Source organism: Uloborus diversus, chromosome 10 (assembly GCF_026930045.1).
Source record: "Uloborus diversus isolate 005 chromosome 10, Udiv.v.3.1, whole genome shotgun sequence".
In the NCBI taxonomy this organism is placed as follows: Eukaryota; Metazoa; Arthropoda; class Arachnida; order Araneae; family Uloboridae; genus Uloborus; species Uloborus diversus.
Window position 1 is genome coordinate 102,036,584 of NC_072740.1, and position 144,179 is coordinate 102,180,762.

The 144,179-nt window shown below is 32.0% G+C and overlaps 2 protein-coding genes across 2 annotated transcripts; one reads left to right on the forward strand and one right to left on the reverse strand.

The window, feature by feature from the left end:
- The first annotated feature begins 241 nt into the window (after positions 1 to 241).
- Positions 242 to 41,525, forward strand: LOC129231432 (glycerol-3-phosphate acyltransferase 1, mitochondrial-like). The gene is made up of 20 exons (XM_054865746.1): positions 242 to 335; positions 533 to 597; positions 8,899 to 9,006; positions 12,092 to 12,135; positions 12,322 to 12,430; positions 15,374 to 15,470; positions 16,266 to 16,402; positions 17,313 to 17,409; positions 17,801 to 17,930; positions 19,006 to 19,088; positions 19,383 to 19,496; positions 23,740 to 23,929; positions 25,272 to 25,342; positions 25,452 to 25,749; positions 27,413 to 27,549; positions 27,639 to 27,716; positions 31,752 to 31,850; positions 37,353 to 37,476; positions 38,394 to 38,462; positions 38,583 to 41,525. The coding sequence occupies exons 2-20, from the start codon at positions 572 to 574 to the stop codon at positions 38,753 to 38,755; spliced, it is 2,184 nt and encodes a 727-aa protein (XP_054721721.1). The 5' UTR covers positions 242 to 335; positions 533 to 571; the 3' UTR covers positions 38,756 to 41,525.
- Positions 41,526 to 60,535: 19,010 nt separating this feature from the next.
- LOC129231460 (complexin-like) lies at positions 60,536 to 113,272 on the reverse strand. Its single transcript, XM_054865782.1, has 5 exons — positions 113,000 to 113,272; positions 106,804 to 106,874; positions 92,784 to 92,950; positions 74,388 to 74,511; positions 60,536 to 62,020 (listed from the first exon to the last, which is right to left on the reverse strand). Exons 2-5 carry the CDS (start codon positions 106,856 to 106,858, stop codon positions 61,947 to 61,949), a joined length of 420 nt encoding a protein of 139 aa, XP_054721757.1. The 5' UTR covers positions 106,859 to 106,874; positions 113,000 to 113,272; the 3' UTR covers positions 60,536 to 61,946.
- Between the last annotated feature and the right edge of the window lie 30,907 nt (positions 113,273 to 144,179).

Below are 144,179 nucleotides of genomic sequence, written 5' to 3' on the forward strand. Positions count from 1 at the left end.
TTCAGAGTTTTTTTCCTCGCTTTCAAATATTTTGCCTTCAAATTTATATATCTTAAAAAAAAAAAAAAAAAAAAAAAAAACTCTTGAAGGACAGAATCAAGTATTGACGGATATAAATATATTTAAGAACTACATTTTTGCTCTAACTACGAGCCACACATATTATTTTGCGCTTTTTGTTTGTTAAGAATGGCCACAGTGGAGATCTGTGTACGAAATGATCCGGTGCAATCGTGTGATCTTTATTGTGGCTTTTAAATGTGGATGTGGTAATGAGTAGAATTTGCTATTAGTGGAATATTGATTTCTTATCTCATGGCCGGGGATTTTCCTTTGTTAGTATTGAAGTTATAAATATTACTGTGTCTGAAAGTATTGTAAATTACCAATTTTCTCATTAAATATGTAATTGCAGCGTTTTTTTATGTTCATGCGTGGAGAATTTAATGTTTACATTATGATTTACAGCGCAGCATTTTATGTGCATTGCTTAATTAAATATTTGTAAAATGAAGCTGATTATGTTCTTCAGGTTCAAAATTCATCCAATTATTCGAATGAAAACATCAACATGTTGAAAGTTCCCACTGAAAATCGGTAAGTAAAATCATTAATTCTAAATAAATTGTTTTACAATTTTTGCAGTCGTTTCCCGTTATCGTGCAATTTTTCGCATTTTCATTCTTTTAATCTGAAGTAGTATTGAATATTTTCTTTTTGGAATTTGAATATCATTGATATTATTTATTGTTAGATTTTATGTTTTGCTCATAAGTTTAGGTTTCTTGTATTAGGTTTGTGCATAGTTTTGTTTTGTGTTTTCAAACAATAAATCTTGGATTGTAGTGCCCAATGTCCAGGTCATTATTTTGCTCCTTAATAAAATATTTGTAGTGTCCTGGGATCATAATCCTTAAAGATCCAATGTAAGAAAGACATTTTGCATATAGTCATATTGTTCACTCACAGTGTAATATGGGGGGGGGGGGGTAACCTTTTTTGCTCTAATAAAGGACATTAAATTTGACAATTGGGAAACAGGTTGCATAAGCAGAATTTCTAGGATTTCTATTTTCTCTATAAATAAGAGAGAAAAAAGAGTTTTTACACTTCTATAAAAACATCATCAAAAAAAGATTGCCTCAGAAAATCATAATTTTTTTCAGAATTCGCGTCAGTGAAACACTGTTGAAGGAAGAATTTTGTTGGTGTTGTTTTTCAGTAGCAAATGGGTCTAAGCTTTTCATACCTACATACAGTTTTTCTTTTTTTTTTAAAGTTAATAAAAGTAGGCTCGTTTATACCCAGTTTAGTGGGGTAGTTCTGGGTGAGTATATTTTCTGATATTTTAGATGTTTTTCTTATTTATTTCTATGTAAATAATATCAGTATTAACTTCAACTTATCCTTTTCTGTTCCAAACTCTCTCTTAAAATGAAATTTTAATGCTCCAAGTGCAACATTAGATAATATATCTTCTTCTATTGCTGCTGAAGCATCATGCCCCTATTGGCTAAGAAATCAATTTCAGCTTTGAAGATAAACTATGTCAGCATGCAAGTACGGTACACATCAAGAACCAAAATAAGCAACAAGTTAATACAAATCCCTTAAGTACCAAATAAGGAGACAAATTCAATAGTTATAACAAATCAAACTCACTTGATTATTTTGTAATTGCGAGAGAAAATCAAATTCACAAATGCAGTCAATGACAAAACCCTGCTTGAAAAACAAAAAAATTACTTCAACAAGAAGATAAAGACGTCCCCTAAATGCAAAATGAACTTATTTTGGAACTGTTTATGACAGCGACAAATAGAGGGAAGAATTTGCAATAACACAATTGCAAAAACAATCCTGTTTTTAAAGCGTTAAAAGGTGGTGCTATAACCGAATTCATTATGTTTTTGAAAATCAGATATTCTTTGTTGTATATGATGATAGATGATAGGGACATAGTCTACAATGGGAAAGTAAAATAAATTTTGAACAAAGAAAAGGCTGAAATGAATTTTCTAGGACAAGGAGTCGGAAATTTTAGTTTGTTCTAGTGAGACATTTCTAGAAGTAATTTGAAATAAGTGTTTTTTTTCAGTCTAGTTAATTGAAATTGAAAAGAAACATCGTTGCAGTTGATAGAAACCTTAATAATGAAGGTAGCATACAAATATTAAACAAATTTCTTCACCAAATCGTGGGCTTAGAGCAAAGAGCAATAACCAATTGTAGTCGACTAGTAAAAGAAACAAATTATTTCATTTATAACATGTTATTTCTTAAACATAAAACATTTTGCCATTAAAAAATCTCTTTCTGGGCTAAGAAATGATAATTTAGAATAGTTAATTACTTTTGACATGGCTTACTTTAAAAAAAGGGGGTGACCCATATTTACCCTATGTGTGACCCATAATTGCCCCGATTTGGTGTAATTCCTGATCACTCGTTTAATTTAAATAAAAGAAATAATAATGTAATTTTAGGTAAAGGGATTACTTGAATAATTTCTAAATTGTGTAAGCTTACTCCATGCCAAGTTAAATAATTTTATCTTTTATACTTTAGAAAATTTTAAGATGTTATGGTATTTTGACCCATAACTGCCCTGTCTGACCCTACCATAGCCAAAACTGTACTAACTGAACCAGGCCCGGCTCTTGGGTTAGGCAACCTAGGTGGCCGCCTAGGGCAGCAGATTTTAGGGGCGGCAAATTGCAAAGTTGTAACTTATTCCCCCCCCCCCCGAATATGAATATTTGTTTCATCGCTATATAAGATTCACAGCTTCAATGCCAAAAAAAAAAGAAAAAAAATATTGTGTACCAGTGCTTGGATGTGCAAAATAGTTTGAAATTCAACTAGAAGTTCAATTTAATTTCAGAGACTGCAAATTGCATGATGGAAAAATCGTTTGAAAATATTAACATCCTGTTTCAGTGCCATAAGATGCACTACTTTGATGCTGAAAAAGATAACTAAAAGATTGAAGTACGTACCAGTGTTTGGATATGAAAATCTAGTTTGGAATTTAACTAAAAACTCACTAAAATTTTAAGTACTTTGCTATAATTTTTATTTTATTTAAGAATTATTATTTTATAGTATTATTATCATTCAATGGGGGGGGGGGGGTACACTTGTCAATGTTGCCTAGGGCGGCAAAACTACTAGAGCCCTAAGGTGAACATATTATGTAATTGAACATATTTATGCAATTTTTAAATCACTCGTAAGGCAACTTTACAAAGATGCAGATTCCCCATCCTTCGTTTAAAACTTCATGTTATTAAAATTTTGAAGTGTTTTCAAATTGTACAGATGAGATTTGAACATAATGTTCTTGGGAAAACAAAGGAAAAACAAAAGAGTTTCTCCTTTTTTTGATATTGTATACAAATATGCTATCATGAAGTATTTTTGATAACAAACATCCTTAAATAGTCAGTTTATCATTTTTTGCCAAAGTTCTTCTTGCAAGTTTTTAGTTATTTTTCTGGAAATGAGATTTTATGTAACTTATTTTGTATTCAGAAAAATTTCATGAGTTATCGATCATAAAACTTCAAATATTTGGAAAAAAATATCCATAAATTGGCTTAGATAGCATACATGTATTTGAAATAGTCTTCAAGCTTAAATCATGTTAGTTTATGGTTATGGGGAAGGAAGCCGGCCCAGAGCCGCGGCCAGAGGGAGGCCAGGTCAAGCTGCGTCCTTGCTGGAAAAGTTTGTACCCTTGCTGAGAGAATCTTGAATTGTTCTTTTAATTTTCAATTTAAAAAGGAAGGTTTTTGCTTATAAATTTTGGAAAACTACCTTCTCATTATTAGTATAGGGGGGGGAAGGGGTCATTCTACAAAAACACGCTTCTTTAGGTCCAGGGTGGTTAGTTTCAAAAATAATTATTTTTAAACACTCTTTTATGAGATTTAGAAAATGATCAATACAAATTAATAATGTTATAAAAAAATTTTAATGTTTCTTTCACTGAACGGAGGAATACTTGTATGCTTCCGTTACATGTCCCAACACATTTCTTCCCATGTACTTTTTCATTTATTTACTCAATACAAAAAAATATAACAGATTTAACAGTGAAATTTGAATCATTTGATGTTTTTTTAAAAGTTTAAAAGAATTATGCTATAAATTTTTTTTTCTAGCATTCATAATCTTTTGAATCACTGTCACCGTATTTCTTGTATCTTCCGTTCAGTGATTTAATTAAGTAATAGAATTTCCTATAGACGGCAGTACTGGCAGCTCATTACAGTGGTTTAGAATCACAAGTTAGCCCTATTCAACTCTGGGTCTTCATAGTGAAGCTAAAGAACTTAGTTAAAAAAAATTTCAGCATTATTCTCTTTGAAGTCAAATAGGTCCTTAAATTAGTGTATCCTCCATTCTTGATTAAAAAGGGAAAGAATTGTTTGTATACAAAAAAAAAATTACTGTTAAAATTGAATCGCTTTTTTTAAAAGTAAATTCTAAGTAACATGTTGCATTAACCCTAAATCAACACAATGTGCATAGCAAAACATAAGTATTTGTATAAGTATTTGTACATAAGTATAGATGTAATGGAGGATATATAATCAGAAATGGAGCATACAACTTTCTTTAAAAATCCATTTTAAGAAAGATGTGTACATTTTAATCAATTCAAATCATGTTCCTCATGCAAGATGCACTGTTTATTTAAATTAAAAGTTTGAAAATAACATTTAAAATATATATTTACTATCCGTTTTACCCTCCGTTCACATCCAAAATTTTAACTACAAAAGAAAGTTACAAAATAACCAATAAAGAATGTGACTAACTATGTGAGATTAAAAAGGTGCCTAAAAGGAACAATAAATTTTCTTTTAAAAAAATTGAAGATTTTTTGTACATGAATTCCAACTTCAAATACCTACGTTTTTTGTATAATGACCCATGCACTGATTTTTGTTTCAGAATAATGGGATGTTTTAATTATACCAATTAGTAGTGTTAAAATATTCTTCTTGATGATTTTACATGAAAAAGCAAATTTTGTGTGAAACTATTGAAAAAAAAAGTAATATATATAGTAAAAGTGTACGTAATGTTTTTGTTTTTCATGACATTGCAACCTTATAAGAGTAGGCTACCCAGGGTTTGAAAATATGAAAATATCGAAAATAACGATATTTTGATAAGAATCAAATATTTTAATTTTATCCGATATTTTCAATCAGTACAACTATAAAATTAATGTTTCATTAATATATCCATAAAATACATTTCATGTAAAAATTTACGTGCTTTGAATGGCATTTAAATATAAATGATTTTTACAATCATTTGTGAAATGTCATAATTTAATGCATTAGAAATAAAATGTAACATAATTAATATTGATACTGGCTGTATTATATTGGATATTGACTTTTATATTCATGTGCTCTGTAAAACTGATCACATATATACATGTATATATGTGTACCGTGCAAATAAACCACAGATAAACATCACAGTATTATGTTCATAAATATAAAATATCTTGTAAAATTGAAACATGAAAAAGTTATTCAAAAACATTCGTTACTTTTTGTGGATATTGCGATATATAATACTTATATGTCTTATAAAATTAATATTTTGCTTTTAATTTCTATTAATTTTAATTGAATTACTTAGCATTAGCTGCTTTACTCTTTTTTTTTTTTTTTTTTGCTTAACTACTTTTAAAAATTTAATATATTTCAGAAATTAAAAAAAAAATCAATAGTTGATGCACATCCAGAAACATTTTCCTTTTTTCTGATCAACCTTTAATTTTTCAACTAGACATTTTTAATCTATATTAAAATTGTTTCATTACTAATAATTTTATGAGTATAAAATAAAAAAGGAGTATTATATTATTTACATTATATAAATGATATATATATATATATATATATATATATATATATATATATATAATGTACTGGTGCTTTTGAGCTAGTAAGTGCTGTAGATTTATAATTTTAAACCACTGATTTAAAATAAATCATAAAGTATTCCATTTTACTCATAGCTCATTTTTCATACATTTATGTTAAATTTCTGTCATTGAGTTAAATGATGTAAGTGAATTACAATGTTTATAAATGAAACTTTTATCTTGTCCTTGCCTTTCCTATAAAATATGATTTCCATCCTAGTGTTCATTCCTATGAGCTGGCCCTTGCCTTGAGTGGCAACTTTTTTGAGGGAGAGGCGGTACAAAATCATCCTCTTTCTGTGTTTTTTATCATTGAAACTTGATAGAAAAACATAAAGGAAGTTGGTTTCAGGGCATTAGTTTGAAATTTTTGTCCCAGTTTCAATAAACCATCGATCCGGTATTGATGTTAGTGTGTAATACATTTAATGTTAATTTCTCCCCCCCCCCCCCCCCCCCCCCCCCCCCCGTATATTATTATTTACATTTTGGGAACTGAGCGGTTTGGAGCAAACTAGTGCAGGGATGTACTGGCCCGGTGATAATTTACACTTGCCACTGCTGAACCTTTTTTTATGGAAACACCTATATAATATGCAACTTTTGGTTCGATCCGTTTTTGCGTAACAATTGTATGAGTTCCCTGATCACAGCACTGCATATGTATGGGGTGAATCAGTCATTCAGTGCTGTTGGTTATTTTCGTCAAATGCACCAAGTGACATAAACCAAGTCTGCATAAACAAAGCAAATTGTTTATGCAGAAGGTATAGATCCCTAAAGCAGAATACTTGACGATGTTCTGCAACGGAAAATGTTTGACTAAAATTATTCTGCAAGTACTTTAAGCATTGTACGCGAAAAAACGTGACATTTTAAACAAGTTGGGTGGCAAAAATCAAAATCATTTCACATAGTTTTTTTTTAACTGGACTGTTACTATTTATTTTTGTGGAAATGAGATTTCCGGAAACATCACAGCTTTCAACCAAATGACTAATTAAAGAGCACTGAATTTGGAAAATTAGTTGATCATGAAAACTATAAAATCAAAAAAACTTTAACAAGGTGTTAAACCTAAACCGATTGGGATTCTCTAAAAATAGTTTATATGCTTTCCAAAATGCATAGAAAGAGCAAAGATACAAAATTTTATAAAAATCCGAACCTAGGTGTCAAACCACATTTTTTGGTTAATTTTACATGGCATGAAGGAGCAATTAAAATAATGTTACTAAACAAAGAAATTACTGAAATAATAAATAGAATGAGTTGAGTTTGGGTTGCATGTAATAAAACACTTCAAAACAATTAAAATATTTTCTGGATGCAAAAGGATTGAAATCTTAAACAAGACACGCAATTTCCAGCGATGGACATGTTGGCATGTTTCCTAAACATGCATGGCGGAAATTGAAGTGGATGAAGATCGATTGGGAAAAACCTACAAAGGACTAATCGAATTCAGCATCGCGAGCTTTCCCCCAAATTATCGTAATTTGAGACAATTTTAGATTTTCTACTAATTTTAAGAAATTTGCAAACTCTACAGATTTTCTGCACCGCAGTTTCTGCAGATTTTCTGCACCGCAGTTTCTGCAGATTTTCTGCACCGCAGTTTCTGCAGATTTTCGGCACCGCGGTTTCTGCAGATTTTCGGCACCGCGGTTTCTGCAGATTTTCGGCATTGCGGTTTCTGCAAATTTTCGGCATTGCGGTTTCTGCAAATTTTCGGCACCGCGGTTTCTGCAAATTTTCGGCATCGCGGTTTCTGCAAATTTTCGGCACCGTGGTTTCTGCAGAAATTTCAATGAAATTTGCAGAATTTCTGCAGAAAATTTGTCAGCTTTCCTCTCACATTTGAACAGAATTGTTCTGCAGCTCAGGCATCTGTTCTGCGACGTACGTCGCAAATTTAGTAGTATTCTGCTTTGGGGGTATAGATGTGACATTAGTTCTCAAAAGATTAATTGATTGTTTTCTTCTTAATCAGTTTTTTTTTTCTAATTTTTTATTGCAATCTTTTCTTTTTTTCAGTAATAATTCTTACAACCTTATAGGGTACAACTTACAAAAATTATTAAAACAAAAAACGTGATTTTTCTTTTTTTTTTGCAGTAGATTTTTGAGCATATGTTACATAAAATCATATAGATTTTATGCAACGTGTATTTTGTATAACTATTTTGTATTTATTTATTATGTATTTTGGAAATCTACATAATTCATCTTTTTTTTGACTCATTTTCTTGCCTTTTCTATTGAAGGTTATAAATAATTCCACGTTCGAAACTTACATTTGCTTTTAAAAGCTCTTCAAAGCAAATTGTTTTTTTGTTACTTTCTAATTTGCCAAGTAATCAATAAGTAAGATTAATGTTTGGTTTGAATGCTAAAAATTCGTAGAATTGGGAGAGCTAAGTTGAAAGCACCCTTCTTCGAAATTTTTTGCTGAACAAACAATGGAAATTAACAATTAATTTTAAGCATCTGGCTGTATCAATTACCCTTCCCCCTCCTCCCATTAAGAAAAATCTGGACAAATTCAAATAACAAAATTTCAAGGCCATGGTCAGTTTAAAAAATATATCTGTGCTGTCAACTCTGGATAACTCGAAGTCCCAAGGGATTTACTAAAACCCTCGAGTTATGGGAAGTTCCCACAGCCTTCTAAAGAGTTTGGGACTCAAGGGAAACTTCAATGTAAAGGAATATTTGAGTAATAAGGCTTCCAGTCATCGAGAGTTGATTGTTCATACTTTTGTAAATAAATAGTTTGAATGCTCTTATGATTCAAATAATTTTTTTTCTCTTGATTTAACTTTTTCTTAACACTGTGCAAGTGTAAGCTTTGTTTAAAATGTAATGTATGATATTTTTGTATTGATGAACTGTAACTGCTATTATTTTAAGCTTGATGATGCCAAAAATGTTATTTTCAGAAATGCATCTATATTCAATCGATTCTTCCATCATGTCTCATTTATACTTCAACGGGACTGTTCTGTTTGCTACACCGATGTATCGGAAAAAGTTCTCGCAGCTGAAAGGTAACTTTTATTTCATTAGTTTTTTATGATTGTTGAACTGTTGAGCATAATTTGTCTAGTTAAGAAAGAAGAAAAGAAAATACACTACTATTTTTAATTGTTGCAAAACACCATTGCTTAGCAAGTAGTTACTGAATCATGGTTTACTGAACTGCTTAAAAATCATTATGTATAGCCAGGGCTGCCAGTGAGAGTTTTCAATAAGCCCACATTTAGGCTGACATAACATTTTGAGCAAGAAAGACCAAGATCATCTAACTTATAGTTCTTAAAATGTATTCACATTTTAGTGTGATTGCTACTGCTGTAGTTGGTCAGTTCTCAGTCTTAAAAATGATAAAGTTAAAAAAAAAAATTCTAAATTCCAAAATTTATCACTCAATAATTATCTATTTCTTCAGAACAGTTTCTGAAAAAACAGCATAAAAACCACAATCATCTGCTGCTGCTGCAAAAAAAAAAAAAGTCCTGGCTTTATACTGTTTTAAGGATTTTGACGTAAAGTAAATTACATCCATTGTTGGAGCATGGAAGGTTTTTTTTTTCTTCCTTCCAACAAATTTTTTAAATATAATTACAGTGCATGTGCATAAAAGAAACCAAAAAATTATATTTTACAGTAAAAGTATTTTGTTTTAATTGTTAAAATATTCAATTAGTATTTTACTTTCTGCAATATAACCCAAAAGTCAAGGGTGCCCATATGCAAAATTTTAAGGGGAGGGAGGGCTCAAAAATTTTCCTCATGCTTTAGCGGAATATTTTCCCCATAGAAATAGATTTCAGTACAGATTAGACATATTAAAATTTGACATTTTTAATAACTTATTCATTAATGGCTGGAAAAGAAATTTTTATACATTTTTGCAAAGAAAAAAGCACTAAAAGCAAGGAAGTTCTCATTTCTAGGGGGGACTTGAGCCCCAACTTGCCCCCCTATATGGGCGCCCTTGCCAAAAGTCAAGAATGTCATACAAAATCCCATGAGCCTTTTTGAAAACTAAAAATCTTGGGGGAAAATCCAAGCTTTGCGTATAGCAGAGCTATTAGAAAGTAATTACAGTGATAGTACAGGGTGGCGACAGATCAGGGAAAAGTCAGGGAACTTTACTGATCAGGGAAATATCAGGGAATTTCAAAAAAATAATAAAAAATCAGGGAAAATTGACCAAACAAAGATTTTTTTTTTTGCTTTGCAAAATTAAATACCCTTTTTTTCCTATGCATTTTCCGCCAATTGTTTGTTAAACAAAAGTAAAATTATTGAAGTGCGATTATACACTGACACATGTTTGCATTTTTTTCCCTTAAGGTCAAAGTATTGAATCTTAAGTTATTAACCACAGGATGAACTTCCTAAGCTTCTGCGTCTATAAAGTTGTTTATTTTACGTAGTTTGAATTTTTCTGCCAGGCGTTCCATGCTACATAAAATAAACAACCCTACAGGCAAAGAGGAAGCCGCCGTTAAAGACTTTGCTCCATCGCCTTTACTCATTCTCTTGAAGTAGCTAGCGTACTGTAATCACGATTTCAGGAAAAAAATCTTTTTTTTTTAAAAATTGATACTGCTAAGAGCTTAAAAGGTATTTTACTTAAGAGTTTTTGATTTAATTACTAAAATTGAGTGTTAAATGAAAATCAACTTTGTTTTTGCCATCTTCTTTTATTTTAAAAACAAGTTATATACTATGAAATTATGCTGCTTGAAAATTCATTTCATAATTATTTCCAAATAAACTTTTTTAGTTTTATCATGATTAGATGTGCCTTTAAGAGTGGTTTTAATAATTTCTTAGAATTCTTAGGTTAACAGGTTACTGGAAGTAAAGTATTTGTTTTAGATTTTCTATAATATTTCTTCATAGATAATATACTATTTTAACTTAATATACTATTTTAACATTAAAAAAAAGCTTATTTTCAAAAAATATTTTTTTAATTAACAGCTTAAAATGTTTTAACTGCATTTTATTTAATATGCAATGATTTTCAGGTAGGATAAAGGAATAAAACCATTATCTATGGTAACGTAAATCAGGGAAATTCAGTGAACTTAATCAGGGAGATCAGGGAAAAATCAGGGATCTATTTTTCGCCGTTCCTGTCGCCACCCTGTAGTACACAGAAGAATAGATTTTCACACTTAAGTTAGAGTTTGATTTAAAAGTAATGTTAGTTGACCTTGGATTTAGAAATATTTTTGCTTTTATTCGAAATTCAAAATGAATGTTTTTCAAGTGCACATTAGAAATACCATTTTGGTTGGTAAAAAAAAAAAAGCGGGGAAAATCCGTACTAATGGAACACTTTATTTTTAAATTTTGTAGATGCATTTTGTGAAGTTAGCTTTTATTGTCTTTGATATTACATCTGTCTACTTAATTTTTTAGAAGTTAAACTTTATTTTGCAAGTTTTTTTTTTTTTTTTTTGTTCAATGCATAAGGACTATTTCAGTGGCCATTCTATCATTAGAAATAAATTCTTTGTTGGACAATTTACATATTTTGTACTTTAATTGCAAATTAGTTAAATTTTTATTTGAAATGCATAAACAATTGTTTAAAAAAACATAATTGGGATTAATCGGTTTGAGGAAAATTGCTTTTCTTATTCAGAGATCCTCCCATCCCCCCCCCCTCTTTTTTCAATGTACCTATGGATTTAGTATGCTTGTTCTATTAACAGTTTGATTTTAAAATTTATACAAAAGGGGGTGGGAATGCTTTTTTGAAGAATATAATGATAATAAATTGTAGCAACTGAATTGGCTTACAAATTACAACAATTTCATTATATTTGAATTTTACTACATGTTGTACGTTTTCTGGAAAATGGGATTGTAGATGACATATTTAATCTCATGGACGTTAATTTGTAATCCACTGTTTTGCTGAACAAATTTTTGTAATCGGATCTTTCCAAAGGAAAAAAAAAGAAAACAAAATGATTAACTGTTATGGAACTTCTTCCTATTCTTAAAAGTTGATTGGTTAACAGACGAATTATATGTTTTTGTGTTTTTAATTAAAGTAGTTTTATCAGTGCTATTTTCATACAAATATATTATTATTTCTTCAAACAGGGTTAAAACTGCCATTAAAACATCTGTTATGGAAGATTTGAAAGGTGAGTTTTGAATGCAGAATTTTTTTCAGGCTCTGCTTTACTCTTTCATATTTTATTGCAGATTTAACAAAATATAAATGTTTTATCTTAGTGAATTTTATGTGGAACAATGCCTTGTATTTTGTAATCTTGCCACCTTGCATTTTGCAATTTTTTCATCAGAAAATTATTTTGGAATATTTTTAGGTCAGGACACATTAGATTCTGGCATAACTGCAACACAAATACTCCATAAACAGAGAGCAGTGCATGTTCTTCATCAAATGAGATCATGTATTTCATCTTTTCTTTTGAAGTAAGATTAATCTTATTATTTTTTGCATTAATCCTATTATGCAAGAATTAAATTTTTTATTGATGAGTGAAATGATTTATTTTTGCGTGTTCTCAGCGTTTACATGTTGCACTTTTAAAGAGTGTTACTTTGTTTTTGCTAATTTTTGCTTATAGCAATATTCCCTACTGAATCCGTGTTTGAAGTAGGGCTAAAATTTTTGGAAGGATTGTCTTTTTTAACCAAGATTTTAGGGCGGATTGGTCATACAAGGGACTGTGGTCTTTCAAGATTTTGATTTTTAAGCAATGTATTTGCAGTTTGAAAAAAATAATGAAAGCATACATGCTAAAAATGACAATTTTGCATCAAATAACTTGTTTTTCGTAAGAATAATAACAGCCCTATTTTATATTAGGTTTAGTTTTTCCTGTTATTTGCCTGGCCGGAAATATGCATTTGGGCCCCTCTGGCTACAAAATTTGTAGGGCCCCTCTACTGTGGCCAGCAGTGCATATTTTCAATGTTATAAGTCTTAGTGCTAGTTTTTTCAATTCATTTCTTGGGCCATTGAGCCTCTTAAGGACCTGGGCCCCCTTGCATTGTGGGATCTGGGGGTACCCAGATTTAGGCCTGCGTTGTGCTCTCAAAATTAAAATAGATTGTTGAATAATTATTTGCATCTTCCAATAAAAATGATTTCAAAAGCCCTAAAACTGCATTTAAAAAAAAAAAAAAAAAAAAATTTAGCATGTTTGCGCTGAAAACTGGATCTGAAAAACAGCACATTTGCAGCATTTTCTCAAGAAAACAGTTAAAACAATCAATCCACTCAATTTACTTTTTTGAGCACATTTTGCATTATTTTCACTTGGTTGCATTGCAATAAACATTCAATTCTGTTTTTCTGTTTGGATTTTTGATGTTTCGAGAACTTGTGTACTTTTATCACAGAAGCAGAAAAGATATATACCATGTGGTCTTCATGTCTGGTTAGGACAGGACCATCCCCCCCCCCCCATAGTTATGCCACTTATATCACATAACCTTGACAAGTGAGATATGTGAAAGTTTATTTAATGATCTTTACACTCAACATGTAGTACGACATTTTAGCTCCAATAGTAGCTGGAAAATGATTTTCTGTGAGTACTAAAAATTTTTGGAGTACTTGAGTGAATCTCAGACAAAAAAACTAATGGTCAAAAAAATCTTTAAAAATATTTTTTTCTATCAGTACATGGGTAGACTCAAACCTGTAAATCTTATTAAAATTACTTGACATGAATCTGAATATTTTTTTTTCTTCTTTGCTTTGAAGAGGAATGACCCGTTTATAATTTAATGTGGAAATAAATATCAACCATGTAATTACTTAATTGAACAAATTTTACGATTCACTCTTACGTTTTTTCCTTTAAAGAAATCCATTATGTTTTCAAACACACTGCACAAAAAAAAAAAAAAAAAAACCCTTCAAAATGGCTCTGACTCCACTCTTGTGGATTATTATGGAGAATAACCCCTTGAAACCAAATATGATCACTGTTTTTCCCCATCGCACTTTGCTCCTTGGAAGTGCCCCACCCCCTTTTTTTTCAGTTTTAGACAGTTTCATAGCCATTATTTTTATTTGGTGGGGAAGGAAGCATTATATTAACCATTAACATTCTTCAGAGGAGCTAGAAAGGTACAAAGTTCAAAATCATGAGCATTTGAAGCAAGTTGGGAGATTTATGAGGATATTCTGTTCCTAAAAGAGTTTAAAAATTATCAAAGCCAATCTTCTTTGTTATAGAACTTATTCTGTCACTTATTTTTCAGCGTAAAACCAGAGTTTTGAACTCGCTCATGTCAGAAAAAAAGGTTCACTTTGTAAAAAAAAGGAAGTATCACATGTTGCACTGTCAAAGTCGCATCACAGATCTCCAGTGAAGAACCTTCCTGTGTTAATTATATTGATGGAACTGGCATAATTAAGATTAAAAATGAACTTATCTATGCTTAAAATTTAGCATTAATATATATACTTTTGTTTCTGGAGATGCACTGCACACAATCTTTATCACTTCTGGATCTATTTAAAAACAATGGGGGTTGTGCATCCTCAGAATTATAAATACACATTAATGCTATATTATAAGCCTACTGAAGTTCAGTTTTAATCTTAATTATATCTGAATGTAAGTGGAATAAAACAGGAAAGTTCTTTATTGGAATCCTACAATGCAACTCAGACTATACAAAATACTATGATTTCAATATTTTCTTCAATTTTGTTTTACAATGGGAAATTTTTTTCAGATTGGGGCTCACTGGAGTGCTTTTGATTCTCTGATTTTATGCTGAAAATTCAGTGAAAAAAATTGTAAAACAAACCTCTAGAACAAAAAAGGAAAAGAAAAAAAGATTGGTTTTGATAATTTAAAAAATATTTTAGGGAGGAATACCCTCATGGGTCTCGGAACTTTTTCCAATTGTTCATGCTTTGAACTTTGCACCTCTCTTGCCTTTCAGAAGAATGTTATTGATTAATATAATGCTCCTTTACCCTCCATATTAAAATCATGGTTATAAAATTGTCGCAAACTGGAAAAAAAATCTGGGATGCCATTTCCAAAAAGTGGGATGTGATGGAGGAAAATGGTGGTCATATTTAGATTTAAGGGGACAATTTACATAAGGATTGGCAACAATGGTGTCAGAAGCATTTTAAAGGTATTTTTTGCTGTGTGATGTTATGTCACTCTTTCTTGCTAAATTCATCCTTCCCCAAAATTTCTAGGGAAAATCTTCAATGCTTTGAACGTTTTCACTTGAAATTTAATACACAATCATTTTGTTTTTCTGTCATTCATGAAGTTTCAGACTATTTAATGGTACCCTATTTTATGTTGCAAAAAATTTCACTAATGATTGCTTCTGGAATTTCTTTACACCATTTGTGTCTTTTAATCTTTATAGAATTGCAGCTTGGGTAATGTACAAACTCCTTGGGAAAATGCTGGATGGTATTGAAGTCCGCAAAGATCAGATTGAAAGTGTAAAGAAAGTATCTGAGGTATGGTTTTCATTGATATTCATTTAGTTAAGTGAGATACATAAAGTGTGTTGAAAAAAAAAAGTCTGACAATTCTGTGTTATAGATACTTATGAATGCTTGAATTAAGAGTTCAATACGAATTATTTAAAATAAATAAATTGAAGAAATAAATTAATAGAATGATGTAAAGTTTTTTCCCCGGACATTTAGACAGTTTTTTCTATGTTATATTATTTCCTCGTTAGTACGTATGTGTATATGTAACAGTACAGTGGTGGGTCAAAATACTACACACACTAGGAAAAATGGTTGTACAAGTTTTAAGATTTTGACAATTTTAGGTCACAAAGAAGCAATTTTAAGTTACATATCTTAAAAAGAAAGAAGAAGAAAAGCATTATTAAACAAAGTAAATGTACTAATACTTTGCGGAAGTTTTATTTTTTCTATTCATTTAAAAAGTTTTGCTGTTACTTTTTAAAATTTTTCATCCAAGTTTTTGAAGTAACTTCTGTCATGAGGGAACAAAAGGCACAAAACAAATTATTTCTTTATGAAGTGTTAGAAAATTTACAAACTTAAAATTTTGTTTATGGCTGGGAATTTTTAAACTTTTTGTTTTCATCTGCTGGTTCTTTTGATGAGTTTTTTTTTTTTTTTTTTTTTTTGCACTGCTAGTTAAACCTATATAAAACATTTTTGTTTTTCCTTTATTCTAGATATTGTCATTGCTAGTTATTTTACTTTTTAAAATAGCTATTTTAGTGTTGACAATTGTGTTTAATTTTCATGAAATTTTCAAAATATTTTCAGAATAAAATGCCCATTATTTATTTGCCTCTTCATCGCAGTCATCTTGATTACATTCTTGTTACATTCATTTTATACATGAATGGTCTCAGAGCTCCTTTAGTTGCAGCTGGAAATAACCTAATGATTCCATTTTTTGGGTAAGTTGGTTTGAAAGCAGTAATACTGCAATACTCTTTGATTTGTGGCAATTTTTTTGTTTTCTATCACTGTTATACTGTATAGATTTAATGAAAATGTGTAGTAAGAATTTCTATGTATAATACTTTTGCATTTGCCAAACTTATTCAAGCTTTTGTAAAAATGTAATTGTCTCAGGGGAATCATTTTTAACCCTGCGCTAGGAAATCCAAAGGTAAACATGATGGTAAAAAATATTTTGAGTGGGAGTAATTTTTATGTACTTTTGTGAGATGTGCATTTTTTAATTTTTTACATCATCTTTATTAACTTTTATAATCAGTTGTACAGTGTAATCTGATTTAACGATTGTCAAAGGACTGGGAAAAGTTATCATTCAAAGCAGTCAAACTTGGACCAGTGAATTGTATCATTAAATTGAGGAAATCTTTAAATCGAAATTTCATTCAATGGAATTTTCATTGTGTACTGTTTTACAGTTTAGGAGTTTGCTTTTAATTGAAATTGTTTGACTTTTTCTTTTATTGTTATAAAATTTGGGCGAATGAAAATAATAAACTAAAAGAGTATTTTTTTTTAAATGAGACAAGTAATATAAAGTCCATCATAAAAGATATAATGTTCAAATTTTTTGAAATGAGTGAAATAGAAAAGCTGACTCTTTTTTTTTTTTTTTTACATTGATATTATATGCATGGAGTACATAAATAAAGTGAATTTAACTAATTAAAAATGATTTTTTCCCAATTTCATCTGAAGATTATTTTCTTGGTCATCATTTAATTTGTTTTTCTGTCTGTGTGCAAAATTATTAATTTCTATATTCTTTACATTTATTCTTCATCTTTAAAGAATTTTTAAAATCTTTTTAATGTATGCAGGTAGTGAGTTTTACCTTGATATTTTTAGTGCTCTCTTACGAGGGTTGGGTGCATTCTTCATAAAACGCAAATTAGATCCCCAAAATGGTCAACGAGACTATGTGTACAGAGCTGTTCTTCACACGGTAATTATCTTTAATTTAAAATATTGTTTTTCCTCTTGGTTTGTTGTACATGTTTTTCAAAGGCGTTACTGTAGTAATATTTTTTAGTTGTAAAATGCTTTTTTTTTTTAAATAACAAAAGTTGAAAATACCTCAGACAGGGAACTTGCTCTTCTTTTTGTGCTCTGTTTATTTCATATGTGTGTACTAATTATTTTTTAGCTTTGTACCTTAATTGTGATTAGAAATTTGTCATTTGAATTAAATATAATGTGTTAATAGCCACAAAATAATGATATTAAATAAATAACAAACATATTATCACTTTTTTTAAGTGTTTATTTTATTTTTAAAAATTACAGTAATAACAAGTGTTTCAAAGTTAAATGATTTATTCTTTTTGTAATTTTAGTATATGGAGGAGAGTTTAAAAGAAGGTCATAGCTTGGAGTTTTTTATTGAAGGTGGAAGATCACGTACAGGAAAAGCTGTGTTGCCAAAAGCAGGATTACTTTCCATTGTTGTTGATACTTTAATGTCTGGTAAGCTGCAGTCTTGTATTTCCACAAGCAAAAGTTGAATGTCATGCTAACTTCAAGCATGAATATCTTATGATTGATTGACAAAATAAAAATTCATAGATTGATGACAATCAAAAAAACTCTTAGTACCACAAAAACTTGAATATTGGCCACACCTGCATGAGCTCCGCTTCTAATTTTTTGCCCAAGATTGCTGTTCTTAAAATCATGTTTTGAAATTTTCTTTTGACAAAATCATTTATATCTGTTCATCCATTTGCAATCTTGATTTTTGGCTATCTTACTACGTTTAGAAGAATTCTGCTTCAGTTTTCAATTTGTCAACCAGGTCCATTTCCTTTTGAATCGAAAAATATAATTATTGCTTGATGCAACAAAATCTATACATTAACAGCACTTAAAAAGAAGCATTTAAAAATTTTCTGAAAAATAAAAACTAGCAGCTCTTTATCTGCTACCAATTAGCTGAGAAGGGATAATTTTCTATTTCTGTCTTTCATTTAACTTTCATTTCTTTCATCCATTTTTCCTTAAAACCAAGGTTTTTTTTTTTTTAACTAAAAGTGTGCATATAAAACAGGCGACTGAAGTTTCTTGTTGTAATGTTTTCTATTTTAAGTTTTCTTGATTTTTTTGCCAATAACTTAATTTCTAAATGCAATTCTGCAACATTTATGGTTTTATGTGGGCGTTTTAGTTAAAATTTTATCAAAATGTGTGTGCATTTTTATAGATTCTTAGACCATGTAATCTTATCTTTTAATTTCCCATTTCATCTGTATGTTTGTGCATATATTCATTCTGTTAATCACAATCCATCTAAAGTTAATGTAAAATTCATCACTGGAATAAATTTAAAATAAAGGCATGGCAAACTCATTAAATAGGGATAATGCATATGTATGAATGTATTATTACTACTTTTCTTCATACACATGCATGTGATTCTGTGAAAATAGCACTTAGAACTTTTTCCTGTATTTTAGCAAATATCGCATTCAGTGACTTGTTTTAAAAGAAAACCATCATTTTGAAAACTAAATTTTTGCATATATCTGAAACTTCTTTATTTTAGGTAACATCAAAGATGCGTACATTGTTCCAATTGCTATGAGTTATGAAAAACTGCTTGATGGAAACTTTGTATCAGAACAGACAGTAAGTTACTCTTTAGTAAATTTTGAAAATATTTAAATTTTGCATTTGCATTTTAGTTTAATTATATGTGCTTAAATTAGTTACTCATAAATGAAGTTTCATTTATATTATACTGTCAAAATAAGAGTTGTTATCACTAGAATGTTGAACGTCATTGTAAATAATCTTTTATGTGTAATGTAAGACAGTAATGTTTGAAAGAAAGAAAAAAAGCACAGTTGATTTCTAGTTATTATTTTTACTGAAAAATGTTTTGATATATTGTTTTGTATGTAAAAAATCTTACTTGAATAGGGAAAGCCAAAACAGATGGAAAGTTTTACTTCTGCAATCAAAGGCATTTGGAGAACATTACACTCAAACTTTGGAACTGTCAGAGTTGATTTTTGCCCACCCTTTTCTCTTAAGGTATGAAAAATTTCTTTAAAATTGTATATGTTTGAAATTTGCACAAAAATGTTTTGTAACAAAATTATTTTAGGAAAAATTTCACCCATTAAATAAAAAGTAATTTTACATTTTGCTTGGATTAATCAATGTAGTTAGGTTATGCCTCATTGGTTGGAAATGTCGACTCTGAAACCTTAATAAGTGAGTCATCAGCACATTCAATTATCTTTTTTATAAAATCAGTTTTATAATAGTCTAGCCCACTTATTAGAATATCGGTTAAAAGAATATCCCACTTAATGTAATACATTTTCAATGTAAAACTGTTGATGTGTACTCAGCGAGACTCCCCACTCTGCTCCACCCGAAGACTTTTCAGTGAACTAACCGTTGATGTGTATGATTTTAGTCCCATTTAATGGAATATCCCCCTTATTGAAATAATTTTTTGTGGAAAATTGGCTATTCCATTAAGCGGGCTTGACTGTTGTAGTTTAAAAAGTTATTGAAACTACTGAGGAGGAAAGTAACTGCAATGGTGATTTTTTTTTCTTTCATGATCAAGTAAGATTCTCTCTTCAAGGACAACTCATGCTAAAACCTTTATAATACAAAATGCAAAAGTGAAGCCCAGCAACAGTCTCTAGGCTCATCTAGTCAGTTTATCAATTCTCAGTGAAGATCAAGAGCCCTCTTAAAACTATTTACCCCATTGCAAGTAACATCTGCTTTTGGTAAAGTACTCCAAATATCTACTACCCTCTTGCACTAGTAATATTTTCTTTCAAGAGTTGCTTGAGATCTGAAAAGCTTAAAGCAGCAGTTTTGCCATCTGTGCAGAAATTTAGCTTACAAACATCCTCCATTTTAATAAGTTGAAATGACTGACAGGATCATATCCCGTCATACTCTCCTCCGTCATACTCCATTCCATGTAAGAGTCCCAATTTTGACCTGCATGTGGCAACTGATATATTTCATTAAAAAGTAATAGTTTTAAACTCTGTGAATGAAATGTAATCAAGTGCTTGCGCAGTTTTAAAATATGAAAGAAATGTTGTATATGTTTTGTTAAGTAACAATCCCTTTTAAATTGTTATTTTTATTGAAATGTATTAAGTGTCATGTACAGAACTAAATGCCAATTTTTCAATGGAATGGTCTACATATTTAACAATCTAAGCCTATACTTATTATATAAATTAGAAAGCCCATTTACTAACCTCCTACCTCTTCTTTGAACCCTTTCCAATAAATTGATATCTTTCTAAAGATAGAGAGACTAAAACTGAACAGCACACTCCAAATGAGGTTTTATCAAACTTCTCTATAAAAGGTAGAAAAACTACTTTAGAATTTCTAAAATAGATCTATTGATGAAACCAGTAGCATACCTAGGGGATCTGGCGCCCTTGACGAACTTAAGAAATCCCCCCCCCCCAGCGTTATCCCTATGGGAAGTCACCGGAGGTCATTTGGGGGAACATTTCACTAATTGATTCGACAAATTAGGAGACAGTATTGCAACTTTCATATTCTTACTTTCTTGTTTTCAGTGATGCTCAATTTTCCTCCTCAGTAGATGTTATGTGTATGAAGATGTGTGCATGCTTAAATTTTATCATTCCGTAAAATTGGGACTTCATTCGGTATATTCAGAACTCTCCCCTTCCCAAAAATTTTAGCTCTCCCCCACCACTTCACATAAATTCAACAAAACCAATAATATTTGCAGTACCTTAATTTATATAAATAATGTACGTTCTTGAACTAAATGAGAATAAACATTTTTCAGTTCCGTTTATAGCAATTTATTTATTATTATTATTTTTAAAAAAACTTCAACTTTTAATTGAATTTGTTTCAAACCAGTAGGAGAATGTACAAAAAACATAACTTACACATTCACTAAATTAAAGAAAGAAACCTTAAGTTTTTTTTTTAAGTAAAAATCAAAGCATTTGAAAAATTCTATTGTAATTAAGAAAGCAAATACAAAAAAAATTATTGCTAATCTGAAATTGACTAAAAAACATGACCTTTTACATACAGGCAAAATAAAAGTACTACAGTGGTGGTCAGAATTATATGGATGCACAGAAAATTGCACAGTAAAATAAATATTTCTGAAATATATCAATGATCTTTATGCAAAAAATGCCTTTTTATGCTGGAAATCATTGTGGAATGCAGAACACTTGAAAATACAAAATATAAATTTACCGTGATTTTTTTAAAATGTCATTGTTAAAACTGGACAAAATTATAAGGACAACAAGCATTTTGCCCTGAAAACCCCTAGTAATCAATAATGTCTCCCTTTTTTTTCAGTCACTTTTATCAGTCTTGATTTCATGGAAGTTTAAGAATGTGCTTGGAAATTTTTGTCCTGGTTTTTTCGATGGAGAAAATAAGTTCTTGCTTGTTTTGATATTAAATACCATTTTTTCATACTTTGAGTGCCGGAATGCCTTACAAAGTTTTCATTAAACTTCATTCAGATCATTAAACTTAGGTCGAGCCTTTTTTCCAGTCAGTACATATTTTTTAAAAATAAGCACAAAGGAATTATTTTGAGGATTGAGAAACATGTACTTAGGCATTATTCTGCTGGAACAAATTGTTTAAACTCGTAATTAACGGTGTTTTTTGTTTAATAAAATATTGCTCAGTACATATCAACATTACTGTCAGAATTTATTTTGTCCTGCACAAAAAAAATATTGGTACAGTTTCTGTCAGTTGCGAAACTTCCTCAGACCATTACTGAGCCATCTCCAAATGTATGCTTTGAGATTTGTTTTTTTCCTTCACAAAGATCGTACCAGGAGTAGCAAAATCATCTAGACCATCCTAATTAAACTTTTTCTGATCAGAAAAGAGTACAGTATCCCACTTTTTATCCATAACAACACATTTTTAGCAAGCAAAACCCTTGGTCTCTTTTTAATTCCTTAAGAGTCGGTTGTGACATTAGTTTCACATCATTAAACTTTTTCTCTTTTTCTAAAACGTATCAAACAGTTAGAGGACTGCATCGTAACATGAATTCGTATCTAACATCTCCTGATGTTTGGAACAAGCTCGTCTTATTATTATGTGTTTCACATGTACAGAAACAGAAGATTTCCTACCTATTCGTCTTTGTGGTCCTTATTTGCTGAGATTTTTCAGAAAACTTGAACAATCTCTGTCTATTCAGATTTGTTTTTATTTGACAGACAGTCAGTCATGAAGTTTTCCAGTCAACCACTTTCCTTTTCTCTAATTCTTCAAGTTTAAGACCTAGCAGTATGACTAAAAATAGAATGTGATGTCCCCAATCCCTTACTAAGTGTGTATATCGTTATGTAGTGCAGTGTGCAGAACAAAAAGCAAGCAAATTTTGCTTTTTAGAAGAATCAAATCGAATTGTCCTCATAATTTCGTCCATATTACAGGGATGTCCAAGTTCAGACTTTATTCTATGAATATGAAATTCCTATGTATTTCTAATAAAATTAATTAAAAATGTTTCTTTTACCATCAGTTTCTAGTCATAAAATATTCATAACTTTCCGACTAAATGCAGTCAAGATTTTGGGGATTTTTCTTTTTTACTTATAATTTTGGCTATCACTGGTACATATATTCACTAATTAAGGCCTCCCAATATTTTGTTCAAATAAGACTTTTTATGCTTACATTATTTATTACAATAAATATAAATACTTAGCCTAGGAAAAACTATACATGAAAAAAGAAAATTAACCGGTATAGAACTCACTCCACCAACGCTCCCTGGTATGAAAAATTATCTGTATAAGTCTTTAGCCAACTCAATGAACCTTAATAGAATTTTACGCCACAGGTAAAAAATCTCTCCTCCTTTTTTAAAAAAAATTAAGAATTGTTTTATTCCTTTATTATTTCCTTTTGTTATGTGTTTTCTAAATGTAGTTAAAATTTTACAATGAAGTAAACCTAGTTGATTTTATTCTGGTGCATAAGCTTGCACTTGGAAGGAAAATATTCATAAAACATTGAGACCTTTATGGTTAACGTGTTCTTCTAACTGACATTTTTTGGTCAAGGACATTAAATTGACCTTTATTTGAGAATAGCCCACTTGGTTATGTATTTATTCTCTGCTAATGTGTTAAAGTTAATTTTCTAAGTTCATTACTTCTGTAGATAATGAAATATTATATGTTTTATTAATAACCCAAAATTTGGTTTTGCTCTACTTTGTTGTTGACATAATAAAATATTTGCACTTCAGGAATTTTTGATGGCTGCTGAATACTCTTACAATTCACCTGTACAAACCTTACAACCTTGTGTTGTTCAACAAAGCCAATGCTTTTTTAACCACACTATGAAATCACGTCGCAGATCAGAATATGGAACGGAAATTGTGTCTGAGGATCATAGACAATTGATCAAGGACTTAGCTGATTATGTTGTCTTCGGTAATATACATTTGTTTCTACTTTGGCATGAGTGCATTTTAATAGTTTGAATTTCATTATAATGTACAATTTTGTTTTATCTAAACTTTTGCCAAGTAATTTGTTGCATTGGGCAAGACTAACAACTTGATGATTGATCTCCAAGTTGAAACTCATTTCTATTGACATTTATTGTTAGTTTTCTTCCTTTTGAAGATACATTAGCTTTCTTACTAGAAACGTGAATAGAAGACTAGAACTTGAGCTGCTTCTCTGAAGCAATCCTCAGTATAATTACAAAATATTGCTACTAACAGCAGATTGCTATTTGATACTTCTGCTATTTGGCTGATACATGTTTTTGTATTAGATTTACAGTTTGAATCTAATTTTTTTTTAAATTTTTAGCTCACTATTATTTAAATTCATAACACCTAATCAAAAAAAAAAGAAAAGATTTCTGATGAGCATTTAAAGAAAATCTTGATGTAGATACTTCAAATTAGCTGGTATTATATTAAAAATTGTGCATTCAAATTGTATAGTAAATAATTTATCCTGTTCAGCTTTCAGTTTGGATATGTAGTTGATGCCGTTTAATCAGACCACATTGAGACGGGCTCAGTTTGATTCCAACAACTGGTTGATCTAATTAAGAAAACATCACCTATGCTGAAAGACCTAATCATGATATATGCAACGCATTAAAATGCTATGTGAGAATTGAGAGAAATACAGCATGGCAAGCATATGTACAAAAGAAATAATTATGTTTATGAAATTTATTCATTGAAAAAATTGTAAGCAAACCTAACATAATACTTATCAGTCAAAGCAATATAATGAATATGAGTAATATATTTTTCAAAATCTTACCAAATTTCATTCAACGATGTAAGAACTATGTATTGTGATTTGCTGCATTCTCATGACAAAAATAATTTACATTTGAAACTGCATGCTAACTAGACTAAATAAATTAAACATTTTACTGAACTATGAAGTCAGCACCGGCCCACTCTTAACAGAGCCACCATTTGGTGGGAGTAATGTTTTACATTCCCTGAAAATATTGTTGGATATGACTGAAAGTTATAGGAGCTAATAATTTCAAATGCACTAATTTGGGAACTGACTTTGTTTAAATTTCCTTGATGCAGGTGATATGTAGCATTTTTTTCTTATGCTCATTTGTCCCAATAAGTGTGAAATTAGGCACATGTAATGTCATTTGTTTTGTTTCTTTTGTATTTGGTTCAATTAACTGTCAGTCCAATTAAACAAATTCCACTGTATTTGTCTTTTGTGTTTTTTCATTTTTTGATGTCTTTCTTAAATATAATTCTAATTTTTATTCCTTTAGATGCTTTCAATGCATATTCTCTCATGTCAACTAATCTTCTAGCTTTTCTGTTCATGACAAAACACAGAAAGGTAATTTAGCATAATTTTATCTGTCTTATAATGCACTTAGCTTTAACATTTAACATGCGTCTATGTCACTCATTGTTTTACATCATAGTTTAACTAAATTTTTCTTTAGGGATGCATGTTTGATCAACTTGTACATAGCATGAACTGGCTTCGTGAAGAATTGATTAAGAGAAATAAAAATATCAGCTTCAATGGAGAATCAGCTGATTTAGTTACAAGAGCCGCTCAATTGTTAGGGAAGAATCTTGTTAGTATAGACACAGTTCGAATGGAGTGGTCTTCAGGTCATGCCAACAGTAATGTGAGACTATTCTATTATAACCCATCAATGAGCTTGCCATTCATTTTTGAGCTTCAGTATTATGCCAATTCTGTCCTGCCCGTCTTTCTTCTGGAGAGTGTTGTGGGTAAGTTTGGTTTAAATTATCATTATTATTTAATTATTTTGTATTTTTTATGTATTTACATTTCTTACACACTTTTTGTCATTTGATTGAAAATCAGCATTAAAATTAAAATAAAGTGTATTCTTTGATTTACAGCACTTTAAGTTTGAATTTCTAGCACTTGCATGTATATAGTTTCTTTTTTGCATTGAAACATGAGCCTGTTGTTCTTTTACAAACAATATGCTGTGACAAATAGCTCTCACCAGCATGCTGGAATCATTGAAGCATGCAACCATCCAGAAAACATTTAATGATATTCTGTGCAGCAAGTTGAGAAAGTCTGATAACTGCTCCTATGAAATCCAGACACATCAATGGAACTGATTTGATTTGTTGTTCTCATTAAAAATAAATAAATAAGAACTTACGTATACAACTTGTAGGTGTGAAAAATATATATTTATTTCAATAAGTTTGCATTGAAAATGAAGCACTTTGATGCATACATTGTTTATTATTAATGCAAAAACATTTTACAAATTTAAAGTGGAAGCAATCCGTTTTAACGTACAAAGTTGATATTTCACAATATTTCATGAATTTGTATAGAAACTGCCTGCTGTGAAAGTTGGGTAGTAAACCTTTAAATCTACTCTCAGTTTGAATATTTTAAGTAAAAATTATGGAAAAAAATATGAATTAATCGTCATGGAAAATAAGCTATGCATAATTAAAGCATATCATGCATTCAATAATCAAAAGCTTATTTAAATATCTGTTTGGCTGCAGGACCGTGTGTTGTTCAGATCCTGCTCTGAACTTCTCTTGGTAGTTTCTGGCCGAAATATTTATATTCGACAAGAACTTTTTGGCAAGTGTTACTTTATTGTTAAATATCTTTTTCAGCTGTCCTTGATTATCTCTCTGTGCTAAACATGCAATATCCTTTCTATATCAGAAATAATTCGTTACCGTATTTTCCTGCATATTATCTGTGGGCGGCCTATAATCCACAGGTCCTAAAATCCGTTTGAAGAAAGAAAAGCTTCTTATAATTCGCAGAAGCAGATAATACGATGTAAAAAAAATAAAGTTTGAATTTAACATACCATTTGAGCAACTAAACTAAAAACGTGAAAAGGTAATTATGTTGAAGGCATAATCAAAATTAATCTGAAGTATAATTTATATGTAATGATTTCTTCTTTAAATCAAGATTATAGTATGCTAATTACTTGAAAAACAGAGTCAAGATGAAGTTGCAAACCGTCTTATCTTGTGCTAATGGCTTCCTAATTCACTGTAATGCTGATTATTTTACATGGCCTGAATCACGTAAAAGGAACATTCAAGCAACGTAAAATAACCAACATTACAGGCAGGCAGTGAGAATTAACATGCAAGCAATGTAAAATAAACAACATTCAGTCAGCATACGGTCTCTATCGTTGAATGGGAGCGTTGATGTTAAGAAAAAAACACAGATAATCCGCAGCAGTGTATAATCCACACCTCATAAACTTTGCCCTTTTTAACAGATAATCCGCAGATTATACACAGGAAAATATGGTACATGTTCTTTTAGTGAATTTTATTATTCAGGGATAAATTTCAGTAAATAATTGAATATTTTTTTAACTTTAAGAATAAATTTTTTTATTATGAAAAATATTTATTGCAGTTAGTTCTGCATGTTCCTTAAAATTAGAGGAACAAGATGATGATGACAGCAAGGTTGCTTATGTTCAAAGAAGTCACGTATTGAAACAGAGCTTAGAAATATGTAGTATTCTCCAATATGAATTTATTTTCTCTCCAGTAAGTGTATGCCTTTTTGAAGTTCCTTCCTCCTCCTTAAATTAAAGAATTGAAGCTTTATTTTGAATTCCATGTTTTTAACATTTTAGCCTGGAACAAGCATATGCACTGTTCTGAATGCTACTATTGATGACCTTGTTGAAAATTCTACATTTGTAATTAAAGAAGTAAGTATAAAATAAAGGTATTTCTTCCTTCAAATGTGTAAGGCTTAAAGCAGAAGCCACTAAAATGTTTTATTTTTCTTCTGTTTAAAAATTATAATTTACTCAACCTCAGAAATAATTTATTTCAGCTTTACAGGAGAAACTTTTAAAACATTGTGTGAGCTATTTTGCATCAAGTTTATCTTAAATTTAGTTTGAAATTTCATTTGGAAATTTTACTTGTTTGTGAATGAGAATAATTTTATATGTATATAAGAGTGTTTTTTCTTTTCTGACATTCATCATGTAGAAAAAAAAAACTAAATTTTCGACATCAATAATTATAACTACTTTCTGCCTGGGCTTGTAGATTATGGTCCTTTTAGAATGTTTCTGGCAGATTACGTGCCTAACATGCTTCAGGTTTCTTTAGGGCTCAAAATAATTCAAATAGAAGGTTGTACAATATGCATCTTGATTTTGATCCTAACTGCATAGTTATTATTTTTAACTGCCCTATCATCATTGGTCTTAGAGGATTTAGTGATATTTGTGATAAGAGAATTGAAAAGAATTTGGTTAGTATAGAATGGGGCAGTGCTCAAAATTAGCGGTCGTTAGTCGTATTTTGCAACTGTAAATTTCATTTTGACGACCGCGATTTGAAACGTAGTCGTCACTGTGACGCCTAGCTCTCCCCCCCCCCCTACTAAGCTTTCACTTTTGGAAGATTTGTCTCCAAAAACATCTGCGTGCGTTGCGATCGCGGAAAATTTCCTGGAAGTATCGCTTTCAGTCGAAAAAGCTTGAACAATTCCCCCCCCCCCACCTTCGCCCGCGAACTGTAGCAGCCAGTGTCATTGCAAGCACACCCCTCCATTTCTCCTCTTTCTGGAGTAATCTTTTCTCCCCTTTGTTCCCTTAGTGTTGTTTACCCCCGATCGCCCCACCCCTCCAAAACCGGACTCATCTCAGGGTTGTTTGAGCAGATAGTCTGATCTTTTTCATGTTTCAAGTTCGACCCCCCGTCGTAACACGAACGCACGGCGAGCACGAGGATTCCTTTTTTTCGCACAGGATTTCGCTCATCTTTTTTTCTTTCTTTTTTTTTTTTTTAATCATCGCTACCATCATTTTTTATTTGTTGAAAATATGAGTAAACGTAACTTAAAGTCATATTTTACGCCACTAAATACTGGCGGAAATAAACAGCCAAGGATTGCCGATAGAGTCGAAATAGAAAAAAATAATGACGAAGTAGATGCGACTTCTAAATGTACATGGAAAAGTGTCAACGCTGCAACTTTCATCAAGTGGCAAAAGCAGTTTCCGTGGTTGGAAAGAAAGGGTGAAGACCTGATGGTATGTAAAGTCTGTAAAGATTTTGGAAAAAAAGAAGATACTGGATTCATCGATGGTTGTCCTACTGCAAGATTCGAAACAATAAGTAGTTTTTTTGTTGATTAGTGCAGGCGGTTCATTCGCTTTTTTTATTTTTATTATTATTTTTAATGATATTTATGAAATTGCGCTTAATTGTTTTTCAAAACACATCATAAATGCAATTTTCAATACTGAACACGTTCTTCTCGGAATAATAGTTCTGGTGTTTGATATTGCAATCGTTTTGCATCTTGCCGATATTATGATACTTTTAAAATATAGAAGTTATTTTTACATATGCTACGATTAGGTTAGCTTTTTTTCTTTTTTATTTTAATTTATAACGTATTATTTTTTCAATAATACAATTATAACACGTGCTTTGCGGGAAGTTTATTTTCGCTTTTGACCTTTCAATCCTTTTGAATCTTGTAAATATATTAATATTATTTGGCAATTGGACACATGCCACTTCAGATTAACCTGTTTTCTGCGTTTGTTTTTCTTTTTGATGAATAAATTTATTTTCGAAATCATTCCAACACTAAACTTTTACTTTGTGGAAAATTGTGTATCGTGTTCGAGATTGCAATCCTTTTGCATCTTGTCAATGTTTTAATACTTTTAAAATCTAGAAGTTATTTTTACATATGCTACCTTTAGGTTAGCTTATTTTCTTTTTTATTTTAATTTATAATATATTATTTTTTTCAAAACATGCGGACAATGAGCACGTGCTTTGTGAGAAATTTATTCTCGTTTTGGACCTTTCAATCCTTTTGCATCTTGTAAGTAAATATATTAATATTTTGACAATTAGTCGCATGACACTCAGATTAACTTATTTTCTGCGTTTGTTTTTCTTTTAAATGAATAAAAATTTTTCAAAATCATTCCAACAGTAAACTTGTTTTTACTTAGTGGAACATTGCGTATCGTGTTCGAGATTGCAATCCTTTTGCATCTTGTCAATGTTTTAATACTTTTAAAATCTAGAATTTGTTTTTACATATGCTGCCTTTAGGTTAGCTTATTTTCTTTTTTTATTTTAATTTATAATATATTATTTTTTTCAAAACATGCGGACAATGAGCACGTGCTTTGCGGGAAGTGTATTCTTTGCTTTCGACCTTTCAATCCTTTTCCATCTTGTAAATATATTAATATTTTTTGACAGTTAGTCGCATGCCACTTCAGATTAACTTATTTTCTGCGTTTGTTTTTCTTTTTAATGAATAAATTTATTTTCGAAATCATTCCAACACTAAACTTGAACTTTGTGGAAAATTGCGTATCGTGTTCGAGATTGCAATCCTTTTGCATCTTGTCAATATTTTTAATACTTTTAAAATCTAGAATTTGTTTTTTTTTTGGTTTTATGTCACTAAATTAAGTTAATAGTAATTATGGTAGTTGTATAAACTTAGCAGGTGATTTCAAAATGCATTATTTTAATGCATTGTACATATATATCAGCTTGTTTGCATGCATATTATAGTTTAGTATAAATTTCAGCATGTTATTGAACGCATTTGCAAATTGCAACCAAGTAAAGCATAACGGCACCTAAGAAAAAAATATTGGTTGCCAATGGCACCTAAGTAGCTGATGCTAATTTCGACCTCTGGATGGGGGTACATTGACACTTATCAGCTTGTTTACACTCTACCTTGACAAAAAGAGAAACATGTTCACAAAGCCATCATACTGTTGCCTCAGAGCAACAGTAAGATATATAATCCCAGAAATAACACTATGCTATCTTACTGTTGCTCTAAGGTGATCAGATTTGCTCCTCATTTTATATTTTGCAGCATTTAAAATGCTCTAATAACAGCTTGTTTTGCTAACAGTTGGTTCTCGGTTTTAGGACACTCTCTATTTAAAGACAATTGTTTACTGTCTTGAACCTTACATCATAAAAAAAATTCCTACATAAGGACAGGCTTTTTGTTTTGACTTTTCTTAACCACTAAAACTGAAAAGTGTTTTGAAACAAAAGTGTTATGGAAAGATTGACTATATGCAATGTACCAACAGCCCGGTTATCACATTCGAAGACTGCAGTTTTGTTTTTGTTGTAAACTCGCCAATCTGGAGTAGTGAGTAACTGAGCTGGAGGCAGTTGTCATCTCATTGAAGCTGAGTGCCAATGAACTGGTAAAGAGAGTAAAATTATCTCACCAACAGAAGTTCGCAGCATTGTGTTTTGTTTTGCATTGATATTGGTGGGTCATAAATATTTCCTTCTGTAGTTTTAGGAAAATTAAAGAAACCAACAAGTGTTTAAAATATTAATAAGAATCTTGAGATATGGAATAGGTTAAAAAGTGTTTTAAAAGTAGTGATGAAAAAATACGAAAGTAGAAGCAAAAAGCTTGCTCTTTTATTGACCTTTAGATAGGATATTTAGTGGTTTGCGCTTCATCCAAATATATTCTTAGGCTTACAAATCTGACTTTTCATTTTTTTATTAGCTAAATTCACCACAAAGTTTAATTTGAAGCAATATATGAGTTTTATTATGTACAAAATACATATTAAATCTGATTGAAATGTATGACAAATTCAAGCTTGTTGTTGTTTTTTTATTATTTCTCCTAGTAAATGTCCATATGTTCTGAGAATTACTTATTTTCTGAAGTGCACCTCTTTAGTTAGAATTTGTTTCAGAAATCTGAGTTTGATGAAGCAGTGAGTGACATTCCTGATTTAATGTTGGATGATTTCTTTGAATATGGTGACCTATCAGAATTACACCAGCAAATCAAAGTAAGTTTCTCGTAGTCTTATGCTATTATGGTAATTTTTCCCTCATGCAGTTTCTTAGATAAAACAAAAGTTGACAGATAATAATACATTGCATAAATAAATAAAATTGTTCCTTGCATTTGAGCTTCATTAAAATGTAGATAACGATAACATAACAAGTTAAAAGAATTATTTTTTTTTAAATTTGTGTGTGTTTGCGAAATTTTATCCTCAGAACCTTTTTTTTATTCTAATTGATTTAGAGGCCTATGTGCTAAAAATGGACTATTTTGTCTTAATTGTAGTTTTTTAAGGATTATCAATTATTCACATAGACACAAAAACTCAAATGTGGAAAAATTCAGACAACTTTAAAATTTTACAAGAATATAGAGCTGTGTTTCTACTATTTGCTTGAAGAAATTCGAAATTGGTTTTTAATTTCCAAACGTAAAATAAAATTCAGAAAAATAGTATTTTCTTTGTATTTTATGGGTAAATCCGTACAGTTTCGACGGATGGGTGTGCTTGACCATTTTTAATTTTTTTGAAACTTATAGCCCTAAAAGCAGCTGGATATGAAAAATGTTTAAAACCACTTTTATTTTTTCTCTCAACTGGACCTTTGATTTTTTAGAGGTCATCAAAAGTAGAACTTTTAGATCTTTTTATTTTGGCCAAAATCTATTTGAATTACATTTATGACAGTTAATTTAACGCTTTGATGTTAAAGTGCATAAATTGATACATCGTCTTATATGCTGAGTTACGTAGCTATAAATTAATAGTTAAAGTAACGGCAACAGGTTAAAGTTTAGGGTCAAATGTAAAAATTTTACTCATTTCAAAGGGGGATAGCTCGTATAGGGGACAGAAACACAAAATGAATTACAGCAAAAACTAATCACTGGAACCATGCTAAAAAGAATATGTAACTGTTGCTGTGTGTTTGTGCACCCTTTGTAGATTACAGCCCCTCAAAAATCAGAAAAATGACAAAAATGACATTTTTAGAACCCTGTAAACAAAAAGGAGATGGAATTAAAAATAAAATTTCTTGGCCAATTGAATATTCCATTCAAGTACTAAACATGTTATACATATTGTTTTTTGTATTTCGTTTGTAAAAAAGATACAGGTCTTTGAAATTAAGCAATTTTGCTAGTCAATTCACACACTAAAACAAATAAAAAGTGGGAAAACTTCATTGCACCTTCTTAAATTACATATATTGTGCCCTATATAATACATTATACCAAAAAACATATTGTAATTTTCAAAATAATTATTTTAATTTTATAACTTAGAAACATTTGAACATGAATGAGTAATTTATACTAAATAGAACCTGTATGGATTGACCCTTATGTAAAATTACGAGAATTCAAAAAACTAGATAAACGACTCAATGATGCAAAAGCAAGTATGTCTAACATTTATTTTGATTTTTAAAAAATGTACATTTTAGCAAGGACTTCATAAACATGCTTTTAAGAAAATGAAACACAAAAGAAATGGTTAGTTTTGGTAAACTTACAATAAAAAGAACTAACTAATGAAATTTTGCCTTAGTTCAAGTTAATCTAGTAACAAAAATACGCTGATTCCAATGACTAAAATTTAGTAGCTTGTAAAAGACACTTCAATCTGTTACGTAAAAAAACTTTAGTAAATTTAGAGCATTCCCTCATCTTCAAAAAAAACATCTAAAATAGAGGGGAAAATGAAATTATCGATTTTTTTAAAGTACGATTTTTTTTATCAAGAAATTCATAAACAATTACTAAATTAGAGCAGATAATTATAGATAGTTATTTGATCTGAATCATTTTTACTGTTTTTTTTTTTTTTTCATTAAAAGAGCTAGAAGAGTGATTTGAAATTTGAAGTAAATTGGCAAAATTTCTATATTTGTTAATATCTCAGGTTCAAAAAAAGATCCGAATAAATTTTACTTTGCTTTATCCCAAGAGAGATTTGTTTATAGAATGCGAAAATATATTATTTTTTTTAAGTGTACGTTTATAACTTATGGAGTTATTGAGTCACAAACTGGCAGCAATGAACTCTGAAAATTTAGGCTTAGCGTAAGCATCAACTTCTAATTTAAATAACAAAGCAACAAACAGTTTTTAAACTTCCATACTTTGCATTTCTCGATAGATGTGCATGGTTTACCTAAATAAAATTTTTTATTGAAATCTGTGACATGTCAGCCGCAGCTGATTTTCTCATTTCGCATGGAATGACCCTACTTCGAAAATATTGTTACTTAAACTTAATTTTGAATGAAGCGAGTAACCTGGATTTTCCTAAAAAATAACCTGGAAAACCTCAAAGTCAGGGATGTTTTTTTAACCACAAGTGTATGAACCCTGTATATATGCAAATATGCAAATTTTATATATATATATATATATATATATATATATATATATATATATATATATATATATATATATATATATATATATATATATATATAATATAAAGTGTCCAAATTTCTTAGTAAATATTTTTCTGAAATTTAGAATATAGCTTACTTTGAAAAACCACATAAATGAACGTTGTGTTCAAAAATACACTCTCAAACAAAAATTATTTTCAACAACAAGTGTTTAGTGGAATGTTCTGAACTTCCATTAACAGTAATGAACCTAGATTCACAAGACATGTAAACCAGAAAAAAAAATAGTTTTTAATTTCTGCCTATTTTATTAACTTTTTTAAAATATAATGTTCAAATCAATTGTTTTTTGTGTATAGAATAAAACTGCAATTAAGTTGCATTCATATCCCCGTTCCTTCTCAAACCTATAAACGGGGCTTCACTGTATATGTAGATAAAAGGCCCTTAAAACTCCTGAATTTTGCTTTTATCTCCTCCTTACAAACTCCATATTTTTGATTCTGTAACTTCATCGCTCTTAAGTTTTTCGTTTACCACAAATCATGAGGATTGAAATAATCAAACAAAATGATTTTGTTTGAAGGGATTTAGAACTGACTTTCCCATTCTAACAGCTTTTTTCTCCTTGTTTTCATCTTCAGGATTTGATATCCTTTGATATCCATGTGGAAGGACCTGTCCATGACAAGCAGATAAAAGAAAGCTTTCACATTCAGATAAGAAACTGAAAGCAGACAAAATGATTGATACTGAATGGCTCCACCCACTATTCTCTTGATTTTGGCAGGAAAATCTCGCTTTTCAACTGAGTTTTTCATCCTTTTTTTTTCCCTGGTTTGAAAAAATATAAAACTTAATGTTTTTATTTTGACGCAAAATTTTTGCAGACTAGTCTCCTCACTTTGGAATCATTTGTTACAGTATTTTACTGCGAGTAGATGATATTTTGGTCTCCCCTACCTCATTGATTGCTGCATTAGTCAAAATTTATATCTCACAAGATTTCTCTTCAATTTGCACCTTGAAATTAGCGGCAAGTTTGGTTGACAGAAGGAATTGTTAATATTTTATTAAACCTTCATAATTATTAATTGTTCATTCTTTATTGCTTTGCTTTGATAAGCGGTTTTGAATGAATTAATCCCTTGTTTTTCTAGAAATTACTTCTCATGATCATATTTTTTGGTCTACAGAATTTTGATCTGTATGAAAATTACAATAATTTGCATCAATATTTGTAGATCTGATATTTAAATGGAATTTTCTTTACTTAATATCATATATAATAACAAAATAATATCATATATAAGTAAAATCTTGTAGTTTAGAACTATGCCGAAATCAATCACATGCTTAGCTTAAAAATTACTTGCTGTGCTTCAAGTTTCAATCTTTTTGTGTCCTGTAAATATTTTAATTATTAAAATTATTCAAAGTTATTCTTATCTCTATTGCTTTCAATTAGCTTTTTGTAAGTTTATTTTAATAATAATTTTTTTTTTTGAGCAATCATGATTGCTTATTGTTCTCTCTTGACTGTTTTTGGCCTTCCTATGATTTTATTTTCCCACCAGCACCCTCCGCAGCATCACTGTCGATTGGCTTCTCACGATGCTGCACCTCTAGTGAAAACCGTCTCCAGGTTTCGTCACTATCCTACACTTACTCACATACATACACGCACCTATACACATATACATATATACACCTACACACATACATACGCCTACACATACACACACAACTACCCACACACTCATGCCTGCACACAGACACAAACACATATGTCTACACACACACACAACTACCCATACACTCATGCCTGCACACAGACACAAACACATATGACTACACACACACACATACCCCCTACACACAAACACACATACCCCCTACACACAAACACACATACCTCCCACATACAAACACACACGCCTACATATACACACACACACTCGTAATTGCGAAAAACATAATTTGAATTTAAGATGACAAAATTCAAGTTAATTTTTTTTTAAATTAATTTTAGTCTGAAACATGGAAGCAAAACTTTCTCATAAATATTAATGACTATAGGAGTACAAAATGCAGCAAATTCTACCTTATGTAATTTCTAAGGCCTATCTTAGAATTGGGAATGACGAGAAGTTCTTACATAGAAAATATAAAAAGTGCTATTTTGTTACTATTATATTCGTGCGGCATTACATGTATGTGTGTTTTAAATAATTTATTCCTAAAACAAATATAATTATTAAAGTACTCGATTATTCTGTAATGAAATTAAACACTTTCAGGATTAAAAATATGTTCCTCTTCAACGATTGATTAGTGCATAAAAATAGTCATACATATGTAAAATAAAAATTAGTATGTACTCCAGAATAATGTATTTTAGAATCTTTAACTATGTGTTGAAAAGTTTCATTGAATATGTTATAGTTGTAAATTTTACGCTTGTTTGTATAACGCGTCAAGTGCAGGACAGTTTTGTTCACAGAATTTTCTCCAACCAACTAAAATTTATTTAAAGTTCTAAAATTGTCATAACATTAGAGTACTACAATAATTAGCTTTAGAAATAACTTGTACACAAATTAAATAACTTTCCTTTTCATTTTAACTACAAATATTCATCTTTTGTGTCACGTGCAGGACACAAAAATGATGTGTTTGTATGTGTTAGTCTAGTTATTAGGAAATATCTTGGATCTTAACATTTAATGATACGATAAAACAGTAAACTTTAGACTTACCTATAAACTTCACTTTAAAAATTTCAATCTATTTTTTAAACTGAATCGCCAATACAGTAAAAATAAACTTTGATATCTTACTCAAAACTTTAAACTTAACATTTTAACTTTTCATCAACACCAAAATTTTTCATGAATAAAGAGTTGAAATTTACCATCGAGTTACCTGTTTTCGTGGAACGGCCCATAAGCATTAAAGTTTAGGTTGTTTCAATTTCAGTATTGCATATGTCAGTATATAGAAATTAATAAAGAAACAAGTGTCAAATTACACTTGACTAAACCTTCATTTTTTAAAAAAAATTTACAACTTACTCATATGAGATTTTTTATTAAATTTTGAATTTCATTTTCCAGGTCAGTTCTGAAAATGAGGATAAGACAATGATACAATTTCTTCGTAGCATTTTGGCCCCATTCTTTGAGTCCTATTTTATATCTACTTGTACATTGCCGAATTTGATTGATGTTGAAATTGAAGGTTTGTTTGTAATCTTTTTAAATACTTTTTAGAAGTTTCAAATTCATATTAATTCTAAAAAGGTGTGTATAAAACAGAAAGTTAGGAGATTTTTAAATTCTTGTAGTCAAATCAGCATACTTATTATTTTTTTTTGGGGGGGGGGGAGGGGTGGACAAATAGTGCATGCTCAATGCCTATTTTATCAGAAAACAACAAACACCATGCCTTATTATATGTAAAAATATGTTTTCTAAGCTCGGGAAAGGAGGGAGCAATTGAACCCTTTGAATGATGGACCTGCAAATCAACCTATCACACTACTGAGTAGTGATCAAAAAGACTTAAATTTCATTGTACTATATAACAATTTGTTTATTCTTGACTGAAAGAAAAATCTTTGAAAATGAAAGAATAGAACTTGAACCTCTTTAAATGTTGATGACAGTTTATTTTTATTTTGAATTAGAGAAAAACAAGTAGTACTTTGCATCAAAATGCTATTTATGTGTGGCAAGTTCCTCATATGCCAGATTTTTGACATTCAGTTTTTTACAAAATTTGAATAGCAAATTTTTCAAAACTTACACTGGTATACTGCAACATGTGTTGCGGGTCATTTATTAATTAATATTTTTATTATTTTTTTTTCTCCATGTTAATTATTTAAGGTATTTTAATACTTAAAGCAATTCACATTATTAAAGCTAATCAATACTAATAAGTATTTTCTCTTACTTGTTTCAAGTTTTGTCAATTGCAGTGTTTAAGATTTTTTAGAATCCTTAATTGGTTTTGTCATAAAGTGCCGTGAAATTGAACAACTGTTTCTCTTTTAATACCATGGGTAGACTACATTTTATGATATATCATGTTATATTTCATGAGAATTGATTTGCCTTGAATATAATTCTTACAACTTTGTTATGTAATTTTAGAATCTTTGCTTTTGCAAGAAATAAAGAAAGTTGGACTCAAAAAACTTCAGCAGGGACACATTTATTATGGTAAGAATATTATTTTACTTTTTTTTTTAAAAGTGAAGTGTTAGGTTTGAGCTTATAGATTTAAATTCTAAATTACTGCTGCATTCTACATTTCTAAATAAATGCTTTTTATCTTTTCAGAGGAATGTCTTGGGTTAGATGCACTGAAAAATGCCTTAAAATTGTTTGAAAGCTGGAAAATAATTACTTTTCGAATGAACAATTCTCAAAAGCTTTACAGTTTACAGCCATATTATAATAATGAAATGAGGTTAAAAGATATTATTAACAGGATAATGAAATATGTTGGGTAATGGACTTCATGGCAGTTCCTTTTGTATCTGTGAAATACTTTTAAAACAAAAGTATTTTTTTAAATGCTGTTTTGAGTATATCATGCTTAATTACAGCACCTAAAATTTGTACTGTATATTTCCTTCATGCAAAGGAAAAGGCATTGGTTTTTTGTTTGTTAAAATGCTTTTTCATATTATTTCAAAATATCTCCCATCATTGAGTTGTTACATTAAATAACTGTAGGGATGAGGTTTTATACTTTGTTGGTTTCTATACATATATGTGTTTTATTTGTGTACAAAATATGCTCATGAATTATTACTTTCTTGTATCAAGAAAGTGGACTAAGAATTTCGTGTCTGGCCTGTCAGTTATGACTGATGATTGTTTTTGTTACAACAGCTACAAAAATCGTAATTTATTGCTCATTTCAAAACATCCTAATTCTGAGTTTTGAAAGAAATTGTGTGTGTGTGTGAGATTGTCTGTTACCAATGCATATTTTTGTTGAAATTAATTATATATGAAAATTATGCACTCTAAACTCTCATATTTCTTACAAATATAGGTGAGTATTTTGTTCACTTGCTTTGGTGCTCCCTTTATTGTCCAAAGATCTAATGATAATCCTTTATGTGCCCAAAATCTGCCTAAATGTGTAAGCATTTCAGTCACTTCTGTTGTGTGTTATATATTCTTCTGACATTACATAACAGTATCATGTCTGATATTTAAACTTCTGTATCCATACATATTCATTTTAAATTCCTGAATTTGTCTATTTGTATGTGTGTGTGTGTGTGTGTGTGAGAGAGAGAGAGAGAGAGAGCAAGTTGTGTAGTGCCTGTTTTTATGCATGTTAGCACCAATTCATACAGTGTCAGCTTTCTAAACTTTTGTTCATATATTTTATTATTTTGAAGCATGTTATGAATGACTAAAATGAAATGATCTAGAATGTATTCCTTTGTGTCAGTGCAATATGTCCTTGTTAGTTTTTTTAATTCATTTTGTTCATTTTCAAATTTTTATAAATTTAGCCCTGTGCCACAGCATGTCTTTGTCAAAATAAGAATTAAAAAGTTATGTTTTACTGATAAATTCTTCTTTGAATGAATATAAATTACTTAAAGGAGAACTATCCAAAATTCATCAAACAAGTTATGGCTGTAAATTTACCTATTCATTTACAAAGACAGCAATTCACCATTTGCTCAAATCAGGACTACGCCTACAATAATGCGTGTTTTGCTGCTGGTATGAGTCCCCCAGAGTAAGAAACAGTTAATGTTTTAAGTTAAAAAGTTCTAATAATTCAATTATTCTGGTGTTTTAACTTCAATTCAAAGTTGATTTTAAATTCCCATGAATGCATTCTCTTTAGTGAAACATTCTGATCCTTGAATAAAACAACATATATTTTTTTACAGTACTTTCTATAAAATGACTATACTCTTAAACATGATTTTTAAACATGTAATTATATTCTCAGACTTATAAACTTTGTAAAAAAATAAAAATATTTTATATATTACAATCTTCACTAAATAGCAAAACATGTTTGTTAAGGTTATTGTTTGTTTTAAATGTATAATAAACTTAGATGTCTTTCATGATGTACATAAAGTTATTTTTAGCAATGAACCATGAATTATCTTTATAAATGATGGGGGGGGGGGAATCATTTAGAATTGCATGTTTATGACAACACTTACTCTTCTTCCAGATGGAAAAAAGTAACAATCCTTTATTTAAATGCTGAAAAGTTAATACTGGATCATGTTAATCTTTGTGAACATACTCAGATGAAGCATGTATAAGTTCATGTTTTGAAAACATATTTCGATTTTTGGCATTCGTAATGTATAGATGCATTAAATTTTATTAAAAAAAAGGATTAAATATAAAAATTCTCATGATTACAGTACAAAAATTTTGACTAAAAGAATTTTTTCTCTTTCTTTAAGTTCTTGTAGTTTGCCTTAAAAAGTGCATATGGTTCACACAATTAGTTAGTTTAAAAAAAAATCATGAAAGAAGAAATCCTAAAAATTTCCCAAGCTAAATTAAAGGAATAAGAGAGTATTTTGATACAATTTATGTGTTTTTATCCCAAAATACTTGATGTGATTTTTGTAAACTTCAAAATTCAGTGAATGTGATACACCAAATGTTAAAAATTTCTTTTCCAAAATATCAACATTTTTTATGTCTCTCAATCACAAAAGTTATGTGTGTTTAAATAATGAAATATATATATAATTTTTAATAATACTATAGTAGAAAATTTATATTTTGTAAAATATGGTTTTAAATGTTTTTATAACACTTTACAGTAATATTAATCTAATTTATTATCTTGTTGTAAATTCAAAAGTTTAACAACAAATTGAATTTTATGTGTCCTGATGATGCAATTTTGAACATAAGTCAAAACTAATTTTCTTTGTAAATTTGACTATCACATGTATTTTTTAATACTAAAGAGAAAATTGTTTTGGAACTGCATTTTAAAACTCCAGCCATTTTGACAAACTGTGTTTTATAATGCATAGCATTTGTGTAAATACTCAACTGTTAATAAAATTCTTAACACTGAATTATTTCTTGTCCTGATATTTGAAAAAAGGTGGTGATCATAGATATGAATGGTCATACTAATGAAATAAGAATTAATTTTCATATTAAAATATTCCTGTTAAAGCACACATTTTTATGCTTCTCTCTAAATTTCAAAATGAGAAAGCATCCTAAGTGCCAATTATATTAAATACTCTTTATTTAATCTAGTTACAGTGTTTTAATCTTTTTTTCCATTTCTGAATAAATTTTTAAGCTTGCTGCCATTATTTTCCAAAGCAGTTTTTAAAAACTGAAATTAAACATAACTCATTTTACTCATTGTGTGTGTTTATGGTATGAATTTGTTTTGTTTTTTCCCCTCTAAAAAACTAGTTTTAAATATTCAGTAAATTACCGCCCATTAGCCAGGGCTAAAGCAGAAATATATGAAGGTGTATTTCATGTTGTTTTTAAATGTTCTACTTTATTTTTAAAACATACAATTAATGTAGTTATTGAGTGTTGTTTTCTTTTAAATGGAAAGTTATTTATTTTGTAATCATTTAGATTTCTCAAAAGATAAATAAAAAAATATAATTATTAATAAAAAAAATCATAATTTTTCTTTTGAGAAGGGGATAACCAGCGGTAGGGGGAGATGGGACTTGTTGGACTGATCTCAATAAATTTTAATACTATTAATCTTTTATATTTTATGTCAAAAAATTAGCCCCTATAGTCTGACATATCCTATAACAAAAACAAAAGGTACAGTTGTATTGAACAAAATTGTACTTCAGAAATAAATTTTATTGCTATTTTTTTCATTTCTGAGTAATTTTCTTAAATCTGCAACTTTATTTTTGAAAATAAGTTTACTGAAGAATGGAGTAAAAAATTTAACTCCTCTCCTAAACTAAGTTCTTATAGTTTATAATTATTTGTGTTTTCTTTATTACTTTTTTTTTCATTGAGAAAAAAATAATGATAGCTTTTCTTCTGACCAAGAACGCAGTGTTCGTAAGTCCACTTTGAGAAAACCCACTAAAAACGAAAAACGTTTAGAAGAATTAGAAGAGCGAAATTCTAGCAACAGTGAAGTTGATAAAGACCCAAGTTGGGCTGATTCTTGAGAAAATGTAGATGACATTGCAAAATAAAATGTAAAAATAAAAGCTTTCTTTTTTTTAACTAAGCTATCACTATGCTCGTATTACTTTTAGGTTTTATTTCATAAGGGGCTCTCAGGAGAATTTCTGTGCTCTCCACGTGAAACAAACTAAGTAATTTCCAGGCACGCTGCAATTAGTTAAACTTCCCTTTTGGTACAAAACTTGCTTGTGACTTAATTTTTCTCAAAAACTAAAAAACAACACTGAATTTTCACCTCTGTTTTCAGAACGACTTATTTTTTATTTTGAAAATCTAATTATCTATGCTAATAATATAAAGCTGAAGAATTTGTTAGTTTGAACGCGTTAATATCAGGAACTACCGGTTCGAATTAGAAAAATTCTTTGTTGAATAGTCCATTTATTGAGAAACTCTATAATTTTCATTGAATAACTTTTTTCTAGTTAAAATATCAATTTTTTTTGTGATTTTTAGCAGTTTTTAGTACTTCTTACCCGACAGATCCCTAACCAATTGCGCCAGAAAAATATATTTTGTACTAAAATGGTAGAAATTCATTGATTTACACCTTATTTTAAAGATTATAGTGCAGGATACTGACGAAAAATAGACCCACAGTCTAAAAACTTTTTTTCTGTCAAAAAAAAAAACCTGTTTTAAAGAACCAGAATGAGGTTTTCGGTTAAATTTATAATTTTAACTTGCACTGTTACCGCCATAGCTGAATAGCTCGATCGGCAGAGCGTTCGACTGGTAACCAGAAGAAGGAGTGTTCGGGCCCAACCTCGGACGATATGCATCAAAAAATTAGATAAAAATCATGCACATGGACACTTAAAAACAATAAAAAAAAAACACAAGTGAGGCAATAAAATAAATGAAAATGGAATACTCCTTGGTGAAGTCTGTATAAATTGAATGTTATTCTAGGGTTTTTTTTTTTTTTTTTGCCTTTAATGTTTTAGCTCCGCTCAGAAAACTAAATCATAATGTAAACAAAAATAGAAGTATCAGGTTTTAAGATTTCAGACTACAAGGGAATAATTTTTTGTGCACACATTTTTTTTTTCGTAGTATACGGATATGCAGATTTTTCAAATGACAATTTTTGACCCATTCCATAAATAAAAAATTACTACCTCAAATTGAAAGTGCGCTTTTCATAAGGTTAAACAATGAATATTGATGAAAATCCGAAAGAAAGCACGAAAATTGCTATTAACTTCATGAGTAAGATATTTTTTTTTTTATAACTGTGCTTGCAGCAAAAAATAAACAGCCAGTCACATTTTGACTACATTCGAAAAGCTACGCTTAAAAAACGCACTTAGCTCAACTGATTTTGCATTTTCTATTCTATTCAAGAGTCACAACTGACTTCAACTGTATTTATGTCGAGGACTGCATACTATGTGCCTTGCCTCTATTATTTTTATATACCGATAGATGGCAGCACCATCGCCGGATCGAACAGTTAGTGAGAATTTTGAACTAGCCCAGGAGCTAATAGCTACCTAGTACTAGCACCCCCAGAGGTATCGTTTCACTTGGAGGACATTGAGACCACGAGCATATTTAACGTCGCCCAGTCCCCATTAATGACGACCGTGGGTCTTCGTCCAGCGAGGATCGAACCCGAGGCCCTCCGGTCCCGAGTCCAATGCCTTACCGATCAGGCTACCACGGCCCATTTTGCATTTTAACCGTTCGGTTAAATGATCAACACTTGTTGCCATCTAATCCATAGCGGTTTAAGCAACCTGCAATGTCAAATTGTATAAATTTTCAGAAATAAAAAAAATTCTCTTTAATATCTTATCTTGCACATTATTTCTGTGGACAGTTTTTTTGTCGGTACGTGATATCTTTCTTTCTTCTTGATGAAATTCTCCCTCATTTCAAAGTTTATCGTGCCGGCTAATGACGAAAAATAGACCCATTGTCTAAAAATAAATTTTTCAGGAACGCTTCTTGCTTTTGCAAAACCTTCACAGTAAAAAATTGTGTAAGGTTACCAAAATTAATGGGTGTAACGTTACACTAATTCCGGAGTGTGTGGTATCATTGTTTTAAAATTTCAATTTTTGGAGGAACCTTGCACTATGGTTCCCACTAGCAATCGGTGGAATTTAAAGCGCATGCGTAGAGATCAGCATCAGAGTTGGTCAACTCTTATCAGCGAAACGAAAATCGACCTTTGTGGCTAAGCAGTGAGCTTCTTGCGTTGCGACTAATCAAGTTATCGTTGCAAAACGTTTCCTGATTTGCTACAAGTTGCACTAGAGCAGACTTTCCACTGTCATGGAAAATATTTTTAGCTACCGGTTTAAAGATTGATTGAGCGTGTTTAAGTATATTGGCAGTAGTTCGGACGGATACGGCTCATCTATGTTGACTAAGCTGCCAATGAGAGCAGATAAGTCTCTGGATTGCTGCAGTACTGACGAAATGATGCTTCTGTAGCGTTCTTAGACACTCAGGAAGGTTTTGATCAATTTACCAAATCTACTCAATTTCCCGAGAAGGTGCTCCAGAAAATTCCGGTGTAACCTTACGTAGAAATTAGTGAGATGTTACGCTATAGTTACGTTACCATGGTGTAACCTTCCATAAAGCGATGCGTAACTTTACATCGGTTATATCAGTTAAGATACTCTAGCGCAGTGGAGGCAGATACTACTGATTTTATGGAGTAAAGTTAGACAAAAGTTTTTACAGTAATGATGCAGCCTGTAGTTCTTCTACAGATATTTTTTCCAGCGAATTTCTAATCCAATTTTTCAGTTTTTTCCGCCAAAAAAAAAACCACTTGTTTTTTTAATAAAGCTTAAAAGCACTGGACTGAGCTTTTCGGCTATAAACTAGATGAACTTTTAGGCCGCCCTGTCTGCTTGCCATTATAGCTAATTTAGATTGATATCATGCATTACATTGTACGCCATAACATACAACAGAAAACACACGTAAGGCAATAATAAAATGCGACATGAACGCTCCTTGGTGTTTCGACTCATTTATGCAGGCTACAGTTATTAGATAAGGTGACTATTAATCGAAGGGTGTTCTTTTTTTTAAAGCTTTGACTCCGTTCAGAAAACTAAGCATAATGTAAGCATTAAAAAAAATTTAGATTTAAAAATTCAGACCTCAAGGGAATCATTTTTGTGAAGAAAAACTTTTTCTTTGTGTACTGAAATGTAGATTTTTCTAATAACAGTGTTCGACCTTTTGTATGAATAAAATATAATACCCAAAATTGAAATTACGCGTTTTACCCAGTAAACCTTTATTTATTAGACTACGAAGTAAAACTTCAGAATTACTATCAACTTCATAACTAAGAAATCATTTTCTTCACTTTTGCTTTCGGCGAAAATTAAACAACGAATTGCATTTTGTCTACCTTTAAAAAATTTACACTTAGAAAACGGAATCAGTTCAACTGGTTTTGGTTTTGAATTTTGACTGTTCGATTCAAAGGAAAACATGTGCTGACATCTAAGCCGTATCGGTTAAAGCAGCCTGCTGTTTTAAGTTGCATCAATTTAAAAAAATAAAAACCACTTCCTTTCAATCTCATTTTTATTTCTCTAGCCTGTTTGTTTCAATCGCTGCGCGAGTTCTTCCTTATTTCTTAATCAAACTCCATGTTTCACGAATAAATTTTAAACGTGTCATGCAGGCTAATGTCAAAACATAGAACTATGATCGTTTTTTAGTCAAAAAACGTTTTGCTGTTTTTTTATTGGAATTTGCTTTAATGAATAGCATTCGAAATCGAAGGTGCATTTGCTCGGTTGATTGGAGTGTCGCGCTGATCATCATAATGGCGTCAGTTCAAATCCGTGCCAATAAATATCGTTTTAATTATTCTTTTTTTTTCCGGCAGAATCTCACATAGGTTGGATTGTTTTCGCTACAGCCCGTATTTTCACGTGCACAATTACTGCTTTTTCGCTAATAAAACCTTTTAATGATGTATTTATGTTTGCATTGAAAATACGTACATCTAAAAAGTGAGCGAAGATCACATATTATGACTACCAACGTTGTATTTAACGAGGTTTTGTTAGTGATCTCTTCTAAATACGTGCCTTCTTTTCTGCCAACATTCGTTTACTATTTTTTTAAATTCTTCTTCATAATGTTCTTTGTTTGAAATTTTGAAAGAGTGGAATTCTTCATGAAACGATTCGAAGCAGAGTGCGGAGTTCCGCACGGGTCAATTAGTGTAATAGTAACGTAATTTCACCTTCAAAAAAAAAAAAAAAGGTTTTCAAAAATACAAAATAATGTTTTTTTTTTCCTTTTTCTTTTTAATGCGGAGCACGGCACGACTTCCAAGCATAGCCGTCGTAGTTTTGTCAATCTTCAATTTATTACGATTATTACGTCATGGGAATGAAGTCAAGTCGATATAGGTAGTTGGTCAGTAAGAGATAAATAGACCAGTATGCCATATTTACGGAACTTCAACGGATGATCAATGCCCTCTCCCCCGTCTTTGAAAAAATAAATCATTCACATAAAAGTGGACGCGCTTTTTCTTATTTTCGACAAAATGGGTATTGAGAGTACACCTCCCCCCTCCCCCCCTCCTTTGGGGCTGCTTTCATAGAAAGGCACACCAGCTGGTAGCCGCAACGGCTATCTGATATGTTTTGGCGAATATTTTTAAATTCCACAGGTCCTTTGATAGGTTTTTTTTGGAAAGGTGAGTACGCATTTTAGTTGAAGAAAAATGATCATTTCACATCAGAACGGGGGGAGGGGGGGGGGGAGACGTGGATTTTTTTATTTAACAGACTTCCTTTAAATTCTTAGCACGAGCAACGTGCGGGTATTGTTAAATACATAGATATATTTTAAATGGAAAAGTTTTTTTTTTTTTTAATTTAGACTTCATTCCTTTTGGAAACAAGTTCTTCCTTAATAAACTCTTCTTTCCAAGACACACAAGGCGACTTGTTACACGTAAACGGCGTTCACATGAGATTTTTGTACTTCGCATTTCCCCACTCCAGCTCGGAAGAAAACGTTTGGAAAATTAACTTTTCACATGTGTAACGAGCTTGTACCCTGTACCCGACAAAGCTGTTTTACCTAGCATCCTTAGCGGCTATACCCAACTAGTTAAGAAACTCTTTCGCGAAGAGCATTCTGAGTAAAAACCGTAGAGCAGGAATTAGTAACTGGAGGAAACAAGTCCAATCATTGACTTAGAAAATGCTGAGGCAAAGATCTCAAGTCACGTGGTTCAACTTCGACGAATTCGAGACACGTTTAACGTGAAACGAATGGGATGAAATGGATTTATTCCAATACTTTATTTTCAAATTATATCATGTGACTTGGGATCTTTGCTTCAAGCATTGAAGACTTCACTCTCTCCACCTTTTATTCTTTCTCAATGGTAAAAAACCCGCATTTTCTAAAGTATGTCGGAAAAAAACACTGTGGGTACCATTTCCAAAAATTAGGGGGAGTTTGGGGGAATTAGGTCTCATTTTATGGATTCAGGCGGTCATTTTACATAAGAATGTACAAGAATGGTATCAGAAACATTACGGTTTTATTATTTTTCTTTTGTCGTGCAGTGTTATTTATGATTCCGATTTTATACTGCTTGCTATAAAAACAGCTCTTATCAAGGTAACATGCGTAGCATTTAAACTTTTCATAAAGATTTTGAAATGGTTGTCACAACGTTGACAACTATTTTACTAGGTGGTTCTTGAAACGAAGTGCTACCAGGGCATGTACCCCAAGACAAAAATCTAGTTAGTTTGGAGGCTAAGTAGAAGGTACGATTATTCTTTGTGATCCGTAACATTCAAGTCGGTTTACCGGATCTACGGTCATACTCAGCAATCGATTCGAACCTCCATCAGACACATGTGCCACAGATTAAGGTTGTGTTGTTCACCTGCTGATTTGAACCTCGATTTCGATTTCGATTTCGATTCCGAGTCACAACTGACTACAACTGTATTTATGTCGAGGACTGCGTACTAAGTGCCTTGCCTCCATTATTTTTTTATACCGATAGATGGCAGCACCATCACCGAATCGAACAGTTAATGAGAATTTAGAACTAGACGAGGAGCTAATAGCTACCTGGTGCTAGCACCCCCCAGAGGTATCGTTTCACTTGGAGGACATTGAGACCACGAGCATATTTAACGTCGCCCAGTCCCCTTTAAATTTGAACCTCAATCAGGCACTTATACCGCCGTTTGAAGCCTTCAACCAATAAGAAAGCTTCAGTCGACGGTTCGGGTGCCTGACGTAAGCTTGAATTGACTGATAAATACAACCGTTGAGGCGGTTTTAACCGGCAGTTCAGAAAAACGAGCTGAAGGAAGGTTTGAGTCAGCTGGGGAATATAACCGTTAGTGACTCACTGGGAAACGAAGAAAAAAATTTCTACTTTTAAACATGGATCCCTAACCTTTCGGCTTTTTACTACTCATTGTAGATCGTGACACTAGGTTAGGTTCCACTGTAAATATTATTAATCCTGAAGGGATCAACTCCCCTTTTATTTTGTCAAAACCCTTTTCTTTAAACCCTATGTATTTGAAATAATAACAATTAGTGACTGGGTGATTCCATATTAAATCAACAAATGGATCGTGTCGCGACATTTTTGATTTGGTGATTTTGAGTAGGCAATTTTGACTAATATTCTGTACTCTCAATTTGTTACATTTTCTTTTCTTGGAAATTTTTTTTCCCTGAGACACAGCTTTTGTTTGTTGCTCCATGGATGAGTAAAATTTGGCATTTTTGGTCTTTTTCCTAAGAGCTCCTAGTACATTTTTTGATCGTAGGAAGATCAAAAACGACTTGCTGCATAGCTGAAAGAATGAACTTTTATTTGTGCAGAAAAAGAAACGACTCCAGTTAAGTCTAACTAGAAATTTTCCTGGTTCAAATCGTGGTTCAAAAAGCTCCGTTTTCGTCATTTCGAGCATAAAAAAGTCAATGAGAGTCTTACAGTAGGAGACTAATTTTATCTGCTGTAGTTAATTATACATACTATAAGAACAGAAAAAATAAGCTGATACTGGTACTCTTTCATCAGAAAAAAATTATTTAAACTTAAGAAAAAATGAAAAAAAAAAAAATAATCCCCAAAAACAGCCGGTTCGGTGATAAAATTTTAAAAATGCAAGGGAAAGAAGCTATTACGCTTCCCCTTAAAATGAAACGAAAACTGTTTTCTTATTCCAAGGCTTAAAAGAGATATAAACCTTTAAAGTAATACAATAATAACTTTTGCAGACTACTTGAAAAAAGCTAAAGACCAGATAAATACCTAATAAAATACCATCGAACCAAATTTCATAGTAATATATTTACAAAACATATCAGGGGGGACCCAAAAGAAACCGGACTGATGGCGCGCAGCCGATCCTAGTTGTAGTGGAGTGTTCTCCAGCTAGATGGCTCAAGTAGAGACCTTCACAAAACAGCTGTGCAAGTGGCGTCAGTGTTGTTGATAGCGTCTGATTGTAGTGTTGGTTTCCTCATGCTTTCCGACTGCGAACTCATTATGGCAGATTCAAAAGAACGAAGAGTATGCTTGAAAATTTTGCTTTCTGCTTGGAAAGTTGGCAACGGAATAGCTTACCAATTGCTTCAACAAGCTTTCAAGAACGATGCTCTTGGGGCCGTGGTAGCCCGATCGGTAGAGTGTCGGTTTCGGGGCCGGAGGGTCCTGGGTTCGAACCTCGATGGTCGAAGACCCACCGTCGTCATTAAAGGGGAATGGGCGACGTTAAATATGCTCGTAGTCTCAATGTCCTCCAAGTGAAACGATACCTCTGGGGGCGCTAGTACTAGGTAGCTATTAGTTCCTGGACTAGTTCTAAATTCTCATTAACTGTTCGATCCGGTGATGGTGCTGCCATCAATCGGTATATAAAATAATGGAGGCACGGCACTTAGTATGCAGTCCTCGACATAAATACAGTAGTAGTCAGTTGTGACTCTGAATAGGAATAGGAACGATGCTCTTAGTCGTATGCAAGTTTTTGAGTGGTCTGGAAGCTTTAAGCGCGGTGAAATGAGTGTTGAAGATCATGTTCATTCTGGGTGCCCTTCAACGTCTCAAAGTAATGAAAACGTTGAAAAAATCCAAAAAAATAAAAAAAAATTCAATGAGAATCGTCGTTTTACGATTGACGAATTTTCAGAAGAAACAGGAGTGAGTTCGAGCTCGTGCGGGGGAGATCGGAAGAACGGTTCCTTCACCACGATAACGCTCCCGCACTTTACACTTGGCCTCTCAGGGGTGGCCAGTCGTTTCTCACCCCCCCCCCCCCCCCCGTATTCTCTAGACTTAGCACCCTCTGATTTTTTCTGTTCCCAAAGATGAAAAACAATCTAAAATTGAAGCGTTTTGATGGTGTAGAGGCTGTCAAAACAGCTTCGCAAAGTACGTGATTAAAGTTGAAGAGTTCCAGAGGAGCTCCGAGCAGTGGAAAAAAAGAATTGATGAGTGCATTGCGTCTAATTGCGAATACTTCAAAGGAGACGAAAGAAATGTGTAAATAAGCTGATAAATTAACATTTTAGAACAAAAATGCTTTTTTTTTTTTTTTTTTTGTCCCCTTCATAGTTTTACACAACAAATAGCTTTCAGTTTTTATTAATTATATTTAAAATTTACAAAGCATAATTTTCTCTCCAAAAGAAATGTTTTTTTTTCTCAAAGGCTTATATATCTTCCACGCCTTAGAATAACCAGACACAGTTTAGCAGTAAGTTACCGCCCCTAGGCCAGTGCAAAGGCGGGCTGTCTGGTACACTGCATGTAACAAGACCGTTTTTGTTTCGTTTTAAAAGGCTGCGCACAGTGCGGCATAGTGGGCAAAAATCCAATAGTGGGTGAGCCCTTTGAGCTAAGATCTTCTATTATAGCTCAAAATGCGGCAAAATTCTTCAACTATTTCGTAGTGGTGCTATAATTTTGAATTTCTTAACCCCCTAAGCCCCGCAGAGCTCAGAATGGACCCAAATCGCGATTTTGAAAACTAAAAAGCATGACCATATTTCCCCCCTGATTTGTGGCTCAATGCTTAGTATAAATCGAGGGATTTTATGATAAAACACAGCTTTTTTGATCGCTGCTGAGTATTTAGAACTGCTTTTTTTTCCACCGTATCAGTAATTAAAAACATGATTTTTCAGGTTTTCCGTTGAAAATAAAATGGGTTTTAATGGTCTTCACACATCTACCACGCAAAAACAAATATACTTTAATTCTAAACTACTGCTTTTTATTCAATTTCCAATGTTCAAAAGGTAAACATTTCTCTAAAACACCGAAAAAATCGATCAAAGTCCGAATTTCAGCTCGAGATCCCCACCATTGTTCAGGAGAATACCTCTGTGCAATAGCGGCAAACAGCTTATTTACACACACACACACACACACACACACACACACACACACACACACACACACATATATATATATATAATATATATATATATATATATATATATATATATATATATATATATATATATATATATATATATATATATATATATATATATATATTTGATAGCAATATAAGGATTGAACAAGAAAGCAAAATTCTTTTAAAAGAAGGAAAAGATGAAAAAAATCCCAAAATACCCTGGGGCCCTCATCAGGGGGTACTCCCCAAGGGTAGGGAAAAACCATGAGATGTTTCGTGAGTGCTGCTGGCGAAATTTGCCTAAAAAAGCAGCACTAGTCCCCCGACATCTCACAAAACAAGCAATTGGGTTACTGAAAGTCCAGAGTATCAGCATGACATGAAATACAAACTTTGAACCTTTAAAAAACGAAAAATACAAGTTTTATTTAAAGAAAATAGAACAATATTTAAGCTACAAGATTTATATTAAGAAAATAGAACAACATTTAAACCACAAGAAAAACAAAATTCATACCTGAACTCAAAATCAAAAGAAAGAACGTACAACCATCAAATTCATGGAACAAAAAAATTAAGGAACTGACAATTGACTATCGCTAGTCCTCCACAAGACTGCAAATGAAATGCTTCGTAAGATGCTCCGGATATTGGTTTTCAGTTAGGGGTAGCAGTTAAAATTCGAATCGCTGTTTTCAGATTTGTTTTATTATTGCATATTTTTTTATATCTAATAATTTGTGAAATGATTATATTTTTGAACACTTTTCTACTGACACAACTGTGAAAATGAATTAAAGAACACACTTTAAAATCAAAATCCTGACGTTTATCATACAAAGCTATACTGGGAACTTTATTATTCAGTTGTATATTGAGATCAAGGAAATTGACTGACTCATCCTTATTTGTTTGTTTCCGCAGTAGTTCATTTGGGTAAATTTCTTTGTGTAAATTGTGAAAATCATTGTTATTAAAAATAATAATGTCATCAATATATCTAAAATGCTTCTATATTGTTGTTTAATAAAAAAATAGATTCATAAAAAATGCAAAAATAGGTTTGCAAATGCACTAGAAAAAGATGTGCCCATCGGTATTCCATTGATCTGTCTGTAGAAATCGGAACCATTGTATAAGTAATTCTCAAAAATACAAAACTTAACAAGGTTAATCCAAGAGTTTTTCTAAATTGATGTGTTTTTCATATCTGTCGAAAAGTCTATTTGAAACATCGATTATGAGTTTGTGGGGAATGTTAGTGAAAAAGATTTTCAAAGTCAAAAGTATTAATACTATGAATATGGTATTTACCACTGTTAATGAAATCCAGAACTTTCTGGTTATTCAGAATTATAAAACTTTTTTCTTCTGCAATTTTGGCTAAGATATTTTTTAAGTTTTCGAAAAAAATGTAACCTGCTTGATTATTGTAGGAGTATGTTCCACTAGTTACGAATCTGAACTTTATTGAATTTTTATGAAACTTAACCGTTATAAAAAGGAAAGGAAAATTGAAATTGAGATGCCGTGTGTTTAGAATTTTGTCGAAGGCCAGGATTCTTTTCTTTAAACTGGATTCATGTTCTGTGACTTTTTTGTATGTATTGATATTCGTATATTCATTCTGAAGCATCGACCGCAGAGTCACATAAGTAAAAGATCGATCAAAAAAGTATTTTGCAAAGAATTGGATATTTTCATATTAAAACTTGCTTATAAATACAATTGGCCAACTTTTTAGAATGGAAGAAAAATATTTTGGATGAATTCAGTTATTGCTATAATCTTCAGGAGATTCAGAACAACAACATAACTGACAAAAAACTTAAAAAAAGTATAGAGGACCTAAAAAATAGTTTTATTATAACCACAGTTGATAAAGCGGCAAATAATTTTGCCATCATGTGCAATTTTTTTTATAAACTTATGCTTCAGAAGGAATATGCGAATATCAATACATACAAAAAAGTCACAGAACATGAATCCAGTTTAAAGAAAAGAATCCTAGCCTTCGACAAAATTCTAAACACACGGCATCTCAATTTCAATTTTCCTTTCCTTTTTATAACGGTTAAGTTTCATAAAAATCCAATAAAGTTCAGATTCGTTACTAGTGGAACATACTCCTGCAATAATCAAGCAGGTTACATTTTTTTCGAAAAATTAAAAAAATATCTTGGCCAAAATTGCAGAAGAAAAAAGTTTTATAATTCTGAATAACCAGAAAGTTCTGGATTTCATAAACAGTGGTAAATACCATATTCATAGTATTAATACTTTTGACTTTGAAAATCTTTTCACTAACATTCCCCACAAACTCATAATCGATGTTTCAAATAGACTTTTCGACAGATATGAAAAACACATCAATTTAGAAAAACACTCTTGGATTAACCTTGTTAAATTTTGTATTTTTGAGAATTACTTATTCAATGGTTCCGATTTCTACAGACAGATCAATGGAATACCGATGGGCACATCTTTTTCTAGTGCATTTGCAAACCAATTTTTGCATTTTTATGAATCCATTTTTTTAATTAACAACAATATAGAAGCATTAAGATATATTTGATGACATTATTATTTTTAATAGCAATGATTTTCACAATTTACAAAAAGAAATTTACCCAAATGAACTACTGCTGAAACAAATAAATAAGGATGAGTCAGTTAATTTCCTTGATCTCAATATTCAACTGAATAATAAAGTTCCCAGTATAGATTTGTATGATAAACGTCAGGATTTTGATTTTGAAGTGTATTCTTTAATTCATTTTTCAACAGTTGTGTCAGTAGAAAAGTGTTCAAAAATATAATCATTTCACAAATTATTAGATATAAAAAAATATGCAATAATAAAACAAATCTGAAAACAGCGATTCGAATTTTAACTGCTACCCTAACTGAAAACCAATATCCGGAGCATCTTACGAAGCATTTCATTTGCAATCTTGTGGAGGACTAGCGATAGTCAATTGTCAGTTCCTTAATTTTTCTGTTCCATGAATTTGATGGTTGTACGTTATTTCTTTTGATTTTGAGTTCAGGTATGAATTTTGTTTCTCTTGTGGTTTAAATGTTGTTCTATTTTCTTTATATAAATCTTGAAGCTTAAATATTGTTCTATTTTCTTTAGATAAAACTTGTATTTTTCGTTTTTAAAAGGTTCAATGTTTGTATTTCATGTCATTGCTGATATTCTGGACTTTCAGTAACCCAATTGCTTGTTTTGTGAGATGTCGGGGACTAGTGCTGCTTTTTTAGGCAAATTTCGCCAGCAGCACTCACGAAACATCTCATGGTTTTTCCCTACCCTTGGGGAGTACTCCCTGATGAGGCCCCAGGGTATTTTGGGATTTTTTCATCTTTTCCTTCTTTTAAAAGAATTTTTCGTTCTTGTTCAATCCTTATACTGCTATCAAATGTGTTGTCTGCGAGTATCATAGAGCAGCCTGTGGCGCCTATTGAACTGAATAGTGAAGTTCATTTTGGTTGACTTGTCCAGATTATAAATACAATATATGTTAGTGTTTCTATATATATATATATATATATATATATATATATATATATATATATATATATATATATATATATATATATATATATATATATATATATATATATATATATATATATATATATGCCTTAACGTTTCATGAAACTGGTATTGATTAGAATAATTGCAATCTTTCTTTGTCTATTAAATGCGTTCATTACCTATTTGCATTTCTCCGAAACAAAAGACATTTATTTATTTCCTGTTAGCAGCCAGCTACAATATGACTCATCACTTATTTAAAATTATTACATTTATCTACAATTTTTATGTTGTTGCCAATTTAAAAACTGATAGAAAAATATAACAAACATGAAATCCGCAGATGATTAAGAACCTGCAGACGATTATTTTTCAAATATTTATTTAGCAAATTTGAAATTCTTATGATTATTTCTCCTTTTCAAATTCCGATGATAAATCATCTGCGTTCGAATAAAGACCTTTACATTTAGAATTTCTAAATGATTTTGATGTTTTAAGGGGGTCCGGGACACAAAAATCCTCAAATTTTGCAATTTTTTTTTATAATTTGAAAAATTGCTCCGTTTTTTTTCTGCTGAAGAGGACGTTTGAATCTTGTTTCTACCTTAAATAGAACGAAAGTTATAGTTATTTTTGTTGCATGCATCTAACGAATGTGTACATAACTTTGAAACTTTAAACGCGTTTTTCTCCATGATGCAATTTTTCCCGATTTCTTGCATTCAAACTCTTATAAGTCAAGAACCGATAGAGATAAAGTAATGAAACTTGGAGCATATCTTTTTCAAGCCATTTACTTTAATTTTTATTCGGCGAATTTGAAAAAAAAAAACGTTTACTGCAAAAATTATGATTTTTTAAAAAAAAAAGTATCTTCGAATTTTTCGAAATTTTTCTTCAAATATTTATTATTTTTTATTGAATCAATATTTTTAAAATCGCCGAATAAAAATTAAAGCTTAGATATTTGTGCATACTTTTTTGAAAAAAAAATTGAAAATTGACCAACAATATTTTGAGTTATAGCAATTTAAAGCAACCCCATTTTTTTGAAAAAAGCTAATTAAATTTAAATAAAAAAATATTTTTTTTTGATATTTATGTTATCATTGTGCTTATTAAATAAATGATGAATCAGTTCAAAAAATTTCAAAACTCTAAAGTACATAATAAAAAAAATTTCAAAATGTGTCCCGGACCCCCTTAAAGAAAACTTATTGTACTAAAGAAATAGTTGAGCAAATGTGTCGACGCAAAACTGGTATGTTTGTCTGTTTCGTCGGAATAATCGTAGTATTCGAATTGTAACAGGTATGTTTTTTTACATACAGTGGCTCCCAAAAGTGTTCGTACACTTTGAAATTTTTTAGTAAAACCAAAATAACGCGAAACTGAATTCGAATATGAAGTCCAATATTTTTTTGACGTCATTCCCATGTCATTCTAAGTAACACCTAGTAGTTTTTTCAAAATATTGACGAATCTTCTTTTTGAAATGGGTGAAAAAACGAAGAGACAGAGAAATAATAAGCCACAAAAGTCATCGTACACTCAAATATTTTTGAATAAATTCATGATTAAATTTATCATATGTCGTTTTTTAATTATTTTTGCATTGTGTTGACCTTTAAAATTCATTTGGCTTTAATTTTTTGTTTATTTATTCCGTAATATTGTGCTTATTACTTTAAAATGGCTGGTATTCGTAAAAAACACAAACACCATTCGAAATTTGAATTTTTTCCTCCCAGTAGCGGTGAATTGGTTTGAAATGTCTCTACATTAGTTAATTTATTCCATTCTATATAAAGTGCTTGATAAAATGCTTTAAAGAAAAGATTCGGACCGAAAACAAGGTAAGAAAAGTTCAACCGGCAAAGTTGACAAAGCGTGATCGGAGATTTACAGTTACAAAATTTATGAGAAATACACATTTGAGTGCTGTAAATGTTTCTACAGAGTTAAATTAAAATTTTTACTTTTAATTTTCACCTAAAATTGTTCACCAAGTTCTTTGATTAGCTGGATTAAATGGGATCTCTTCCCGCAGAAATTTTCTGGGCCGTGCGAAAGACAGAAAGCTTACGCTTTTCGTCGCAAAATCAATGATAAATAAGCTCAAAATGTTTTGGAATCACGTCTTACTTACAGAGAAAAATGAATTTAACATTTTTGGTTAAATTGTTGTATAATTGGAAATATTAGAAAAAATTACGAACTTAATCTTAAGAACTTAGTTGGACCAGTTAATCAGGACGGTGAAGGTGTCCTTGTGTGAGGGTGCATATCAGCATCAAGACTTAGTAGTTTGGAATTTTTTAATGAAATAATGAATCATGCTGTTCATTTAAATATTTTAAAAACTAATTTTAAACTGTTAGCCAAAAATTTAGTTATCGGAAACAACTTTGTTTTTTATCAAGATAACGATAAGAAGCACATGGTTTTCAACGTTTGCCTCTACTGCCTCAAAAATTGTCCTAAAGTTTAGAAAATACCTCTTCAATCTGTAGATTTGAACTTAATGTAACATATTTAGAGATATCTGGAGGCTAGATTATGGAATTACGGCTTTGAAATGAAAATAGAGCTAGAAACAGTAAGACTCGAAGTGTGGTTGAACACTTGCTCAGAAATTACGCAAAAAAAAAAAAAAAAAAAAAAAGAATGAAATCTTATTCCAACATGTTTAAGAGGTGTTGTTTACTGCATGATATTCTACTAAATAATAACTCAATAAAAAGTTAAATTATTCAATAATATATGGAAATTTTTTGAAGTGTAAGAAGACTTTTGTGAGATAAAATTTCCGGCACTTTTTGGTTTTTAATTTTTAAAAAATTAAGTTTTAATATTTTTAAAAAAAAATATCTTGTAGTTTTGTTGAAAATTGATCATAGATCTTATAATTAAATACTTATTCCGAAATATTAATTTTAACCAATTGATAGGGTCCTATTTCATTGAAAGTCGTAGGTGTACGAAACACTTTTGGGAGCCACTATAAGTGTTTTTGCTGGCGTTCTAACTAACGTAAAAACACATATTAAAATTTTTAATGTGTTTTACACTAAACAATTAATGCTCAGATGAACCCTTTTAGCTCCAGTGTTGTTCCTAATAATATCATTTATAGGTTAAAATACAGGACTAAAAGGATTAATACAACTATGATTTTACTTCACTCTAATTAAAAAAACCCATATTTACAAATATATGTCCATTATCTTTCATTTTAAAAGCATGAAAAACAGTAAAGACATGTATTTTAACTTTATTATAAAATTTTATTGAATTTATATTAAAATTTATGTTGCTTTGTTGGTTTTACACGCAGAAACTAATTTTAAAAAATGTAATTTACATAATTTGTTTAAATATTTATGTAACAGAGGATAAAACTGCCGCTATTGCACTGATGTATTCTCGTGGACAATGGTAGGATCATGAACTGAAATTCGGATTTTGAGCTATTTTTCGGTGTTTTAGGGAGGTTTCTACCTTTAGAATTTAGGAAAATGAATGAAAAGTTGTAGTTTAGAGTTAAAATATATTTGTTCTTGCGCGGGAAACGTGTGAAAACCGTTAAAACCCATTTTTTCAACGGAAAAACCTGAAAAATCAAGTTTTTAATGACTTATACGGTGGAAAAAAGCATTTCTAAACACCCGAAAGCGATGAAAAAAAGTTGTGTTTTAGCATCCAATTCCTCGATTTATACTAAGCATTGAGCCACATATAAGGAAAAAATATGGTCATACTTTTTAGTTTTCAAAATCGCGATTTATGTACATTCTGAGTTCTGCGGGGCTTACGGGGTTAAGAAATTCAAAAATTGTAGCATTACTACGAAATAATTGAAGAATTTTGCCGCATTTTGAGCTATAATAGAAGATCCTAGTTCACATTTTTTCAATTTTTGCCCACTATGCCACACTGTGCGGCGTAACAGCTTCTTACTGAACATTTTAAAATTTTGATCACCGAATCCATAGGCCGTTTCCAGGGAGTGAAAAAGCCCATTGTTTCATTTTTTCTAAAGTTTAAGCAATTTTTTCATAATAAAGGACTGCCAGTATCAGTTCTTTTTTCACTGTACTTTAAGCATATAAAACTAACTTCAGCAAAATAAATAAATAAATAAATAAATAAATAAAAATAAATAAATAAATAAATAAATAAATAAATAAATCTGTGACCTACTTCCCCCAATTAATTCTAATTTGAATTCCAAAACTTTGAATTCAAATTATGTTTTTCGCAATCACGAGTTGCGACAAGATCCTACTGATTAGAGTTATTGTTTCTAGAAACGGCTCCCCTCCCCCCGAGCATGTCCCTCCTCCTGGGTGGTTACGTGTGCATAGTTGTGTGTGTAGGCTTACGTGTGTGTGCGTGCGCACGTAGGGGAGTGTATATGACCATGCGTGTGTAGGACATGGACGCCACCGCCCAGCAAAAGTGGATTCCGGTGGACAGTGGTCAGGAGCAGCCGCGCCGCCGCCGGTGGACGGTGGTGCTGCAGCCCTGGTCCAAGCTGAAAAAGGAACCGTAACGTCAAGGACAGTCAAATGAAAGCAATAAGCAATCGTGATTGCTCAAAAATAAATAAATAAATAAAATAGCATCCTACTGTAAGTCCCTCATTAACTTTTTTACGTTCGAAATAACGAAAACGGCACTTTTTGAACTACGATTAGACTCAGGAAAATTTTAACTAAAATTGTTTTTTATTTTTTGTGCACAAATAAATGTTCATTCTTTAATCTTTACAATAAGACGTGTTTCATCTTCTTACTAATCAAAATAAATGTAAAAGAGCTCTTAGGAAAAGGAACAAAAATGCCAAATTTTACTCATCTGAGGAGAGAAAAAAAAAACTATCTCAGGAATAAAATATTTCCAAGTAAAAAAATATAATATTTTGGGAATGCGAAATATTTATACATATTACCTGCCAAATTTCATCAAAATCAAAAATGGTGCGGCACGAAAATTTTTGAAAATTTTATATTATATGGCCAACAATGATTTTTAGCAGTTCAAATTGATATACTTTTAACGATGTTGCAGAAGTAGAGATGTAACTCAAATGATTGAATTTTATCTGTAAAAAAACATCTTTATTTCATACACATAGATATGAAAAACAAAACTATGCAAAATCTGTGAAAGGTGGAGTTAAATTTTTCCATGAGCAGGTTTAACCTTCCTGAGTGAGTATTTTGATGTATATCAGAGAACAATGCTTTTAAACAACCGGGAATGTTTTTTCGTAGTTTTTTTTGTATCACAATTATAATTGCTGCAAGGATTGATATCGGGATGTCAGTGTTGTTTAACATGGAGTCTAAAAATTGTTAAATAGAAAATTTATGTACACCACTGATGTGCTATTGAAAACTATGGCAATGTAACTAATATTTATTACATTTATCTCATTCAAATTGTGCCACCAACAACATTTATGAACAGAAGCCGTGCACAAAACGCATTGGAATGCTGGCTTCAGAACAGAAGCAACAACAACAAAAATCCCATCACTCAGGCTTTGCGCCTGCGCTCTCTGCTTGTAGATGAATTGTTGAAAACAGAGCGCGTGCGCAAAAGGGCAGTGAAGAAGATCTCGTCACTGTCGCGACTGGTGGGAAACCAACATAAGACTTTTAAATGTCTTTGTTTAAACGAAAGAAAGCTCTGCTCTCTGATATGTTGAACTTTACAGAATCATAATATAAAAACTTGTAACAGCTCAAAAAGAACCACAGATTTTTTTTTAAAACAAATTAACAGTTTTCAACATCTTTTTCTCTCCACTGCTTTATAAAAACCATAATGTTTTCGTTGAAGTGCATATACATCAAGTTCTACAAATGTGCTGCATTTTACTTGCCCACAGCTCTTCATCGAACGTACATCTCAAACAAAAATAAAATTGCAAATTTCTTGTTATCAACTACATACATTAATTTCTATTTGTTTATTTTAGCAAAAAACTTTGATTCAAATTTAAAATCAGCATTTTGGTGGCTTCAGCTTTCTTTGCAATGATATCGTGTTTTGGCAGCTTTTTTAAAAAACGATTTACAAGATTGTCGCACCCACAATGCATTCTTAAATTACTTATTTTGAAAATATCAGCGAATGCTTTTAGCTCTCGGTTCTTTTTTCATATAAAAATGGTATTAAACGGATATATTTTCAAATATAAATTTTGGTAGCTTCAAATCTTCATGAACCGCTCGACTAAAATGTATCTGCTATTTACGATTTAGTTACATGAATGAACGCTTCTAGAACTAAACCAGTGATGTATCACAAGGTGAATTTTCAAATCTTCCAATTCTGGAAAGTTCACTGATGTATTAAATGTAAGGCAATGCTTATTTGATTCCTCCGCATTCTTAAACTGAAGAACGTGTGAAGCCAGTGGGTAAAAAAATATTTCCTCGTCCAAAAACACCGTTAACATTGTGACTAGACGAGTGTGTATGAGAAAAGAAAATGGGCACTTGATTTCGTTGCTGCCTTTCACTGAATCATACACTTACTCTCCAATGTTTGTCTAAGTTCACCTAGCTGAGCTTCAATTGTATTTTTCCAGCCTATAAAAGAAATAAATGGACCAGTTAGATTGATATTAACATTAATAAAATATTTTGCAAATTGAGTCAAGCTCGGATTTGGGTTCGTCATTAAGTGTGCCAATTGCGCAAAAATACTAAAAACATGTTTACACAGTCCGGCGCACTTTGTTAAACGACAAGTCCGTTCTCGTGAAAACACAGCAAATTTATTGACAAATATGTACGAAAAAATCGCAAACAGTTGCTAAAATATCAATAAGAATTAAGCAAGTACTATTAAACACTGTAAACATAACGATAAACATTTATCTACATCCAAATGCGCTAGCTAAAACACTAATAGTAGAGGGTCTATGGTAGAAAATATAGCCGGAAACTGCATTTTGTTACAAAAGCATGAAACTTGGCATGCATGTAGACAATGTCCTTACAAACATTTGTAGAAGGGGAGATATTTCAAAATCCCTCCCAAACCCCCCTGGCAGCCATTTTTGGTCAAAAATACAAAACAACCTTTACTTTTTATTTTCAGAAAAACACCCACTGTATCTTCTTTTGTGAGTTCTATTATGCTTACTAAAGGGTGAAAAGCCATCAAAATATGTCTTAACCTCCTAGTTTTCATAATAATTTCAAAAACTTTGATTTTTTTAAACGAAACTACTAACTAACGACTAATTAAAGTCTAACATTTTGGGAGGGGTTGTTTGAGAAATGTTTTTTTTATGCATTTTAAAGCACTATGTTAAAAAAAATCAATTCATTTATAGTAGAGCCCAATAATCCGAACTCCCGAAATTCGAAACATTAGAAATCCCGAACATATGTTTCAAAATTTACTGATAAAAACTGATTACAAAACTAAGAATAAAACTAGAAATAAACGTGCTGATGTGTGCATCACATGACTTCCTTTTACTCCAGTTTAATGTCCTTTCCCCATTACTGGCAATTAATGTGATTCAATGATTTACTCTCTAAACATCTCCAACAGTGGCCAAATTGAAACAGATTTTTTAAAAAAACCGCCAAATTTGTCGCCAAGTTGGTGATAAAACTTGGCGACCAAAAGACTGGCGATATATCGCCAAGTGTCCGCCAAATTATAACACCACTTGAGTTTACATCAAAATTAACAATGATTTCCCCCCAAATTGGGGCAAAAGATCCCTTTAGAAACACCCGAATGCAACCAAAAGGAGAGGTGCACAACTAGACCCCACTAGGAGTCTACGTACCAAATTTCAACTTTCTAGGACTTACCGTTCTTGAGTTATGCGACATACATATGCACATCCGCATATCCGCACATACACACATCCGCACACACGCACATCTGCACATACGCACATACATACATACGTACATACAGACGTCACGAGAAAATTCGTTGTAATTAACTCGGGAATCGTCATTATGGATATTTCGCGTGTCTATATGTTCTTATGCACATATCCACGTGTGGTCGAGTCGAAAAAAGAAAAAACACAATATTCCTTCTGGGGTGAGTAAAATGGAAATAAAGGTCGACTTTTGAATGAAAATGTTTTCGCGAATACAATACTTCCTTTTTTGTAAAAGAAAGTAAAAATCATAAACAAAGCCGGTAATTTTTTCAAAACTTGAAATAAACATTTGAATTGTTATTTAAGAATGAATAAAATACCTTGATTAGTTAAAACGAAATCGATTTTCATTATCGGCAAAAAAAAAAAAAAGAGAACTTCAAATACTTTTTTCGCAATTTTTTGGAAGTTTCATTCACATTCTGCTGTTTTATAAATCATATTTGCACTAGCAGAATGAGGGGGGGGGGGGGTACGGATATTTTGTTCATAGAACTCCAAAACTTATTATTAAAAGCTTTAAAACCAAGTTTAAGTTTTTTCTCTTTTCTCATTAGACGATTTCAAGCATTTGTTCTATGTCTTAAACGATGTAAGAGGACTAACATTAACTACAGCAATAAGAAGTTGAGTGCTATGTTAATAAAGCCAACAATATTGTTATTATTAATAAAATTATTATTTATTGAAATGTAACTCACTATTACAAAAACTACAACTAGAACTACAAAAAATTCTGAGTAAGTGATACGTACAATGATTATACAGAAGGTAATTTAAAACGTTTGAATTTACTAGTAATTTACACAGATACATAGCATTTTTCATTGCAATATTTACACATCGATGTGCAGATAAGTTTATTTTTGAAGCACCCACAAGTTATTTGAGAGCTGTTGTTTTTTACACTTGCATGACGTAAATTCAATTTAAGCACTTGAAACTACGGGTAAACTCAAACAAACAAGAACGTGCTTCTCATCAATTACTGTAAACCCTAATCATGATTTAAGTTCAGGCTTGATTTTTAAGCATACTGCCCCATTGATATCTACCTTGATAAGCATTAAATATAAGTTCCCTAAGAGCTTCAGCTGTGGGTGATAACTTCATCATTCATTTTTGTTTGCTGGTGGATAAACATTTTCTAGCTTCTTTTACGGACGGAAGTTACATGAAGACGAGTAGCAAAGATTTTTTTTTAGGTTGGGATAATATATAAAAATGCATCAATCAAGATAGTCTTTCCATCTTTTCCATATCGTCACTTTTCCCCGACCTGCAAAAAAAAAAAAAAAAGAGGTCGTGTCACATCCTGAGAATGAGTGGAACCCTCTTTGAGCAACTGTTTTTTGCTGACCAATTTTGTGAGCAAAATCTTGGACTAGTATTAGTCGAAAGTGTTTTTCAGCTACAAATTCAAGCTCCATCTTCTTTCTCCCTTTTTTTGTGCCGCTCATGAAAACATGATATGCCTAAAATGATAGCGGGGGCCAACAGCTCTTACTCATATGCTTCTGTATCCTCTTTCTGCAGCATCCAAAACATGTACGAAGATCCTACAATCAGCTTCCTCGTGATTTGACGGAGCTAGAGCTGTTGTATTCAATGAAAATCACTGTCGAATCATTACGAGCATAACAAGATGGTATAGGCAGTACAATCATGAAAAACAACTCTGTCTTCTTATCTGCATTCCGGAGGAAACTGATCCAGTTCTCAGGAAGCAAACCATTTTCTCCAAAATGATATCTTTCTCCTATTCCTCTTATATGTTTTGCATCTGTATCCTGAATAGACTTCAGATACTCTAGCAAAAAAATTTCGGTCCAAGGTCGTTTCATGTGAACAATGAAACAACCATCATAGACAATAGCATCACAATGTATCTCTGCACTTATTCTAAAAAAAATTGGCATTCATCATTTTCATCTTCAGCAACCCTTCTCAACTCGTTTCCGTCTTCTCTCGAGTAGTCTTCTTCATCAGTAGGAATACTACTGATTACTTAATTCATTGAGCAGCAATATTAATGACTAGACTTATTTCCCGTTCAAGGAGTTTCATTTATTGAAATCGATGGAGGGTGAGGTTGATTTTCATAGAGGAGAAATTCATCCAGGTTTAAATGTACAATATTGCAAATAATGAAAAGCTTTGAAAATGAATCTGTATCGAATTTTAATCTTTTCATTAAACAGACTTACTGGTTTTTCTGTAAAAATGATAGACTAAAAAGTTTTTTTTCTACCCGTGAATATGAAGTGATTTTTGAGTCACAATTCTTTTCTCTATGAATGTGTTGAAACTTTTTTTCCCAACTTGCCCAATCTTCATGAGTTGCTCTACATTGTCTTTGTCTACTTCTATATTCGTCTCTAATGAGAACAATTCTTTCGATGTTTCTAAAAATGGATTTCCATGTTCAGCTGTTTCTCTTCAAGGCCTGACTCATCAAGACCTTTTTTGACAACAGGCTTTGGAAACTTAACATTTCTTCATTGCGCATATACAGCGTTTCTTTAAACGAGTCGAGGTGTAACTTTTTCAAAATGTGTACCTAAATCGATAACTTTAAGATCAACCAACGTCCATCTACTTAACGCAGTTGGATCTGTGATAAACCAATTACACCCCCGTTTCCTTTCACCATCGCATTATTTTGCTTGTAAGCATGGTTCAATTTAACTACAGAAGACACGTTCATTGTCTTTTTTACAACGAACGATGCCAACGATCGATGCCTTTGTGTACATCTGGAAGGTTTGTGGATTAAAGAAGAAGATGTTTTACGAAAACTGGTTACCATCGAGCATAGTTACTAAAAAGTATATGTAGATCGTTTAGAATAGCGATAAAATGCGAAAAAACACAGAATCAACTCCTTCAAAGTTTCAGTAAAGATATTAAAGTTGGTTAAAAGCTGTGATCTATTCAACATTAACATTAAAAGCCCCAGCTTTAATACGGTGCTCCAAAATTTGAACATTGGGAGATGGTGCTTTCTTTCTCAGATTTTTAAGTTATAAAAACTTATCTGTCAAAAATGTCTCCATTGCATCGATGTGAATCTTTTTGTAAGAAGTAGTTAGAGACATTTTATTATACACTTCAGGTATGTTTTTTTTTCTCATAAAATGAGTAAAAGCTTACTAGTGATCAATCGGGTAACGGCGAATTAACAACAGCAACAATAGTAATAATAATAATAAGAAGAAGAAATTTAAAATTCAAACTTTAAATTTGTTTCTATTAGAAATATGTTGTCTTGACATTAATTTCCTTCATTTTCCTTCAAGTCCTCATTCTCTTATACCCTTTGGAAATAGTTTCGATTATGCATGCTCAGTCATAAAAAACGAGGTGCATCATGGCTGGATAATAATTGGATAGTTCGAAAAATTAGAGTTCGGATAACTGGAACCATACTTTGATACAACCCTAATTAAATGTATCTTTAAATTCAGAAATCAGTAATTAGGGTGGAAAATTAACGTCTGAGAATTTATAATTTAAAAATAACGATTTTCAAAAAAAAAAAAAAAAAAACACATTTTTTGAAGTTATTTCTCAAATTAGACGTTTAATGGAGCTTTAAACGGTAAAAAAATATAATTAACATCCATGGAGTAATACAACCAATGATTTAAAAAATTATAATTTTTTTTTTAAATCCCCATTTTTGGTTTTGGACCAAAAATAGCCGCTAGGGGGGTTTAGGAGGGGATTTTAGAATGTCTCCCCTTCCTAAAATATTTGTATGAACAATATCTACAAATATGCCAAGTTTCAAAATTTTATCACAAAATGCAGTTTCTTTCCCCGTAGCCCCCCGATTATAACTCAAAATCACAGTGGCTTCGCAACAACAGAGCCAAAATAAGCTATCCAGCAAGCAGCTGACTGTCAACAGACTGACTGACATCGACTGACACAGCTGCTATTTATATATACTTTCAAAAGATGCATCATAAGTTTCCAGTGAATTTTAGAAGTTTCTGAACTGTTGTCATACGTTCTATTTATCTGTTAAGTTTGAAATCCAATAGTTATACGGTCACTTCGAAACGTCGCAAAGCTTGGCGGCATTTGGCGTTTTTTCACCTAATTTAGTGCCAAAATAAGTCGTGGAAAAGGACGGTAATTTAGCGATATCTCTTAAATTCTCGCCAATTCCATTGGCGAATGTTAAATGGTGCATAACATAACAAGCAAAATCAACATACAAGTAAAGTTTCAAGAAGGAAGGTAATTTTGAGTGAAAATTAACAGAACAAACGCTAAATTTAGCAAGATTACAACAATTTAAGCACATAAAGGCATAAAAATAATACAACAAAATTTGTAACAATATATTGCTCACTAGAAGATCGCCAAAATTGTCCAGCAACCGAAACTGCTATTCAGGTGAAAATAAGAGTGTCTGTCACCAGAGTTGGTGAAAACTCTGGCTGTTGTTCCGCTGAATGGACAACCAGCTAGAGTTTTCTACTAAGGGAGTATCATTCACTCATAACAGTCCTTGTATGTGTTTTACATTGTAAATGTAGAATGCTAGTGGTGTAAATCACTTATAATATTGCTTCAAATCAAGTTACAAGAAATCTTTAGTGAAAGTTGATGAATAATTTAAAAAAAAAAAAGAAAGTACAAAGTCCCGATTATCAGCGAACAGATTATCAGCGACCTTTCTCACTTTCGAAAAAAAAAAAAAAAAAAGAAAAAAAGAAAAAGAAAAAAAAAAAATTGCGACCGGGAAGGACAAAAAAGTTTTTTTTTCGGCAACGATTAACGATGCAGATAAATGCACTCATTTTAATTTAACAAGTACAAAATTTGCTTTTAGACATTCCTATTTTTTTCTACCTCTTCCCTTCCAATGACATCAAACCTTCTGAAGTCACAGAAATCTGACTTGTTGAAACCTTATTTTTTGATCTACACTACTTATTGCTTCAGATCTTCGTTGCTTACTGATTTTCAGATCCACCCTTCTTATTGTATTTTAAATCTACATAACTTACACTCGTAAACGAGTGACCAGAGCTGTCTTTAAAAATTTCTCCTCCCCTACCCTGCCTTTTTCATGTAACCTAATTTGATCAGTTACAGTTAATCTATTTGCTTGCTTATGTGTGTAATTTCTGTTTGCAATAATGAGCGATTCTTTTTTAGCGCTTACATGCATTTTTACATACACTGTTATCATTTCAGTCATAGTTTAAATGTTTGTGAGTGTTATCGAGGGCATCGTCCCCATACCCTACAAGAACTGAAAAGGAGAATCATCGAAGAGGTGAACGCCATTCCGATTCAGATGTGCCAAAACGCAACCAGAAGCTTCCAAAATCGGCTATATCAGTGCATTGCTACTGGAGGCCGCCATCTTGCAGATATCGTTTTTAATTGCTAATGTAAAAAAACTGTTTGAAGTACCAAAGGTAATAAAAAAAATTCCAATCCTCTACATTTAAAAGCATTTTATTTATTGCTCTCCAGAATGAGGGCATACCTTTCGCCGCACCCTGTATATTAGTTAATAATTTATTTATTCATTAGTTTATTGTTTCATTACCTTTACATTTATTGATTGATCCTTTTATTTACTCATTATTAGCTCAAAAAATATTTTTTACGATCGAGTAGGAAATATTTAATTTTTCACTTTCTTCCATGAAGAATCTCCACTATTTTCTTGAAAACACAAATTTAGTGACAAAAATTTAAAATAATGTTTCAATGCAAGTTTTAATAAAAAAAATATATATTGTTCTTTTTTTATGTACGGCAACTTTAAAAATTAATTTCTAGTTTGCTCATTTTGAAAAAGCAGTCCATCTTAACTATTTTACTTTGCTCCACATTCCCTTACATCACATGTTGGTTTTTGTACTGACAAAATTGCTCTTCTGTTGCTGAATAAAAAATTGCGTGAATGCTTTTCACTAATAATTCGACCCTAACAGAAGTCGGAATAGTTTTTCATGGTCGTAGTTTCACATCTTTTTCTTTTTTTACTTGTCTAGTGGAAACAAAAACAATTAAAATAATTTTAAGATATCTATATTTGTTTCGGTGAGTCATTTAACCGAAAAACTTAATTACCGCATTATCTCATTTGCATTTGCATTTTTTTTTTTTTTTTTTTGTTGATTGGACTAGTGGAATTAAAAGTAATTTTGAGACTTTTGAATCTTTATTTGAATATGTAATTTGTCCTAGAAACTTAATTACCGGAAAAAATGAAATGAAATTTATTTTTTCCTGAAAAAAGTTCTCGTTGGCCGTCTCTTGGAAGAAAAAAAAAATTTCAAAGGAAAAAAAAATGTTTTTTGCATTTGTAAATAAATATGTTTCGTTACTTTTATTTTATTTTATTTTATTATTGTTATTATTATTATTTTTGGAGGTAAAAAGAATGATAGAATAATTCATTTAATCGATTAGGAATTAATTTCTTCTTTCAGAAATGTCTAGAAGAAGACCGATCTTATTTCGGATTTAATAAGTGGAGATGATATTGATTCACCGCATAATTTTTAGCCTGAGTGAAATAGCGGGAAGCCGGGAGAATAAGTTTCCTTTTTTAAATCTTCTTCTTCCGTCGCAGCAAGGAGAAAATAATTCTGGAAAGACATTTATTTTGGACTTGTTGAGTGCATTGGCTTATTCTGCATACTTTCAGGATAACAGATGCGTAAAGAATAGCAGGAAGAATTGTATGAAAACTTTTTCTCTTTTTCGTTGTCCAAATATAATTTCACAATATTCTTACTCACAAACAATGTTATCTTTTATGTTTTAACTTATAATTTTCACTTATTATTGTCACCGGACTAATCGCCTTTTCACAAATACTTTCGTTATTCATTGAAAAATATCCCAAAGGAAATTTTTCAAAAGATATCGAAGAATTAAGTTTTATATTTGATTTGTCATTGTGAAGATCATCTGAAATGTTTCAAGTATAAACAAATATTTTTCAGTAGAATTGAAAAAAGAAATCTGAACTTATAAGCTTAAAATCTTTTTAAAGGCATCGGTCAAATGAAAATATATTGTTTCGAAGCACGTTTCGTCAATCTTGAAAATAAAAAAATACACAAGGTCAATTTTCGAAATTTTTGCCATGAAAAGTATAAAATTTAATCAATTAGTGTTTTAACTAGTTAAAGTAAACACTCAGTTTTGGTATTTTCTTCAAAAAAATAGAAAAGCAATCCGATATTAATGTTTTATCTGACAATAATTCTGTTATAGGGCATTCCCGAAAACTCAGCGCTCGATAACCCTGAAGAATCCTGAAAACTCGACCGTACTCTGTCAGGACGAAAAAAAAAAATCTGCGGGAGATGCGAGAGCATTCTCGACAACCTCGTATTTTCACGAACACAGTTACTTTTCGGTTCACATTGGGCAAAATTTTCAGGACTCTACTGTATAGCAAAAATAACTACTAATTGCAAACATGTGCTATCAAAGATTTTTGTATCATAAGTGGCATCTGCAATGAAACGTAAAAAAACATAAACTAGAAAAATATCCACTAATGTGCGCTTGTTGATTTTTCAGCTCTTCTGATGAAATACAGAGTATTCTTATACTTTCTAGATGAAGTAAATAATTTTAGTTTTAACTCAATCACTATTATAACATAGTACAGCGTGAGAAGTATCATCCTGTAAATGAAAATACGTGTTTCTTGTATATTTTTGACTTAGAATCACGAATCGATAATTATGTTTAACTGAAAATCACGAATCTATAAGTATTTTTTACTGAAAATCACGATTCTGTATTTTTTTTTATTTATCATTCACCCTTTTGCCGAAATACACATTCTACTTTCTTCTCTTATATTGTTTCTTTTCTTTTTCTTTTTTTTATTTTCGGAAATTTCTTTCTTTTTTTCTCTTTTTGATAAATTTTTAGCGCCTCCGAGAAAAAAAACTCCATTTCTGACGTCAAAAATATTTCACACGAATCACTTGTGAATTCGCAATGTGCCTTTCTTCCACCACTGCACATTAAATTCGATGTTTGAAAATATGTGTAAATGTTCTGACTTGAGAAGGAGTGTCTTTCTGATTTCTCCAAAACAAATCCAAGAATTTAAGTGAGGCAAAGGTTAAAAAAAGGGGATTTTTTATTGGCCCACAAGTTAAAGCAATCTTTAATGGTGAATAGTTTTAAATAAATATTACATTACGACTTTAATTATGTTTTACATAAGTGATGTAAAGACAGCAGTTCAATGACGATGAAAATAGCAATGATACATTTAAATACGATTGGTTATTGTTTCTTGTATGTAAATGCGTACATAGCTAAATCCAATGCTTAGGGTTTAGTATGTATTCAAACTTATAATCCTATGAACCGACGTGCATAATGCTCAATTAGTTTGCATAAATGAGACAGTTCTACGCTTGCACCTGCACTTAAATACCGGACTTTTAGACTTTGGCTTTAAATATTAATATATTCAAATAGAAGGAGCCATCATGTATTATAATATGAAGTATTAACTTTCTAAAAAGTTTTCTTAAACACTGTTAAAATCGCGGGTTGCTTATGGCACTCCTTAGGGTGAAACGTTCTAGCATAAATGGCTCTGAAAGGTGCTATTTGGCTCTCCGTGTCTTCTAAGGGTGTTTTAGGGAACTAAATGGTACCATAGTGGTGTCATAAGGAGCTAACTGACACCCTTAGGGGAGTTCTGCTTGTAGGGGAGGGTGAGGCATGATGATATAGCGGGGCAATAGGAGATACTGAAGCTCCTCACTAGGTGGGTGCTGATATCTATCGATAGAGTAGTCAAGTAATTGCGGTGGGAGAAAGAGAAATCACATTGGTCGAATCAACCAGGTTGTGCGCTGTGTGCACATTTGCAACATATAAAGTTTTTCTCTCAATTTTCATGCGTTTTGCAGTGCTCTTATTTTGTTGGATAATCTTTCCAAGTTTAGTTTGGTGAATACGATTTTACGAATCTTTTTTACTATCGTATAATCGTAATCCAGAACTCAAAAGGATACATTTAGAATGATTTAATGTAATTTTATTTATAACTTAAACTCGATTAGACAGAGAACACGCCAAATGGCGTCAGTGGTGCAAGACGAAATATTTTAAAAGGGGCATTATAAGATACTATCTCATCTTACCCACATACATTGCAATTTGTGTTTTATTCTGTTCAGATTTCTTAAGATGGTGAGACCCAACCAAAAGAAGATGAATTTCCTCCTGTACTTATGATGTATCACGGCTACACTTTATAGAAAAGTAAAAGAAGCTAAAACACAGACGAGTTCTTAAGGTTTCGACAGCAGGAAAATTTTATTCAAATAAAGAAACCACAAGTATAGATCTAGTTAAGCCTTTGGGCTCAATGAAAACTTTAATTTCTTCAGAAGAAGCAGACCTTCTTTAGGACTGAAAGAAATGACCTTCTTGTGGTGGAGACTGAAAAGAACGGTAGAAAATAAAAAAATTAAGCAGAGAGAGGAGAAGAAAACTAAAAAAAAAAATAAGCAGAAAGAATTTTAGGAAATGGAAAACTTAATCAGGAAAAGGAGAAGAAAGTGGGAAAATCTAAGCAGAGAGAGGAGAGGAAAATAGAAAATCTAAGCAGGAAGAGGAGAAGATCGAGGAAAATTGAAATTTTTCATTGACCCCATCAACTAGTATAGCAACGAAAATTGGCCAAACGAAAGATAAAAACAAAAGAATGAAGACTGAAAAATCAAAACCAAAAACTGTACTCAAAGGGAAGCGAAATGATTCTTCACCGTCGTCTGAGCCTTCTGATGTCGAATTAGTGTGAATATTTATATTCCCAATCGACAGAAGAATGAATAAGGTGCTTGTGCGAATGTAACAAATAGGCCCATTGTTCGTGTGCAGGAGAGGAGGATGAGGACGATGAAGCTATTTATCTTTGCGACTTATGCAAACACTGAATCTCATCTTACCCCACCTGGTGGGAATGATGAAATTTTGACTCATCAAATTAAAACATGCATCAAAACTTTTCTATTGGAAATAGGATATTGAGTCAAATTTCATACTTTTATAATACGTGAGAGATAATAAACACATAGTTTTCGAGATTATTTAAGAGTTTGGTTTTTTACCACAACTCTTTTTTGGTTAAGTATCTCATCTTGGTCCACCCTCCCTTACTACTATGTTTCACCCTAAAAGGTACCATATGCAACCCGTAATTTTAAGTGTATTAAAAAAATTCCGATTTATACGCATTGCGGAGGACGTGATCGAACGGTCACACCAACAACGTGTGCACATCATTATTTTTCAAGAACAAAATTTTTTTTTAAAAGTTGATACTGGCTCTTTATATTCAAATATACAGGGTGTCCTGAAAAAGACTGACTGTTTTCAAAAATTTATAACGGGAAAATGGTTAATGATAAAAAAATAATTTTTGCGAAAATTCATGTGGTGACCGTAAGTTTCGTCCCCCAGAGTTACAAATTTTAGTTCAAACTTTTTTCAATAGATGGCGCTGCAAATAATAAGCCTATAAGTCAAAATAAATTATTGGAATTCACCGATTTTTCCTCCGATTTCTACACGTGGTTGCAGCCGGCGGCGGCGGCAGGCATTTTGAAAATATTGTTGTGTAATTTTGTTTATTAAAAACTTTTTTCGAAAAACTATGATGTAATTTGTTTTTCTTAGATTTACGGTCTTACAATCTGCAGCGCGATCTATTTAAAAATTCTTGAACTAAAATTTGGAACTTTGGGGGACGAAATTTACGGCCCACCACATGAATTTTCTGCAAAAATTATTTTTTTTATCATTAACCATTCTCCTGTTACAAATTTTTGAAAACACTCAGTCTTTTTCAGGACTATCACAATAAAGAGCCAAAGTTTAAAATTCCGGGAAATAAATGCAACTGTGTGTGTAAAAATGACACACACATGCAAGTTTATTGAGCAATAAGCCCCTATAACATTTCCCTGTCAGAAACCAAAAGGCAATTAATTCTAATATTAGCAACTTACGCGTAAAGTCATCCAAATCTTCGGCTTCTATTTCTGCTGGTGTTTTCTTTTTCCGGTTCAAACTGCTACTCTCGGGAACTGGCTCCTCTTCTTCTTCCACTTCTTCTTTTTTCTTAATACCGTACTAGAAAGGAAAGACGAAGAAAATACTTCATTCATTGCCTCCAATCAAACAATGAAGTAGCAATTGCTAAGCAAGGCAAATGGTACGGAAGAATCAATTCTATGATCTTAGATCCATTTTCTCACTACTTGATGTGGCGAAGAAGAAATTGCTGCAGAGATAAAACACAATCATCCCTAATCTGGCTTTTTATAGCTTTATATATTCCAGAAATTCCACGGAAAAGCAATTTTACCAAGCCATGTCTTTTTTTCCTTATTAGTTTTTTCGATTAATCTTGGGAAGGGGGTATTGATTTAATACAAGTCTCTCCGAGATAATTAATATTTTTTTCATCTTACATTTTTTATGCGTTATTCATGTGCGCTGTGATTTTATAAAAATTGCTCAATCAAAACAAGTCAAACTATGTTTTAATGTTGGAAAATGGAAAGTATTTCTGCTCTGTGTGTGCATAAAGTTTGTAATTTGATTTGCTTCGAACATGCTGCTTTTTTTCCCTTCTCTTTTTTAGATAGAATATTTTGTTATATTATTTAATAGTTTATGTGAAAAATTATCGCAAATTCTTTGTGATCAACTATGAATAAAACTAATAATCTAATTGAATGGCGCATGAATTTTGCTTTTCTGCTTTATTTTTAAATGAATTTAATTCGATTATTATTTTATCCATTACTTTATAGCTTTTCTTTAATTTTAAGGGTACTTCTTATGAGTAATTTTTTGTTTAAGAGAACAAGATTAATATGCAATTATAACGATATAAAATATTATATTTTCTTACAACGAAATGAAAACTGATTTTTTTTTTTAAGGAAAAGTATATAGTTGGTTAAACATTCTGCTTAATTCGTTTATTTTTGACCTGATTTTATTCAGGCTTTTTATTTTATCCTTTGTTAAATAATAAAGCTAACAAATTATGGAATATTTCTAAAAAACCTACCTATGAGAGATTTTTATTATTTTTTATTTTGACTCGCATCAGCAACAGACTTTTTCGTTTCAGCTTTGGTCTCTAAACTGGTTTTAGATGTTCCTAATAACCATAACCTTGTATTAACTGGTTTGAAGTACATTGTACATAAACACACTTCAATACTTAAAATACAACACCAACTGGAAAAAGTCGCAGACCGTCAAATTTGGCTTAGTCAGAGGACAACTAAGATTCGTAAATGATCAAATTTCAAAGTATTTTTGTGTAGAAAGCGGAGGGGAAATCATCAGTGAATTACAAAAAATAAATAAATAAATAAATAAATAAATAAATAAATAAAAATAGATAAATAAAATAAAATAAAAAAATGAATGGGAAGGAAACTTTGACACTTAATTGAATTTTTGAATTTAAATAAAAATGCGCAGAAAATGTGTATGATTTCCGTTATTACGTGATACTTCGCGTTGATTTACGTGATAGAAAAATGATCAAAACAATAGACAAGAAAAATGATCAAAAATTCAGTGTAGTAAGATGCGAATAAACTTAAACAATGTGAATAAGACCCAAATTGTTAAGGAGATTAGCAGCTGTTTCAAGGTAAAGCCTATTTATGAGTGAAATGCATAAATGAATTGATCATTTGATGTTGAACAGTTTCCTGGAAAAAATTGTATTATTTTATAAAAATTTCAAGCTTTATGCAACTTTTATGTTCAATAAATATTGTTTTTCATTACATCGAAATTTTGAAACAACCAAAACGAATACTAAATTTGCTTTATTAATTTGAATATTTGGAGTTTAAACTTCATGAACATTCAAGAGTTGTATAGAATCCTTTTTTGAATGTTTTAAGAGAATTTCGATGAGTGACTTGATCATGTCTTTCAACACTGCAAGGTTCAACACAAGAACAATTGAACCCATTTACATAAAAATAACTAAAAATAAAAACAGAGGAAGCTAAATGCAAAACAGAAGAATTAATCTCTCTAAAAATGTTATCTTAAGTTTGTTGATAGTTTCTTATATGCCGAAAATGGTTCTTCCTTACAAAAAATAAATGAATAAATAAAAAGAGAAAGAAGAAAAGGATGAAAAAAAAAAGAAACAAGGGGAAACAAGAAAAAGAGAGGAAGGAAAAATAGAACAGAATAATTCAATAAACAAAGGTTTCATGTAAAATTTATTTACAGTATATTAAAACTCTTTCTTCACTAAAGACAAAATACACTGTAGGATAATGCTTTTAAAAAAACTCTTTTAAAAAGCTTTAAAAAAAAGGTGCATATTCTTAAAATTATTTGTACGGGAGCAATTTTCATTTCAGTTAAATTAAAGGGCATTCCAACATGGCAATAGTTTTCCGGAAATCAGAAAAGTGAAGAATTACATGCTGCATAGTAGATTATGTTAAAGTACTTACAGACTAGCTAATGATTCTAACAATGGTTCATCGTTAAGTACATCTCAAAATCCGTACTCATTTATACGAAGCTACGTCTCACCTTCTCACAAATGGATTACTAGGTAAGCTTCCGGAAACCAAAACCACGAAATCTTCTCTTCAAGATCCTCAACCGAACCTAACCTTCCCCGTCTGTAGGATTATTGGGTTGCTGATGAACAATTCGTCTTGGAAGGGTGATTGAAAGGGATAAGAGAAACACGAGCTCTTGTTGAAACTTTTTGATTAACTTTATTTTTACAGCCTCTACAAGAGTGTTCCACGTTTTTGAAAATTGGAAATACGAATGAAATAGTCAAAAGAATTTTAACGCTTTGTATTTTAAGTAAAAGGTTAGCATGATAGAAAACGGAAAGAAAGAAGTGATTGGAATTTTTATAACATTCTTTTTGAATGTTTTGTTAGGTTTTTTTTTTTTTTTTTTGAATACAAAATTTCAAACATACTGAGTGGTCTAAATCAAAACCGTCAACATCTCTCCCCCCCCTGCCATCTTCCATTTGAATATTACCAGGAAACCGTACGATGGTGTGATAATGAAATTTTTTCATTAGAAAGCAATCAAACGAGCATAGTAAAACATGCTTACGGATGTATAAATTACTTGCCTTTGTGTCCCCGTAATCGAAATATAAAGTCTTAAAGCCTGCCTAAATTTTAAGAAAAGTCGCCAAAATTAGCGAGCTTCTACGAGTAATGCAAGACACCTTTCACACACTTTGCAGATGGATGTCCTGCAGCGTGCTGACGGTGAAAGCGACGGTGATTTTCATGATGATAATCATATAACAATGAAAATAAAGTATATTGAAATCTATGTAAAAACTAATACAAGGTATAAATATTGATATTTTGCAGTAAGTTACCGCCCCTAAGCCAGGGCTGAAGCCAGAACCACATGCAATTTACCAGACAGCCCGGTTATCACACCCAGAGACTGCAGTTTCGTTCTTATTAGAACCCTTCAGTCAGGATTAGTGAATAACCGAGCCGGAGGCAGATGTCATCTCATTGAAGCTGAGAGCGCCAAGGAAACTGTTATTTTATCTACCAGTCAAAGCCCTTGGTGCTGTTTCTGAACGAAGCCAGCTGAAGAATCTATTATCTATTTTCTTTTGGTTACAAGAAAACGAAAGTCTATAAAGAGATGTAGAAAGTTTAGAGGAACCTTTCATTCCTTTGAACGCAAGCAGTTTCAATTGAAAAGCCAGTACGTCGAGGAAATACAAACACATAAGTGAAACAAAGCCTTGATATCTTTACCATCTTACACTTTGTTTAAATCTAATAAAAGAATGAACTCATTCATTAGATATTCAGCTCAGGAAACAAATTCAAATTACAGCCAAACCCACCTAAATTTATTTTACAAACTGTAGTCTTTCCTTATTTATCACACAGAGCTTAATTAAATTCAAAAGCGCCGTTTCGAAATTTTGGAAACAATTGAATCTCATGGAGTTTCTTTATCTAAAAAGAGAAATGCCGTTTACTAAGTTGCTTTTCTTTTGTAGTAAGACGTTTTTTAAGAATTTTCCATAGATCAATAGTTCTTAGATCAATATCAAACAATATGAATGCTGTTTATGAGTTAAGTTAGTAACAGACTCTCAATTTATAAATACTTCAAAATTATTCTTTGGGGACACGAAGATATAAAACCCTAACATCAGAGCTATTTTTAACTATACTGTAAAAACGATTAAGAAACGTTCCTGGAAAGTAATGGGCAGCTGATGTGCCCAATATCTGCCAGCAACATATCTTGCAAATTCCAGGAACTTTTTCCGCTAAAATTCAGTAACCTTCCTGATATTATCCTGGAAGCCTCCTGAAAAATTCAGAAATCTTCCCGTTTAAAACCAGTCGTAGAAATAATATCTTGGCATCATTCTGATTTATCAAGGAAGTTAAAAGAGCATTATTGCAAACATGGCCAAAGCTATGCCAGAATTGCAAGTAAGTGACGAGAATTTTACCTGCCTGCAAATCTTGCAAAGCAATGCAGTTTACACTTTTTCGCTCCTTTGGGGAGTTTAATTAGCATGGACGGGCCTTACTTGAAGTAAAGCCGATACACTATATATATACGCTCAATTAATCTTTAAACTGGGAGCTAAAAATATTTTTCACAACAGTGAAAAGTCTGCATTCTTGCGACTTGTAGCAATTCAAGAAACTTTTTGTTAAGAATACTTAATTTTTCCAGGAAGTGGATAAAAACCATTAAAATCCCGAAACGTGACACGGAAATATACCCAGTAACGTTTCGGAATTTTTTACAGTGTAATAAGCATGCCCATAATCTTTTAAAACAAATCGAAAAAAGTCAAAGTGTTAATATGAAGTTATTCATCATAAAAAGGAAAACTTGAATCAATGTGAAAAGTCATCATATAAGGCAGGGATTCTCAAACTTATTCGATTCGCGGCACCTATTGAAAAATAAGAATTTTCTCACGGCACCCTAACCCATCTCTATTATAATTATGTTCAAAATTATTCTTTTGCGGTACGAAGAAATAAAACACCAACATCAGAGCTATTTTTAACCAGCAAGAAAGACCATAATCTTTTAAAACAAACCGAAAAAATCAATTGGTTCAATTTGAAGCTATTCATTATAGAAAGGAAAGCTTGATATAATGTAAAAAGTTATCATAAAAGGCAGCGGTTCCCAAACTTTTTCGACTCGTGGCACCAGTTGAGTAATTAGTTTTCTCACGGCACCCTAACATATATCTATCATATAATTATATATTGATTCAATGAACAGTTCGAGGTACCGTTTGCTTCTCCCTACGGCACTCACTTTGTTAACCCCTGGTATAAGGTACTGAGAAACATTTCTTACGTAAACAGACGTGGAAAGTATTGAAATTCTAAACAAGGTTTGTTTGTGGCACAACAAAAATTTTCATGGTAATACAGTTCGTACGGTTAAAGTTGATGATTTTTAGTAGAAGATTAAATCAAAATAATCAATAGTATTTTATAAATCAGATCATTGGCTTCCAGCAAAACTTTTAGCGGACACTCTAATTTTAAGGAAAAACTACTCGGGGTCCATGAAATATTGAATGTTTATTAGTAGGGGGGCATACTACATTCCGTGGGAAATTTCGTGAGGAAATTGTGAGACCAATTTTATTATATTCCTTATGGCCTGTGTAACTATGCCTCACCGGGTGTTTTGCTTGAATTTGTGTCAGACGGCCTGTATGACGTCATCAATCCAAGATGGCGGCTGTAATGAGTTTTTGCAATGATGACTCAATTTTTGGGTATTTTGTGATAATTTTCTGGTGAATTTGCTTGATTAATATTTTATTACTTTTCTTATTATAAGCTGAAAGTAAAATACTTAATTTATTTGTTTATTAACTCATTTAAAAAAAATTCTGAAGTCTAAATTTTTGACTTTGGCATTCAGAATAAGCTTGTTTAAAAGTACCTCGGGTGAGTTTTTGCAGTTACAAATACTGTTAATTTTCAGGTTTAAATCATTAAACATTAGTACAGTCGAACCGCGTTAATTCGGACACGCTTATAACGAATTACTACTAAAGCGAACTACATTTACGATCCCTGTCCTAATGTACTTACAATTAAACTATTTTTTTTTTCAAATAAAACGAGCTACTGTTGAGACAAATACACTTTTAAAGTCCATTTGAGTTCGTTTTAACAAGGTTCGACTGTATAATCGTTTAACAGAATTCCTTATAACATCTATAATTACGCCTTAGGAGCTTTTCTTGCATTTCTTCGAACGCACGTTTCATTTCATCAACGAAACTTACGTTCATGCAGAAACTGGTACATGTAACTAAATATATTTTAGGGGAAAATTTACCAACAGTAATCACCATGGATATTGGATTATACAAACCAGTTTTAAAACTTGCCCTGTCAAACAAAAACTTGTACAGGTTTGACGACAATTTTACTGAGTTATACAGTGAATCTATAGTGTCAAAAATTCTTGCAGGAGAGTGTGTTACATGGGCTACAGAAGCACATTCTGCATTAAGAATTGCACCATTTAAATGTTACCCTCGATGCTTTTTATACACACAATAAAGAAATGGAATTTCAATGTGATGATAGAGTGCAAAATTAATTGCTTTCAAGAAAAAAAGTATGGTGAAATAAAAAAACTTGCCTCAAATATAATGCAGATATTACTAGATTCTAAAATACATTAAAAAATGAAAGATTTGAGGACACAGAATCAATTGGAAGACCAACATATAAACTTGCTTTGTTACACATGCATATGATGGATACCATGTTACTTTTATACTGTCTGTTAGATCAGGAAATTGGGAATTAAACATTTCTTCATTCGAAGGTTTCGTTCCCTATTTCTTTGCTTTGAATTTAACAAATAATGCAAGTATGATATCATGATACTTGACTAATATGAAGCGTCTGAAAGTAAAGCAACAAAATCTTCGGAATGAATTCATGGAAGGCAATTAGGCTGTTAAGAAGTCTTTTGTACCGTTTTGTGCTTTAGGGTCAGACGAAGCTTTGGAGCAAGAGAAAAGGAGTATGAAAGTAATGGGTAGAATAGTAAATACATAACTCAATAGAAAAATAGTTTAGCGTTAAAGAGTAAACATTATCATTTTACAGGTTCAAGAGGAAAGCGACTACATGAAGATGTGCAATGTTTATATAGTGCCATCAGAGTATCAACAAGCCCTATAATATATAAAGGAAGTGAATTTATTAACACAACAAAGTCTGAACATAATGAAGCCATACAAACAGGCATTTTAAGCAAAGGCCGTGACATGTACGCCACTTTCAAACGAGAGAGAATTAAAACTGAAAACACGAATTTCTATGCCCCAATGAAAAAAGAAAAGCTAAATCTATGAAGAGAATCTTGCAGTGTTGCTGTTCTTTATGGAATGGCACAGCTACAATCATAGAAAACAAGCAAGTGAAAACATGTAATGATTTAGCTGCTGAATTTAATAATAAGATCAAGGAAATTCTTTTAAATTACTCGTATGATGAAACACACTTGACACATACATTGAAAACTCGCTAAAATCTGCCAATCTGTAATGCGGAAAAAAGAAGTACATTAACACCCATTGAGTTTAAAATAACCAATTGTACTAATATTAAAAACGTATATATGAAGATCCTACTTTCTCATGTAAAAATAAAGGATAACTTAACAGCTTATCTGGCGAATAAAGCGTTAATATACACACGTAGCATTGAAAAAAACCTAATCGTTAGCTGCAGAAATGAATCTAAATCATCATTAAAAGGTGATGTGACTGCACCGCAAAGCAGTCATGAAGAGGCGGTTGTTAAAATAGTACAGTGAAACCTGTGTAAGTTGACCACCTGCGGTGCACTACTTTAGTGGTCAACTTAAACAGGTGGTCAACTTACAGAGGTTGATTTATATGATAAGGGCTAATTCCGTGCTTGAAAAAAGCGGTCAACATAGACAGATGGTCAACTTACAAGGGTGGTCAACCTCAGAGGTTTTAGTGTACTGAACTATCTTCATGCTTCTAGAGAAAAAGTAACTAGTGCTCATATATATTCGCTCGACCCCGATGTATTTTTGCTAGCATTGTTCTGGTTAAAATCATGTCACTGTCCATGCACATTTTTGTCTGTGGTAGGTAGCAACCGAAGAATGACCAGCATTATGACCGCATTAGGACTAGATAAAACAAGAGGAATATTATGACTCTATGCTCTGTCAGGAAGTAATATAACAAGCTCACTTGCTTAGAAGGGAAAACTTTCTTTTTGAAAAATATATAAGACGCCTGACAAAGATACTCTCAACGCTCTGACTCATCTGGGGGTCAATTGAAGAATTCGGTACAAATGATAAAATTGTTATTAAAAGAAGGCTTTATTTGTTCCGTATATGTGCAGCTGACAAATATTTCTCATATTGGAGAATTTCTTCGGTTCATGTTTTTCAAGCAGGAGACTCAAAATGAAAATTTATCTCCTGCAAAAGCATCTTTGTCCCCTTACATTTTAAGAGCGCATTATCAGCAGGGCCCGACTAACTAAATGTGAGGCCCAAGGCCCACAATGCTTTGGAGGCCCCTCCTCTCTATTCTATCACCTTAAGTCAATGCAAAAAAATGTTTAACAATATTTTAGAGGTATGTTTTCAAATAATAAATCATTAACTTTCATTATTTTCACAAAAATGCATGATTTTTTAATGATAATGCATAAATTTTTAAAAAATCGGAGCCCTGAGGAAGATGGGGCCCCAGGCCCAGACCTAGTTGGCTAGTGCGGTAATCAGGCCCTGATTATCAAGTATTGGAACGGCATCTGGCTGACCAGCAGCACCCGAATTTAACATCACCGTCAGACTTTGGATGGGAAGAGAAAGGCAACTTCTATGTTCCAGTTAAGTGTACACTTTTTTGTGCTTCTGAATCTATTTTAAAACTAGTTCAATGAAACTGCGTAAAGGGAAAATGCATTGTTTCATGTAAATGCAAATCTCAAATATGTCATGCACTGAACTTTGTGTGTGAAGATGATGAAGCCTTATGTGAAAATCATAGCCAACAAAGCGATATTTGATAACGCTTCTGATGAAGATCTTTAAGTAAGAACTGTTTGTTTACCTTTAAATCTATATTTTGAATTAAAATCAGAGTTTAGATAATTAAATCAATCATTCATTACTTGAGTACATAAATAAAATTATCATTATATCTAATATTAAGCAACGGAAGTTGAAATTTTTTTCTGCATTGAAAGAATAAATGCATCTTATGACCCCGAAACGCGTGTATGCAAATTATTTTACAGGTTTTTTGGAATAATAAATTTGATTTTATCGTACAAGCTTTCCAAAATGTTTTTTTAACTGTTACTGGTTACTAAAAATCTGCATCTAAAAAAAAAACAACTAAATGAATAACTTATTTTAAATTGGCAATTAGTTTTCAAATTTGAAATATAATAGTAATAAAATGTTAAATATATAAGATAAGTTGAAAAAATGTCATAATATGCCTCAAAAATCAGTTAAAATCGAAAATTTTCATCAATATCTAGTGCAGCCGCCATCTTGGATTCATGACGTCACACAGGCCATCTGACACAAGTTCAAGCAAAACACCCGATGAGACATAGTTATATAGGCCATAAGGAATGTATTAAAATTGGTCTCATAATTTCCTCACGAAATTTCCCACGGAGGGTATTTTTCCTTAAGTATGCAACTGGACTATATTTCATGTGGAAGGAAATGCAAGATAATATGATTTTATAACAACCACACTAAAGCGTAGGGTTTAAGTTCCCAATAAACCATAAAAACTGGAGTTGTGCGATGTTTATTTCTCATAAATATGAACATTTCTTACTTTTTTTTAAAAATTATTTTTATTGTGTCTTAGACTAGAGAGGCCTGAAGTTAAGCGAGGAACAATAATATTTCTCTATTGTACATAAATTCTATATCTAAAGCGTAATTTTAAACATGTTTGTATTGTTTCGTATACTGTTTAAAAAAGTATTTCTGAGCCGCTAAATGATAGCATAAATTCGCGATGCTTACATTTGATGAATATAATATACGTATCTAAAGCATTATTTTAAACACATTTAAATATTGTTTCATCGATTATTTAAATATTTAAAAAATATACTTCTGTGCTACTGCCTAAATATTTGTATAAATTAGCAATATTTATATTTGATGCATAACACTGTTGCCTGCATCTCTCAATAAATGGTGTTGGTTTTTTACCTGATTAGATCACGTTTTGAATTTTAGAATTGATTTGAAATCAACTCTGCCATTTTCACTTATCTAAAACAACAGTTATTCTTGTGGAAAAATAACTTTTACTCTTTTATTTAAACGCAAATGTTGCAGATTAAATCTTGCCGTGGAGTTCCAAAAAAATATATACTCCCGGCTCTCATCTTTGCGTAATATCCATTGCCGAATAAATACGTACAAGAAAACAAAAATGTCTCATTCATCACTAATAAAATATTAGTGATGCTGCAGTGTGTCATTAAATGACCATTTTCCATTAGGAGATTGGTGGAAGGTTTCATAAGATATTGGAAGTACATACTAAAGTTCCTTGCTAATAGCTCTCCTACACGGCGATTCAGTTTGAAAAACAAGTAAACAACTACAGTTAATGGGAATAGGGAAAAATCTGTTTTCAAAATAAAATATTCTTGAGTTTGCATTACAGCAAGAAGCTAGGAGCATCTACAAATGTGCCTCAATGAATCGGTTTTTTAATAATATGCTTGAGATATTTGATAGTAAGAAATGTAAATTATATGAAGTTTAAAAGCTAGAAATCAAACAGAGTATCAGTTAGAAAGCTTCCTCATGTCTCATGAACTACATCCATTTTATTTACGATAAATTTCCTCTTCCTGCACTATGTATTCAGAGGTTCCTATCCTCCCCCCCCCCACGAAAAATTTAGACCCTCCCCCCTTAAAAAAGGCAAGGATCTCTTAAGATTAAGAACCTCCCCGAAAACAAGAAAAATACCCTTAAAAAAAACCTAAAAATTTCAATAGCGCAGCATGAGCCTGACTTCTCGTGGTTTACATATCAGGTTAAAAATTGTTACAAATTTTGTAAATATTAATTATTTTTATGATTAATTTGTTGTAATCTGGCTAAATTTGGCGTTTATTCCATTATTTTTCATCTAAAATTATGTTAGTAACGTGACCTGTAAATAGTTTTTTCTAATGTACATACAACCCCCTAACATTCAACTGAAGTATACGGTCCCCCCCCCTTCTGAATAATAAGATTTGCTGGGTATAAAACGCCGGGAGTCTTGTGAATGGAGGAGAGGGTGAGTTTGCTTTCTAACTGTGGAGTCTCGTTTTCAGCCGTTGCGCTGGAATTATGTATTAGCCTTTGCGCTGCGTTTTTGTGTATTTTTGATGTAAATACGTGTGTAACCGTTTAGTTTACGATGTTAATTGATATTTGCTTAATTGCTATGGTTAATTTTGCAGCTGTTAACGTTACTTCTTGTACATAGCTGTAAATAAATCTCCTGTGTTTTTCTCAAGAACTGTGTCGTCATTTAAAGACATTTTGAAGTTGCACCGGACTCGTAACAAAATATTATTTTCCAAAGTTGCCATAAGGCAATCTGTTTCGAAATTTTCTGTTAGTTGATATATCTATCAACTGTGCATGCTGATTCGCTCTTTTACTTTGAAGAGTGACTTTTTACCTGATGTTGTCCGAAAACAGAGAAACAGGTATCGAACCCCTCATCTTTTACCACAATTGCGGGAAAAAAAAAATCATCACAGGAATCTGATTTAAAACTTTAAGCATTTTACAGTCAGTATGTGCTTTCGTTTTTTGCTTAGAATGTGCCAAAATAATTGTACTAAAGTTGTTACAACGGCTTTACTGTAGAACATACATTTCCCTTATATCTTGGATAAAATTATGTATATTTTCTCATCGCGCTTGAAAAACTTTTCAGTTAGTAAACACTGATTACGAGACGCTTAATCTGCGAGAACACATTAACAGCTTGATTGTTGGTGTAATTATTTTGAACGTTTATTGAATTTGTCAGTGTAAAATTTTTGAAGAAAAAACCAGCCACAGATTGCACTATTTTCCGAGTGTACATAGTTTAAGAGAACATTTCTATGTATAATACAATATAAATATTTGCCTATATTACGCTATATTTATAAGAGTACATTTCCTTCTATGGTTTCCTATTGAAGTTTCATAGCGCACCCCCTCCCCCGCCCACAACTATTATTATTACTTTTGAATAAATATAAATAAATTATTACTAGCTGCTTCGGGCGAATCTCCCGCACTCAACGGAAGAAATTCAAAAAACCAGGTGTTTTGAGTAATTTTTTTCATCATAGTCATCTTGGGATGCTTACACAAAAGCAATACATAATAATGCAGCAAAATAAGTTGAAATTAGCACTTCTACTATGTTAATATATTTTTAGAAAGTTAAACTATGATTTTTAAAATGTTAAAATCAATGTCTTGCTTCCTGGTTTTAACAACAACAGAACTGGTAGCATGGTAATGGAAATTTGAATTAGAACTCTGTCGAAGAAAATACATTATTAAAATGATATTTTTCGGGAATCGAACTCACGCCCTTCACAATATTAGCACGACACGCTAACCAACGTAGCCAGCGCGTCCAATTAGATATGCTTATGCGTTGAAGTAATTTGTAAAAAAAAAAAAAAAAATACCCTGAATAAGTTTTTTTTTTTTTTTTTTTTGACAAAACAACCAAAATGTGAAATTTCTCTTTATTTTTTGTCGAAAGCTGTGAAAACAGCTTTAAAATGATAGCTTACTTATGCAGTTTGATAAAGAATATAGATGGAGTAACGGCGTTATGTCACAGAAAAACACCTTTGAAAAATAATATATATGACCAGGCGTTCTATGAAGAGTAGGAAGAATACGATGGAACGTTTTTATGCTATAGTTTAAACGTTATCTATATTGTTACAAAATTTCTTCCATCCATCTAGAAGTTGCACAATGTCAACTCCAGCAGGTAACTAAAAAAGAAGCCTTTATCGTATATTTGTGTCATTTTTAGAGTTTTTCAAGTCTAGAAGGAAATTGTTTTAAAGATAGAAAAGTGATGCTTAGTGAATACTAAAAGTAAAGACGAAATTCGTATCTTCATATGCAAAATAATATTTCATACCATGTTGCCAGAGATTTAGCAATTTGTCGAACAAATCCTTTGAAATTGTAAAAACCATTAAAAATTAACTAGTAACTTGATGAAACGTATCACTTAGGGTAAATTTGAAAGGGGGTTCCAAAATAAAATGTATTTAAAAGGTACCTTATATTACTTACTTAACTTATACTACTTATTATATTTTTAAAATAATGTAACTTAGAACAGAAAAATACAGTCCCCTATTGGTTTAAAATCTCTCCATTTTTATTTCATAGCATCGCAAGATTTCTTTTAATAATATCTGTACCCCTGAGTCAGAGGAAAGTAAGTCGAAAAATTGTGGAAATTTAATCATAATCGCGTCAGCTGTCGTCAAGCTACCACAACATAAGCATGTCCTCTCCTCTATCAGATTGCACTAAAGTGGAGAAACGAGGAGTGATCAGATTTTCGTTGGCTAATAAGCTGAAGTCAGCGATTCAAAACAGACGTCGTGGTCTACTCTCAAAGAAAGTTTTCTTGTTGCAAGACAGCGCCAGGTTGTACACGGCCCATCACACCATAGAAACAATTAACAGGTTGGGTTTTGAGACCCTGGAACACACTTCCTACAGCCCAGATCTCGCTCCCTCAGACTTTCATCGCTTTGGACCGCTAAAGGAAGCTTTGAGAGGTCGTCGATTTGCCTCAGACAAGGACGTTCAGAATATGGTGCAAAAGTGGCTTCATAATCAACTGAAAACCTTCTGACAGGAAAGCATACAGAAGCTTGTGGCTCTGTAGACCAGTGCATTGCCAAAAGGTGGAGACTATATCGAAAAATAATGCATCTGTTGTACACCTATCTTACTTAATAAAGCTGTAGAACGAAAAGTGTAAGTAATTTTTGACTTATCCTCATACATTTGACAGTTTCTTAACAATACCTTTGTGTAGTCGGAGTTGCACCCCTATAGCTCAAAATTTCCATCTGCTATGGCTTTCTTAAAATGCAAAATCTATTCCCCTTATAAAATTCCCCCATTTTATTCTATTATCCGTTGTTTTATTCGTCCTTTTCCAAGGAACATATATTTGTCGTGTACACAGCGATTGTAGGGAAGTTGTAGTTTGAATTCTTAAGCAGAAGACATCTATATCGACAGTCAAAGAAAGTGCAGTACTAGTTTTCTATTCCATGCAGATATCTTTTTGAAAAAATGAAGAACGCAAAACAAAGAAAATGCAGAGAAACCAATCCGTCTTTCTCAACTAGATTTGCTCTCGAAATTATTTTTATGGGATAGGAAATTGGAACAAAACCGAATAAAATTCCCAAAGCACGCGATGCTCTTCCAGGAAGAATGTTGAAATCACGTCTCTCTCTCTCGCTCACACACACAATCCCAAGCGGAACTCTTCTACATCCCTCCTTTGAATTTGTCTTCCATTCAACATTCATTTGGTTTTCACACGCTGGTAATATGTGCGGAAATCGTTCTGTAAATTGTGTAAAAATATTTACAACACTTCTATTTCTCAGTGTTCGCGAAATTTTTAAAGCATTTTGTGAAGTATTTAATAAACATTTCTGGTGAGAATAGCCCAAACCAGGGCCTAATTTTCACGGGAGCAACAGGAACTTAGCTCTTGTACACTCTAACCTGTTTTTGTGAGTTTTTTTTTGTGCGGTAAATGAAAATTTCAATCAAATTGGAACTCAATTGACTAATTTATCTTTAAAACGAGTGCTTTATATAGTACTTTTTAGCGATTTTTTTAATACGGTCCATATCTACCGAACAAAAACAAGTTTGAGTTTACTACTTTTCTTATTCGGCACATTTTTACACATTGGAAGGAATTTTGAGGATTGCCTCATGAATAAAATTTCTGATGATTGATTATAAGCCTCATGCGCTTTCTTTTGTTAAACTAAACGTTCCTGGCCGTTCAAACTCATTTAAATTTCAATCCCAAAGTTCTCAAGAAAGTAGTACAAATTATGTTAGCCATTTAAATTTTGTCACACCCTCAACGCGTATAAACCTTTATTTTCTAGTACAAAATACGTTTTTTAGAAAGTTGATACTTCATATTATGATACATAATCGATGCATTTTTCTCGAATGTGTCAATTAAAAGCCGAAGTTTAAAATCCGGCGAATAAAATTCAAGTATTTGCTTTAAAATGTCGTAAACCGTGGCAATAGATTGAGACTTTAATTTAAAAATTTTTTTACGGATTTTGTTTTTCTTCTAGCGTTGCGTTATAATTTTATTTTCAGATAAAAGATATAATGCAATCGATATTTTAAATTTTATTGTAATTTAGAACAATCTTAAATCACATTTTAACCCTTAATGATTTGAAACTGGGATGCGTAATATTCTCCTTGTTCCAAAGAAAAATACTTTTGTACACTTTATAAATTATAAAATGCTATGTACCAACAATTGATACTTGATTGTACAAAATTAAATGGAGAGTCAATAAAAATAAAATTAATTGGTAGCAATTATTAAAATTGATAGAAAAAAATATTAGTCTTGGATATGATTTGTACCATTTTCGCGAGAAAAACCCCTGATCTCTGATACAAAGTTTGAGGATTTTTCCTTGAACTGCAGTTATTTTTCTCCCCCCCCCCTACACACATAGATATAATACCTGTATGAATCTGGTACGGTTACTTAAATCTGTACTAGAATTTTTCTGAGCTCCCCTTCCCGTCCCGAAATAAAATTTTTAGTTGAGCCACTAGCTGTAAAAGGTTTTAAGTATTTATCCAGAAGCTTAACATTTTTCAAACAACAATCGTTTTAAAAATTTCTTGACTTTTTTATGACCAACATATTAAAAATTCTCTAAAATGAAGCATAGCAGAGCTTAAAAATGCAAAGCATAATGTGGACCCCCCCCCCCCCCCGTTAAGCATTTTGCATTTTAAGTTGGAAAACTATGCAAGGTCACCTATAAGACTACAAGAATATGAACCATTCCCCTAGCACTCTTTGACTCAGTTACTCAGTAAAATTTATTAAAGAAGAAAGTCAAGAGTTGAGGCGAACAATCCGGTGTAACTTGCTTCTCTATTAAAAATGTATGATTTATTTCTACGGTTTTGTTATTTTTTTTTACCTCAAGAAAGATTTCGTAATCGATATTTTGTCTTAACGCTGTAAAACGTGTGTCCTCGGGGGAATGCTATGCTAAGAGTTTTACTCGGTACTAACTTAATTAGTTCATTTCCGTTTTTCAGAATTTCATCTTCGAAGCAATGTTTGGAAACGATGGACTAAAAGAGCTTGACATGGAGGATCGTATTCCCTCTTATGTTTTTTACGAAGAAATTATAATTTTAAGTTTAGCTTCAACACTCTGAATAGATATCTTTAAAATATTAATGGGGATTTAGAGTCCTTTGAAAATTTTCATTGGGCACTTCTTGTACTGAGGAGAAGCAGAAGAGAAAAGAAACATATAGAAAACATTTCATTAGAAAATATTTCAACAATTCCTTTGCCCCATGGGGCAATGCAAAGTGAAACTTTTATACATTTATTTTTAAAAATTATAAATGACATTTCAATAGAAAATCTCTTCTAAAATATATTGCTCTCTCTTTATGTACTGTAATTTTCAAAAATATGTCTTATTTGTTCTCTTTGAAAAAAAAAAACAATATCTATCTTAACTATTTCACTTAGCCCCCCCTCCCAACACACATTCTCCTATACAGGGCATACTAGAGTGATTGGGAAAGCTTTAAGGGGGGCCGGAGAGAACCCACAAACGCAATGCTGAAGAGCTACGTGCACACAAAGCCAGATGCTGATGTACGCGAAACAGGTCACAAATTTCTTACACAAAGACAATTTTATGCAGAATTTTGGTCTTTAAGGAAGCTATAATGCATTTATTGAAAATTGTGGCCCGCAGCTACATTACATGCACATTACAAAACACTGACTGTCGCAAAAGTGAGCCATTCTGACCAACTATCATCGATCGTTGCGTTTATGCTGCGACTCGAGTACTAAGCCTGCAAGTTAAATCAACTGTTTAAAACCTTTCTTCAAAATTAAAACTATGTGTAAAATCGTCTTTGTGTAACACATTTGCGACCTGTTTCGCATGCTTCAATTTCTGGCTTTGTGTGCATGTAACATGTCAGCATTACGTTTGCGAACATATGCACCATTTTAATTCTTGCTTCTTATCGTCTCCTCTAACGCCTCTTAAAGTTTGTTCAAATCATTCTATGACACCCTGTATAAACCAATGGGTTAAGGGTCATCGGTCAATTCCTTTCCAGTCATTGTTATGGGAGAAAAATCATTTGGGCGAGATAGCAACGACATGTTTACCGTAGTTTAGCGATATAATATGTAGCAAGCTTTATAATTATGAAATAACTAGCGCATTTTATTTAAACTGTGTGATAGAAATTTTATGCATCAAATTTTTATGACTCTGATAATTTGACTTCCGATGGGCTGAGGCTCAAACGTTATCTATTTGTCAAAATAGGGGTGATGAAAGCCAGTTTATGCCGCCGATAACGTTCATTGGCATTGTGCTACTGTAAAGATTTTTCGTCTTTCAAACTAAACTTAAATTTGCACCTTTTATTAGTACTTAAATTTTCGCAAAAAGTCAATTCTCTAATAAAAGTTGCAATGTTTTAGTTATTTATTTTAAGCATCATATCATATAGAATCAACAGATTTTCAGAAATTTTCGTGCTGCACTATTCTTAATTTTGATGAAATTCGGTAAGTAATATGCAACAATATTAGAAGTTTTTCAAAAACTAGTTTCTTTGAAATCTTTATTTTTTTCCTAACATTTTTTTACTAATGAAATATAACTGATTTTTTGTTCTACGGATTAGTAAAAGTTGGCATTTTTGATTCTTTTTATAAAAGCTGTAGTAAATTTATTAAATTTACTAGAAAGATCAAGCATGACTTACTGTGAAGCTAAATAATTTTAAGTTTTGATATGGAATGATCCTGAAGTAAAATATGAAAAAAAAAAAAAAAAAACGTTGCAACCTAGCATTTTTTAAACAATCTGATAGGTTAAAACTTTCTAATTCTAAGAGAAAGACAGAAAAAAAGAAAGAAAGAATACACTATTTTTCCTCACTTTTTCTCGTATATTTTGGCGCATTTTCTCCCTCTCTTCTTCCATTTTCCGGTGTTTCTCTTTCCGGCGCTCTTCCGCTTCTCGAAGTGCTTCCAGCCGCTCTTGCTCTTCTTCCGCGGCCGCCTCCCTGTCCTCAGGTGCTTCAGCTTCACCACCACCCATTTGGCCTACAAACAAAAAATAAATTTCACACGAAGTACAGAGAATGCTTGAATTCGTAAGGAGCTTGGCTCAAATCTTCGCGTAGAAGAAACGCATTTGACTCGAAGTCGGAGGGACATGGGCTCCACTCCCAGCGTTGAAGTTGCTGTTTCGGGAAATGAAGAGGTGAAATTTTCGCTGCTCAGCCAAATCAACTGAAAAGCAGTGATTTGGTTGACTTGGATTGGTGACTTGTTTTTGATTAACTTTTTAACCTTATTTATTTATTAATTTATTTTTACTGAAGCTAAACAGCTTCATATACATAGAGGACTGCGTACACATACAGGAAGAATTTACAACACAAGAGAATTAAATAACACCCAAGGCACTGACGGGAATCGAACCCTCATCCTGTGGCTTAGAAGACGAAACTTCTACCACAGAACCATGGACCCCACTTTTTACCTTTAAATCCAAAAATGACCTCAGTTCTTTTATCCCCTCATCGCGTTCAAGTTTTTAATCTACATAAAGATTAAAGAGACCAATTTGCAAGACATACATTTTTGAAAAAACAGAGGAACAAAAAGGTTTTAAGGTGAACGTAATCATAAATTAAATAAGTAGCAATTGAAAGAGCATATTGCGACATTTTTTTTTTTGACTCAAGAGTTATTCGCCCTCGTGCCCCCATTACAAGATATAAGGCGGTCAAATTTAAAGATTTGGCGAAACGTTGAAAGTACAAAATACTCGCCGACGATTTTACCGTCTACATCTAGTAGTGTGATAGGACATCTATCCGCAATGCGTGCGAAAGAAATCATCGATTATTCACCGAAATTGGCTAAAGTTGGCAAATTTCGGCAGACTTTATGACCCCTTATTTCCATAACAAGAACACGAGTTCAAAACATTTATGCATCCAGAAACATGTTTTACTATACTCTTTTGATTGCTATACTTATTTAGATTTTTTTTCATTATTAAGCTAGAGTGTGGCCTTGGATTGATATAGTTAAGGCAGCACAACGATTCTCTACCTTTTAGTACTCGCGACGTAGTTTTCAATCATCATTTTCATCGCCCCTAACCCATTTCTCACCTTATAAAGTAACATAATAAATGATAATATGTTATGAGTATTTTGATGCTGTATATATACTGTAATTTTAACTAAAAATCTGCATTTTCTCCATAGATTTTTTTTTTAAATTCCTAATAAGAGATTCCTACTTATTTTATTAAATTAGTAAGGGTTTCCATCCCCCTGCTCGATTTGCTCATCAATCCCCGTTTGCCATCTGCAGGGGCTCAAATGCCGCCTGGCGGAGGGGGCCAATCGATGATTGTAATGTTTTTACCCCTGGATGCTGTCAGGACAGCCTGTATGTTCTGCCCCTTACGGTTAAAAAGGGTGGAACACGGTGGAATGGCTTTCCCTGGACGTCCTGTATCCAACGGCATCAATGTTGACTCTGGTAGACATTGACAGTCCGAAGGAAATAGGGTTACAGGCATACACACACACAGACGCGCATAGGTTTTAATAGTATAGATTTTTTTTTTTTTTTTTTTTGACTACACGTTTTACAGATATGTGTTTTTAATATCAATAAGCCATCGGGGTTACCTTAAATATTTCCTTTTTCAATAAATATTAATATTTGCGTTGACCGGAGCAAAATAAATAAATAAATAAGTAAAAATAAAAAGGTGTAGATGGAGTATTTAACTCCGCTGCCGTCTTTGGCAAAACCGCGTACTATTTCTTAAGCCTAGTAAATAATCCTTCCATAAAAAAGAAATATTACAAAAAAAAAAAAAAGGTTGCGTGCCTTTATTGATTAGAAGGACTCAGCATGTTTAGTAAACTATCTTTACCATGTTTTATTGACCAAACTCGAGAACTAGAGTCCATTAAAAAAAACTGCAGTTCTCATAAAATGGCAGAATAAGTCCTGGGGAAAGGGAATGTTAATATTATTTCTGCTACGTTTTCAGACTGCAATGCAAGTTGCTTATCATTTCTTAACCATTTATTATGTGGCTAAATATCAGTGCCCTGCTTCTATAAACATCTTGAACCAAAATAATGCTAGCTATTGAATTTTAAAGTTCTCTCTAAATGAATTTTGTATTAGTAAACAGTTTGCGTTCATCACAGCAGGAAAAACATTCTTGTCCAGTTAAGTCCAAAGGGAAGTCATTGGAGGTCACTGTGACCTATCACGAGATTTTCTCTTTTGACAAATTTTGACTGACTGTTCTGAAAATTTAGATACAGTACTGCCATACTGCACCTATATTTCATCTGATTTTTGTGATACTTAATGCCACTTTTCATTAGATGTAAGTATATGCATGTATGCACGTGTATGTATGCATTTGGTGAAATTCAGTTTCATTCGGTAAGTGGAGGATTCCCCCCCCCCTTCTAAAAATTTACGTACTGGAATACCCTGGTGCTGCTGCAAAACGTTAATATACAAGTAACTTTCAAAACTATTTCCTGAATTTTTAATTTCTAGAACAATTTGTGACTTGTTAATAGTTACAAAACAGAATAAGCAACTCACTTCACTTGAAAAATCGCCGCAATGATTGCACGCAAATACATTCAATACTCCCTGGTATGCTTGGGTTCAAAATATGGGTGATGGCAATAAAGAAATCTAACGTCTGATGCTAATGGTACCACTCCTTTCCATTAGTCTATGAATTTGACAGGCGCAATAAATTTTTACGCCTTAACTATATCAACGCCTCAGAGCGACAGTAAGATAGCTAAATCTAGAAACAAGTTTAATATCCTACTGTTGACTTTAGACGACGATTTCTTCTAGTTATCCTCGGAAGGACATTACTTTACGTGGTAATATTGGTACTATAAGTAAATATTTACAAAATTTAAGTGCTTTTGCTCATACTGCACTAAAAAAAGCCTCTGTAATATTTGCACATAAATAAAAGTAATACTTAAGTGTTAACTATTTCCTAAACATGTCCTTTTCAAAAAGTTTTTATACGGTAAAATTGGCATTACACAATCTTTTTTTTTTTTTTTTTTTTGTGCTCACACAACACTAGATAATTCGCTGAAGTATCTGCGCGTATACAGGTGTGAAACACGCCCACTTACATGTAAATACATAAATTTTCCAAAGCCGGGGGGGGGGGGGCAAAACGACGGGCATGCACAGATATGCCAATAAAATTTTAACCGTTATACCCGTAGGTAATACATCTTATTTGAAGCAGCTCACACAAGTTAGTATCCGTAGAAAAATACTGTACCTAGTTATTGGAAATGGTAGCGGACACCATCCCTTCTTTACTATGAGACTGCAAACCCTTACTCAGAATAGTCAAGCATCATAGTTAACGTAGTTGTGGTTGTGTTATTTGCATCGCGAAATAATAAATGTATGTTTCTAGTAGAATTGTGAACCTGTATTTATTGCTAGTAAAAATTGACTATTTCAGTGCCACCTGGGAAGAGTATAATTACAAGATAAAAGGTGAGTGAGTTTTTCGTCCATCTGTAATTTTGCTATATCGGTAATGTTTACACGTAAATGCAAGCAGTTTTCTTATGTTAACAATCTGAGATATTTTTATTGCTTTTGCAAGCATGTCTCACGTATTAAAACTCAGAAGTACGCCTCAAAAGTTTATTCAAGCATATTTTCTAGCTTAACATTTTAAACTAAAGATAAATATCGAAGAAACATTAGAGTTTTCAAAACGTTACATTTCACTGTTTTGTTATCTTTTAGTGGAAATTATTACGGATTTCAACATTCTGAATTGAAACTTAAAATAGCGACTTCTTCCTTCAATCTGCCCATTATTTAGAAGAACAGGGGGGCGGTCAATAGCGTTATACTTTATCGAAATTAATGTATTACTTTACATACAAGTGGGAGTAATTTTTGTTGTGTTCCTGATTAAATTTGCATTAAGTAGACAGGCTTTGCTCCACCCCTCCTCTTGTAAAAATTCGAAATGACGGACCTCCCCTTTCATCCTAAGAAAGATAGCTTTTTTAACGAGATGGCAATTACGGTGTTTACTGTTTTTGCATATTTCACTCCTCTAAATTGAATTTTGCTCTTCTAAAGTTTTCAAGGAATACTTTCACATCTTTAAAAAAAGAAACGGAAAAAAATTAGCATTACCTTTGCTTTATTTTATAAGCAAAGCAATACACAACACTTTTCATTGTGGTATGTGTTTAAACTGTTTTTATTGAATGGCTATAGAAATAGTAAAAATAAACAACCCCAGCCGAGATACTAATGATGCAGATATGAGACACTTAAAAATTGGGAAATTATGTATGCTCTTTTGGCATAATGCACTAGAAAAATAACTGCAATACATTTACGTAAATGTAAGTTAATTTTTAGATACTGGCTATATTTCTGCAAAAGTGTGCACTCCTCCCTTTTACGCTATAGTTTGACCATTTCTTATTGAGTATTCAAAAGATGGAAGATGGAAAACTAAAGAGCCACCAGTGAAAGATTAAATAAATTTTAAAGTACTGTTAAACAATGTAGTAGCGCTTTTAGGGCATTTGTAACACATTGCAAAAAAGTCTGTGTAGTATTTACTTGTAAATACAATTACTGTTAACAGATTTACAAAAAAAATGCACCAACAATTTTTCCCATTTGAAAGATAATCTTTCTTTTAAGCTGTCGTAAACTGAGCAAAGCTGGGTATCTCTTAGTTAAGCCGTAAGTGCTGTTATGAAACCATGTTTAGATCTAGGAAAAAGTACAGACTTTTTTACGTCTAGTCACTGTAACTTACGCGCTCAAATGTATTTATGTTTGTAAATAACAAACATTTATGGAAACAATACACTGAACACTTTATTTTTTAGTTGCATGGAAACTCTTCGTACACGTAGTCGATTAACTCCTCGAAGTTAATAAAATCACTTAGTCACAATACCTTTACAATTAAGTTAGCCCATTGACATGCAATTGCTTTTGTGAGATTATCTCATTAACTGAATTTTAATTTAGTATTATTATTTTGTAAACGTATGAAATGCCACTTATTTCCTGTGATGAGTACCTTCTCAGGAATGGCAATGTTTGTGATGAAATGCGAGTCATATTATTTTTAACACAACAACAAATCAACAATGTCTTCTCAATGCCTAGAACAAAAATTCTCAGTAAATTAATTTAAAAATGCTTTATTTATTTATTTACTATTATGTAAAAGTATAAAATGTCACATTTCGTGTGACGAGTAGCTTGTCTAAGGAAGTGCAATGTTTGTGAAGAAACTTGTTTCATACGATTTTTAACAGAACCAGTCAGCAATGCCTTTTCACGAGCCACATATTAGAAATATGTATCTCACCATCATTATTTACAAAATATTTTATTTATTTATTCCATTATTTTTTATTGTTATGAAAAAGTACGAAACGCTACTTTTCCGTGCGACAAGTAGCTTCTCTAACGAAGTACAATGTTTCTAAAGAAATGTTTCATACTATTAACGGAACTTCAAGTCGCAGTCATGTTTCCACCAATATTTCTGTATTTGAAGATCGATAACTAAGAGGAAAATTCTTCTCATTTTATATCGATCTTCAAACAAGTTAACGAGTTCTGGAGAATCGTCAAGAACTATATTAAGGAAATGTCATGAAAACCTGTGAATTTTACCATCGATGCCATTTCCGTTCATCAAAGAACATTCCAGTCATTTGAATTATTTTATTTACGACATTTGTTTTTTTTCATTTATGAACTTGCAAGTGTGTAAATTAAAACGAACCTATTTAATAAGTGTCGTATAAAAGTTACATATATTAATTACATAAATGTTCTCTCTTCGTATATCATTTTAAAATAAGGTGCCGTCACTCCAAGTGTATTATTTATTTCCTGCTACAGTCATCTTAAAGTGAGACAAAAATTTGAATGTTTACATTCAATTACTTATGATTTTCGTAAACAATAAATGGCTCAAAATAACGGGGTTTTCATAAAGTCTAACTGATAAAGAAACTTTATTTGAAAAAAATCTATTTGAGATTTATTCGTAATTATTTTTTTAAAATAATTTTAATAGTTACATCAAGTTTTTTCCCTATTGGTACAATAATGGCAATACGCATGAAGGTGGTGCTAAAAGTGAAAACTGAAAATGACGTCTATGAAAGAAAACACTTCCAGGGGCACCGCATGGTGCGGGGGGGGGGGGGTTAAAGTCAACCCATAGAGCCTTTTGTTTTAACTCACATTTCCAATTCTGATTGGACAGTTTACATCCTTTTAAGACCGGCTATGAACAAAGCCTCAACTCCCAGATGTTAAATTCTAGTGCCTGGCTCGAAGTTGAAAATCGTCTAAATCTTCAGAGAACTACGGAAGGTACAAAAGTGTGTATAGAAATTTTGAGACAAGTACCGAAATAAAAAAGAAAAATAATTGTGTTTAAATCTGAAATTGTTTTTTTTTTTTTTTTTTTTTAATATGATATTTCTGTATTAGTACAAGACTTTAAAAACACCCTGTGTCGAAAAGAAAACGTATGCTAATTGTAGTTTTATTTATATGCACATAAGGTACTTTTAAACTGTTCATTTTGTTTGCGTTGTTTAATAGGCCCTCGTACTTCTTAAGCCATCTTTTAGCCAGTCGTTCGATTCCACTGTGACAATAGTATTTTATTATATTATTATTATTATTATTATAATCATCATAACAATATGCTATAATAACTATCTTATTGCAGTGTTTGTGATCCACCAAGGACCAAGCCTTTAACTCTAGCCTAGCATACCTTTTCTTTTGCCTCCGCTGTAAAATGTTTTTGCTCGAAATCATAAAGCAAAAGTTATCTAATTAATTTAGTTTGATTTATTTTTAATACCTCCTATCAGAACTTAAAGCTATTATGTGATAAGCAAGCCTAAATACAGGATTTTTATTGGTTATATTGCGCAGTTTACGTGCATGCGCATTACTATTTCCAATCCCGGAATCCGGATCCCACTGGATCCCGCAGAATATTTAGCGGGATTGATCCCGCGGGATTTTGCTCTCAATCTCGTGGAATTTCCAATCCCGCAAATTTTTTTCATGCAAGCGTTATCCTGCTTTTGTCGCTCGTAAAACGACAATTTTTCACAAGCATCATATGAATTTTTTGAATCATCTTAATCGTATACCTGCAAGAAGAGCAAGAAAAACATGGTGTGTCATATGATCAACAGTGGATTTACCATTTAAGCACACAATAAAAATAGAGTATATTTTCCTGAGAATGAATTGGTAATGGTATTCTCATTCGAGGTTTCAGTTTTCATACGTTCAGCAATTGAGAAAATGCTTAAAACTTATAAGCCATTTTAAAACCTTCCCTAAAATTTAAAATCCAATTAATTAAGTTTTAGAAAAAATAGAAAAAGTACATTACAAATTCTAAAACCAGCTGGAGTAGCCGGAATGCAATGTTGGGGCACTTCTGTAAACTTAAGGAATACACTCATAACCTTTAAGTTATAAAAAATGCAGTCCAAAGAAGAAAGCAATCAAAAACCTGGTATATATTCGGCATGACTTTGAAAGAGGCGACAGAAACTTGTATGAAACACAGGATGACTCAAATGACAGTGCAGTAAGTTAAGCTGCTCATGTTTTTGAATTTCTTTGTAAAGTGAGGGTTAAAATTATTGAAGTTATCCTAAAAAATTTATTGAGACTGCGACATGTTCAAACGGTGAATTCAAGCAGTATTCACCCCTTGCTATAATGAATGAAGTGCATTGATACAATGACCAACGTTCATGAAGCAATAAAGGTATTATCAATGCAAGTAAAATTGGAAACAGCAAAACACATATCCAATAGACATCTTTTTCGCCCGAAATTTGCAATTCATGAGCAAAAGCCAAGCATAAGAAAAGAAAAATCTAGTTCAGAAGGTGATGAAGTTAATAGGGATTTTTTTCTAACTGTCCACAATAATTTAATTTGAGTAAAACCAACTGCAATGAGACACAGCAAGTGTTTTTATCAAGTGCATTATTTTTAGAGCAAAAATGCCTTCCCATCCCATTCGAGTGGCACATTCTTGCTTACCAAACCATAATTACTAATTAGGATCTGACTTTGTAGTGCTCTACAATTGACTCACGGAATTCAAGAAGACTACTAATTCAAGTAATAAAAGCAGTCTTTCCTAAAAAGCACAACTTTTTCTATTTGACATTAAAATTTAATTTTTATAAGAATAAAGTCAATCCCGCGGGATCCCGGGCTCCAGCGGGATTGGCTCCTTACAATCCCGAAATCCCGCGGGACTGAATTCAGTGCGAGATTAGAAACCCTAATGCGCATGCGTTGCGAAAATTCATATTTGTCAAATATTGCAAAATCTATGACCCACCGTAACATGAACTGGATTCCAAAAACGGGTTCCGAAGGTAAAGCATAAAATATTTTCACAATGAAAGTAAAAAGTGAAAAAAAGGTAAAGTATAAAATGTATTTTCGACTTCTATGCAGCAGTTAGGAAAGAAAATGAAAGCTTTTGAAGTCGGAGCTTTTAGCTGAAGCTCCAGAAAGGCTAAACTTCTATTTTAAAAGAGATAGAATAGAGGATAAAGATGCAACCGCGTCATTTGAGTCGAATACATATTTGGTCATCTATTTAATGGAGCATAGCATAATTTATTTGATGACTTGAATAAGAACGTTTTGAGAACTCTAAAGTAAAGGATGTGATTACTGTGATAAAATGAACCGCATTTAATATATCAGTTTGCGTCCTCAAATATCTCTTTTATAAGAGTTATTTTTTTAGCAGATGCTAAACCAATGAGCTATTTCGAACGAAGTGTTATGCATATACAGGGAGTTCGTAATTGAACAACCCTACTTTAAAGTTGTCAAGCGGCGAAATTAACGAAATTTTGTGTAACATAATGAGACTTTGTGTGAGCGATTAAAAAAAAATAGTTCAAAACTTCGCAGTCAGAGGGCATTTTTAATGAAATACAGTTGAACTCGCTTAATACGATCACGTTTGACACGAAATCACGGCTAAAACGAACATTTTGTTCATCAAGTTTGGTTTACTATCTAATTACATTAAAAATTTCATGCATAATTCATACATTAAATTGAAAGCCTCGGCTAAGACGAACAAAAATTTCTGACTTCTTTACTTAAAATGTTCGTGATTAAATACTGTTATTTTCTTTTCAAGAAATTATGCATCGTTTTGTTAGGTACTAGAAGTCCCATTGTAAATCGAGAAGAAAATATTAAATATTTTGCATAGAAAATAAATTTTCAAAATCATTTACTCTGAGATAAAACTTCATCTTCATTGTGGATAACAACCTATTTATTCAGCGATTGCCGATTATTATCTTCCTTTTTCAATAGTTTACAAAAACTATTGAAAATGAGAAACTTTTATGGGAAATAAGTGCTTTTTTTCTGAATGTACGACTAGTTAGATTACAATGTGTGTATTAGTAGTAATATTTTAAAAAGCATTTCTTCATTTCTTCACAGTATCACTCATTTACGGTTAGCATTATTACTGTTAGCACCGGTAGTTCTTTTTAGCAAAGGCTTTGTTTAAAGAAACGAGCGGATCTGTGCATCATATGACTTCTTTTTACGCCAATTTAATGATAATAGCGCCTTGAAGTAAGGAAGGAAACACTAAACATTTTTACCTCTAGTTTCTTGCGAACCGAAGCAAAAAAAAAAAAAAAAGTTTTACACAGATTTATTTTCCCATTATTGGCAATTTTAATGTGATTCAGTGGTTAACTCTTTAAATATCACCAACATTGGCCAAATTAAAACCAGACTTAAAAAATTTAAAAAAAAAATCGCCAAATTTTTCACCAAGTTGGTGAAAAAACTTGGCGGCCAAAAGCTTGATGATATATCGCCAAATATTTGACGAATAATAACACCACTTGAGTTAGCATTGAAATTAACAATGATTTCCTCCCTAAAAAGGCGTAAAAGATCCCTTTAGGAACTTCCGAATGCAACCAAAAGGGAAGGTGCACAACTAGACCCCACTAGGAGTCTACGCACCAAATTTCACCTTTCTAGGACATGCCTTTTTTGAGTTATGCGAGATATATACGTACATACACACATACATACGTACATGCGGACGTCAGGAGAAAACTCGTTATAATTAAGTCGGGGATAGTCAAAATGGATATTTCGGGTATCTGTACGTTCTTAGACAAATATCCACGTGGGGTCGCGTCGAAAAAAAATCTCAGCATTCATTCGGGGGTGAGCAAAATGGAATTTAAGGCCGATTTTTGAGTGAAATTTTTTTTCGCGAATACAATACTTCCTTTTTTGTAAAAGGAAGTAAAAAACGCTAAATCTGTCTTTTCAAAATAGGAGTGTTCGCGCATCTGCTACTTGGGAGACATGGCGCACTGTTCTCATTCGTTTACGTGGCAGGAGAGATTAAACAGCTTATTGGCTACTTTGTATTGTAAAGAGAAAATGGACAACTTTTGACATCAAGGAATTACTTAGTAACTTAGTGTAATTTCGTAAAGTTTCAGGCGTAACTTGTTTTGTATCTTTATTTTTTTCTTGAATTACAATTTTTGCTTACTTTATTTTTTTTTCTGATTCATTATTGATTAAAATATTTACTTCCACTATAATAATGGTTATATACAGAGCTGCCAACTTTTGAAAATCCAAAATCGTAGCAGCATTTTGCAGTGGGGGGGGGGGGGAGGCGCTGCCGTAGATTTAAACAGTGATGAATTGTCAACAGTATAAAGAACAAAAACAATGATACTTAACTAATTTCAAATATGATACAGAAAATATTAATACGGAATAAAAAAATTTACATTCTTCATGGAACTTTTTGGCAGTTTTCCGCTTTTTTGCCGAAGATTCAATGAGTGGATCAGCGTCGCGATCTAAAAACCGATCCATCTTTACACCATGCAACTTTCGAAGAGCTTGTTTAGCAAAGACCGTCAGCACACGTGTAGAAGTTTGATTTTCTGAACTTAAGGTTTAGTTTTCAAGCCTTTTTTTTTCCTTTTGCGTTCTTGGGATTATAAAGTTTAAAAAAAAAAAAAAAAAAAAAAACAGAAAATCGTAATTTTTGGACCCGTTTTCGTAGCGTTGTAGTTTAAAGCTGTAACTCGTAGAAACTACGATTTTTTTCGTAGCAGTTGGCAGCTCTGGTTATACACAAAAATATTACAACAATCTAATTTTAAATGTTATTATTGTTGTTAACAATTTTATTGTATAGTTATTATTAAGAGCAATTTCTCCTACGCATGTGCGCATTCTCTGTAAAGGATATTGCGCAAAAACACCTTCTTGATTTTGTTACACCTTTTGCATTGCACTAAAACGTAACTAAAAAATTGCAATGGAAATTCATAACCAACAAATGATCTTACAGTTATGCATGAACAGTTTAGCAAAACATTATATCTAGGGTGTTTTTTTATTATTATGTTGAATTGTGCGCAAACTCTCCTACGTTTACGCTTTTTAGGTAGATTGATTATTAAATAAGCCTCTAAACACACACATGCACGCAGAAATTCATCATAATTTTCTATTCATGGATTCGAAATGATTCGAAGCTTTGATTAGCAACAGTAATTTTTCAACGAGTATAATAATTATGAGAGAAAGGGGCACATTAGGTGATGGTGAACATTGGGATAAAATTTAACAATTTCTGCCTTCAGATTTTGGTATTTGGGGAAGCTTTCCACGTTTCGAAGACTTCTCTGTATTTCATTAATGATTAAGCTTCCATTTATTTTTTTCTCGACTTCGTATTCACTTGGGTGACTTATGCAGTTTCGGTACATACTATGGCACTTTTTTAAAAATCATTTTACTTGAATTTCCAAAATAAGTAATACCAGTTTTTCTGCCATTTATTTTAGATAATCAGGATGGAATTCAGGATGCTAGCTTTTCTACTTTTCTCATATACACTGTAAAAAGAATTTCGAAGCGTTCCTGCAAAATAATGGGCAGCTAATGTGCCTAGTTTCTGCCAGTAACATATCTATCAAAAACAGAAAAGTTTTCAGCAAATAGTTAGTAACCATCTTGAAATTATCCCAGCATCTTTCTGTACAATTCAGAAATATGCTCCATAAAAGCCACTCGTGTCTGGAATACTTAAAACACCTTCAAGGAAAACTGAAATATGTTTATAGTAATAGCTTAGAACCTTCCAGATTTACCAGGAGCGCTCCAAAAACAAATATAGCCAAAGCTAGGGCAGAATCGCAAGCAAATACTGAACAGCTTATTTGCCTGTAATTCTTGCAAAGCTACCCTATTTAGAGATCCGACAATCTGGAAGGGCCGTAATTGAGCTGAAGGCGAAACAGCTAATAAAGCAACGAAATATATTTTCACATAGATAGCTAAAAATGTTTTTCTGCATTCGTGAAACATTCTGCATTCATGAAACTTGTAGCGATTCAGGAAAGGTTTTTGCAAAATACTTGTTTTCACAGGAAACTGATCGAAACCCGTGAAATCCTCTGTGACGTTTATAGATTTTCGTAGTATAGCTCCACTTTCGTGCTCTTGGAGTTAAAACAAACCCCTTGTTCGTAGTAACTTCAAACCGCGTGCATGCAATCATCATTACAAAAGTGTGAAAGGGTGCCAAACTAAGTTGAATTTGTTGAACTGTAATATTGTCACATAGGTAATAATTTAAAGTTTACTGGCACGTAGCTTTGAGATTAAAATCAATTATTTTTTTATTTTCTAGAAATACACGTGCGACGGAAAATAAGACACTAATCTTAAGTTGCTCATCACAATAATCGGCGCTTAGCTTATTATTTCTAATATCGCTTATGGTTGAAAACTGGTACTTCAGTTACTGTTTCACCTTTGTGCAATGCTTATATCATATGAGGTTCATATTATTCTTCATTTTTGTTTGCACGGAAACTTTTTTTAACAGAACCCCAATGTTTTAGTAAAACCCAACACAAGAAAAGGAGCATTATTACTTGCGTAACAAAAAAAGATTAAAAAAAGGACTCTTTTGTCTTCTTCATGTTGTTAACTTTAGGATTAATTGTAAGTTTAATCTACAAACTTTCAAAAGGACCGTTTACGAATCTACAAACATCATTTGAAATTAATCTAGTTTGTATACTAGCCAACAAACCATCAAAAGTACTTTTTTAAAAATCTTCCTATAGGTGCAAACATCAACGAAGGATAATCAAATTCACCATACTAGACATTTTTTCAAAATACTATATTTAATTAAGCCAACACAACACCTCTTAAGGCAAATATCAATAATAAAATATGCATTTAACTGATGAGTATCTCTATAAAACTTTAAAACTTAGAAATATGTTTCCACATTCATATTTAATTTCCATTTGTGCTAAATAGCATTAATTTTCTCATTTTCATTGTTCTCTGAAGATCCCGCCTCCACCGCCACTTGAAAAATTCTTTTTAAGGAAAGAAAATTGTTTCATAATATATCTTCAAAACTAAGCATCGAAACTTTCATCGCAATCGTCTGCGTTTGTAAAGACGCTTTTTTAAACATCGACTAATTATTTAAGTTAAACTGGGTTTCCACCAGAAACTAATCTTGTTAGATTTTTATTGTTGTACCTCCTAAAAGAATCAACATTCTAGAAACTAATTAATGAATAGAAATATGCACTTGAAGTAAGTGTTCGTCTAAGCAATATTATGAAACAGTATGGAGCTTTTAATTGTCGTAAATTAGGGAGAGGCAAAAAATATAACAATGAAGCTAATGACTTTAATGAAATAAGTTGGAGCTACATGGTTACCTTTTACTGCGTTGAGCTTGCTGCCCATCATTTGTTTGGCGACGAAGGCCGCCATCCTGCCTATTGATCATCTGAAAGAAACATTTACATTAAAAAACTTTCGCAACGTAATCAAATGAAAAATTGATCTTTAAAAAATATGTTACTTGATCTCATGCGAAATTAGATCAATAAATATTATTTATGTACTTATTTTGCGCCTGGAAATCAAAAGTTTGTACTTTTTTGTCACATATTTAGGTTTGAGAACTAATGCATGTATTTTACGTGTCCCAGAATCTGTGATTAATAATAGAATGGATTATAATTGCTAATTGAATCTTATCCAACAGACGACAACTTAAATGCCCTAATGGTCAACCGGCAAACATGTCATCCAATCAAAGCGCAACAGTTGTTGAATAGCAACAAAATCAAAACTTGATTGGCTAAGGGCTTTACTAAATTGATGGACTAATGTTGTAGTTGCACGGACTAATGCAAACGATAAATTAATCTATTGCAATTTTGACAATTAATGCTCTTAGAAATTATGTAGTGAATAACGCATACAAAATTTTCAATTTATAATGTAGAATGTTTATTCTACATATGATGCACTAAAAATGTATCAAATGTTGATTAAATGATTGTTTCTGATAATGTATATGTACAATTCATGTGCGCAAAATTAATGCATAGTTTTATATCGATTCCAAAGTTAATGTCGAGTCGCATTTGATCGCACAGTTAAAAAAATAACGGTATCATGAGTTAATGTACCGGGTGGTTATAAAAGAAGTATCTCTATTTGGAGCGGTCTGTATATTGAAAGACTTAGCTGAATGAAACAAAAGTTAATACACTTACTAATCAGGAAGGAGAAAGAAGAATGAAAAGATTTTTAAAAATCATTACAACAATCGTCGACAGATGGCGCTTTTGAACATATAATGAGTAATACAAGAACAAAGAATTAAAATTGTAAAACCAGATGGAATACCTATGTTGATGAAAAATGTTAAGTTAGGTTACACTTGCACATGCGATGCTGATCAAGTTGAGGTTACACATGATCATCAAGCTGGAGAACACAATCTAGCCAGTGCGCGGCGTGCTGTCAACTGTGGAATGTAATGCATCAGAAGAGATATTTTCCACACGTTGTGTTATGTCTTACTTTTAGATCATAGAGGTTTGCGACATTTCCACGGTACACATTAGATTTGCATACGTACAAAGCCAAAAGCCCTACAGCATTAAATCAGGTTATCGAGGTCCCGCCATATGAAAATGCCGACTTATTACCCTATGATTAGCAAAATGTTGCCATAAATACTCTTGTACTGCTCTACCAGTGTAGCGTGGGGCTCCATCTTGCATAAAAATAGTCTCAGAAGGACACCGTCTATGCTACATTTGAGTAACTACGAATACTTGCAGCATGCGCAGGTATTGTTGGGCAGTAACCGAACATGTTTCAAATCCTGTTAATCCGTACATAACTCCTCAAAAGAATAAGGACCAAAAACGAAATTTGGGAATAAGGACAAAGGAAAAATGACTGATTCTTGATTTTGCTCATGATTAAAAGTGCTTGAACTGGTAGCATCATTTGTTGGAGTCCAAAGAGCCAAATGTGGACTATTTGTAGCAACTATTATTTTAATTATTTTTCCATTCTTTTCCCCTCTTCCTGATCATTAACTGTGCCACTTTTTGTTTCATTTAAATTATTCCTTCAAGCTACAGCCAGTTAATATAATTTGAACTTGTCTATAGTGCTTCATAAAAGATTAAACAATCAAATTGGTCAATATTATGTGTGCAAACATCCAAATAGAGATATTTTTTTTATATCCACCCGGTACTTACACAAACCAATACTCACTTGTAATCAATACGCTTGCGCAGTCTGTATCTAACATAAAATCAAAAGTAGAAACATCTATAATGCCCAGGGGCTGGTGAACGGCAGTCTCTGAAAATATTTTGCCTTTTTTTTTCGTTTTTTGCCTTTTTATTATCTATTTTGTTTTATTTTTGTACAAACATTCTTATTTGGTTTTTGCTCAAAATAAAGCGTTGGTTTACCTTCAAATTTCAGTATTTTCATTGATATACAAAGCTTTAGGGAATAAAAACCGCGTTTCTTAAAATATCTCTAAAAGACCTTTTTTTTTTTTTTTTCAGATACTGTCCATGTCAGTATTTACCTTTTGACTTAAGTCACTAAATATGAACTTTTTTTTTTGACTGTTCGTGTGGCTAATGTTCAGAATTAATATAACCACATCTAGATCTAAGATTGATTGAACCTTTACCTGTTGGAAATTTTATTACTCTCATGATTCTCGACAACACGTCAAAATTTAAGCTTGCGTAGACTTGCCCACGGAATACATTAGTTTGAAAAATCCATTATGGTCAAACATAAGCTAAATTTGGCTTACGAGAAATAAAGCATGTAGCAGTGCAATAATTTTATTTATTTTATTTGTATTTTTTTATATTTTGTTATTATTGTTGTTCAAAAGAACCTTTCAAAAGTGATCTGTCAATCAATCTATTTTATAACTTTAATGTTGCTCGAAAAAATCAAGATACATGAAATTTTTGATCTAGAAAGATTAGAGATTAATTTTGTAGAACTAAATAAATACTTTTTTGAATTAGAGTTTTCGAATTTACAAATAATAAGACTTAATGCGAAAATTGCTATTCATTTGCTTGTTTAGAATAGAATTCTATGTTATATCCTATTCTGAAACCGATTCCGATAATGATGATCGTGACGACTTGAATGATTGTGACTATTAATTCAATTACTTATAGCAGTTAGCAATGAAATTGTATACTTAAAGGATCATATTGAAAGAAAAATGAATGTTGGGGTAGACTGCCACCACCTGGGGAAATGCCGCCACACTTGATATTTGAGTCAAGGAAACCGGATAGCCGTCCTGACTGCTCCTGGCCTGTAGCGAACGATACTACAACTAATGCCCCCAAGTCAATAGCAGCCTCTGCGCGTTTTGTTTTCTTCTTATTGTGACGAACGTTGTTTTGAAGAAGTTTGATCTTATTTTTCGACTTTGAATAAGCTGAGGTACGTACCTTTAGATGCGACAATGGCTTCTTTTGCTGTGAACAGCCTTTAACTAGATATTTTAGCCTATATTTTAATCATTAATATTGATCACTTCCGTTTGTTTTGAGATGTCTTTAAATCTTTATTTTTTCCATCTTGTCGAATCGGGGTTATGACGCCACTTCTAAGGGGGGGGGGGGGGGGGTGATGCCGTCATGGTGGCGGCATTACCGCCGAAAGCATCTTTCCACTGTATGTGCCAAAAGCCATTTTTTAAAGGAAAGAAAATGTGCTCTTGTAAATTTTGCTTAGTAAAAAGAGTTATTTAACGGAAGTTAGTCTTAACGGAAGAAACTGGTGAAGAAAATAATCTTGTAAATGCGAGCAATACGTCTAAAGGTGAGTTACTTGATGTAGCATCTTGCTCATCAAAGACCGTTCAGGAAGTGCCTCAAAAAACCTTTCTTTAATCGCTAGAAAAGTTTTTACCAATTCCAAAATTTGCAGCAAAAAGAGTAGAGGAAAGTTCTAAAAGAAAAGGCCACTTTTCAATTCTAACTAGAACTCCAATGAATGCAATTTTGAGAGAAACAGTGGCCAAAAGAAAGGAAAAGATATTGAAAAAGAAACGAGACGTAATAAAATCTGCAGCAAAGGCTTTGGGAATGTCCATCAAAACTGAATCCAAGGCAAAGAAAGAGAAAGCAGTGACAACACGGCAAAAGAAAATGAATAAATCTAATAATAAAAGGGGCAAGCGACTTTTTAGTGTTAAAATCTCTGCAGATGAGGAGGACATCGACGTCAAAAAGTTTTGTGACGATGACGAAAATGACGACCTTTTTGATCCAAACGGTCAGCTTTGTGCTATATGCAATAAATATGGAACGAACGAACTGTGATACAGATGCACTTGCTGTGGCAAGTGGGATCATTCAGAGTGAAGCGATGCTGAAACAGCTTAAAACTACATTTACGATTTATGTAAATTTTAAGAAAATCAGATGAATTCAAAATATTATTTTTTCACTCTTATAAACTAAAAACGTCATTTCTTTCGCTTTTCAATTCTTATATTGTAATGCTAATTGCATATAGGATTTTCAATAAATTTTCTTTCTTAGTCTTTTAGTCATATTGGCTAGTGGCGGGATTAACCCAGGTCCGCGGAGGGATTACCCCAGCTGTCTGGGTAATACCGCCATATTGCAGAGGTTGACAAATTGATGTTTTATGACTATTTATTTTATAGATTTATTAATAACAAGTTTTGTATACATTCTCAAGATGGCGTACAATAATCCAAAATATTGATTTAGCTCATAAATACGATTTTTGATGGTGATAAAAATTGAAGTTCCTTAAGGTGGCGGCATTCCCCTGGTCTACCCTTATAATACTGTTTGAATCCTTTATTTTTGTGTGTTTGTTTCCTGAAAACAATTGAATTCAGCTAGCACGACCATTAGTAGTTTTTAACATGACCGTAACTAGACGTGTGGGACTATAACCAGTTAAACCAGTGTAGTACAATTTATTTCTAATAGTATACATAAATCATAACTGTAAGTCAATGAAAAATGTCAATATAGCTATAAAAGTCCAATTTATAAGTTCCAACCCTGTGATATTAGTTTTTTCCATGAACTAAAATTGTGGCATTTGTATCCGAACTTAAAAAAAAACCCTTAACCATGCCCATAACTATAGTCATTTACCGTACCAAAATACTGCTAGAAAAGGTTATTTGTAAAGGAATACGGGACTAAGTGAAATAGTTAAAATACCTTCCTTTTTCAAAATGAACAAGTAGGAAAATTGTTTTTAAATTATAGTACATACCGAAAGAACAGTTTATTTTATATTAAAACTTGCATTGAAACATATTATTTTTCATTTCTGGCAGTAACGTTATACCTTCAAAAAAATTTATTTTTCCTGGAGCAAAGTGAAGAATAAAATTCTTTTCTAGAGAAATATTTTCGATTTGATTTTTTAATATATTTTTGATCAAGACTCATTTTACAGTATTTTGGACAACTATGTAGAGTCCGTAACATGACTTTTTTTGCTATAACTGGTTTAATTTACTGTTTGATTAGCACATTATTTTGTTTTGAGTTTGTCTTATCAACTCACAAACTCAAATTTAAAATTTGTTTTAATCAAACAGAAAATTAAATAGTTATGGGGAAAAAAGTGTCCTGTTACGGACTCCATATGTGTCCAAAATACTGAGAAATGGCGAACGAATAAAAAAATAATAATGAGTACATGAATAGGTAATGAAAAATGAACGAATAAATTAATAAATGAGCAAGTTAATGTAACATAAAAATAAATGAATGTATAAAATTGGGAATGAATAAGAAAATAAGTGAATTAATTAAGAAATGAATGATTTATTAAATCAAGGAATGTAAATGAATTATTCAATAAATAAATACGTAAGTGCATTAATAAATGATTGAATAGGCAAACAAAATTAACTATTTCACTTTGCTTCATACACTTTGCTTGACTAATCGTGCATTTTCAACAAAAATAAGCGTACTATTAAATAAATACTTCACCGAATATTAGTACATCTCAATTAAACTTTAAAATATTGACAATAGGGACTTAATTACATTTTATAAAAATAATTTTTGACTTACAGCAAAGTATTACAATATGAGTATCAATTTTTAACATTGCTTGTATTATCATACACTTCGATATTCAGAGGTAAATTTTTTCTGATGTTTTTTCTATATGTATCGCTGCATATTTAAAATATTATTAGATAGTTGGCACTAAAAACAGAATTAAAGTTTACCACTCCACTTTGCTCCACAGTCCTCTACTATTATCTAATGCTGAATACTTATAAGTACTTCAGCTTTTCCATGAAATAATGAAAACAAAAGCTGCGAATTTGCCAATTATAATCAGCTGATCAATAACTTTCAATATAAAAATTTAAATTTCTTTTTCGGAGAATTTCTCAAAAAGTTCTGCTTCTGTGTAATCAATACAAGTTGTGTTTGTCAAGCTTATTTTAAGGAAAGTTTTAAAGCTTTATATTTTATATAAATAACCAGTAAAACAAATATTTTTCCCGGATAATTTATGCTTAAGATTTACCTTTCAAAATGTTCTCTTTCTTCTCCTTTGACGCCATTAGTATGCTTCACGAACATGATCCAATAATACGCAGTTCCAATGCACGAAGAGTTTCTTTTTAAAAATATTTTCGTCTATACACTCTCTGTCGTTTAGTATTTACCAAAATACTGCTTAAAAGGTTATTTTTACTATTATCTAATGCTGAATATTTATAAATATTTGAACTTTTGCGTGAAATGATGAAAAAGTCAAGCTGCAAGCTGTCAATTACAGGCAGCTAATGAATTACCTTTATTCCGAAGATTTCAATTTCTTTTTCTAAGAATTTCTCCTAAAGCTTTGCTGCGGTGTAATCGATACGTGTTATCTTATCTATTTCTTTCTGCCTTACCTTACATTATACACGTGTCAAATTATCGTTTGCTTCGTTCATTTTGACGTAAAACATACAAAAAAGAAAATCTTAACTTTCTTCTTCGAAATCAAAATAAGTTTCACAGTGACATTAATTTTAATAAATCTACAAGGAAGCAGTTGCGTAGCGAGCAAATTTTCGTGGTGTGGGGCTTACATTCATTTTTAAACCCACACAGATGGACGGATATAGATATAAATAAATAGGTTCAAAAAGATAGAGATAGATAAATAGATATATTAATTGACACATATAAATGTGTGAACATAGAAATTGATAAATATATTGATATACACAGATAGATATAAGTAAATGGATAATCATAGATAAATGTAGATGGTTAGCTATATAGATGAATGGATAGATATAAATAGATTGATGTAGATGAATGGAAAACTTAGATAAATATAGATGGATAGATTTATGGGTGGATGAATGGACTGGACATAGATAAATATTAATAGATTGGTCGAGTGGGTAATAGATAGAGATATATAAATATATTTATTGATAGATATATAAATGACTGTTGATTGAAAGATAAAAATATGCAGACAAAGATCGATATAAATAGATGAATCGATACAATTAGGTAGATATAAATACGTGGATAAACGTATATAAATACTAGCTGACTCAGCCACGCGTTGCTGTGGCGAAGTAGTTGGATTAAAATTTTCTTTTACTTAATATTTTGATAGAATCTAATTAATAGTTTCAGTAAAGCTTAAAATAGTCTAGCCAATTTTAAAACATATGAGATTGATAATGGGCGTGTTCGGCAGAATTAAGTACTTATTGAATTGAGTAAGTATTAACTAAATTTTCAATGGTAAAAGCACTATACTTACCCTTAGTAAATTTTGCAAGCATAACTTCAGCCAAAAATTAAAGCAAAATAACTTGAAAGTGATAGTAAATATCGAAACTGATTGTAAAATATCGGAACGTAGAAATTAACCATAAACCAACATACACTTTTAGAATATTCACTACATTTTATTTATATCAGATTTCTGTATAGTTTGTGATCAATAACTTCTTTAAAAAATACATCAACTAAATTAAAAACCTATAAAAATTAAATTTTATAAATGAGGTAGATAACATTGACTTCGATATATTGTTTCTATTATTTGAAAACTGAAAATTATCTAAGCACGGAATTGTGCACAATATTCTTGCTTAACCTGTCTTTTGCTAACATGAATAGGTATAACTTTCCCACTTGTGAGTAGGCGATAAATAGTTCCCCATGAGATAAACATGTATGTTTCAAGTCCAAACCGAAAGTAGACATTGTTTGGTCTCGAGATCTATTTATGGTCTTTGCAAAAGCTAAACAAATCGGAAATTGAAGCCTTTCAAATGTGTTTGAAAATTATGACGCTATTAAGGGGTTACGTGGCAACACAAAAATTTCTCCTTTAAACTTTTCCGTCAAAATTGTTGAAATTTTGATGAAGAAACGTGTACTGTTCCATAATCTAGTTGGGTTTAAATTGTGAAAAAGAATAATTGGTGAACCAATTTTCAACCGGAAATCGTCTAGTGGCATTCCTGGTATTAAAAGAGTTTTAAAAATTCGGTTGGAATGTTCACGGCTTTGTTTTCATCGACAACTGTATAGCCTTGTTCCGCATCAACGGTCAGCACATTCTGTTTAATTTTTTTTTCAGCTGTCAGTAATGGCTCATTATTCACAATAATCATAGCTAAGACACCGTCATTTCACTGTTTTTTCTCGTTGCAAATCAGCGTCAACTAAGTAGGTGACCAATCGATCAGGTGATAGCACACCATAATGACTAAAAACCAAATTTGAAATTGAAATGCATCAATCTTCAATCAACACTAAAGCTTTATTATACATCTTTGGTGTAAAATCTAGATTTGGACATCGGTGTGTTTGTTTACCTCTATGGAGTACATCTTCAAGCATAAAATTTATACAATTTCTCCACAGAAATTATGATTGTGTTGGATATTATGTCGTGAAAATTATCTTAAACAGTTGACGAATACTGTTTCTCATTATGCAAAACCTGCTTTAGAAAATGCAGCTCCCAATGATTATGTGCTACCAATAATTACAATTCGCGAAATGCATCGTGATATATGTATTAAACACTCGAGAATTAACGGTCCGCAAATATTCCCGTCTGTTCGGGAATATTAAACAAAAACAACTGCAAAAACAACATTCACTTTGTTTTGGATGGAGTTTTGGTCCCAATGTCTTGGCTTTATTTTTCAATTATGCCCGAGATTGATGAACGTTGTATTCTTTGTTTGCGTGGCTTCCGTATTTTTTTTTTTTTTTTTTTTTTTTTTTGATTTTATTCAACACTGTAAAAACAATTAAGAAACGTCCTGAAAAAATAATGGGCAGCGAATACGCCCAATTTCTGTCAGTAATATATCTTGCAAAAAGGTAGGAACGTATCCCACTAAAAGTCAAAAAGCTTCCTAAAACTATCCTGAAGTCTTTCTGTAGAATTCCGAAACCTCTCCGATTCGAGACAATCATTTCTCTGAAAACTTTAGAGAGAACCGAAATAATATTAAAACTAATAGCTTGGAACATTTTTCGACTCACCAAGAAAGTACCAAAAGCATTTTCGCAACTATAGCCACTGCTAAGAAAGACTTGCAAGTGTGCTTAAAGAATTCTACTTGCTTGTTACTCTCGGAAAGTTACGGAATCCAGAGACTCACTTGCTCCTATTGGGAGTCACGTCAATCTGGACGGTCCATGACGAAAGTAATGAAATTAATTCATCACTAAAATCCTTTAACCTTCTTGAAATTATCCTGGAATCGTTTTGAAGAATACAGTACTATCCCAGAATAAAAGCCATTCGTGTCGGTGGACTTTCAGAAAAAACGTTGGTAAGTTGAACTCAAAGCTTGACACCTCTCTATTTTTCCAAGAAAGTTCCAACAATAATGCTGCAAGCATTGCGAAAGGTAGACAGACTTGTAAGCACGTACCACATTGAGTGGGAGGTCTGCGATTCCTGCAAAGCTACGGAATCCAGAGGTTCATTCACCCTCTCTCGGAGTTTAGACAATACAGCCGGAACGTAATTGACCTGAAGCGGATACACTTAATAAATACGCTCAGTTAATCTTTAAACTGTCAGCTAAAAATATCTTTCGCAACAGTGAGAAGTCATCATTCATGACGTTTGTAGCAATTCGGGAAACTTTTTGACCTAGATACTTGATTTATAAATAAAATTGTTCAGGACCTGTGAAATTCCAACATGTTCCACGGAAATAATCAGTGACATTTCGGATTTTTTTTACAGCGCATCTAAAATAGCGTGGAAGATTGGTAAATAGTTTTATTTCTAAGAATCATGCCATACACATTAGGTTTTCGAAAATGTAACAAAAAAAAAGAAAAAAAAATCAGGATCGTTTTTGGTGGTTCAAGTACTCTTCGTAGAAAATATCTTCGGTAAAATATACTCGTTGACCGTTTTCAAGATGTACTACAAGATGCTGTACATAAGGGTCTCTTTCGTATATGGAGAATCTAAATTATGCGAGATAGCTTCGTTGCTGCTTATACATCCAATCATCGCTCACTGTGTTATTTCGTCAATTTTGTTCATATCTCGTACCTCACATGAGACCTAATAAGGACTTTTAATAACGTATTTGACAAAGTATTTAATGCATTTCACGGAACTGCAAAACTCCACATTTATATGAGCCTCATACGTTTTTAAAAGCAGTGGTAAGCATGGAACTACCTGCTGCTTATCAATTTCAACTTGATTTGTAGAATTTGACATTTAGATTGAAAAGTGTGGCCTCTATACTCCTCTTTTCTACGGCGATATAGTTAATAACCATCAATATCCGTAATATAGTATCATTTGTAAATTTTAGTCAATTTAAGAATAAAATATTTGAGGATGAATTTACTTACAGCGCCATCTAGTAAGAATTTACAAAACCAAACAATCAATGCACATTATTAATGTATTATAAATATTTTATTTACAATAAAAAATTATAAAAACCATCCTATCTTTTAAGTTGGATCAAATTACACATACGTATGAAATTTGATAAAAATCGGTTCAGTAGTTTCGGAGTTTACCCCGAACAAACATCGTGACACGTGATTTTTATAGATGGAAAGCACAGATAAATGTAGATGGATGGACATATAGATGGATCTATAGATGAATAGATAGATAAATACTAGATAGCTAAATATATACGTAGTAGAGCAGTAGACACACATAGACGTTGTAAGTTTTTGAAAACACATTTTTTGATTGTCTCTGTATTATTATATATAGTAGATCCATAATTTACGGGGAGGTTACGTTCTACCAAAATGCTGAGTAAACCAAAATCGCGTAAATTAAGACATACTAGTAGTGATAAAATATAGGTTACGTTTCATAGATTTAAAAAAAAAAAAACAACTTCATTCTAGTAATATGAAAAAATAGATATAAAGTTTAATGTGTGTATTTATTCCGATATACATATTTAAAAAAAAAAAAAAAACACGAATCAACTTAACGTTTGTATAAAAAATCTGGTCATGAGTCTTTGGGTAGTTATTATTTTTCTCTGTAGTTCTTCGTGGGGCATTAACACATCCGAGATAACTCGCGTCACTTACATGACGGCATCTTTCTTCATCGCACCAACTAATCAGAAAGACCATCATTTGCCATTGTCAAGGAATGTCGCAAAATTTTCAGTGAAAAAAGTGAAAACTTTTGGTTGTATGTCATCGGTATCGATATCCTCACTGGTTTCGTTTCATATTAGTCACTTCTAAAAGCTCTTTTTCCAGGAAGTACTAAATTGTGGGAGTTAATAACTTTACTTCTGTAAAGAGCTCTGGAACCTGGACCCAATCGCAAAAAATGGCGTCAGTGGCCCAAGCTCGCTCATTAGCAAGCCAAAATGCAGTTTATAGGGTGTTATCTGCAATCTCAGGTGTTAGGAATTTGAAAGAGGGGAAATTTTATCCGGGTTTGCAATGCCAATTCTACTTAAAATCAAAAGTTGTCCGGGTAAAATCAAATAAAAGTGTCAAATCTTAAACCGCATAAAATAAACCTGCTTAAAATGAGAGTCTGCTGCATGTATTTTTAACGGTATTGGTGAAAACCCCTATACTACCGTCCTAAGCGCAAAAGTCATATCTGCATCTGAGTTCAAAATGAAAAGTTGCCGTTTAAAGTTGTGTTCCTCCATGTATTTCATACGGATGCAACTTTTCAAATTAAAAAATATATATATTTCCTGTTCACAAATGATTATAAAACATTGTATTTACGTAAGATATGTGACAAAGAATCACTTGGCGACACTAACTCAATTTTGATAAAAAGTGCGATACGACCTTTTAGCTTAGCACGGCAGTATAACCCCTTTTTTCGCTACATCACTGCAAGGAAGGGTATTTTTTAAATATGTTTATAGGTGCGCTGAAGTCTGAGTTCTTTTCTTGACAAGCAGCTCGTATTCCGTATTACAGTATCAATCTTTCTTCATGATCAAAAGCGCAAAAAATTTAACATTAAATGCGTTTAATTTTTGAAACGCATGTGAATTTTTAAAAAAAATTATTCAAGTAAGAACTCATTAATAATTTTCTAATCAAAAAATAAGAATAATAAACAAACATTTATGCAACTCAACCGTTTTATGAATATAGCTCTTTTAAAGAATTTTTAATTATTCAACCCGCATAAACATAAAATTAAATGAAAGAAAAAAACTGCATGAAATGAAAATTTGCAGTAAACTACGTCATTTATTAGTTATGCATATTTTAATCATTCATGTTTTCGCCTTGTGACTAATTAACATTTACAAATAGCAGAACATTCATTAGCAGAATTACTCATTTGTTCAAAACTAATTTCACGTTTTCAGTTTTTCTTATGCGTTATTTTTTAATCTCTTTAAATGTTTTGCTCAAATTAGCGAAACACAACATTTGAAACTAAAAGCCAGTATTTCTAAAATGCTACCTCAAAACATCGCGTAATCAGCACTTTTTTTAAAAGTTTGTCATCACTTCGTTAATACAGTTTTGCGTCACTTGATAAAATGTTGCAACCGTAATAGGGGAAAGTAGATCTAAGTTGAGCTGTCAGGGAATAGAGTTTTCGAATAGAAAAACGTTTTTTTTTAATTCCATGTAAACCCTCCAAATTTATGGTGTGACGTATCGACAAATGCACAATTTCCTCTCTCAATACCCTATTTCGTTTTCCCCCAATAATTATTTAATTTATTCTCAACTTTCTTTTGTTTTAGCGCATTTTAATAATATATTACGATTGCTTTTATGTCTTCATTTCATTTTAAAGTTTTTAAGGGGGTAAGATAAAATGGAAGCAATAATGGCAACCACCATTGTAGAAATTTCAAGGCATTTTTTAAGATATTGCTCGCTGACACCTTTTGCGAAACGGTCTTCGAATAACCGCTTTTATTCTAAGAATCAATACAATTGCTTAGTAAAAATGCAGATGATTTATTAATATTCTACCATGTACAGACATTGTCAAATATATGTTAAGAAATGAAACATGATGTAGTAGTGTTTATTATGAAAAAAACATATGATATATATCGCAATTTCCAAGCATCAAAAAGAATTTTCGTCATCACATTCTACTAAAAATGTTAATTTAGTTCAGAGAAATTCCCAAATTGTTGCTTAAAAACTTGCATTGAGTTGTGGAAAAGAAAGCAATTAATTTCTTCAAACGTTTTAACGTGAATTCTAAGCAAGCTTAAAAATATGCTTAACGATGTAAAAATATTCTTTTTCTGTACTGGCAGTTGAATGCTCAGATATTATGAGATACTGTTTGTTCTCGAAAGCAAAGACTACCACTCAGGATATATTCCATTTTAAAAAGGGGCGATAGGTTGCGGATGGGCACTTTTCGTTCGCATTTGCTATCTCTGTCTTTTTCGACGCTACTTTTGAAGAACTGCTGAGCCCGTTATTTTGCACCTTTTACTTCCGGGTTTCCCTCCCCATTTTGATAAAAAAGGAGCAGACTTGACGCATGCGCAAATTGTCACTAGGTCTCGGCTAAAGAAAACAGACAGTATATAACAAGTTCAGTATTTGACTCTGTAAGAAGTAAATACTTCCGCTGTTTTTTTCTCTTGGAGAGCAAATAGATTCAATAATTGATCTCCTCCCCCTCCTAAAGTCGGGTGGATAATGCTTTGCTTAATGACTGCTGGTGATTCGCTATTAAATCTTTTATCTCAAAAGAATAGAGTTTAATTTCAGAATGTAATATATTCTCAGTAATGAGGAAAGTGTTAAAATGTAGCAATTAGCAAGCTGCTGTATACGACTTCTAAGTCATCGCATTTCAAAATGTTTGAAATATTGGGTTATTTAATCTTTTATACTTGCAATAATTGAATCGTTTGTTTAAAAAACTGTCAAACACCAGAGTTTTTAATTTCAGGCGAAAACTTAAAACATTGTATCAAATTTTTCAATAGGAACTACAATTTTTTTTTTCAAAAAGAAACATACTTATATCTGTATCCCTTTCAGTTTAAGACCTTGTAATCCATATAAAAAAATCTAATGATAAAAATGCTTAATTTTAGAAATTTTAGAGCTTGACGCTTGACTGGTTTCTGAAATGAACTGTTCAATTCTGGATGAAAATACGCTCGAAAATATTTTTGTATATAAATTTAAACAGTACAAATAGAATCTTGAACGTTAAAAAATTCGCACCTTTGGCGAGGTGAAAAATGATACGGAAAACTGAAATAAAATGAAATTCACAATTTTGAAGTAATTAACTGATGAGGCTGATCTGTTGGAAGATTTATAACCTTTCATGAAAAAAAGGTTGTCTGTCGACAAAAGCTATGCTTTTACAGGGGGGTTATTGAATAACATAAGCTTATAATGTTGTATATTAAACAGATAAGTATATTAAAACAACAAATCGAATTAAGTTTGTTAATGCAGTTAATTCTATCAAAAATATTAATTACTTCCTACACAATCATACAACATACCATTTAATTAAAAGCATAGCTTCTGTTTGGAAGGCTTCTTTCTGGAAAGTGACTTGAATGTTCTTAGCTATGATTCATTTGAGTAGTAGGGGAGACCGGGGCAAGATGACTATGTTAACAATTTTTGTGGTTTATTAATTTATTTTTAAGGATAGTAAAATTAATTTTACATGAGCTGTTAGAGTAGTCCTTTGTAGTAGTAAATGTATTACCATTTAATTTTTCAAATAAAAATAACGAAGGATATTTTTATTTTTTCATAACCTTAACAAATCGTCGTCTTGCCCCAGTACTGGGGCAAGATGACTTTGACCTAGGGGCAAGATGACAACGTTGAAAAAGGTTAAAAGGTTGAACATATTTTATGTTTTGAATATGTTACCTAGTTTTACATATGATAACTGATTTTACATCTTACTAAGTATCAAATTAATCGTAATGCATTGTAGCGTAATGTTCAAGTGTTAAGTTTTGCAGCTAACAATAGACACAAATAAAAATATCATTTTCACGATTGAAACATTCCTTATGCCACCACTCTTGGATTTTACAACTCTGGATCTATTCTTCTGCTGGAGGGTCACAAAATTCCACTTTCCAAGCAAGGCATCTTAGAACACTATTCTTTGAATTTGATGCAACTGCATTGCTTGGCATGAATACGAGCCCACAGTAATAGTTTGGGCCTACAGGAACTTGGTCTGAGTTTTTTTTTTTTTTACTCCCTTTTTAGCTTCACGAGCTTTTTTTGCCTGTTTTTTAAAATATTTCTTTTTTTTCTTCCGCTTTTCTCCTTGTTCTGACATTTCTTTGATGGGTGTGCTTGTAAGAATGTTTGAGCTTCAGTTTTTGTTTTCTCGCATTGTGTTGCTAGGCAATGCATTGAAATCAAAAACACTAATATGCTTCTTTGGTGTATCGGAATCAGCATTGCCATAATTTCTGCTTCGTCTGGAAGGTTTATATGTTGGTTTTCTACTCCCAAGGTCTGAGGATTAGCACTATTATTCTCAGTTTCAGAACCAACAACGTCATAGTCCGCTAAACACAAGAAAATTATGAGACTCGATGCCTCATTCTTTAAACCCTTTATCGGCATTTCCAACTATAGCTGCTTTGAAGTAAGCGGTGCTCAAAAGCTCACCAATATTTTTTTCCTGTGATAATTTGTCCTTGATGAATGACCATAAAGTTGCCTCATGCTTGGCTATAGTAGGATTTTAATGGGCAGAAAAATGATGCATTAGGAGCTAGAGATGATGCGATGTGTGGGGTGGCAACCCAGCCATGATAATGTTTTTTCACTGCAATATAAGATAGCCTGCAAATCTATGTGAGCTTTATGATTGTCAATAATTAACAGAGCAGAAGATTCTTTGCTTGGTTTAATTCATTCAATTAGTCATTTGGTCAACTAGTTTATAAATAGCCCCTGGTCACCCGCTTTCGAACGATACCTCCCTTATTCAATGCGCCCTTTAGCCCCAGAGGAGAAGCGCAAGATCGCGTGGACAAACGCACAGCGTTTACAGGAATTTAATCAAGTGGACTACATAGTTAGTTTAATAAATTCCGAAACACGGGCAATAGGCAAGCTCTTCATCTTGCCCCGCGTTGCTGCCCGTCATCTTGCCCCGCGTTGCTGCCCGTCATCTTGCCCCAGATTGCCTGTTTGAACGGATTTTTCTCCATTGCCATAAAAAAAGGCGATAAATTAACATTTATTCATGGTAATAGGTAGTATTTAAACTAAGTTACTCATAAATACTCAAGAGACGCGATATATCCTATATGTATATGCAGCAGAGCTTATTTACACATGCATAAAAATTATACCGTGGCAACGGTAAACAATCAGAGCTTCAGAACTAACATAAATATGGCGATTTCAGCGTCTCTATACTATTGCTGAACGAACATCGGATATGAGAGCCAGTAGCATGCAGTTGATGTAGTTACCTAGTTTAAAATGGAAAAATTAAGGCATTCGTCATCTTGCCCGGCTCGTCATCTTGCCCCGGTCTCCCCTACAACCAACAGTATTATCTTGAAAATCGGTGTCTCAAAAGTTCGTGCTTCCGCTTAATACCGGGTATCCAAAATTTTGCAGTTTTATCCAAGAAAATGCAGTTTTTTTTTTTTTTTTCGTTTCTTTATTGAGCATTATTATATTTTGCCGTCACATAGATTCGCTTTTTAGATGCTTTAAAAGAGAAAGGTAACAAAAAATACATTTATGAGACTCACTGTACATTACTGGACGAAAAGAAAAATATATGATACGGACACCATATCAGATTCATTCCGTGTATGCCTATTGAATAATAACAAATAAAATAAAGGATAGCCAAAGACACTTTCTGGTTTCTGCAAATTACTGGCGTTCACTATTATAAACTTCACTGACTGCTTGGCGAGGGGGGCTTGGGAGGGCTGTGTCGCTGGCTCTCGGACAGGTGAACGGAATAATTAACGACTAATCTTAATTACTAATCGAAATGAACTCGGGGACAGACAAATTAGATTGTTTGGTTGCTCACACGGTCTTACACAAATAAATAAGTACAAACATCTCGGGAGACTTATGAAAATAGATTCATGGGTGGTTAAAATGGAAATTCAGGTGGAAAAGTTTTCGTCAATACAATAATTCTTAGATTTTATGCGAGGAAGTTAAAGGTAGGTAAGTCCTTTTGTTATCCTAAAAGTGTAATTGTTAAGATTTTTCCGGATAATTCGAAGTTTCAGTAATCCAAAGTGGGGTCAGCCCGAATTACCTCAGATTCTTTGGACTCTAACTTAACTGCGTGCTTGTCGAAAGCAGATGCGCCTCGATGTGTGATCAGAGGAGGTCATTGTGACCTCCCAAAAATTACCATATTCGACAAATTTTTTCAGACGATTCGGCAAATTTGAAGACAGCTATAAAAAATTCAATTTTTTTATGCTTTTAATTAGAAAAACTAATTTCAAATTTTTTCATAACGATGCTTTAATGTATCTTCTCATTAGATGCAGGCACGTATTTCATCATTTGGTAAAATTTGAAGTTTCATTCGGAAAATTGAAAATTTACTCCTTTCCAAAAATTGAGATTCGGGGCACCCCTGCTAGAGAGCACCAATGTTTTAAAGAATTTAAGATGATTTCTATTCCGTCTTTAGTTTTTTATTATTATTTTTTTTAGTAGGGTTTTGGAACTTTTTTTTAGTTTCTAATTTTTTGTACTTTTTATGTTAAAACAGGCTATAAAAAGAGTAAACGAAGCGTTGCGACAAATAAACTTGAAGCAAAAAATGACATCTTTGCCTCACTTTTTCAAGCACGGTTTGCGCAGAAGAAAAAGATCAATTCCATGGCTTTATATACATTAGCATGGGACCATCACTTTCTTGGGAGCGGAAATTGTTGACATTGGTGACGCGGCGTACAGCGAGTTTCAAAGTGAAATAAATGAATGAGAGTGAGTGAGTGGGTGAGGGAGAGAAAGTATGTGAGCTAAGAGAAGAACCTAGGGTATTTGCTACTGAAAGAAGTGGTGCGTTCCCTGGGGAGTGAATAGGACTATGCATGGACGATTTCTTCTCTTAATTTTAACGAATATTTCTATCCCCATTTTCTCTCTAAATTAAATATTGACTTTCGCTTCGGAAATTGATAAATGCCGTATAGTAACCAATAATTAGCAGAAGATAATACATAAACATTTTTAGCAGAATATTAAAGGGCCGTTTAAAAATTCGTAATACGTAAAATGCGTTTATATTTTTATTAATGTAATAAAAATTGTGGTGCGGTTGAGTAGTTTATGGGGTTGACTACCTCACCCCTCCGTTCTGGTATGATTTTGAACCACTATTGCAGCCAGAAATACCGTCTGGAGGGGGGTTTTTTTGATCAAAAATACTTTCTGGAGGGGATTTTTGATCAAATATACCTTCTGAAGGGGATTTTTTGATCAAAAATACCTTCTAAATTTTTTTTTAAAATCAAACCAGCCCTTTCATATGCATAAACTACTGTATTACAATTTGCATTTATGTTAAAACCGATGCCTCTCGGGAGTGTTTTCACCCCTACCCCCCCCCCATTTGTTGCACCACTGTTTTTAACACATTTGAACAAAGTTTGACTAACATATGAAAACTCCAGGGGGGATTAAAATGTGGAGAATAGTACTAAGCAGTTTAATTTTTCTCAGAATGCATCGCACGCAGCAAGACGAAATGTACATGGAAATTCGTCCGTAAAATATGGTGAACTTACAAAACGTAATGAAAAATTAAAAGATTAGAATCAAATTAGAAAATTGACATTATGTCTATCAATATTGCTGTGAGACATTTTTTCGGTTATTGTACAAGAAAATCATTCAAGTAAAATTTTTAATGAAAACATAAAATTGATGCAAAAGCAGAAGGTGTAAGCTATTTTCGACACAAAACAGAAGCCAAATAGAAGGAAGCACTGAATACTTCCCTACTAACTGTTTTAAAGAAATACAAAGGGGACCTCAAAGGTCGTAGGCACATTAAAAAAATCATAGAAATGCGACGAATTGTCGAATGAATATGCGGTTTGTCAAGAATACTTCACAGGTTAACGAATATTTTTGTGTTCATTTGTGTCAAATTGTGGAGCATTGCTAGTATCGAAGATCTGACGGTGCGAATTACCCAAGTAGCAGAAACTGCTCCGCTATCCGTGCTGGTTAGAGCATGAGATGAACTTACAGCCTGAGTAAAAACTTTAAGGCCAGTGTAATTTTCTTTGAAAAAAGGAAAATGAAATTAAAGGGATTTTAATATTATTGCATTATTAATTATTAACGTTCATTGGTAAAAAATAACGCAACAGACAGGATTTGTAAAGCATGCAATAACCAGAAAAACAGTGGTTTATTCAAAGTTAGCATTTCAGCTTGAGTAGAAACTTTAAGGCCACTAGTATTTTTAAAAAACTGCAAGTACTTATACTGTAATGAATGTCACCTCAGTTAACAAGATTATGGAAACCCTTCAACTTGCAGTTTTGTGATTAATTTCTTCAAAGTTTTTGTCCTACTTGTGACGATATCGTAAGGCAAAAAGTTAACTGTTAAAGAAAGAGGGCAGATTGAAGCTTTTTCTTCAACAAGGATAAGTAGGCGTACTATTGCGAAAAAATAGGAAGATCGAAGACTGAAGTCAACATTTTTGTTTGATTTAAACACAATTAGGGTAAAAAGAAAACCCGGGAAAACTTAAAGCTTTGTCCTCGAGTCATGGAAGAAGAGTTTGGAAATTATTACATTACCTCAAAAGTACTCAACCAGGAAACTTATTCAGACGATAGGTTAAAATGTTTGTCAAAAACGATATATCACACAATTAGATGGTGTGAAAATTTTATTAATGCTGCAATATTGCTTAAACCTCATTTATGTAAAATGCACAATACAGAGCGTTTTAACTTTAGCTAGGAAATCATGACCTGGGATAACCAATGAATACAATTATTTTTTTTTCTAACGAAAAGAAGTGAAGTTTGAATGGACCAATCGGACGGAAGTACTTTTGGCATGACTTACGAAAAGAAAAAGAAATATTCTACAAGCGCCAATTAGGTGGAGGCTCTGTCAAAACTTGATAGTGCTTTGCTTACAATGGAGTGTGCTCAGTTGAGTTTGTTTCCGATAAAATGAACTCACAAGCATATCAAAATATCCTCCCAAGTCATCTTTTACCAAATGCTGAATTTATTGCTGGGGAAAATTGAAAATATCCGCAAAACAATGCATCTATCCATCCGAGTAACAGTGCAAAAAATAGGCTCCAAGTAAACAATGTTGAAACTTTGAAATGACCAAGTCTCCAGATCTTAACCCAATAGAGAACTTATTGGGTGACTTAGCAGGAAGAGTTTATGCAAAGGAGATACATTTTACTTCAGCAATAGAGCTTGAAATCTATCATCGATAATAAATGGTAAAAAATACATCCCAAATTTTGTCAAAAACTAGTTTCATACATGAAAACAAGAATATTTGAAGAGTAATTTGAAGGAATGGCTCCCACACAAGCTTATAAATATTTGAATTTTTGTCCTCATATGCTTTTTTCCATGTTCGCCTTAAAGATTTTACTCAGGTTTAAATATTGATCTGTAATATTTTCTGATAATGAAACACTTACAATTAATTTTTTTTTGTCTTTTTTACTTGTATTTAAGGTTAATAATTATCACTCATATGATTTTTTGATCCTAAGATTAGGGTGTTTCCAATTTCTCAAAAAAGTGCACTGGCCTTAAAGTTTTTACTCAGACAGTAGTACCGTTTTAATGTGGTTTGCGCCACAAACGGTGAACACATTGAACTCTAGTTATGAAAGGTATTTGCTTTGTGCTTAATGAAGTGATTAAACTCCTCAAACTACGTTTGTTTTTCGTACTGGGTCGGTATAACGCCACCTTTAAACACAATCTGGAAGGGGTTTTTTAATTGTTTTATTTTTTTAATATCATTTTGGATGCAATGTCGTATTTGTCTCAATGTCATGAAGAGTGTTTAGCATTCGAAAACAGTGATGATTTTGTTCACGATAACTGCAATGATTAGTATTGTAGCAGAAATATGTTTTTTTTTTTAAATATTTTCCTGTAATTTTGGATGTTGATAATTTTTTTTAGTTTAATTCCATTGTTTGTTATAATAATGACTAAAATAATTAGTATTGTAGCAAAATAATAATAATAATATGTTCCTTTAATTTTTGATTTTTATTTTATTTTAAAGTTCAGTTTCTTTGTTTGTAATGATTACAATATTTAGCATAGCAGCAAAATTGTTTTTTCAATATGTTCCTTTGATTTCGATGTTTATTTATTTTGAAGTTCGATTTCTTTGTTTGTAATAACAACAATAATTAGCATTGTAGCAAAAAATGGTTTTTAATATGGTCCTTTATTTTTTTATTATTTTATTTTTAATGTTTAGTTCTATGACAAACAATGTTGTTGTCCGCTTTGCCCTAGTACCTAATCCACTTTACCCGGGGTGCTGGGCAAAGTGGATATTCATGTCATTGTTGAAAACTGGCCTTATATCTTATAGTTTAATTAATATTAAGGACAACTGTTATTGCATTATGTAAGTTAATTATATGAAGATTGATTAAAAACATTTGTTTAAATTTCCCCAGTTATAACTAAACGACAATAATCAAGAAAAGCTTAAAATATTCACGTTGCCTGGGTTTCCCCTAATAATACGAAAATAAATAAATGAATTAATAAAATAGCGAATTACTAAGAAAATAAGTGAATGAATGAATAAATGAGGGAATTATTACATGAAGTATTGTAAATGAAATAATAATTAAATGAATACGTAAGTAATTTGACAAAGGATTGAATAAGTAAATGAAATTAACTATTTCACTTTGCCCCAACCGCTTTGCCCCGCATGTACTTGACTAACTGTACAAAGCATTTAAAATACAAATAAACTTAATAGTAAACAAATAAAAACTGCATCAAATATAAGTAGGTCTCAATTAATATTTAAAATGTTAATAACAAGAGCTTTATCATTTAATGAGGACAAAAATAATGTTTGACTTACAAGAAAATAAACATGAGTATCAGAGTCTGAAAATTGTTTGTATTATCATATTCTTTAATTTTCAGAGGTAACCGTTTTTTGACTGGAATAGATTGCAGGGTGTTACTAAATAGTTAAATATTACTAGGTAGGTGGTGCGAAAAGCAAGTAAATATTTCAACATTTCACTTTGCCCCACATTTCCCTACTTCGATCTCGTTGATTTTGCTAGAAAAGTACAATTGCCCAGTTATACGACCCTAAATTTCAACGAAAAAATATCTCAAAACAGGTTTACTCAAATGAAGAAGCAATTTCCACCCTTCATACCTTGACGGGAGATTTTTTAGTTCATATATAATAATGAAACTATTATTGTTATCAAATCACGTGTTTTTCAAAAGCGATAGATTAGAACGTGTCTCATTATCTTCTGAAAGTGGAACTAGATGTGAAAAATTTCTTTCAATGCCTTCAAATACAATTCATATAGAAATTCTTTTCAGTATATATTTTAGTTTGCAAAATCATTTTTATTGGCTTTGTAGAAAAAAGGATTTTTTTCCTCTACTCTCAGATAAAAAGTATTCATGACCTGTATTGAATTCAATCAATATGTATCACACTGCTCAATTTTTCTTGGAAGAAAGAATTGTCAAATAAAAACTTTGGCTTCAAATCTGTGGAAAATCTCTTGAGGCCGTTTTTACGTGACTCACATACTTATAATATCCAATGGCGCTGTGTTTCAGATTTAGATAAAATCCTGCCAACTTTATAGGCAATTATATAAGACAGAAGTCTTATACTAAAACAAATATATTTCAATGTTTGACAAAAAGCAATCGTTTTCATTGGATTTATAATTGTCAACTACGTATTTTCAGAAACATAATCAACTAGGTCTCTGCTATTGATATTTATTACTGAGGCAACTGGGTCAAAGTAAACAAAGATGGGGTAAAAGTAATGGAAACTGATAATTAACCACTTGGTCACCGATAAATATATTGCAAAATAAACTATAATTGCTAATTACATTTAAACCTCAATAAATTACTTTTTGATTAGATTTTTACCGGCATATTTTCTTATTATTAACTAATTTTAATTGATTTTCCTTAAAAGACTATTGATGTTGAAGTGAAACATTTTCAATGCACGTAAGTTAACACTAGCAAAGAGATCACCGCAACTTTTTTAAATGAGCGTCGTCGTTCAAATGAACGAGTTCAATGAACGGGTTAAAAAAATGAGATTATCTGATGAACGGATCAGTAAAAAGGACGACGTTGCCCATCTCTATTTTGCAAGGATCCCATAATACGCGAATTTGCGGATTATAAGCAGTTAGTTACAAGGTGGTGAATGGTCATTACACCCTAGCCTATTCCTGTATCTGCAAACGGATCTTCTAGTTTTAATTTTTTTTCTTTTTCTGTTCAATCCTGCCCAGGCACAAGATTTGATAAGCTTTTCACAGAAGCTTCTTATTTTCTTATAGCAATGTCAATGTTCTGCTATAAAAATATCCATGGAGCAATTAAAAAAAGAAGGGGGAAACAATGACTTAAAACGATATCTTCTTTCAGCTCAAACTAATAAAACAATAAGAAATTTCCAAAAAAAAAAAACAAGTCTAATAAATGTTTTCAGTAGGTTACCAACCCTGTAGCCAGGGCTAAGGCAGAAATGCATGGAATATACCGCCAGCTCAGTCCTCGGCTGGAATGACTGAGCTGGCGGTGTATTTTATGTATTTCTAATAAATGTATTTAAAATTAGCTCAAGTCTTTAAATTTAGTTAAACTTACGAAGCAAACCACACGTGAAACTTCCCGCCAGAATGATGACAGCTTATTATCTGGAACATCAGAAAATAATATTGGAATATTACAGTAAAATGTAGGAATTATTTAATTAATTTCGTTGAAAGATGAATAGATTTCGAAAAAGAATTGCAAAAGATAACTTTCTAGGCTCTGACGGCATTTGAATAGTTAACTAGCTGGAGCAAATATCCTTCGATTAATAAAAATAATGTAATCAATGTTCGTTTTTTGCTTCAATAGAATTCTACCGTCGAAAAAGTAATGAAATTAATTAGAAGCCTAGGAAATAGAACGATCAAATTTGCACCATCCGAATATGCTTTTTGCGCAGAACAAAAAAACAGTCGGGCATCAAAGAGACAATTTAGAGTTAAACGATCTGAGCTTTTTTTTTTCTTTTTGGCGCTGTGTTTTTCTTTCAGTTTTTGAAAGAAACTAAAGCGATGAGGTACACACTTTGCAGAAAAAATACATTAGAATAATGAAAAGAGAATTCTTGGAATTGAGTGATTCGGAGATCTTTTTTTTTTTTGTGTTTGTTATGCTTTGTTTGAATATTAAGCCGACAAAAACCTATACAAGCTGCAGTCAGATTTGACGTACTCTTTGACCTTTTAATTTTTCACTATAAACTAGTTTCTTCATACTTATCACTGAATCACATAACAAAAATGACTTTTCTTTGCAACAAGCATCAATTACCTTTTGTTATTTATTCGAGCATTATATACAAGAAACAGAAGACTCCTTAAAACGACATTGCTTTTTAAGAGTAGATCAGTAACATCAACATTCATTTTCAGAAGAATCTAACTCCAGGAGTTTATTAACACTCACTACGACATTATTTACTTGTGTATCAAGCAAAAAGTTCCTTAACAGGTGAGGCGACTTCTTTGTAACGTAAGTGGTGAGGTTGATTATATTCCTAAACCAAAGTTTAAGATAATCTTAGAGGATGTTAGGGGATCAGGTACTCAGGCACGAGAGGAGGGGAGAACTGCTGTAGCCCCACAGCCCTTCTCCTGGACTCACAATTGCGCTCAAGTATTGATGCTACTCTAAACTGATGTTATTTTTCCCGTATGTACGTCGATTTTTCAACTGTGCAATGACATATTTTTTACCCCCAGGTTAGAAATCCTTGCACTAAAAGAGAGCTTTAGTTGTTATTTAAAGCTAAAACTAATACGTTTCTCCTGGCACGATTCCGATTACAAATATTTGCTTGAACTCCAGGTAAAAGTGGTAAATATGCAGATTCTAAAGACTCAGTAAAATATTTTAGTGAGTTTCAATAACATAAATGATTCTCTCCCTATTTTCATGCAGTTATATATCCCCCCTATATTTGCTATTTGCGTATAGAAAAACCTAAAAAGGTTATAAATACATTGAAAGGAAAGTAAGAAAAAAAGATCTTGAAGATTCTTTTTACCATAAGAAATGACTCGGATATTCGCTGCTTTAGCGTTTATGTAACATGATTTTTCAATTTTTACGTCTTAGCATATTCGTAAATATTACAAATACGATACGATTCATAAACGTTCTCATAAAATCCCTTGTATTGTAATAAACGGATGCTTCGCGTAAAGTATGTACAAGAAATTTTATTTCTTAGTATTTCTGAAAGTTCGTGGGGGGGGGGGGGGAATGAGAGTTTAATTTTGTGACTCTTTGCAGAATTGCATATCACCCCAAGCTCAACTGCACAACTCCCCACCACTGGACGAAAAAAAAAAAAGCTTTCTTTCAAATAGGGTTAAACAAAACACTTTTTAGAGCCTCAATTTTACAGGTAAGTTTGCGTACTCCGCATCCTGTGTTTAATGAATCAATCAAAAAATAAATAAATAAATAAAAAAAAATCGCAGGAGACAATAAAGTTTAAGCATATATTAAAATGAACAGCTTACATTTACGACAAGAATTGCAAAAAAAAAAAAAAAAAACGTAGAAACGATGGATGTAAAGTTTATAAATATATTAATTGCCTATTAAAAGGCTTAAGATACGAGTATGATGTTTGATAACTCTGAAACTAGTTGTTTCCTATTTTTCCTGGTGCAAATGAAACCATAAAAGCGTAGTGGTCGATTTTTTTTTACAAACAATAAGAAGGAGAGACTAAAAAAACAAAACTTTTTTATTAGTCATTACTTAACCCTCTCCCTCACATCATTGTCACACGCAGTCATCATATTGAAATGCGGTACAAAAGTTAGCATAAGTTAGCATAAAAGTTTGTAAGTTTGTTAAAGCAAAAATCATAATAAGTTCGTTTAAAAAAGAAATCATACCGTCCGACTTTTTAGCAACGGATACTTGCCAGCATCTAGTCTCTGATGTTGTCTTGATTAAAAAAGAGTCGCTGAAATTTTTGAAGGTTTACGTCAACAAATTTTATTCACGCATCTATTTTTTGTTTAACAAATCTAGTTATATTTTATCATCTAAAATTTTCATGCAAAAAATTATAAATAAATAAAAACTTTCCTTTCACAGCCACTTCAAGGAAACCCTGAACTTCACTTTGATGGCGGAATGAAAACTCGAAAGTCCTCGGAACACAAACAATAACTCCTCCGTTTGAAAATTTAAATAAAGCTACTTATTTATAGTGGTTTAAAACAATACAAAAATGAGTTTTCCTTAAATATGGGCTATACAACATGTATTTCTTAGAAAAGTGCAGACTTTGTCTTCCAACTGTAGAAGTTATTTTTTAATTCCAAGAAAAACGATTGATACAACAGCGGAAAGAATTTCTCCAACAAATGCAGTTTCCAAAAACACAGTAGAGCAGATTCAATAAAGACTGAGTTTGGAGGGACGGTATGGCGCTTAATGAAGGTCAAGAAATCTCACGAGAAGGAATTTAATGCAGTTACTTTTCAACTCTTAGAAAATCGATGCTAGAGTAGGATTGACCATTCTTTTCATTTTCGACTTTTTGGCTAGATTTTTGGTATAAATACTCCACTGTGAGCGGCTCCGTCTCAATTGCGGGACCGTGGTCATCTGTTTGGTAAGACGTTGGACTCATAACTGTAGGGTTACGGGTTCGATACCTGCCGGTTGAAGATACTCCATGTTTACCAATGGTAACTGCGGCACGCTAAACTTGTCATGGTCACAAAGTCCTCCAAGTTCCTATTCCAAATCTATACCTCTGGGTATGCTGGATCCGGGGTTGCTGGGTTTTTGGTCAAAATAAAAAATAGAGCTATCTTCAGGGCCTCATCCAACCGTTAAACCACGTACATAGGTACAGGAGACCTTGGAGTATAATGTCTCAAACGCTAATTTAGAAAAGAATCAACAGGTTCCGTTCCGTTATTCCACATTATTACTTTGCACTTTGCATCAGAAAAAGACCCTAACTGGACAAGTAAAGACCTAAGCCCCTAGCTCCTAATTGGCTAGGTGATGATCTTACATCCCAGAAGAATTGGATTTCTGTATTCAAACGTTTCGCAAAGTTGACACATTGGGCTCACTTACGGTGCTATTTCAATTGTAATCGAACTCGTTTATAACGAGGCAAAAGGAACTGCGATATTTGCTTGTTATAACCGAGGGCTAGTAAAAAACGAGTTCTCGAAAATAATTTTAAAAAATTCATTATTTGTTCTCAGGGTTTATGATTTTTTACTAACTTTGGTTAGCTTTTGAATGCTGAAGAAAATTTACCAAAAAAAGGCTCAGGAAGTCAATAAATATTTTATGAATTACAATAATATTGCTCGCTTTAAGCGTTGTTTGCTTGTTAAAAGCGAGTTATGCTCCCATACTCTTAACATAGTACCAAACAAGTACTTCTGATTTCCTCGCTAAATCCGGGATCTCGTTAAATGAGGGCTCTCTTTAAGCGAGTTCAACTGTATCTATATGCATAAATAATTTAAGAATCATTAGAAATTTTCCCCGTTTTAATTCGCTATCTTTTGTAGAGTGCATGTAAAATGTAATTTTGGGGTTTGCATACACCCGACCTCACCCCTTACTTTACAAAACAATCACCTGTTAAGAATTTATCAAATCGCACTCCAGCACTTTGAAAAACTATGAACGATGACTTTAAGCTGCATCATTTATTAACACACTCTCATGGGGATAATCTTTAACACGGTACTAATTATTACCACTTTCTACATCCTCTCATGACACATTAACCGAGAACGAAACTTAAAATGGAATAACAACAAATAGTATATTATTATAGCTGATTCATTAAGAAAACATGAATAAGAATACATACACAGCGCATTTACAATTGAGGTAATGAGAAGTAAAGCGATGTAAGTGGACATTTTCAAGTTTTGAGTAAAATGCGTTTAAAGTTCCGGCCCTAGGTAGACTTCCATTGAACATTTTTTTCTAAATCACGCAGTATAGCAGATCCTACCAGGGCTACTAGTACATTGTTTTGCCACAAGATAGAAGAGAAATTCACCTACGATTTGTACTAGTTATCTCCAAGTTTTTAATTTTGCCACTTATATCTATTTACTTCTCACTGCCTCAATAATTATCCTAACAAATACTAATTTGTCTATGTAGTCTAAAAGGGAGATATACAGTTGATAGAAATACATTCACCACATGTCTTCTACTACCCTGATGGGGCAATTCAATTATTGAATGCGCGGTTTTGCTCTATGTTCCGTTTGTTATATGATGTTATTTTCAACTTCAAACTAGCAAAATTTTTCTCTATTATTTGAGATTTTTACACCATTTCTAGCAATAAAATTTAGCCTTCACACTACAACTGTTTGATCTTCAATGAGAAGTTAAATTGAAAAAGCTTTAATTAAAAACTGTTTATTCTTTTTTTGGTAATACCGAAAATACCGGTGTTTTACCTGAGCAAATAACGGAATTACGAAATTTAAAATAGTTTAAAATATCAGTATTCGGTGAACCGATATTGTAAACGCTAGTCACGACCTCCTTTTACGTCAAGTTAAGGAACAATCTGTCTTTATGATTTAAAAATATCAGAAAAAGAGGTTTAATATTTCAAATTGAAATTTTTTTTTAAATGGTTGATGTTTTGTTTATTCTGGTAGAATTATAGATTCTGTCGATTTTTATAATTATTAAATAAAAAAATTCTATTTTCCCTTAAATTTTTGATGTTTTTAAAAGTAAAATAAAAACAAAAACGTCCGAATTTTTGCAAACTTCCTATTTTTGGCTGTCCGAATTTGGGATTTTTTACTGTAGTTAAATGTAGTTTTGTTTCATGGTTTACAATCTAACCAAACGTGCACATAAATTAAAAAGTCCGGAGTGAGCAGTTTTGATCATAAATAATGTACCGGGAAAAAATATACCGAAATATATTGTTTTTCCCTAACCTACTAATTACCTGCTTGGAAACATGTATCAAGATATTGAAAAAATATGTAGTAAGCAAATTTTTTTTAACACAAAAGCTTAAGCAACTTTTCAAACGACTCTAATCCTCTTTATCGAAAATGTACCTTACGCAGTTATAACACACTAGCAAAAAATAAACCGCCTTAAGTCATTAGCTCTTTGTCGTACAAATAAAAGCATGTTCAAAGTTGGAAAGTCTTTACCAATGGCTGATTCAGCAGAAATGAGTAAAAGGCTCAGTCCTTGAGCGTCGGTTAACTCTAATCCAATTTGTTAACTGCATTTACATGGTTGATAGGGGAAACTTAGATTACTGAATCTCTTTATCAAACATTCTCAATTGATGCGGTGCCGTATTGGCGATTTCAATTTTTATCGCAGATTTACTTCTAAGAAAAATGGCATACGAAAAGTAAAATAATGAATTTTTATTCTTCAATGGCTTTCTATTCCGTCGATATTTTCCGAGAATGTATTTTCTCGGAACAATTTCATTGCCCGCTGTTTACATTTCAGCAATTTTATGAAATGCATTTTTCAAGATGGAATAAAAAATGTTAGACGCATTGATTTCAATGAAGTTATTATAAATAAATGTATAAAATATGTTCCCGCTAGCTTGCTGAGAGTCTTATTTTGAAAACTTTTGATGCATTCTGTTTTTGACAATAGTGTTTTTTTACTTCCTTTTACGAAGTAAAGGAAGTAAATAACTTTTACAAAATAAAGGAAGTATTGTATTCACGAAAAAATTTGAACACAGAAATAGACCTTAATTTCCATTTTGCTCACCCCTGAATGAACTTTGAGTTTTTTCTTCAACCCGACCACACGTGAATAAAATGTCTAAGAACGTATAAACACCCCAAATATCCATTTTGACGATCCCTGAATTAATAACAACGAGTTTTCTCGTGACGTCTGTATGTATGTGCGAATATACGTATGTGTGTATGTGCGTGTGTATCTCGCATAACTCAAAAATGGTATGTCCAAGAAAGTTGAAATTTGGTACGTAGACTCCTAGTGGAGTCTAGTTGTGAACCACCTCTTTTGATTGCATTCGGATGTTCTTAAGGGGGTCTTTTAAACCTTTTGGGGGGGGGGGAATCATGCAAACTCAAGTGGTGTTATAATTTGGCAAACACTTGGCGACATATCTCCAAGCTTTTGGCGCTTTTTTTAAAATTTGGTTTCATTTTGGCCACTATTGGCGATATTTAGAGAGTTAACCATTGAATCACATTAAAATGTCCAATATTAGGAAAACTAATCTGTATAAAACGTTTTTTTTTCTTTTTTTGCTTCAGTTCGCTACAAACTTGGGGGAAAAATCTGTGTTTTTTTTATTACTCGAAGGTACTACTATTATCATTAAATTGACGTAAAAGGAAGTCATGTGATGCACACATCAGCTCGTTACTTTTAAACACGTTAATATTAAGCGTAATAGAAAATACTACTGATAAATGTTAATCACAGTATACACTCATGCGGCAAGCAGCAACAGCAATTTGCAGATCTTCAACCCGCAAAGACACGATGTTAAACTCAGTTATAGTGCCTATGACTCAGTTTGCGGCCAATAACAACAGGGTGTTTCTTAACCGATTAAATTTTGAATTCTTCACGTTTCTCCGACAACCGCGCTACTTGATTGGTTAAAGACCTATGCCGATTTACGGATTGCGGGTGTCATCTGTCAGATAAGGAGAAACTTCACTTTGCTATAAATTTTATGGCGATGAGAATTACGTTATTTTAAAATATTTCATTTCTGACGATGCTTCGACCTAAGCCTTTCAAAACGTATGCATTTTAATACAGGGCTTTGAATCGTAATTTTTTTTTTTTTTCCGGTTTTCATTCCGGTTTAACTAAAATATATGTATATAGGTTCAGTTCCGGATTTCGTTTTGCCAAAAATAACCGTTTCCGGTTCAGTTCCAAATAAATAATTTTATTTTATATCTATTCTCATTTGTACTAACAATATAATTTTAGTTTTCCTAAATATAGCGACGTACATGTAATGATGATAATTATATGGTTAAAGTTAAAATAGAAGGTATTGATAAGTTGGTTACTGTAACAAGTGACTGAATATATTTTTAACTTAAATAATCACTTTTTTCGGTTCAGATCCAGTTTTCGTTCCTACCAAAATAATGTTTTTTTTTTTTTCTGGTATTCGGTTCAGTTCCATTTCGAAGCCCTGGTTTAATGTAAAAGTACGTAGTTTTAATAGAAAAAACAACTCTGTATCGTTTTTAGTTTGAACTAATTAATCAATTTTGCTTCTTAGCTCTTGATACAATGTGCTAAGTTGATAGTTACAATGCTCGGTTGATTTTTTTTAGAAAATGCAATATGGTTCAGTTTAATTTTTTATGCTATCATATTCGCACTTCATAACTCGAAAGAGAAAAATAGTAATCTAGTATTCGATTGTAAAAATGTAAATAATTCATTGACCCTCAGTTGATAAATTATGGCACTCTATTCTATATTATAATTCTCTTAGTTTTATAAATAGTTCCCATTAAAAGTTTCCAAGAACTAAAGCATTTAATAGAGAAAAGTGAAAAAGCAATTCACATGCACAATGTACAATTCATCAGTTCAACGTAATTAAATCAATTACTTACAAGTATCTGTGTCGATTAATGGAAAATAATGAAAGCGTTTTAAGTGCATTATTAGCTTAATTTTAGGCTGCACAACTTGTAATCCTAGACTGAAAACTTAAAACAAATAACTCGTAAATGTAAGTTAATTATCATTTAGCAAGAAAAGACGGATTTTGTGATCAGAGAAATTCCCCTTCGTGCATTATTACACGACTAGGATTTCTTGTGTCGTATTTTACTTTAATTAATTATTCAAGACTGCTTTAAATGATTATCAAGAGAACACCAATAATTTGTAATTAAAACGTCTGCAGGCAAACAAGCCCATACATGATTCGTGCAAATAATCACGGACAAGAGAGGTTTGTTCCTGCTTTAAACTATAATCAATATGAACACTTGTTGATATTGATAAGTGGATTTTGGAACAGCCGCTGATGTGGGATTGAATGCTGTTGACATTAAATCTAACAGCTTGAATATTCAATCGATTTGGCCATTAGAATGCAAACTCAGTCTTTGCTAATAATGGTTTACCCAGACAAGTGATAGTACCTGTATTTGTAAGTAGAGCAATGTGTCTGCTGGTGCGTTTCGTTGTCATACCTTTTTCCACGATTATGTTTTCAATAGACTACTTTGACAACTTCGTCAAAAGATCAATTTTGTTGCCGAATTATTTCTCAAAAAGTGTGTCATTTGTCATATTTGTTTAAGAACAGGTATACTTCATCGACTCACTATTGATGTTGTCACTTGGCTGTATAATATGATTTTGTGAATAAAAATTAATAAATATTTCACTTCAGAAAAGAGACAGGGAAGCCCAACTAAGGAGGAGAGGGGGTCATGGCGCAGAGTGCGCCTTAGAAATTTTTAAGAGGGGGGAGGGAGATAGCTTTTAGGGTTTTTTTTCACTTTCCTGGATATGAGCTCTTTGGATGTGGGGCTATTAGGGAGGAAGCCGGTATTGCTCTTGGGAGTGAGGGCACACCTGCTGAATCTATTTATGCACATATGAACAAGCATGTAGTGTATTTAATTTCCTATTTTGTGTTAGTTAAAAGGTGAAAGATATAAAAAAAGTTATTAGATGTGTCATTGGCTCAATATAAGATCGATATTTTAGTTAAAATCAAAAAAAAAAAAAACTTGACTTTACCCGCTAACTTAAAAAAAAGGACAGTTTTTATCGCTTCGCTACTTCTAATGATTTTTCAATGCGCAATAATGCTTGAATCATGCTTGGGTTTAGTGAGACCTCTACGAATAGAGCATAACTAAATATTACTGTAATGTGGGTCTGGTAACTTAATGCTTGAACTTGGTTGGTTTTATTTGGTGTTTTGGCGCAAGAGCTTTGATAGGCTATGCTGCACCAGCTTGACCTTGGACGAGCTTATTTATTTTTGGGTTGAAAGAGAAGAAATTCTTAGATAGGCAAAATGCCAATATTCGTTATCGTAGCGCACAGCATCTTTCCTCACCTCTATTTTAGCAAATATAATCGTTTAAGCTTAAACGAAGTCAGAAGTTACTATATCAGAGCCAGGTTATAAATACGGCGCACACGAAACTCTCATGCGTTAACTGTTTCCAAGGAAAATAAAAATTATTTAACAATGTGTGTAAAAGTAACTGTACGAATATGTATAATCTTGGTCTAACGGATTTAAGTCAGATGAATTATTAAAGAATGCACTTTGAAACAAGCATGCATTTAAAGTAATGATGTTTTGTACTGTAATTTACTGGTCAAGTCAATTTTTTCTTTTTTTGTAACGTAAGTGGTAAAGTGGGGTGTATGTCACCCCAAAATTGTATTTCTTGTGCACTCCACAAAATTGTGCAAATGAAATTAGGAAAATGTCGAATGATTTTTCTATTATTTATTTTTATAAATACAATTGAAACACTAAAGTAAGGGACATACATATACACAGTGATATTGAGAGGGTTTTTTCTTTAAGGCATGAAAATACTTCTTGACATTTTAAGCGGAAGGAAATTCATTTTGAAGGAGTGAAAATACGAAAAGACTAAAGAAGAAAATAATAGTGATCAATTTCACAGAACTGCTGTCACAAAAACTGACTCTCTGAGGATGAAATAAATGGAACATGACAGGGAAAACAGACATGTTCTCTGTTTTGATTTTTAATATTTAGAATGTTTGATACTTATTTTAAAAATTGACAAAACATTCAAATAAAATATTTTATAGCATTGAATCGCTTTTTTGTCCTTTTCACGAGATACTAAATTTTTATTTAAAATACACATTGTGAAAACACGTTTGACTACATTTTTGAGACATATATTTCTGATTTTGAATGCGTGATTATTTGTAGCGATGTTAAAACCCTTTGCATATTCATGTGAGGCAGGGGTTCGTTAACTGGTGGTCGCGGCACCTGGGGTATCACTAAAAGTAGCAAAGAGTGCCGCTAAGTGTCCAAGGTATCAATATGTACATAATAGAGAAAAATGAATTTGCCGAATTTGTATCGCTGAACATCGTTAATTAGAGATTTGAAAATTAAAAATCATTATTATTTTCATCATATTTTTTTTTTCAATTATACAAAAATAGTTTGAGAAATTAATTTATTTTCCGCTTTAGTTTGCGCTACCGACACGACGCTTCATTTGGTAGAAACTGAAAAGTAAAGATTCTGGAATTCTTACCTGTAATTCTATACAACTGAAGTGAAAACTTTCGATTGGAACTTATACGTCACATAAAAGGCTTCATCCTGCGCAATTTATTGGAGCCAAATAAATGTTTTTTACTAGAAATAACTATTCCGGAATTTTGTGCTCCTGACATAATATGAAACCTTGAGACAGGCATAAATTGCTTTTTTTATCGATGTAAATTCATTTTTTCTAAAGCACAGGAGTCAATTTTCACAGACAAACAGAAAACACGTTACATCATTTTGTATTTGTTTCTGCTGCGACGTTTTATAATACACAGGATTCTTTTGAAACTCACGATTCGAATGTGGGAGCCAGTTGCCGACATGATTTTGGAGCAACAAAAAAGAGTTCCAGGGTCATATATTAAAGTAAAACCTCAAAATTTTGTCATGGATTCCATGTGCGACACAGTTTACTATATGAAGAAAAAAAAATTGGTTTTTAATTAGAAATGTTTGAGAAGTTCATCTAGGATTAAAATTAGCACCTTTCCTGGTATTCACATAATAGCAGTTTTAATTGACTTAGCCTCAAATATTAACAATGCGCGCCAAAAATTATAATGTGATCTTTATTGATCAGATTTTTTTTTTGTATGAATTAAGATTGCCTTCTTCAAGCTCGAAAAATTTCCTTTTAAATTATAAAATTCTAATGATACATTACTGTTTGATTTTATCGTTTTAAGCCACCAAGCAATAGTTATGCAAATTAACTTGGTACCAGTTATGTGACAACAAAAGAACATGAAATTTAGATTTTAAATCAATAGTTAGAACGTTTTTCGAAACTTTTGAGTTGTGTTATATTCGTTGCCGGAGTGCGATAGGTAACATAACAAAATGTTTGAATGAATGCAAAAGTCAATTTCTCTTGGGACGTAGAACACTCGACCTCCCCATAACATTAAAACATTGAAAAAAAAAAAGAAAAAAGAAAAGAAAAACTGCTGTAAGTAATAATAAACTTTGTTTCCCGACAAGAAAACCTGTAAGACGACTTCTCCCTTAGTTTAAAAACTTTTTAAGTCAGCGAGTATCCATTCCCATCGTTGTTTCGTTGTTTCATTTTGCGCTACGAACACCCCCGCTTAATGGTTAAAAATCAATTTATAGCTTTGCTGCCGAAGAACATTTGAAACATGTTTTTGGTATTTGATAAACATTTATTGCTCGAACCCGAAGGTAGCGCGAGCAAATCTCATCGAGTAATGAGGCAGGAGAAGCGATCGAACCGTTGTCATGGTTACACGGCTATCCCTCCATTAAAGGTCAACACCTCGTCGTAGCAGATGCCCCAGATGTAACCGATCAAAACAACTCCTTCATTCATCAAACTGCCGTACAAACAAACTCCTTGAACAATGATACCTGAACCTACAGTCCATTCATTGAGAGAGTGACTTCGCTCTAACCAATCTTCGCTCACTTCCTTTTAAATGATCCAATCGGAGATTATTACGAGCCCCCGTCTATTAGCTCTTGAGGAAACGCTTCGCGGTAATTTGGTCACTTTTGTGGGAAAGAAAGCAACAGGTACAATATGCAAATTTGCTGGTTTCATTATCGAACATTTTGAACGACCTGGTGACATTTTCTCTATATTTCACTGAAGAAAGATTTATAGCTTCCTATCTAAAATCTGCTTATAAACATAAAACGATTCTTTATTATCGGAGCTAATGATCGAAATAATTTATGAGGCATTTAAACAATTTTTCCTGAGGAATTTCATTGCATTTTCCGACCTCGATGCATAGTCTTTTCGTAAATCGGTGTTTATTACATTAAAGCATCTTCTATTTCGCCGTAATTAAAGAACCGATATAAATTTCAAGTATTTTGGGTGGTGAATAAAAGAAAAAAAAGTTTATAAGAGTTCAGACGCTTTTATTCGCTTTTTTTTTTCCTTTTCTTCTTGTAAAGTAATTAAGCTATTTCTCTCAGCAAAAATGTAATGAATTTAAAATATTTTCTTGTGCAAATGTACTTATTTTTAACAAGTAAATTTGACGCTTTTTTAAATATTGCTTTTTTTTTTAATTTTATTTATTTTAATTTTTTTATTTTCCTTTTTTTGTGCAGCTTTAGGATACTCATTCTTTCCTTTTGAAATAACTATTGAAGCAAGTAAAAGTTTTGCATTTTTGTTTTTGCTTCTAAACGTAAAGCACAAGTTGAAAAACGCTTGCGGTGATATCAAAAATAGCTTTGAAAATTTTCAGAAAAAGTATTCAAAAGTTACGAATACTATTTAAAATTTATATTTAGAAAAAAGTTGTTTTAGTTTTTTACTTTTAAAATACCTATTTTAACGTTATTGTAATAAAATTTTAATTAATTATATTGCGCATTATGAGGGAATTTCGAAGAACTTGAGTTTATATCACAAATGATAAAATGATTATTTTCCTTAACATAAAAATTAGCCAATCTTAAAATCTAAGTAAGCGCTATTCAGTTTTAGTGTATACACTTAAGTAGATTTTTTATAAGTGAATTGCATGTTTTTGCATTGTAAAAACTAAATTATTTCTGAAATACTCATAAACGATCAAGCAATTATTGAAGATCAATATTTATCT

What these genes read in the sequence shown, in the direction of transcription:
- LOC129231460 (XM_054865782.1), bottom strand. Translation starts at nt 106,858, where the DNA reads ATGGCGGCCTTCGTCGCCAAACAAATGATGGGCAGCAAGCTCAACGCA. An exon ending in CAAGCTCAACGCAGTAAAAG is followed by an intron (nt 92,951 to 106,803) that starts GTAACCATGTAG and finishes TTTTGTTTGTAG; the next exon opens with GCCAAATGGGTGGTGGTGAA. An exon ending in GCCAAAATATACGAGAAAAA is followed by an intron (nt 74,512 to 92,783) that starts GTGAGGAAAAAT and finishes TTTCCTTTCTAG; the next exon opens with TACGGTATTAAGAAAAAAGA.
- LOC129231432 (XM_054865746.1), top strand. Translation starts at nt 572, where the DNA reads ATGTTGAAAGTTCCCACTGAAAATCG. An exon ending in ACAGAGCTGTTCTTCACACG is followed by an intron (nt 17,410 to 17,800) that starts GTAATTATCTTT and finishes TTGTAATTTTAG; the next exon opens with TATATGGAGGAGAGTTTAAA. An exon ending in ACTTTGTATCAGAACAGACA is followed by an intron (nt 19,089 to 19,382) that starts GTAAGTTACTCT and finishes TTACTTGAATAG; the next exon opens with GGAAAGCCAAAACAGATGGA.